This window comes from Cornus florida, unplaced genomic scaffold, assembly GCF_030987335.1.
Source record: "Cornus florida cultivar Cherokee Brave unplaced genomic scaffold, ASM3098733v1 CherokeeBrave_3.0.0_Hap2_Chr11, whole genome shotgun sequence".
NCBI classification, from domain to species: domain Eukaryota; kingdom Viridiplantae; phylum Streptophyta; class Magnoliopsida; order Cornales; family Cornaceae; genus Cornus; species Cornus florida.
Genome location: NW_026775581.1, coordinates 42,664,659 through 42,808,837, shown reverse-complemented (window position 1 = coordinate 42,808,837; position 144,179 = coordinate 42,664,659). Strand labels below are relative to the sequence as shown.

Genomic DNA, 144,179 nt, shown 5'->3' with positions numbered 1-144,179 from the left:
GAGTGGTGAGATATGCACTAAAACCTGACATATTTCAGAAAGTATAAAGTACTATTCATGTAAGATCACGCAAACATTGGTTTCAAGGAAGACTAATGAGCTAATTTCTTGCCAAATTCAGTTATAAATATTTTAATATCCCTACATAGTAAGCAACGTAGAAAAGACACATACCACCGGCTAATCCTCCCAACAAGAGCCCCTCAAGAGAACTATTAACATGGTAATCTGGGTTAAGCATCCATTTTCGTTTCCCATATTCCATCAAATCTTTTAGGGCCTCGTAAAAGGTGACCTGCAAAGTGTCCGACCCCCAAATAAATGCATAAACAAGAAATTAAAACACAGAAACCCAATTGAGTATTTGAGTTATTACTATTATAAGGACAATGACAACGACAATGACAACGACAATGACGACGACGATGACAACGACAATGATGAAAGCAAGAAATCAGAACATAGAAGCACAACTGATATCTGAGTAAGAACGAGGACAGTGGCAACGACAATGATGACAACGATGACAACGGCAATGATGAAAGCAAGAAATCAGAACATAGAAGCCCAACTGATATCTGAGCAAGAACGATTGCAATTTTGATGATGATGACAACGACAAAGAAAAAGACAATGTAGCTATTAGAATGGAAGCAAAGAAGCCCCAGTTTTACCAATGCCATTGATGAATATTTTTCCCAAATCAGATCTAATGATCAAAAAGGCCAGAACTACGAATCAGCCGGCATCCCAATTTTTTATTAATTCTGGTTTCTACTGCAGCCCAGGAGGCAAATAATATATTAAAAGAACAAAAAGGCAAAGATAAGGCAAGAATTCTCAGACAATTTTGGATTTGAGAACAATGATTGTTTGAAAGATGTGAGACTTCAAATTTTCAAAAAGGACTATTGGTCCAAAACCAAGAATAGCTTAGATTGCAAAAATCACTGTAGCTTGGAAACACGGAAAATGTTGCATGCTCTTCATGTAAGAACACTACAATCAATTCAATGAAAAGACAAGTCAATTGTTGATTATTAGCAAGAAACTGCAAAGCTCATAGTAAATTTACACACCATTAGACCAGCAAATGGCACATCCCTTGCAAGTGTAGACCAGTATCTGCACAAAAAAAAAAAAAAAAAAAAAAAAAAAAAGAGAGAAAATGATGCACATAAGCCAACAAAATCAAAGAAAAAACTACATGAAACAATTTATATGGAAGCAACTTTATGTATAGGCCAAAAAAAAAAAAGTCATAATGAGACCAATTGCAAGAACTCCATGCTTCTAGTTCAACTTTTATAAATGCATATCCAAGGGCATAACGACATTACTTTTCCGCAATAGGATTTCCAGTCTTAAACTTGCTTGTTCAGACGGCACCTATTAGCTAAATAGTGAAATTTTGATGATTTACAAAAATCCATTTATTCATGAATGAGCTGACTGTCCTAGGGAATTGTCTATAATGCAGACAGAAAAGAGAGGAGGAGAGGGAGAGAATGGATGTGTGGTTTACAAAGAGTACTTTTGCTTATCATAGTCCTCTAGATTCAAGACCAAAAAATTCATTCAGAATTGGTCATCAGTGCAGCATGAAGAATATTGAGTCAAATGATTCTTCTTGACAATCTATGGTATTAATGTGTTCAAATAAAGAACACGATAAAAGGAAATTAAGGAATGGGGAGTGATATCAAATATACCCTGTGTATAATCCCTTTAGCCCCTGTTCCTTCCATATCGAAGAACCAGCCTGAAACATTCCTGAATAGTAACCATACATTGGCATGCCAGGTTTCATGCAGGCATTGTCTTTCAGGACAACAGAATTGGTCATCAGTGCAGCATGAAGAATATTGAGTCAAATGATTCTTCTTGACAATCTATGGTATTAATGTGTTCAAATAAAGATCATGATAAAAAGAGATTAAGGATTGGGGAATGATATCAAATATACCCTGCATATAATCCCTTTAGCCCCTGTTCCTTCCATATTGAAGAACCAGCCTGAAACATTCCTGAATAGTAACCATACATTTGCATGCCAGGTTTCATGGAGGCATTGTCTTTCAGGACAACAGAACTCCAATACTTTTTTGTGCCTTGAACCTGCATGCGTTGCTTCATCACTTCACACGGAACATATACAAAAGAGCCAAGTGTATCTCCTCAAATGCATGGAGGAAAAACGATGGGAATTGAGTGCTCTGAGGCATGCCAACACCTGATAATCCAAGATCATTTGTATTGCTAGTTTTGTTACTAAAAGTGCTTGCCTTATTTTTATAAAGACATGATACAACAATGGTACTGATGTAAACATGGTAGTTAACTGGAAAACTTATACATACGATGAATCAGTACGAGTGTTCACTAAGGAGCATTCACTCAGAAGCATGAACAACTTCTATGAATGTGCAGTGAGTGTGCAATACATGTCGGACACTGATACTTTACAAACACTCCAAGACATGTCTTTTTCCTGGCAAATAACTCCTAGACGCATCTTTGAAATCTCATGATCGTGTCAAGAGTTTTACAGTAAATGTCATAATTTCTAACACTATCTGACACATCTTAGACACTTCTAAAGAATGGTTTATGTGGCAGAAACACATACTAAGGTCTACAAGTAGAAATCTCTGACAACCTTCGAAACAAGATTAAGACACCTTAAGAGTCCAATCTTAATTTCTTTTTTCCCCCAAAGAGATAGTATATATAGCAACAAGAGTCAAACATGCAATGAGAACTTCCTAATATGGGAAGATAATATAATTATAATGGCAAAAATATAACAAGACACCAGTAATAAATTAACAATATAGTCATCATTTAAATGCATTAAGAGTGAAGATTAAGGGTTTTAGTAAAATATAACGAAACTAAAGAAAGATGGAAAAGCTACATTGAGAAATTGTTAAACAAAAATCATCAAAGGAGTTTAGACTTAGAAGAATATACTAACATTAGGATAACATTTTTTCATAGGGCCAAAGAGTGCGAGATTAAAAATGTATTAAGGGAGATGAACTCATCAGAGGCTTTAGCTTTAGGACCATATGGCATCCCTATTGAGGTTTGGAAATGTCTAGGTGATGATGGCATGTCTTGGCTAACAAAATGTTTAATAAGACAATAGCAACTAAGAGAATGCCTGATGAGTAGTGCAAAAGTATTTTAATACATATGTATATAAACAAAGAGGATATACAAAATTGTATTAATTATTGTAGTATGAGATTAATGTCATACCATATACCTTTGAGAGAGTGTGATAGAACAACTAAGATGGATAGCAAAAATGTTAGAAAACCAATTTAAATATACCAAAGAGGTCAACTATTGAGGCTATATACTTATTGCATACATAAGAGAGAGAGATCTTCATAAGGTTTTCACTGATTTAGAGAAAGCCTGTGATATGGTACCTAGAGATGTAGTATGAAGGATTTTTGAAGAGAAGGGAGTTACAAAAGGATATATTGACGCAATAAAAGACATGTATGATAGATGTGTAACTATAGTTGGAATGACTGTGGGAGAAATAAATGAATTTCCAATTATTGTAGGCTTACATTAAGACTTATCAAAAAAAAAAAATTGTAGGCTTACATTAAGACTTATCAAAAAACAAAATTGTAGGCTTACATTAAGGGTCAACATTAAACCTATATCTTTTTGCCTTGGTTATGGATGCACTAACAAGACACGTTCATGATGAGATACCATGGTATAAGTTATTTGCTGATGATACTGTTTTAATTGATGAAACTAGAGAAGAATTAAATTTGTTACATCAAACGTTTGGATAAAGCTCTAGAATTAAAAGTGTTTTAAGACAAGTAGAATTAAAAATGAATATATGGAGTACTTTAGTAAATCCAGAAATACAAATAGGAATGTGGTGAAGATTGAGGATCCAAAAGTACAAAAAGTAAACAATATTGTTATTTAGGCTCAATTATTCATAATGAAGGAAAATTTGGAGATGAAGTTTATCACATAATCAAGTCAGGATGGGTTAAATGGAGGAATGCATCTAGTTTATTGTCTGATTGGCGTATCCAGCTAACATTGAAAGTTTAGTTCAATAAAACAGATATTAGACCAGTTGTTCTTTATGGGATAGAATGTTAGGCATCTAAAAAACAACATATACATAAAGTGAGTGTGCCAGAAATGTGAATGTTGAGATGACTGTGCTGCAATATAAGAAAGGATAGAATAAAAAATAAACACTTTTGTGAAATGGTTGAAGTAGGACCAATTGGAGATAAAATGAGAGAATCGATCAAGATTGTTTATACATGTGCAGAGAAGCCACAAAGTGCGCCAGTCAGGAAGAGTAACATTGTAAGGGAAGACCAAAATTAAAATAGGTAAAGTTAGGAAATATATGATAACATGTGATTTAACTGAGGCTATTGTGCAGTAACGATATATATTATATAATAATCTTTATGACATTTTCTTGAGTTCCAACTTACACATTATGGAATTCTTAGTATAAAAATAAATTATTTTTTTTATCAAAGACCTATAGTTATATAATAAATGCATGCACATAGGAATCTATATTTATATATCGCCATGACCACATTGTACTCTTTTGGGATTTGCGTTTGCTGTGTCGACTTAGCTGTTGCTTAACACAGAGAACATAACTACATAAAAGATTATCTATACAGTTCCCATGAAGGAATCAATGAATCGTGACCCAAGATTGGTGAAAAATGGAGACAACAAGAAAGTAGTTGATTTAACAGAAAACAATAGACATCAAGGATGCAACAAAACATATTGGAGACAGAATCACTTTCCAACTCTATGAACCTCTTGTAAGTGTAGCATAAAGAACAATGGGCAGAAGAGTATTAAAAAAGAATCAACTGGCATCTATACCAAGAAGAACGCTAGCATCACACTGATTTAAGTTATAATGACAAGCGTATATACTAGAAATTAAACAAACTACATTCATATTCAAGTGTGACTAATATTAACATAAAATCTCTGGAGATCCATAAATTGCTAGCTAAACTTTAAACAAACTACATTCGTATTCAAGTGTGACTAATATCAACATAAAATCTCTGGAGATCTATAAATTACTAGCTAAACTTGCACACTTTAAGGCCCCGAAATTAATAGAGGGTGTATCTTGAAAATCAACTAGCAAGAGCACCAAAAACAGTACCATGCTTAACTTTCAAAGTTAATCTTTATGATATCGTGAAAATATCATACGTGATTCATTAATAAAATTAAAACCTAAAGCAATTGACCATAGGCATTCAATCAGGGCCAATATCACCTTTCAACCATTCCAAACAAAGCATATAAAATTTATTCATTACAATAGCTTAATTTCTTTCCACATTCCTAGAGTACGGGTAAAAAAATAATAATAATAAAAATAAATAAATAAATAAAAAAGAAGCACCCAATCTTTTCTGTTGGCCACTTTTTATTTATTTATTTAATTTTATACCAGTCTAATATTGTTTAAATATAACCTTCAGAACACATATTAGTCGTGTAGTTTGAAATGTGTGCATGATCTTAACGAAATAGAAAATATTTAACATGCTAAATTCAGTTCACGAACTTATGGAATAAATTAATGTACCAGATCAACATAAAGCTATAATTGGAGTCATATTACAAGTTCAAAATTTTATGAAGTAAACACTAGCAATATAACCGAATGAAACTCATATATTCTTGCCCACAGAGAAGCCTCTAGTTTGTATTTTACATAATTAACACTTGGTTTACACCATAGATACGAGTTTGAGCATACGTAATGGCAGTTCACTTTATAAAATAACTACAACCACAAATCTTGTCATTTTATCTTCCTCCTTTGACACGCAAATGTGCAAACCAAATGTTAGCAGAAACTTAAACGACATCAAATGTGAATCAGAGTTTATTGAATGCTGGGGGAGAAAAGACCTTACCAATAGCTCCAGCAATAAAATGTGCCCAGTGGCCGTTAAGGTTTGGATGTGATTCTTCAATCCACTTCTTGGTAGACTCTATGACACCAAAATATGTTGCTCCAGTTGCAAGAGACCCAGTAACCCCAGGAGCTATTCCTCTATAAAATCCTATCAATGAAATTAGTTCAGACAATACATAAAAAATAAAATGTGAAAACGAGCAGACACAAGAAGAGTCAAAAAGGAATCCCAGCTATTCAAGTTCCATTATATCGGATGGTATGCACATCAATTGTGGAAAATATGACATAATGCCATGTTCTTTATGTTCAATGGTGTATCATCTCCAAAATGACTAAGAGCTACTAATAATTAATTCATAAATGAAAATTCCCAATGTGGATATATGATAGTTTATGGGAACACATTCAATAAACAAATAAAAATATCTGTCATCTACATAATCAGAATGTTAAAAAAGTGAAAGATGATGTACCTTTTAGTCCATCAGTAACCCAGACAGTTCGGACCATCTGTAATATGCTTTTCTGGTATTGATGGTAACAAAGCAACATGTCAATAACACTCAACAAGAAGGAGAAAAACAAGAAAAAGTATATTCTTCGGTAAGAGTAGTTTCATAACTCAAAAACTCAACCCAAGTTCATTTTATGTCTTGTCCCAATATTAGAGGTCCGATAACTAGTTTTATTCAGTAAGAAAGTATTAAAAATGCTATGTCGACCATTATTAATTTCATAAAACCTAACTCTTGTTTCTCCATATGATAGCATGACTGATCAATACCACCAAAAACTGCATACCTGGTGTCCACCAAAAATAGCTTGACTTTGAATCCGTGTTTTAACGGTATCAATCGGATGCATCATCCCTTCTCCAAAAGCACCGGCAATACCTCCCCACAAGAATTCCCTCCATACTACACCCAAAAAAGCGCATACTGATTAACAATTTCTACTAGTGCAATAAACTATAACAGAACTGTTTAACAAATCTCACAATAATATTAGCAAACCTTAATAAACATCAACCATGAAGACAACTAGATAGTTAACATTAACACCACCACTTCAATTTTCAAGGAAAACAATCAAAGTATCACAGAACTAAAATCGTGTACAATCTCAAGACTTGACTACATAGAACTTTTGGACCTTGGCTTCCAATTTACACTGTGACTACAGATTAGGCAAACTAAGATATAAAAGTGTAATAACATGTATTTTTGTGTGTATATCTTCGATATTATATATCTGATATCATATTCTGATTCAAAAACATATGGTATGTGTGCTTTTAACAGAATTATATCCAAAACTCAGGATTGATCTGAGAATCGACGATTGAAATGGAAATTATAGAGTGAAGAACAGCACACCGAAGAACTGATTGCTATTCGCCTTGTTTAGTTGAAGCATTGGAGCTCGTTTTCCGTCTGTACTTGAACTCGAAAGCGCCATAAATTCTGCAGAGGAAGATTTCTCCAGCTCTGTGTGTGTCTAAAACTCTCTGCTTCTAGTTAGGGTTTGTGTGGGATTTGAAGAGGGCGCGCATTTTGATGCTCTTAAAAGTGGTATTTTCAGCTTGGGGTCGGTTTGGGTGTATAAAAATGAAGGTGAAATAATAATATTAAAAAATATATATATGAATTAAATACGAAAAGAAATTACTAAAAATTAAAAGGGTAAAGTACATTAAACCCCCCTAAATTATTAGGGTATGTGCAAGAAAACCTCCTGAACTATAAAAATTATAAAAAAAACCCTTGAACTATTGGGGTATGTGCAAGAAACCCCTCTAAATTATAAAAGTTGCAAAAAACCCTCCTGAACTATTAGAGTATGTGCAAAAAAACCCCCTGAACTATATATTTTTTTGCAGTTTACCCCATCCACGCTAATTGATTGACTGAAAGTGACGATGAAGCCGAGGAATTTGTTGTTGGGATCGGTGGGTCCCTGTCATAGCTCGATCATAGCCGTTGCACCACTAGCCAGATCCGTCGGCCATATATATCGCACTTCTCTGCACCGTTGCGTCAACCCATCGCCGTCACCGCCTTGCCCGCTGTTCAGCTCACCTTGCTCGCCGGTCCATTCCATCATCCATTCCAATCTCGCCGGCCCATTCCGCCATCTCCATAGCCGAGCACATCGCCGTCCGTGTTTCGAGCACATAACCATCCATAGTTCACCGCCGAGCCCCCTTGAGCTCGCCGCCACCTCCACAGTTCACGGCCAAGTCAACCGAGCTCTCATCACAGCCGAGTCCTCCGCGCACAAGCCGCCATCATCTGAGACCGAGCCATCCCACCGACTTCGGATTTCTTTGGTCTCTTCTCTCTCTCTCTAGCTCTCAGTTTTGGGTTGTGTTGGGTGAAAGGCATCTTTTGGCAGAAAAAAAAAGTAAGAAGTGTATAAGTTAAAATGACGCAGTGTACGTGTTATAAGGGTAAACTGGTCTTTCAAAATTTTCGATACCGGAAGTTGATGTAGTGGGGGTAAATTGCAACAAAATCATAGTTTAGGGGGGTAAATTGCAACAAAATCATAGTTCAGGGGGGTTTTTTGTAGTTTAGGGGAGTTTCTTGCAAATGACCAATAGTTCAAGGGGGTAAATTGCAACAAAATCATAGTTCAGGGGGGTTTTTTGTAATTCAGGGGGGTTTCTTGCAAATGACCAATAGTTCAGGGGGATTTAATGCACTTTACCCAAATTAAAATTTTAATTAAATACGAAAATTGATTAGTACAATCAATTTTATTATACTGTAATATATTACTCCATACAATAATAATAAATAATATATTTTTTTATTTCATTAATCAACCGATGCGAGACCAGATTGTTACAATGAATTTTTCTTTCTTTTCATAACTATTATTATTCTTTCTTCTTTATTTTTTTTTATTCTTTTCTCTTTTACTATTCCAACCATTACTCTAGATGAAGTCAATGTTCAAAGATCTTAGCAAAACAAGTTTTGAAAAAAATTTAATGTTGCCTACATTGAATAGATACTTTGAATTTTAAATTTTTTTTTTAAAAAAAAAAAAATTTAGTTCAAAATTTTAATTAAATTTGTTAATTTCAAATTCACTTTATTTATAATTTTGATCTCTTTAATTATCAAATAGCATCTAATTCAATAATATAATCTTCTGATCATCTTTATGGAGAGGTGGAGTTGAACCCGATCGTGAGAAACAAAAAACAAAAAATATGTCTAATGGTATGGTGGTTGCGCATGTAAAAAAATAAATAAATAAAAGAATTGATTTCACATTATTACCAGCCATATGACCTTTGTACTAGTCATGCAGTCAATACCTCTTTACAAAATTGTGGCTAAATTTGTTACGACCCTGGTTTTTAGGCCAGTGCGTCAGTGATGAACCGAAAGTTGACCCGATATCGAGTCCGAAATGCGGAAGCAAGCGATAAACCAAAATCTTTAGAGATATAAACCATCTCTAAGACACTAACGTGACCTTCCATGAAGTCATGAAGCTCAAAGGGAATGAAAGAGAAAACAAGGGTTAAAACGGGCAAAAACCGTGAACCAAAGGGCAAAATGGTCAACTCACCATTAAAAAGAGAAACTTGACTCTAAACAAGTCAAACAAGGTGAAAATAACCTAATCTATTCATTTCACAACATTCTAAGAGGTCCTAAGAACATTGGACAAGAATCCCACAAAATGCCCTATCCCGATTAAAGTGAAAACTGACACTACTTCACTAAAATATGAATAACTCCCACCATAATTGTAGTTTGAATGTATGGTTGGTGTCATTGGAAAGCTGACTTCAAGCTCGTGAATTTAGGCTCAAGAATCACCCCATATGGGTTAGAAAAGAAGAAGTTATGGCCGTTTGAAGTCGAAACAACAATGCTGAAACTGAACTGAAGCAACTCTCGGGATCAGGCTATTTCGGTCGACCGAAATGACCCATTGGACGACTGAAATGGACAAAATTTCAGCTGAAAACAAGTTTTTTAGGCTTGGTTGGTTTGGTACACCAAAAGGAACCATCGGTCGACCGAAATGAGCCTAAATACTGACTTTGGCTACTGGAAAGTGAAGTTTCAAAAACCAAAGGGGCTTCGGTCGACCGAAGTGGCATTTCGGTCGACCGAAATGACTCGAGAAAGTGCAAAAACCACCTGTTATGCACCCAAAGCTGAAAGTCTACTTGGAATCCCTCATGGCATGTTCAATTCACATTATATGCAAGTGTGTGATAATGTGAACATATACGCAAGTGTAATATAACATTTGAAACATGTTGTAATGGCCTGCGGCCTCATTACATTCCATTTACAAAATTTCACATGTCAAACCTCCAAGTTAGAAAAATTACATTTCATAGACAAATCTTAACATGCCAACACTTGCATGTGAACAAGAATGCTTCTAAAGAGACTTCAACTCTGCAATTCACCCAAAGCAAGTGCGATTCTCCAAATCTTGAACCCTGTAACTAAAATATGCCCCAATATCGTAGGGGTGAGTAACATAAAGTTACTCGTAGGAAATGAGCATGCATAGACCTACGTTTTACAATTTCATCACCTTAAGGTGAAACTTGTTAAAGAGACTCATGCCACCTAACGTCTATGTCTAGATGAGACTCCAGGAGCATCCTAAGCTACCCTAGATCATTTCTAGCATAAAACACATCCTTTATGCAAATTCAATAACACAAGAGCATGGTACACATAGCAACAAGATATAACATGCTTACACAAAGCAACTAGATAGAAACATGCTTACACAAAGCAACTAAGTAGAAACATGCTTACACAAAGCAACTAGATATAGATTCTCAAGGATATCAACTTGAAATCTAAATGCTAAATCAACTAAATATAGCAATCTAGTATAATTAGAATATCTAATACCACACATCAAGACATAGATTCTCTAAGTTATCAACTAGAAATCTAAAAGTGTGAAATTAACTAAATATAACAATTTAGTATAGATGTACTTAACAACATCAAATCGCCGATTGCCAAAACCACAAGTCACAATATAAACATGATTGCAAACTTGGAATTGAATGCGAAAACAAATAGTGGAAGACTTGGACATCAAAGCTCGGATTTCCGCCGAAACAAGGCAAATTTGGAGCTACTAATCCCCAGGCAGCCTATCCAACGCGCAAACTTTTGACTTAGAGGACTCACGTCCCCGTACTAGAGCCAAACTCTAACCATCTGATAAAACAATGTCCCAAGTAATTCTAAAATAAGCCAAATAAGTTCACAACTTATACATGATTTATATAATGCACGAAGTCACCTTCCGTGCACAAGTAGATTGTAACCACACAATACATGCTCTAAATCCACAACTACTATAGGATGATAATGTCGAATCTTCAGAGTGCGATTCGTTACACGCTATAACAATATAACGCAATATTGAAGACATAAACTCATAAATTCATTATAAGTCAAAGGTCATGCTTTAAACACACTATCAATGTCAAATACATGAGTTAATCAATAATACAATAGAAACGGAATTTAATCAATAAACTAATTAAATTCCCTAGGTTTCAAATTTCAATTAAATGGCCTCTAATTGATACATGATAAACAATATAGCATGGTCATTACATACACCACATCAAAACTCGATTAAGCTATAAGAACAATAAAGTGGAATTTCATTAAATCATGATAATCAAATCCCTAACTTCTAAAACATTATCAAATGGTTCCAAATTAACATATGCTAGAACATAAGTCATAGTTATCATAAATATCAAGTTAAACACTTAATTATGCCAATGGAACCCTTAATTAGATTTTAATTAATTATTTTAATTAAAATCTCTAGATTTTCATACTTATCCAAATGCTCTCAAATTAAATTATGTTAAATAACATGCCAAGACATAATTTAAAAGCATATCACAAGTCAATTTCATGCAAGGTACGGCCATGTGATTTAATCTTTCATGTAATACCCCTAATTTTAAAAGGACAGTCCTGGAATTTAATTTAATTATTTATTGTATTTTTATTAAATTAATTGATTATTTGTTTGTTTTGATTAATTAATTATTTACTTATTTGATTTATTTTATTTTTAATTCAATTAATTGTGTTTTTCTTTCATTAATCGTTCTAAATTGGGTTTTCTTTAATTAATTGCTTAAATTGTATTTTGATTTGTTTCATTAATTTAAATGTATTTCTCAAGTTTAATTAATTACGTGCTTATATGAATTCACTGTTTTGGTAATTAGGGTTTCATATTTTACATCGTGTCTAGGATTGGAGCCGACATATAATTGGTTTAGGCTTTACTTTAGGGTTTGGTTTAGGATTTAAATTAGGGTTTCAATTAAAACCTATAAATACATAAGTACGGATTGCCAAGGGATTTGTTAACCCTATTCATGTAAAAAAAAGAGTTGTGAGAGACAAAGAAATAGAGAGTGAGTCTGACTAATATACAGAGAGGCTCAAGGAGGAAGGAGTGAAGTGCTTTTGGGTTGAACCAAGAGCACCGGAGGTGGTGAACGGCAGCCTAGGACGTTGACTGGAAATCCAGAGACATTGGTTTACAGTTTCAAAATCTGAAACTGCAGGCAAGTTTTGTTCTTCTCTTTCCTCTGTAATTTGTGTTCTGTGCATGCCTAGGTAGTCTCCAGGGATTTAATAAGGTTTAAAATGGATTAAATAGATGTTGTAACATATCTTTTATGCATGAGCATACAATATTTAATTTCATTGTAATAATTGGGTTTGAGTTTGCTTAAAGTTACTAGTCGAATTTTTGCTGCCGTTATGTTTAAAAGATTCTGTTAAATCCATGTTGTGGATGTATAACCATGGTTTAGGATTTTGTCTGGGTCTAAGATTTAATCCTAGAACCAGTATTAAAACAGGGTTGGAGTTTACAGAATTAATCTGTTTTGAAATTGGTTAAATTTTCTAACTGAAAATTCTGTTGTCGTAGTTTTCAAACGGTGTGTTCAATTCATGTCGTGGTTGTATACCATGGATTTAGGGTTATTCTAGAACATTTAATGGAACCCTAGAACATGTATCAAATTATTTACAGAGGCTTGGGTATCGCCGGATGCGAGGAAGATGAAGTGGAAAAACGCAGAATGCGCCGGAAAGAGAGAGAGCATGCTCTCAAAATGAGAGAGCCAGCTCCCTCACACAAAGAGCCGGCTCCATGCTAAAAAGAGCAGGCTCCCTAAGTTAGGGAGCCGGCTCCAACATTTAAAAGAGCAGGCTCAAATTTTATGGAGCCTGCTCTCACCCAAATGCACACAAATTGGACTTTGGGCACTGTATGGACTGTTCAGATGATTACCACTTCGTATAAATTGTTTAATTGATGTCTTGGGACTATAATAGGCTTAATATATTATGGGAAACATTAATCCATGATTAAGCATAAGAATGGAGCAAAATAAATCTAAGGAAAGCGGTAGATTGCAAACTGATTTTCTATTGTCGTTGGTTTCAAATATTGTGTTCAATACATGTTATGGTTGGATGTTAGAGGTTTATGATGTATCTAGGATTAAGATTGAACCTAGAACAAGGATTAAAAACATCACAGAGGGTGTAGGAAAACACCGGGGTTGAAGAAGATGAAGCCGGAACGGACAACGGCATGCAAGGGAGTAAGAGCAGGCTCCAAAAATGGAAAGAGCCAGCTCTAATATTCTTAGAGCAGGCTCTTGGCTGTTTAGAGCAGGCTCTTAGATCCATAGAGCCAGCTCAATCCATAAAAGAGTAGGCTCAATTTTTCTAGAGCCTGCTCTTGCCCAGAAATCTCAAATAGTGTGATTTTTATGCGTTAATTGGACTGTACAGTGCATTAGGACTTCGTTTAACTTATTTTAAGTGTTGTATGGGCTGTTATAAACTTAGAATAACATGGTAAAATAATAACTCAAAAATGGATTAAAGGATGGACTATATAAGTAAATAAGACTTAGGGGTTGCACACGGTTGGACAAGTTTTATTGGCACTGAAACTTAACAAGGATTGTGTATATGATTTAATTATAAAAATATATCATATTTCCATAGTATTATAAGTATAGTGAATTAACTAAAAATTCTCTATGCTTACCTTGGGTTTAATTGATACTCAAATTTCTATTAACGGTGTCAATTCGTGAACTATATTGGAAGATTTGCTAGGTTTATATACCTGAGCTTGGCAAGGTTGTTGTGTATGATTTAAATATATATATAAATCATAATTCTATAGTATTTGAAGTATAGGGAATTAACAGAATTTTCCTATGCTTACCTTGGGTGTAGTGGATACTTAAATTTCTATTAACTATATCAATTCTTAGACTATAATGGTGAATGTGAATGCTTAAATTTATTGTAGCACTTTACATAATTGGAATTGGATTTTAGGCCGTACTGAATGCCTATTATTTATGTCTATGCATTAAATTTATCTTGTGCATATTGTGGAATGTGGTTGATGACTATTTAATAATGGTATGGTCAACTGTGTTAACTGGAGGATTGTATGTACCGGTATGGGACGGTGACATACTAGGTATGGATTAGTTAAAACACTAATCCTACCTAATTTGGAATGAGTTGGATTAACCATAAAAAAAGTTAAGTCCTACTTATATGGATATATATATATATATATATATATATATGAACCGGTATGGGATGGTGTTATATTAGGGATGGCTTAGTTCAAAATACTAAGACCTACTTATATTGGTAATGAATCAGTTCAAAATACTAAATCCTACCCAAATTGGATTAAGGTATGGATTAACCATAAAGGTTAAGTCCATCACCTACATGTGTCATATCAATTGTGAATTGAAAGACTTACTACGGTTTTAGGATGGAGTGTTTACATATATCAGACCACTACATAGATGACTGATATTTTGTATAGGGAGTACGGACTTTATGTATTTATTTTATGTGCCATGGTATGAGCTTGAATCTCAGGACCGTGGTTAGGGTGCGTATATCACCTAGGATGGATAACTGGACATAGGTGTTGTTCCCTGGTAGGTCTAGGTACTCATGCCCACCTTAGGGTGCGTATTTGCATGTTGCCTTCTATTCAGGCTGAGACAGACCTACTGGACTAGCGAACATCCTATAGTGTGTACTCTGTACATATATAGACTACTCTAGATATTATTGAGTCTTCCTAGGATGTATCTGCGTATCAGATTACTATTTGGATTGTAGTAGATCAGGACTTGCATGTGGGCCTGACCCACTCCTTTATTTTTCAGGTGTTCGTCAGTTCCAGGGTTAGAGCTTGGATGTGCAGAGCAGATATAGATATTCATTCCTCCGACTACGTAGGAATCTTCTCTATATTAGTTTTAGACTTTATTTCAGTCATTTCAGTTTTGGATGGAATATTAATAAGGGGTCCACTGGATGGATTCTCGAGTTGTAAACTTATGGAGTTTTGGATTATCAGATTTGAATAATTTTATTTCAAGGTTTATTAATTTAGTTTCTTCCAGCTATTTAATTTTATTTCTTATTTCACTTTGTATTCCGTGTTCAATTTAAAATACTTTAATTGTTATCCCTCGGGTTTGGGCTCGGACCTGATCAACCCGCGTCTCGGATCCGAGGGGTATCACATTTCACAAAAGATAAATATTAAATAAAATATGCAATCTTTATTCAATCAATACTAATTTAATATATGTCAACAAACATATTGAAACATGATTTTTTAGCATGTCACAATTCAAATCAAAGTTATATATCATCATGAATTTTAAATCTTATACAAAAAAATAAAAATTACTAACTTTCTAAATTTGATACAAGGCATAAATATAAGTTGTATAATCATGAGAAACACTCAATACAACACATATAATATCCTAAAACATTTTCTACCTCAATTTGAGATGAAAATCTCAAAAGCCATCAAAATGGAACGGCTCCGAATCCGACGAAACTATTAGGTTTTGTAGGGGACAATGCCGTGAACACAACCCCATGAAAGCCCCATCAAAATCACAACTTGACCTCAAAACCAAACTCAAAATTTGGCTAGAAATGGGTTCTAATAAGGGTGAAAGAAACGCGTAGTCAACACGAACACAAAACGCAAAAGCCTTACTATGTTCTAACAAAGGAATGAAGCTCAATAGAGGAGAGAGAAGGTGGCAGCCTCCCTTGGGCTGCCATGGAAGCTTCAGGTCGTGCAAGAGAGTAGGGAAGATGAAAAAATAAAATATCTCACCCCCTTTTTTATAGAAATCTCAAAAAGTGTCCCGAACGGGCCCCGCCGGGTCCGAAAAAGTGAAATTTGAGCAGACGCGCTCAAATGGCAAAACTCTGTGAACAAAAAAGATTCAAAATGAGACAATATGAATAACAGAAGAAACGGCGTCAAAAACCGAATTCTGAGTAAAAAAGTTATGCCCAAAACAAGTTTGGCGCAAACCGGGGCCAGAAACCCTGAAACTGGAAAACATCGATCAGAAGTAAATTCTAATAGTACACAACTCGATGAAATGTGAAAATGAATCCTGTACGAGAATCCAGGCTCAAAACAAGACATTGAGCAATAACTTTCATTAATTGCACAATGGCCCATCTAAAAAGTGAAAACTGCGGAACTACCCCAGAATGAAAATATCTTCCAAAAAGATATTTTCTTAGAAACCCCTGAAATAAATATCTTCAAAAGATATTTATGAAAAACACCCTAAGAAAGAAAAAGATTCAAAAGAACTGTGCATTCATACCCTGATGGACACCGGGAGTAACCAGAGTACTTTACTACAAAAGTAAAGATACGTATTTCATGGAAACCACTGAAAATGAAGATACGTGAAGTCAAAAACCAACTCCGAACACAAGAAGTGTGGTTACGTCAACAAAATGACAAACGGGGGAAAAGACAAAATAGGAAAAAAGACGAAATAGGGAAAAGAACGAAAAGTGAATAGTGTCTAAAAAATGAAAATATGGAAATGACTCGATCCTCAAAGGAAGTTATCAATCCAAATAAAAGAATCTCAGAAATCATTTCAGAGCACTCGAGATAACACTAATCGACAAGAAACCAAACTCAGAAGGGAAAAGACAACGGAAAAAAAAAAAAAAAAAAAATTTATTCGAAAAATCCGGGTCATTACAAAATTGTCTTTGTTATCTATAATTTGTACCATTCATGGAAATGGGCTTCCTTTTTTTTTTTTTTTTTTTTTTTTTTTTTTTTTTTGTCTCTCTCTCTCCTCCTTATATAAAATTTTAATATTGGTCCCAAATATTTATAATCTAAAAATAAATAAAAAATTCTCAATCTTAATATTGGTCCCAAATATTTATATTCTTAAATAACTTTATTTTTCCCTCTCTCTCATTTGGCATTTTTTTACACGACACTAAATATTCTTTTTTTCATGTTCTTTTTCTTGCTTTTATCTTTTATTTATTTATTTAGTTTTTCATTCATCACATACTTTCTCTCCTCTCTGTCGTCTGTCTCCTCTCTCATTACAATTTTGTAGTTTTATTTCTTCTCCACTCAATACTCATTACTCTCAATTTGAACCCATTTTTATTCTATTGAATAATTTGTAAGAAATTAAATTGAGATTTTCTAAATCAGGTTCTATTATTATTTTTCTCTAATTATTTTTTAGTTTTATTAACTATTGTTATTATAAATTTGTGTGTGTATATATATATTTCAAATATTTACATATTTTAACCAAACTTAAATACAATAATCTAATTAGTAATTTTTAATTTCATAGAACTAAGAAGGATCATTTTTAAACAAATATTATTCAATATTAATATATTATTAAAATGTCACTTTTTATTTATTGTCTAATGTTTCAAATTATTTCGAGCCGCTTTGGTAATGGATATGAATGGGTTGGGTGTTAGACCCGCATAATAACTTAAATTTTTAAGTCACACCGCGAATCACCCGACCCATTATAATTAGTTTGTTTTGTTAAACAAGTTTAGGAATAGAATTAGAATTTGACTAATTTATTTAAGAAATGGAGCTTGAGTTGGGCTATGAATGAAATAGACCGTGCACCGCAGCTAAGGTTAATTTGAAATTTGCTTTTCTACACGATGCCGTTTAACACACAATTGGTTCTTTATTTTCTTCTGTCGTTTTCAGCGAATGGTCTCCAAAAAAAAACCCTTATTGGCTCACTCAATGGTCAAAATACCCAAATTTATACAAGTTCTCAACCTACGCCATTGAATCACCCTTCACATCCCAAACACACCCATTAATACCAGAACAGGAATCACCACCACCAACCCAAAATTCATAGATTAGGAATGCCAATGGACCGAAACCGGAGACCCACAAGCATTCTTGAATCCCTTGGAGAAGAAATCGTCAGAATCATAACACCAGTTTCAATTTGCATGTTGTTGGTGGTCATTCTAGTCAGCATCCTCAGCAATGACTCATCTTCTTCATCATCGATCACCACTATAGCCACGATCGCTTACACTGAGGACAGCTCAGACTCATTCTGGGACAAACTCAAAGGTGCCCTTTTGAACTCACTTGTATTTGTTGCCGTTGTCACTGTTGTTACCTTCCTTTTGGTCCTCCTTTTCTACCTTAGATGCACCAAGTTCTTGAAATACTACATGGGTTTCTCTGCTTTCCTTGTTTTGGGATTCATGGGTGGTGAAATTTCTTTGTTCTTAATCCAAGATTTCAGCTTTCCTATTGATTGCATCACATTTGTGTTGGTTTTGTTTAATTTCGCTGTTGTTGGAGTGATGGCTGTGTTCATGTCAAAAATGGCCATTTTGGTGACACAAGCTTATTTGGTTGCTATTGGGGTGTTGACTGCTTATTGGTTTACTCTTTTGCCTGAATGGACCACTTGGATGCTTTTGGTTGCCATGGCACTCTATGATCTTGCTGCAGTTTTGTTGCCCGGTGGGCCATTAAGGCTCTTGGTAGAGCTTGCAATGTCGAGGGATGAGGATATCCCAGCTTTGGTTTATGAGGCTCGGCCTGTTACTCACCATGAATCGGGTGCGAGACCTGGGGTAATTCAGAGGAGGGTGTGGAGAGATGGGAGGGGTATTGGTTCTGATCTGAATGAAAATACTAATTCTGGATCTAATTCTAATTTGGATGCCAATTCTTCAACTCTTGGATCACTTTTAGCTGTAGGAAGCGGCCAAAATGAGAGAAATTCCGTTAATATTGAAGAGGGGTGGGTTAGAGATTCTGATCTCTCTGCACCATTGATTGAACAAAGACTAAATGTTCAGATGCATTTACAGGAAAATGTTGTGTCGAGGGAAAATTTGGCGCTCGAGGGTATTGGGTTGGGATCATCTGGTGCGATAAAACTGGGGCTGGGGGACTTCATCTTCTACAGCGTTTTAGTTGGAAGGGCAGCAATGTATGATTTTATGACAGTTTACGCATGCTATCTTGCTATCATAGCCGGTCTTGGTGTTACTCTAATTCTCCTTGCATTTTATCAGAAAGCTTTGCCTGCTCTACCGGTGTCTGTCATGCTAGGTGTATTGTTTTACATTTTAACTCGATTATTACTTGAAGCTTTTGTCGTACAATGTTCTATAAACCTCTTGATGTTTTAGAAAATGTAACATTTTATGTTAGCTATGGAATTCATGGTTCTTGCGGCAAATTGTGTGCCCTCTATCAAGATCTTTTAAATTTTTATTTTTATTTATTTATAAAAAAATGTGTTTAGAACTGTGAGTGCAACTAACTTCTTAAAAGAAATTATTGCTTCAGGCTGTTAATGTTATACTGCGAGGCTCAATTTTAATGTTTTGCTGCAAGGCTCAATTTGACTTTGTGGTCTTAGATCCTCTGATTAAATTGCCATAGTAATCAGAATGACCAAGAATTGCAAATTGGGTTAAAATAGTTGAAATGCTCCTGAGTGGGAGGTAGTGAAGGATATATCATAAATATCATCCACAAATAAGAAGGAAGAGGAGGGAAACAAAAGTAGGAAAAGGAAGCTACTTATTAAATTGGAACTGGGTATTGGAAACAGTAGGGAAACTGAAACAGGAAATGAAGCTTTAATTATAAATGCATACGCGATGTAGCATATTAAGAAATTCTAATAACCTGAAAAAAACTGGAAAATGTTTTGGACGCGTTAGGAAGCGTATGATACACATTAATATTTCATTGGCACTGTTACATGGATTTTCGTTTGAGTTTACCAGACTTTGCAAATAGGTTTCCCATCAATTTTGGAAGCTCTGAGAGCTGGAAAAGCAGTTGCGGGATTTAGTTTTAAGAAGAGGGTTTCTATTTACCAGGTATGAAATTATGCGAGTTCAAAAAGAGTAAATATAGGTCATAGAGTATAGAAGCTGGATAGAAATCTGTTACCCCAATAAAGCTAGTGTTCAAGAATTTGAATTTCTTGGAAGGTTTTTCTCCCTTTAGGTTTTTGGCAGGGTTGCCATATGAAGTTATAGTCAACATAGCAAAATTCTAGGCCTTATGTTCTGGCTTCATTCAAATATGCTGGATTTTTACTTATCAAAAAAAATATATGCTGGATGCTCTCTGCCATGACAGATTTGCTGTTGTACCTTGAACTGCATATCTAATGGTATTGTACTCCTCTTTTCTTTTATTCTTTACTAAATTAGAACATCTTTTGCATTGTGTTTGGAGAAAGTATATATGTTTAGTTTTTGCAACGAAAGGACACGTAGATATTTATGGTATGCCAGTATCTTATAATGTGCATTCTCATTTCCGTATAACATTTCAATGTAACTACTGTGCTAAGGAAAGAATTTCTGTGGTCTACTATTCTGTGCTATAAGTATTGTTCTTGGGAAATTATTGCAATTTGTAGCTGCTGTCAATTATTTGTACTACAAGTTAGGCACGCAGGATTTGTAGACAGATGTATGTGAACTTGCTAATGAGGAAAGGGAGAACTAGAGGCATGCGTTTATTAAGAGTGAGGATTATAAAATTTAGAAAGTGGGAGGAGATTGAGGGAAGTTGGAAAAACACATTAACATTTATTATTAAATTAAACCACATACCAAACTTCAGTTTAGAATATAGTAATTCAAATGAAATAAACTCTACAAGTTTGTTTAAAATACATATAATAGCTGAAGGAATGAAAATTATGAAAAGAGAAGCTTGTAGGACAACAAGAAATCCAATTAAGGTATGTTATTTCTTACTTATCAAAAAAAAAAAAAGGGGGTTGGAAACCATTGCTCTGAATGACATCATTCATTTCTTGTCTAAGCTTGCTATCACAAAGCTTTGGGAAGAACTCCAAAAGATTCTCTAATTCCCAGACATGGACATTTCTAGGAAGATGACATTCCAATGCATAGCATCTCAGTGCTGAACTACAAAATGCTTCACCCATCCAACTTTGTTCACAGAATCTCTTAAGATGATGATGTGATTCCTCGTTAGGGTGCTCCCCTCACACCAAATCTTTCCAAGACCCCACTAAATTCCCAGTTTGCACTGAAACACACTGTTCAAGAAAATCATCAAAGCTAGCACTTCATTGACCAACTCTTTTCAAGTGAACTCCAAATTCATTTCCCTAAGAGAACTCAATTTACTGGCGAATGAGCGTTGGCCCTAGCCCCCACACATTATAGCAAATGGTATGTAATGAACAAGATAAACCTTAAACTTCTCTCCCATGCCATCCCTCTGAATTTCTTGCAACCTTTCAGCAGCCAAAACCAAGATTGCAAATAGAGACACATAATGGGTACAAATTATTGCTAAAGTGATCCCTCATAGGTGGGAATGCTCTTGGTACTGGAAAAAAGGAAGTCTCATTTAATTATTTTTAAATGTTTAGCAACCAGTACCATAAGGATATAATCTTAAAAGGAGAAATGTAATCTGAAGTATTGTAAGATTCAATTCCTTGGTTGTCCTAGATGCTTGTATATTAGAAACCTCTAGTAGGTGTGTTGCAACAGAGTGTCAGGATTTCAGGAAGCTAAAGGATTGCAATGATTATTGGAATTTTGGGGCCATTAGAGGACTGTTCATCATCTTTGAAGATACTTATCAAATAAAAATATCATGAACACCATTTATATGCATGAAGTAATTAAAAGAACCAGGAAAAGAAGAAAAAAGGGAATAAAATATAACCGAACAAAATTTTGTGAAGCTAAAAGGGAACTATCGGGTTAATTGCACAAAAAAACCCTTGTACTATAAATTTTTGGCATGTTGACCCCTTGAACTAAAGATTAGCATAGAACCACGTTAAATGATCAAATGTTATTGAAAGATACCCCCTCCGTCAATCTGTAGCTAGAAAGTAGCCATTAATAAACTCACGTGCATGTCATGTAATAAACTCACGTACATCCTTCAGTTCAAAAACTGAAGGATTTTAGAATGCAAGGTCTCTCTCTTCTCCTCTCTTTCTCTGTCTATCACACTTGTGTCTCTCTCTTGCTTTCTCTGCCATTGTATGCCTTTTCTTCCTTGTCATCAACACTCAAACTCCAACCACGACATCTATGAAAACCGTAGTTTCTCTGTATATCCTCTTATCTCTCCTCTTTCTCTCTCTCTCAACAGGGGGTGACGTCGCCATGACAAGTAAGCTTACACTCTCTCCCCAACCCCATCCGACCGGACCAGCACTGATTACTGCAGCTGAACCGGGTGGGCTGCAATATCTTCAATTGGGTCACATCCATCAACCTCCCCTCCTGATCTCTGTCCGTTTGCTCCCTTCCAATCTCAACCAGCTCACCCAGTTCAAAAATCTGGCTCTCCAGGAGAACACCTTCCCTGGTTTTTTTTCCCTCTCTGGCTTTCCTCACCTCCCAGCAACAGTTTCACCTCAATTCCCTCCGATTTCTTCATTGAACTCATCATTCAGCGACAAACTTAACTTGGAACATTCTACGCCAGCAACACAAACTTGGTTGATTCTATATGTGTACATTTTGTTTAGATCCCGAACTTGCAGAACTTGCAATATTGAACCGAAATCATTCTGCAATACCCATGCTCCTTGACTTGTCTTTGATTCACTTGCAGGGACTGAGATATGGTGAAGGTGAGGATCAAACAAGAGAGTGAGATTTTGAGTGATGGAGGTGAAGCTCGTGTGAGAATACAGGGCAAGAGATCAATAGATAGGGCTCAAGTGTATTTTTAGGGGTTTTTACCTTTTCAGTTGGTGAACAACATTGTTAATTGTAGGGAGAAAAGAGTCATTTCACGTTTTCTGTTCTATATATATATATATATATTATATTGTATACACACCCGCATATATTAAATTAAAAAAAAATAAAGTCAATTTTGTAATTTCACATTGTAGTTAGGTAGCTTTTTTTTTTTTGCTAATTTTAAGGGGGCCTAATTTTATTCCAAGTGAGTAACTTACAAAAATTTATTGTACAGAGTTCTTTTTAACAATTAATCCTAGAACTGTTTGTACTGATTATAAACATGGGTAAACTTAAACTTAAATAAAGCTAATTCCTACTTTTGTTAATCAGGTAAATATTAGCAGCATTGTCAGATAACTCCGTATTAACCTTTGGGCATATATGCTTAGGGGAACTGTTACATTAATTCTAATCTTTTACAGAGAGATCCTTTTCATCTGAACATTGACTTCGCTTGCATTATTTCTTTATATGTGCTTAGTCTTTATCTGTAAACTCGGACACATTGTAAATTTGCAACAAGAATACTGTTGCATGTTTTTGGATTTCCTTTTGTTTTCTCCATTGAGGAAGCAGAAGCAAAATAAGTGACATTGACTTTGTAAAGTTTTCATTATGAAATGTATTTACCAGCTAAAACTTTCATGGACAAAATGGTATTATAACAAACATCACGCAAACATCACACAGAATTTATTAGAAGCATCAAAAAGTTGGAACATTTGGTTTTCTATATGGTCAAGAATACCAAATTGTTTTAGATTCCAAATGAAATATTTTATTAAGGTGTCATATCTTGCGGCATTGGTTAAAGGACTAGGGTAGCAAATGTGCAAATGTAGGTTTGAGTCTAGAACATCTGTTTTGTGCAAATAATGTCAATTGTTAGGTTTACTTTGATGCAACACCTTTCTCTGATTTCTCTTTTATAGAAAAAGATAAATCAGAGAAACAATAACAAGTTGGATTTCTTCATTTTTTGTAAATGCCCGTTAAATTCTAATCCCGAACCTTGAAATGCTGAGCATGTGTGTTCAGTTTTATTAAGAAGTGGAAGTACCTGACTCTAATTTAGTTGGGTTAAAAAAGGTTTTGTTGAGATGAGATGAGCCGAGTACTTGACTTAATTTTCCGCTCAGTATGACTTTTTACTTTGTATTAGTAAGGGAGATCTGTTGTATGTGATACTCCAGCTGATTCTTCTCTTTTAGCCAAAATGTACTTCTGTTAGAAAGCTGATATTGCATTTGTAGGGTACATATAATTAATTTCTCCTGTGGGCTTTGCATGTTCTATGTATCTCTTTGCCTCACTCAATTCCATTATAACATGTTTTGAATTACTTAGGGTTGGCTCCATAACTTTTCCTTCATTCAGCTCTATCTAAAGTTATATATTCTCCACGGAAACACATTATATATATATATATATATACACATACATATATATATATTTTATTTTATTTTATTTTTTTTGTCACGCATATTTTTGGTGGGTGTGTTTTTTTTTTGGGGGGGGGGGGGGGGGAGTCGAGGAAGTTTTGTCAATAATTAATCTGGATGATACGAGGAGATCTGTTTCAAAAGCTATTCCAATTTACCAGGTTTCAGATAAAATGATAATGATCACGTTTTGATAGATCTGTGCCATAAAAGTAATCATATTTTAAACCCTATTCATGTAAAATTCTAGGCTGCCCAGCAATTTTATATTCTCATCAATCTCATGCTGTGCATAGAAAATGATATATTATGTTGGGATATGTAATAAATTGGTTGAAAATTTTGAATGAAAAAATCATCTAATGTAAAAATCCTATGGGATAGGATGACCACCTAGTTTTGGTGCAGTAATTTGATGGGGTTCTCTGAATTTAATGGTGAGTGATTGACCATTTTTTGTACTCTTGCATCACCTGAAATTACCAACCAGCTCAATGTTAGTTCCTCTTGGCAATCTGGTTTGTTTGTGTTTAGGTGACATCATTGGATACCATGATGGCAACACATTCTGTCCTATTTCAAGGCAGTTGACATGAGTTTTGCAATTAAAGCCTACCTTGCGCTTCAGCAAAGTTTGTTGTGGAGGGTGATTGTACTGTTTTCATTAGATGAATCAAGGAATGGAGTAGAGGTTCTGCCATACCGTACTGCAGCATTAGCTGATGATGGATTTCACGCCACGGAATGAATCGAGGAACTAAGGACGTTTCCAATACCGGCAGCAGCTCCCGCTAAAGCAATTGTAGCAGCTCTTGCACCCATTGATTTTGCACCTTCTAACATCTCGAGCGAGGATTCGGCAATGAGTTGGATTAGTGAAGGAATGGATATTTGCATCTGTTAACTCAGTACTGCATAAAGCCCACTTTCCTTGAGTTGTGATGTAGGAGGAGCCTTTTTATTTTCCAATCTAGTTTTTACTTTCTTCCTATATATTTTCCCACTTGTGCCTTGGTGCATGCCAAAAACTTCTCATGCTATGTGCACTTATCCATCTTGATTCAGTTGGCTGTAGCTGTACCTAGAAATGGTAAAGGAATTTTTTTAGCTTATGGTAATATCAGCTTTGTGTGGAAATTTTATACTTTGTCTATGACCTTTATAGGATAGAAATGTGTTTTTTATTTGATGAAATTGGTTTTTGTTCAATACAATGGGAAAAAAAGTGGTCAATGCACGTGTGAATGATGAGTCTGGATCCTCTGCAGTACTGTGCATGTGTGAATGATTACGTTACTACGTGTAAGTGATGTGATCAGTGGATACAAGTACAACACTTGTGTTGTAATTTATCTGATCCACTCACGTATCAATTTTAGTATTTTTACTTTTTGTATGGGCACAACTCCCAAACTAAGCATTTACCATCCACATTCTTAGTTGCCCTCAAAATTTGTCGAGGTTAACGAAAGACTAAGATCCTTTCACTTAAAAAACTAATAAACTCGAGTGAGATCCTTTCAATTAAGAAAGTGAGAACTCGAGTGAAATTATAAAGGGTTAAAGAAAAGATTCATATTGATATCGCGTTGAATTCTTAAAGGAGGTCAAAATAATAAATACTAAAATTATTTATTCGTGTGCAATTTGCTCAAATTTTAGGATAGTTCAGTATAATATATCCTAAAGTTTTGTCAAACAAGACCTAAATGCTTATTTATTCATTTTTCAGTATCTCCAGAGGTTTCAAAGTTTATATCTATCTATAGTATGAAGGGGTTTAAGCACTAAATTCTAAAAAAAGGTAAAGTGCAAAGAACTTTCTTGCTATATTATACAAAAATGTGCAATTTTTTATGTACATATAAATTCCTATATTTTCAAAATTTAGAGCAAAATTGCCCCTATTGCAGTTTCCGAGGTCAGATATTTTGGAAAACCGAAATCACTCTTTTTGAGTGACAAAAATGCCCCTTCTAGTTTTCAATATATTTGAACACACAAGGGCCTTGTTTGAATAGGATGCAATCTCTGTCCAATCTCTCTCTCTAAAAAAAATATATATATCTCTCCTAAATTCTCTCTCTCCCTTGGACCCTTCCCAAACATTTTCTTTCTCCACTCTCCAGTTACACACCCCCAACAATTCAACCCAAAGCCCTTTCAAACCAAAAATCCTTCCTTGCAACAATTGCAACACACTCACTGTCCTTCATTTAGTCAAAAACCGAACTGCATCAGTTGCTTTGTTAATTGTATATATTTATACATATATATAGATAAATTTTTAGTGTTTTTTTAGCTTTAAGGGCAGCGGCGGAGCCAGGGGTGGGCCAGCAGGGGCCATGGCTCCCCAAAGTTTTTTAAAAACTTCATTTATACCCCTAAATATTAATTACTTTATATATATTATCCCTAAAATTTATTAAAAACTTTAATTGACCCCCCTTTTTTTTCAGAACACTTGTATATTGACCCAAAATAGAGAATTTGAAAATAAATTTAGTTTGTGTCTCCTTAAAATTTAATAATTTTTCAACTTGGATTCTTTTAATTATATTTTTAAAAGCTCAAATTTAAAATTTTTTACAATTGGTGTATAAATTTTTCTCACTTTAAATACATAGTACAAACCCGCCTCCCAACCTCAAATTTTTGACTCTATCCCTGCTTAAGGGTAATTTTGTCATTTGGTATTTTATCTGGTATTTTATCTATTTATAAAGTAAGGATACATTAGTGATTTCATTGTTCAGTTATCCTCAAATTGAAGATTTATCCTTATTTATATAAAAATGAGAGGATGCAAAATATATATATATATAAATAAATAAATAAAGGAAAAAAAAGGGGACATATTTGAATATTGCGTCAAATTTATATGAGATAAAATGAAGAGTTGTGTACCAAAAAATGTGAAAAAATAAAAAAATAAAAAATAAAAATTTGATGTACTTCATGATTTTTTATTTAATCTTGAATTAGTTAGCTACTTATTTATAAGCTTATTTGGCTTAAAAGAATTTTTTTTAATATAAGAAAGATTAACTTAAATTCAATTCTTTCGATATATATCTTCGTTTGGAAATAATTAAAACTAGAAGTTACAGTTTTTTTACCATGAATGAGTGGCCTCTAGCTTTCTCGTAAATAAGAATCTTAATTTACATAATTCACTTAAAAAAATTTATAATTATATTTTGATCTGATATTTTCTAATTACGGTTAAATTTTAAAAAAAATACACCTAACAAAAATATCGAGTGGTTGAAAAATATAAAGAGTGCATGCGTGTGTGTACACACACACACATTTGTATATATAACACATTTGTATATATAACGAAAAATATTAGTAGAGAAAAACTTAGTGTGATTGTTGTAAAATAGAAGACACTAATGTCTTTTTAGTCATCGTCACATCAAATTCAAGATCACATTTTGAATATTAATTAATTTGAGATGTGTAGCACGGCTTAAAAAAAGAATCAGTACTAAAAACAAGGTTTTCTAACATGAATATACCATACTTGTTATTATTATTATTATTATTAAAAAAGTAACATCATCAAATCAAAACTATGTCCAAGTTTGTTTTTCCATTTAGGGTAAATTATAATGACACTTTTTGATATTTATCCTATTGACAGTCACAGACAAGTTAACTTTTTTTTAAGCAATGATACCCCTATCAACTTTCGCACATAAATATATTATGGAATGTTTAACTTTAAGGGGTGTGAGTGTAATTTTACTCTAAGAGTTGGGAGTAGAAATAAAAAGAGAGAAATTTACAAACATATTGCGGCGATGGTTGATGATTGGCGCGCACGATGGGAAGAGTTCTTTATATTGGGGGAAGAGATATAGATAGAGATGGAGAGAGATAGAGTTGCCGAAAACCCTGGTAAGCCTTCAATCTCTGGTGTCGCTCTCATTTCCCAGGGGTACCCTCTCCACCCTTCTCTCTCCTCTCTCCTCTAAAATTGACTTTTTTTTGAATTTCTTGCCTGCTTCTATGTGTCTGTAAATTGAAGCGAGACGAAGAGAGGAGACTTCTGATTGCCAGGCCATTTCAGGTGACTGGGTATCAGATCGAAACTCTCTTCCAACTCCAAAAAGGCTATTATTAATTGTAGGCAATTGAAGTAAGTTCTGTTTCTCCTTTTTTTTTTCTTCATATATTATTATGAATTTATCATCCTTATTTATGTGTTTCCATTAATTTTTATTATTATTATATGTATTATTATTTTATCGTGGCCAATTGTAATTATTGGACACCGATGTGTTAATTATTTGAATTAATTTATACATGAAAAAGTTGGGAATTGTTAGAACCTCCAACCTCTCTTAGAATGTTCAGTATGATTACCCTAAAACCCATGTTCACAATTGTTAATTTTCTCTATAGGATTTGTTTGTTTTGGACATTCGATGAAATTGGATCAAATTTAGAGAAAATTAGAATGGTTCTTTTGCAAGGATCCTTGCAATGAACAAATTGAGAAATGAAAAATTACTTACCGGCAAAGGCACTAGGCCAAGGCCTGGATGCTTATTTCTGACAAGAAATCCAAGATATTTTTTAGTGAAATGATGTGGATTGAAGCACAAAAATAAGTTTAACAAAAACAATATGGTTTAATATGTTGTAGAAGAAATACTTGATCTTACAGTAGTTAAACTGCATTATTATTATGTTACTTGGCTCTTGTTGAAAGTAAAGTAGGAGTAGTATGAGCTATAATTTTGCATTTTACAATATAGTAACCGCAAGAGCTAGCTTAGTATTATATGCATAGGAAGATAGAAATAAATCGAGCCCAACTAATTATAAGAAGCGAGGAGAGAAAATTGTAAAGATGACTCAAGGTTTGTGAGTTCGCGTTATAAATTTGTAAAACATGTTATATCTTTTGAAGTTGTATTGACATCTATGAACTGATAACTTCAAACAAAAGCATGCGATTTTTTTTTTTTTTTTTGCAATGTTCTAAGCATAATCAAGCTTTCGTCATCTTGAGCTTAATGATAACCATAATAAATTACATCTGGAAGAAGAATTGCTCTTTGGTTAGCCTGACTACTGAGCTGTAGGCTATTTCTAGTTACTATAGTTGCCTTTCCATCCATGACTCCTATTTCGATTAAAGCTAACTCCGGCCTCCTTTTTTCCCTCAGAATCATTTTTCCTGTGAGGTCCTCCTCATATAAAATTTTCTTTACGAGTCTCAACATTCAAGGATTATGCTTGGGTCTAAATTTTTTTTCCAACATCCCTTAATAACACATATGGTATTATAACCAATATGCTGTTCATAATGCACATTGAGGAAGTGTTAATATAGTGAACTTCTGTAAACATTTATCATAACCATTTCAAGAACTTGAATTTTACGATTTTCTTAACTTCTAGTATTATATCTTCATTTTGGATTCATGTTCATTGTTTCTTGGTTAATCATTCAATGATGGGTTATAAACAAGTAGAAATATATAAAAAGAAGAGAAAAGAGAGAATTGCGTAAAGGCTTGAATGAGATGAATTACTCATTCACAGCTCTAGTATTTATAGATAAAATGAGCACATGCTCATATTACAATAAAAGAAACTAAATCAAATCAAAATCAAATCCTAACTTATTCTAAAGCACATTCTATGGCATATTCTATAGCATAGTCAACTCTCTGCTATTATGGTAAGTCATACCATAAATCGTGGTATCATATATATGCTATTATATGCATAGTCAAATCTCTGCTATTATGGTAAGTTATTCCATAAATCGTGGTATCATAAATACTAACACTCCCCCTCAAGTTGGTACGTGGATATCTGAAACGCCCAACTTGGACAATGCATTCTCAAACACAATCTTGCTGATGCCCTTTGTAAGAATGTCTGCAAGCTGCTGAGAGCTTGTGACAAATGGAGTGCAAATTTGACCAGAGATGATCTTCTCTCGAATGAAGTGACGGTCTACCTCTATATGCTTAGTCCTGTCATGCTGAACGGGATTTGCTGCTATGCTAATGGCAAACTTGTTGTCGCAGTAGAGTGAGAATGGAAGTGACACTGGAAGGCACAAGTCTGTCATCAAGGTTTTCAGCCAAAGCAACTCACCTACCCCAAGAGCCATAGCCCTATACTCTGCCTCTGCACTAGATCGAGAGACAACATCCTGCTTCTTACTGCGCCAAGTAACCAAGTTACCACCAATAGTGGTACAATAACCTGAAGTAGACCTCCTATCTGAAATTGAACCTGCATAATCAGCATCTGTCCAAGCCTCAACACATAAGTGACCATGATTAGCAAACAAAATACCATGGCCTGGACACCCTTTTAAGTAGCAAAGAATCCGAATAGCTGCATCAAGGTGTGGGTCACGAGGAGAGTGCATGAATTGACTCACGACACTCACGGCATAAGCAATGTCAGGTCGAGTCATGGATAAATAGATGAGCTTCCCCACAAGTCGTTGATACTGACCAATATCTGACAACAACTCCCCCTCAGAATCAGCCAACCGATGATTCTGCTCAATCGGAGTATCAGCAGGACGAGCGCCAAGCTGACCAGAAGTAGAAAGCAAGTCAAGAACATACTTGCGTTGAGAGATGAAAATGCCAGTCTTGGAGCGAGCCACCTCAATGCCCAAGAAGTACTGTAGGGGACCAAGATCCTTAATCTCAAACTGACGGCCAAGATAGCTCTTAACCTCGTTAATTCCGGTAGTATCATCGCCGGTAAGAATAATATCATCGACATACACAATGAGAGCAACTGTCTTACCGCCTGAATGACGTAAAAACAAGGTATGATCAGTTGCACTTTGATGGAAACCAAATTTGAGCATAGCAGTGCCAAAGCGATCAGACCAAGCTCGAGGAGACTGCTTGAGGCCATATAGAGAACGACGAAGACGACATACCATACCAGAATGAGCAGGAGAACGAAAGCCCGGAGGAGGAACCATGTACACCTCCTCCTGCAAATCACCATTAAGAAAGGAATTCTTGACATCTAACTGAAATAGAGGCCGGGATCGAATTGCAGCAACGGAAAATAATACACGGATGGTATTCATCTTGGCAACAGGGGCAAAAGTCTCTTGATAATTTTTGCCATAAGTCTGAGCATAACCCTTGGCAACCAATCGGGCCTTGTAACGAGCAACTGACCCATCTGGATTATGCTTAACTGTAAACACCCAACGACAACCCACAGCCTTTCGTCCAATAGGAATCGGAACCATGTCCCAAGTCTGATTTTTCTCAAGTGCTTATAGTTCTTCTGTCATAGCATCACACCATTGAGGTTGTGCTAGTGCATCTGCAACACTGGAAGGAACAGGAACCGAGGCAACAGAAACAAGAGAACTCCGATAGGAGGGTGAGAGAGCATAATCAAAAACAAAATTAGAAATAGGGTAAGTACAAGAACACTTATCCTTTCGAAGAGCAATGGGGCGATCATCAAGCGAAACAATAGCTTGAGAAGGCAGAGCTGGTGCCGAAGGAACAGGGAAGTCGATCGTGGGAGTAGAAGCTTGTACCTGTTATCTCCGACTATAAACCTGTGAAAAAGGAACAATTCACCCTGCTGGAGGGGTATCACGAGGAGGAATTATAGAAGAAGAAACAGGTAATGGTAGAGGAGTTGAAGACGGAAGAAGGTGATAATCCATTATATTCAATGGGAACCATTCACTCTGAGAACCAACTGAACCACTATAGTATAGAGCATGCTCAAAGAAAGAAACATCCATGGATATAAACTGCCACGACTCGGAGGATGGTAACACCTATAACCTTTTTGAGAGTGAGAATAGCCCAAAAATACACACTTCAAAGCTTTGGGGTCAAGCTTTGTACGAGTTTGCCCCAACTGCTGAACAAAGCACACACACCCGAAGACTCGCGGAGGAATACAAAATAGAGATGAATTGGGATGTAAGATTGAGAGTGGGGCTGCAAAGTTAAGAATCCTAGAAGGAGTCCTATTAATGATGTAAACAGTGGTAAGAACTGCATCTCCCCAAAATGACTGGGGAACATTCATGCTAATGCAGATTGCTCTGGCTAAGTTAAGGATGTGACGATTCTTTCTCTCAGAACGACCATTTTGTTGAGGAGTTTTAACATTAGCCAGCTGATGCTCAATCCCAAATTCTGTACATAACTGCAAGGTGGACCTTGCGTTGGCTGGAGCAGATACTATAAGATTGGAAGAGTGAGGACATACCAGTCATGTTGTCTGAAGCAGCAGAATCAATGATCCATGGTGTTGAAGATGTAGATACGCTATGTGCAGACGCAATAGTACTTGAGTGGGCATAAGTGGAGGTTGGCTAAGATGATGCCTCCATTTGGTTGAAGAATTGCTTGAACTTGTCCAAATCAGCTTGAGTTAAGGTAACTGTGGCAGAAGATGTAGAGGCAGGGTTGTCTGGAGTTGACCACGAGACTGGTTGTGTAACAGAATGTGCAGAGGATCGAGGCTATTGTTTCTGTTGCGGTGGACGTCCATGTAGAGCATAACAACGAGATTTGATGTGACCAATTTTTCCGCAATGGTCACACCGTCCACGTTGTCGTCCCAGAGGAGAACCGGTGGTAGTGCTCTGAACTGACTGGGATGGTGAAGTTCCTGAAAGGTTGGGAATCCGAGTTGCCAAAGCAGAACGATCAATAGAAGCAACACCTAATGGATGAGTCCGGCTCTCATCTGACAACACATAGGAATATGCATCCTCAAGAGTAGGGAATGAAGATAAGCCCAATAAATGAACACGAGCATACTCAAACTCGTCGTTCAACCCGGCAAGAAACTGAAACACTCGATTTTTCTCCACAATTCCTGCATATAAAACTACATCATCTGGATCCTTCCAAGAGTGGAAGGAATTATAATATGACATCTCCTCCCAAATAGCACGAAGGTTGGCGATGTAACCTGAAACTGTCAAGTCACTCTGAGAAATCCTGGTGATATCTCGCCCTAGATGGAAAATTCGTGCATTATTCTGCCTCTGAGAATAAGTGCGTTGAACTGAATCCCAAATCTGCTTAGCAGTCTTCATAAACATATAGCCAACAGCTATGTTTGGTTGCATCGAATTGACTAGCCAAGACATAACCATAGCATTATCTGCAAACCACTGTGGATATGCCTTCTCTGACTCAGCTAGCTCTTTCTCAGAACCAGTAATATAGCCAATCTTGCCTTTGCCACCAATGAACATGTTGGCAGACTGTGCCCAAATCAAATAGTTGGAACCATCCAACTTCACTGTGGTGATTTGAAGTCTTGGATTTTCTGATGAGTTGGTGGGAAAAATGGCACCACCACCCACAGAACGTGAGCCAAGAGAATTAACAGTTGAGGACCCTGAATCTGCAATAATCTGTCACACGACAATAAAAAGAACTCCAAAAAACACCACAAATTCTGTTAATAAATCAAAGGGTCTCCTCAGACCATTAACAATGTCTCCTCAGACCATTCCCGAAAAATTCAAATACATACCTTTTTTTAAGGAGCGCTGCCCGCTTATATATAGCCAGATAGCCTCCTTCTTAATATTCGGAACCTCTTTGTAAACTAATTTTTTTTTTTACCCAAGCCCTTCTAGGTGTTGGAAACCAACTATCCCAATTTACCCAATCTTAGAAGAGTGAAAAAGAAAATGTAAAACTTAAAAATACCTGTTTTCGATCACAAAACAGTAACACAGAAAAACATGTGTAGGCAACGTTACACGATGTCACAAACAGCCTAAGGTAGCTGTCGCACAAGTAGCAAGGCTACTGAAAGGTGTGGAAATGTGTTGGCTCTGATACCAAGTAGAAATATATAAAAAGAAGAGAAAAGAGAGAATTGCGTAAAGGTTTGAATGAGATGAATTACTCATTTACAGCTCTAGTGTTTATAGATAAAATGAGCACATGCTCATATTACAAGAAAGGAAACTAAATCAAATCAAAATCAAATCACAACTTATTCTAAAGCATATTCTATGGCATATTCTATAGCATAGTCAACTCTCTGCTATTATAGTAAGTCATACCATAAATCGTGGTATCATATATATGCTATTATATGCATAGTCAAATCTCTGCTATTATGGTAAGTTATTCCATAAATCGTGGTATCATAAATGCTAACAAAACACAATTGAGCTTATTATACATCTAAAAATTGATGTAGTAGTTAATGTTTAATCAAAAAGTCTAGGACGACGAGATGGCTGGGGAATCGTGTTGTTTTCATTTAAGTTTGGGTCAGTCTGGTTTTACCCTGTCGGTCTGCTTGAGAGATCTAATTGAAGACTTTGATAAAAGACTACATGAAGATTGCATAGAGATTGCAAGGTGATTGGTAATAAACTATTTTGATCAAATTAGATCACACATATTCGTAGAAGTTAAGTTTGACTAAGTGGACCTTAGAATTAAAATGGATAAAGTTAATTCGATTGACCTTAGTGGACATCAAAAACTTTTAAAAGGTTTTGAAGCGTTTTTAAACATAAAAAATTGTTTTATGTGGACTTGAATTTTAGAACAAGACCCATATAGGGTGTTGAATGTATCCATAATTTAATACATCTACTTTTCTGGAGTTACATGGACTAATATGACGAGCTTTATGTTTCCAGAAAGTAGACTGAATAAGTTTTTTAACGATATATTGTTCACAAAATTTCGAGTTTGAAAGTCAGAATATCCGTGTTCTGTTATCAGGACTCCAGAAAGTGGAACTAATGGAACTTTTTCTTATGTAGAACTACAACTTGGTCAAGAGTTGAGCACTGGTATGGCTTGGCTCATGCACTGATACAATTTTGTTAGTAACAAAAATACGAGTTTCAAGTTCGTTTTGGTTTCTAAGCATTCCAATATCTGGCTTGAACTTTCCAAATTGAGTTCTAATCATTTGGGAATTTCAAAAGGGTTTTTAAATTCTATAAAAAGATCTCCAGGGTTCCTATAACACACATAGGAACATAAAAGAGTGATTTTGCATTCTCTCACACTTAGGTGAGAGAGTGCAAAATGAGGATGTTAAGTTGCATGATAGGAGTGACTAGAAGAGATAGAGTTATTAATCAAAGTGTAAGAGAGAAATTAGGAGTGACGCCTATTAGTGATAAATTAAGAGAAAATACAGTTAGGTGGCATGGACATATACAACGAAGACCTATAGATGCACCAATAAGAAGAGGAAGGCTAATTTGCATAGAAGGTAAGAGACAAAAAAGGAGACTGAAATTAACATGAGATGAAATTAGTAGAAATGATTTTAAAAAGTTAAATATCACAGGAGAGATGCCTTGTAATGGAATATAATGGGAAAAGATAATTCATGTGGTTGACCCCATTCACATAGATATTAAGGCAAGGATGATAATGATGATGATCACACTTAACTACTTGAATTATGAGATTTGAGATTTTAATTCTGTCGCACATTATCTGGAGAGTTACAATTTGGCTTACAATCAATTCTGAAGGAAAACTGATCAAAATTTTATGGATAGCAGCATGTGAACTTGGAAAAGCAGGCAAGTTTGAGGCACACAGCAACTGAACTTGTAGGGACTAGTGGGAACTAGGCATAAGACTGAGGCTCTGCAGCAACTGTATCTGATTGAGTACGAAGTACAAATCTTATGTCTAGTACAAGGGTTTTCTTGACCAAATGGGAAGTTATTTCCCCCCTAAATTTTAGCAAATGATTAATCTGATGAATAGGGGTGAGTGAGAGTGCAGGCAGGGGTTAAGAGTTTTTAATTTTGGATTTAAGTTGTCATAAATAGTTAATATTATGAAGTCATTTTAATTTATCTCAATTTGGCATACTTCTCTTTTGCATTGCTAAATCTTCATACCTGTTAACATTATATCCCTCAACAGCAACACTAGCCAAGAGTTTAATCTATAATTTATTAGTATAAATCATGCAATTGGATGAGAAACTAATGTTCTTCGTTTCAATTTGCAGTAGATTCTAGTACTTTGATATGGTATGGGGCCTCCAAATACTGAATCAAATCAGAAATCTTCAACTACGGAATTAGCTTCTAGATATGGTGAAAAAGATGTTCCTGGAAGCCGATCTCCCGAACTCGAGCATTCTAATCATGATGTGCCAGTATCCACGGTATCTCCAGCAGTTTCTGGTGACTCTCCTTTATTTAGCTTAAAGAATCACTCAACAGCAGGTTCCCCTCCTGTTCAGGTGATGGAACGACCTGGTGACTCTAAATACAGAATTCCGTCCTCTGTGTTTGCTAGAACAAAGTCTACTACTCCAATGGAATGGAGTGTAGCTTCCAATGAGTCATTGTTCAGCATTCACATGGGAAATATGAGTTTTAGCAGAGATCCTATGTTCTTGCGATCTGGAGAGCTTGGTATGTCTGGAGAAACTTTCCCATCTGGTCAGTTTTTTAGCATCCCGCCTAACAGTCCACCAATTGATGAAACAACTAATAATGGCAAAAGAAGTGAAGCAGCAGCTGTTGGTACCATGAAAGAGGTCATAAGGGAAGGTTCGGAAGATCAAAGTAGAAAAAAATCGCCTCTTGCTCCCAGCATTTCTCACCGTTCTGATGAGAGCAGCGCCAGTGTCAAATCTTTTGCATTTCCAATGTAAGCTATGCCACTCCCTACTTTCAACTTATAGAACAGAAAAGTATGCATTTATACACTCTATTAAGTATATCAACAAATGTGTATTATGTGCAGTTTCTAACATATGAATTTTCTGTCTCTCTATGATGGATGGAGATACGTTATGTGTCCTAAGCTTAAATGATGCTCACACTTGTGCATATAACCTACATAAATTAACTTGCTTGATTTTCTTTACATGTTGAAATTTCATCTTAAAGACAACTCTTGTACGTGGAAATGTATGCATTTGCATAGAGGTGGAGTTATTTGTACTGTCGCGGACTAATGCTTTACTTGTGGAGTTGTTGTTGTTGTTGTTATGTGTGTGACTGAGAGAGAGAGCGAGAGATTCTTTCATTTCACCGTTGTTCCATCCTTACTTGGGTGATCTGCTAGTGTGCCTGGTAAACATCTATTTAGTGATCTAACAGCAGTTGGGCACTATTGTTGCTGTTGTTACAGAAGCCAAGGCATATTTGACTTTGTTTATGCAGTGCAAGCTTTCCAACTGAAATCATCTTTTCAAGCGCACATAATATCATTTGTAGTTTTGATATAATCCACTTTACCTAATTGCCCTTTCACATATCATAATAAGAACTTTATTGCCTGCACTATAATTTTACTATTAGTATTAAGTGAGCTGCAGTGTTAGATTTCTCTTTGGTGAGCAATTCTCGCATCCATATATACAGATGCGCCCATGTTCATAATCATTAACATGTGAAGCAGTTAATTCTGCAGGAAATATTAATTACCACCGACTACATTACCAGATAATTCCCCTTTCTCAACTGGTGACCTAGTTCTCGTCCATTTTGTGTCACTGTTTTGTTCCCTTTTATATAACTGTGTATCACTTTTAATGAGAATTTGAACTGCTTTAATTAAATTTACCCAAGTATATTTGATTTTTCAACTCTCTAATGGTAGATAGAATTTTTGTATTTGTAGGGGAGCTTTGTTTGAAAACAGATACACATTGCCTTTATGACTATGATATTTAGTAGTTTTCACAAGGATAAATAAATAAAATTTATTTGTATGATTGCATTTCTTTATCTCCCCAATTTAGCTTCAGAAACATTCAAGTAGACTTGGAAATGGGAGAAAGTGTGGATTGCAGCTGAAAGATAAATAAATTAATATATATATATATATATATATATATATATATATATATTCTTAGTTGGTACTCACACACACATGCCTTCACTAAGACTCGAACCCCTGACTTCCCTTTGGGATGTAGGGGCTTGGTACTGCTAGGCTACTGGCATAAAGGATAAAATATAATATGTGTAGACTTGAACTTGAAAAGCATCTCACGTGACATAGTAGCTCCAATAGGGATTAAATTTTTTTTTTGATCAGTTTTTCATAATACAGAAATAGGCAATCACATTGTGTAATTTTTTATCAATAAATCACAACTGACTCATTTTGAAAAATTAAAGATTGGCAGGGGACATAGATAAAGGTGTTTCAGTGAAGATGGGTGGTTCAGTAAGGGTGGCCCCAGAGCCTCCACATTCACGGCAGCAGCAGCCGCCATCGCCAAAGCCACAACCGCAGCCCAAGCCAGAACCAGAACCAACAAATTCTTCAACAACCCCGGATAAGCCTAAAACAAAATGGTTTCCTTGCTTTCCATGTTGCTCATGCTGTTGAGAGAGGCCTAAAACTCGAAACAAGTGCTCGATGACATTGTCCCCCATCAAACTGGTGGACTATCCATGCAGGCTGCATCGCAGTTTCTTTCTCTTACTGGTCAGTTAACTGCTTCTGCTCTATATGTGTTGAGAATCTGATATTAAGTCTTGACCTAGCTGTAAGGACAGACATACAGTATCTCATAGAATGTGGGCTGGCTCAGTTAACAAAAGGAGTTAATAGGAGCTATATTTGAGTATCTTTTGATCCTATTTTATGGTGATGAGTTGTAAGGATTGTAGCGACTGACGCAACTGTCCATTCTCAGTCGTTAGATAATGTGGGCCCCACGCACGGCCGCTCGGGCCACATCATGTATCACTCCTCTTGTTGCCAAGCCTTTATTCACCAATGATGTTGATACCCAAGTATGGATGCTGAGGATGTGGTATGCTGCCTTCCATGTTTCGACATGATAGCATTGTAGAATTGAGAATTTCATCATTTATTTTCTAACTTTGAGTGTGATGTATGGATTATGTAAATTAAAGTAGGATGTTTGGAGTTCAATACACCTCGAAATTTGTGCAGCTAAAGGCACATGTTCCACTGTGTTTTGTTTTACATGATGAACTTGCTAGGTTTACAATGGAATCTTTCTTGCAAAAATGATGCAACTACATTTGAAGAAGTCGGAGAGAAGTTAAATGGAACGATAACATTAATTTAAGGAGAGAAAGTAAAGAAATAAAAATATTTACCCTCTTGAATTTGGATAATAATTCAAAAAAACAAGTGCGAACCAAAACAGTTACAGACGTTTTTTTAGCAGCATTTCTAGGGTTTATTATTTCTCGGGATAAACTTTTTTTCCTTCCTTTTCGTGACAAATAACTCCCAAGATGCTCTTAAGAGTCTTAAATCCTCAAAGGTTCCACCTTTTTATTTTGAAAATGAGATCAACTACCACTAGACACATGCCTAGTGGTTTCACAATTCACATGCATAACTCCAGAATTTTACATGCATTGTTGAAGGAACCCTACACTTTGAAAAATCCCTTAAACTACAAGAAAGTTGCAAATCCCCTATATATGGGTTTGGTTGTCGTGAACATATATAAAAAATGCTATTTTATCTTCACGAGAAGGAAAAAAAAAACTGAATTATTTCTTTTTCTAATATAGAAAATCTCATCATCTTTCAAAATCGTGCAAAATGTCCCCTCCTATTGATGATAGACGAGTCTATGTTAATTTGCAATGTGAAATTATTAAAGCAACCCTAATAATGAACTTAAAAAAACAGAATATATTAACATATAAAATACCATTTAAGACCCGAAATCAATTAATTATATTCAATATGACACTTTTATTTAGAGTTGTTATTGGTAATTTCCATATTAATTTATTTTTTTAAAAGTTCATTATTAGTGGTGCTTTAGTAATTGCATATCACAAATTAACAGAGATTTAACTGGAGTCTAACAAGATTGGGCATTTTGCATAATTTTGAAAGATGAGGGGTTTTACATTAGTTTAGGGAGCTTGTTTCAAAAAAATGATTATCCAAGGGGTTTTATGCAATTACCCTATAATATATATACAAACTCACAACCATATTTCACAGGTGCATTTTCTTCTTCTAAAAAGGATAATTTTTTCCTATTTGTGAGATGTATATTTTGTAATTGGCAACTTTCGTTGTAAAAATATGTCCGATTGAATTGTAATTTTAATTTTACTTTGAGTCAATGTCAGAAGTGAAACAACAAGTACGCGCATACTTCAATTTGACGAGAACTTCACTTAGACAGGTATGTGAGTGAAGACAAAGTACATTTAATGTTTAGTGCAGTAGGACTTAGGGAAAATGAAATTTTATTCAAATTTTCGAAGTCTGGAAAAGTGGAACAAGTTGCACTTTACCATAATTGATTTTCTGAGTTTTTTTTTCAAGTCTGCCAAAGTGGAGCCGGTTGCACTTGCCTGGAATTCAATTTTTCAATTATGCTAAAGTCCAACTGATTGCACTTTAAGTAGAGCCAGTTGCACTTTGTTGATATGTGCCAGATTACAATTTTTTTTTCTAACTTTTTAATTCCCTGTTTGTACCAAAACTCCTAAGGAAGTCCTTGTACGATTTAGGGAAGTCCTTGTACGATTTAAAAAATATCTTTCGATATATTTTAAGGACACTCTAATCTATATAAACCTCTCAGAACTTCAACCCTAGTGAGGGATTTTGTTAATTCAATTAAGAAAAACATGGAATTGTTTTTAGATCATTGTTGGAGCTTTTTAAGAGAGTTTTTCATAGAAATATGATTTTATATTTTTTAGGGTACACACTTAAACACGAGTGATTTAGTGTGATGTTCTTTTTTTATTGGAGTCTGAGCAATTGAAGATTCATACAGATTCTGAGCAATTGAAGATTCATACAGATTCTGAGCAGAAAAGTAGGGTTTCTATTTTACCTTCACCAATTCAAAATTTGAAGGAATGAGGAATTGATCATACTACAAAAGCGTCAGAGCATGGTCTACCAACAATCCTTCTATAGGGATTAAGGGAGTAAGCTTGAAGTCTAAAGCGTTTAGACGGGGAAGTTGCAAAGCCAGAGACGTTTAACAATTGGTTCTAAGTAGAGCGTGGGTGTGAATCTAAGTCAGAATTTATGGTACTTTGTTTCGAATATAGACTTCTAGGCTACTTCGCTCAACAGCTCGCCCTATATCTTCCCTATACAAGACCCCTCTCCTAGTTGGATTGTTTTGCTCGAGACTGCGAAAGTCTCTGTGATTTTTGTCTCGGTTGGTTGGATTTCTTTCAACAAGGGTTTTCACGCTAAAAATCCTTGATGTCATCTCTCAAACTTTATTTACTTGCACATTATTTATTGATATGTGAGTTTAATTTTAGTTTTTTTTTTTTGGCAAAATTAAAATAAGCAAAATTTGGATAAAGAAGAAAATAAAACTTATTGATCACCCCCTAATGTTATTTAACATCAAACTTCCACATCCATTCCGCATAGCGCAACTCACACTTAGCATCAGAGCATGTAACTCAAAATAGTAAGTCGGTCATTGTGAAAAATTTTCTTAAAAAAAAAAAAAAGTAAAAGTATTTTTGTTTTCAAAATTCATCATGAAAAATCCTATGAAAAAGGGTGAATGTCCTATATATATGATAGGTTAAATTATGAGGATGACATAAGTCTCTTTTCTAAAAAATAAATATGGAAGGATCCTTAAAAATAAAAGGAATAAAATTTTAGTTAATGAGATCTTCTAAATTAAAATAAGAAAAATAAAAAGATGTTTCTATTGCTTTTCTTATTCATGTTGATGATGATACTGCTAATAATTCTTTTTCTTCTGTGCGTGGTTCTACCAAACTTGTGACATCGAGCAAGTTTGGTTTTTATGATTCGGATGATAATAAAATTGATGGAGAACCAATTAAAAGCAATTTGCTAAAACTTTTTTAGGCACTGTCAAAGGTTTATAAGAAGCAGTCTGAGAAGTTAAACTGGTGAAAAGTGATAAATATGCCTTAAAAATAAAAATGATGCCTTGAAGAAGGAAAATGAGCAAAAAATAAATTGCTTGAGGAAAACAAAACTGATATTCAGAATCTTTTGAGTAAGGTAAAATATCTCGAGAGTGAGATAAGTCAAGTAGTTCTGCTAGAGAATCTATTGTTGCTAAAATTAATTTTTTTGAACATGAATTAAAAAAATCTCAAGAGAAATTGATTGATTTTACTTCTGGACAAATTAAGTTTGATTAGATTATTAGTATTGCTAAACATGTAGCCTATAGGTGATAAAACTGGATTAAGTTTTGATGAGGCTTTAACTAGTGAGAAGGGTCAAACTGGTTTTGTTAAACCCATGATTATGAATGTGCCTATTTCTAAGCCTAAATCTATTGTCGAGCCTATGCATGCTAATAATGTATCTAAGGTGTTTTATTATTCTTATTGTGGTAGAACTGGACATAGTTAACAATATTGCTATAAAAAGAGAAAAGATTATTCTTTCAAAATTTTATGGTTATAATTCTTTTGCACAAAATAGGTTTCATGTTTGAAAGTAAAATAATTGGAATAAACCTAAAAAATTTCATGTTATAAGGAATTTATATAAGAAAAATAATTTTGTTGATGTTTATCATCATTCTCTTCAAAAGTTGAATATTAAAATAATTTGGGTAAAGAAAGATGATTTGAAGTTGTATGTGCATGTTGATGCTACGAAACTTGTTCTCAATACGTCTTTAGGTGCAAAACTCCCTAGCTATAAATGATTTCAGGTTTCAGGCAAATTTACTTGGATTTATCCAATTACTCAAAACTACGATGCATCACGAATTTTCATCCATTTTAAGAGAAGAGTGTTGAAAATATGTTTGGACATGGAATTAAGGCTATTGAAAATGATTAGGGTGGAAAATATTGAGCATTTACAGAGTTATTATTATCTAATGGCATTCAAAATGTGGCGACCTTGTGGGCTAGTGTGTCTGAGCGTGTGCAAGTAGCACTAGTAGGCTATTACATTGGCGAGCTATAAATGCACAATTTCACATCGCCGGGGTGTGGAGAGGGCAAGTGTTATATATAGATTCAACAACCTTCTACGAAATAATGCATTTTAAAGCCGTGAACCCACCAGAACTCCGGAGTTAAGCGTGCTTAACCTGTAGTAGTACTAGGATGGGTAACCCCAGGGAAGTCTCTAGTCTGGGGGAGCCAAAAGCGGATAATATTGTGCCTGGCTAAGGTGAGGGTCATTACAGATGGTATCAGAGTCTGATCCAGCAGGAAGTGTGGCCAACTAGGACGTTAGGCCCAAAACGGGGATGATTGTGACGACTTGGTGTGTGTGAGCATGTGTAGGTGGCACCAGTCGGCTACCACACTGGGCGACCTACATGTGCACAATCCCACATCAGTTGGGTGTGGAGGGGGCAAGTGTTATATGTAAATTCAACACCCTTCTATAAAACAAAGCATTTTAAAGTTGTGATGGCCGTGAACCAACCAGAACTCCGGAATTAAGCATGCTTAATCTGGAGTAGTATAAGAATGGGTGATCTTTGGGAAGTTTCTGATCTGGGGTAGGGTTGTTTCACAAAATCATATTTCTTGTCCCTACGCTCATGAACAAAATGGTATTGTTGAATGCAAACATCGACATATTATTGACACAAGCCTAATGTCCATGTCACTTAAATACTAGGATGATGCTTTCTAAATTTCAGTTTGTTTAATAAATTAGCTTATATCTATAGTGCTTGGTCATAAAATCCCTTGGGAAGTTTTGTTTGATAAGCCTCCCGATAACAAAATTTTAAAGGTCTTTAGTTGTGCTTGTTATTTTTTTCTTCAACCATATGATTTGAACAAGTTTCAATATTGATCTTCCAAATGTGTCTTTTTGGGATGTAGTTTATCTCATCATGGCTATCAATGTTTTGATATTTCATTGGGCCACCTTTATATTTCAAGACATTTCATTTTTAATGTGACATATTTTTCATATTTTCATCTCCTATGGTTACACGAACAACTAATAATAGCTCTCAAGATGTTTCTCTTTCAATACCTCATAACCATGGTTTAAAAACTACACCATATCATCAGAATTATTCTAAGCCACATTTGCAGAGCACTTAGTCACTGTTTGAGAACTGTATTTTAGAAAAGAGTTTTTAATGTATGTTTGGCAAATCATTTGCTGAAGCTCTTCTAATGCTAAAATAACTATTTTGCCCCTGAATTAAGTGTTTTTTGGACTGTTTGGTAACATAAAGTAGTTAACATATATATATATATATATTTATCTAACTCTTTTCTAAACACATATAAACAATCATTTCAGTATAATCAAATAATCCAACATTACATATACAAACAACTCATTCAATATAATCAAATAATTCATGCCATATATACAATATTACATTGTATTAAGCATCAACTAACAAAATAACAACCCATTCAATATAATCAAATAATACAAGATGTCATAGCATCAACTAACAAAATATTTATCCAATCATGAGTTTCGTAGCAATTCTATCCCGGATAACAGTCATCTCATCATTAATTTAACAATACCAAATATTCATCTAACCATTAGCTCTGTAGCAATTTTATCCCGGATAACACCCATCTCAGTAGTATCATCATTTGTGAACGAAATATCGGATTCGCCAATTTCCTCATCGAGTACATAATCATCTTTTCCATATGTTTGAAATTCTATGTCAACAATAGCCTCCCTCTTTATAAAATTATGGAGAGCCATCAAAGCACTAACAATGGCAACTTGCTTATCAAACTCAAAATTAGGCATATTTTGTAAGATTCTCCATTTTGCCTTCCACACACCAAAAGTTCGTTCTATAACACTTCGCAACGAGGAATGTGCTTGATTAAATATTTCTCGAGATCCTCTGGGCTGACTACCACGCTGAAATTCAGGAAGATGGTATATTTCTCCTCTATATGGGGCTAAAAAACCTTTCATGTTTGGATAGCCAGCATCAACCAAGTAGTACTTATCTACAAAATAAAAATTCACCAATAATGAGAAATTGTTATACATAAAAATTCTTATAATAATAGTAATAAAATATTAGTAAAAACAAGAGATTGTAAAAACCATTTGGTGGTTTAGGAAATTTTATAGCTCGGTCTCGATAAGCTTTGAAAAATATTTTTGTATCATGTACAGTTCCCTCCCATCCCGGCCACACAAAGGTAAATAGCATGTCAAACCCCGCATACAGCCATTATATTTTAAGTAGGATATCCCTTCCTACCAATATAAGGGATTTGCTCATTTACTGGAATTGATGCACGAATATGTGTCCCGTCTATGGCTCCAATGCAATCCTGTCAATATAATATATATGGATATGTACACATGTATAATCAATAACCATTAACAAATATGAAATTTCCTAATAAGTTATATATATATATGAATAATTACCTTAAAATATGGCCAGTATTTCGGGTTGGATTGTATATAATATGGAACTTCATCATAATTTTCAAGTGATTTAATCTCATCTAATGCCAAGACAGTCATTTTTTTCTAACACAAGACCAAATTGTCTACTCACCGTTTCACCAGAATGTTGGAACCGTTCTTGAATCATTTGATTTCCAACTCCATGTCCTAAAGTCATTTAGAACATGCCCACAGCTTTCTCTAATTGTATACCCTTTGTGGATTTTAATCCATAACTTTTTAATTTATCACATAATTTTAAAAAAACATGTTTTTCCATGCTAAACATTTCATGATAACGATTGCCATGTCCATCAAGAATCTCCATGTAACGACTCGAACCCGGGAGTTCGAACCGTTAGCCGGGTCCTTACTCGAACCTGAGGTCACCTATGTCAAACTCGACATCTCTAGAGTCAAAACGTCACCATTACACTTGAACTGTGTCTTTAGGAGGTCTCAAAACACATCTCAATGATCAACATGATAAATACCAGAAGAATAGATGAAGAATGGCCAAACAGCTTCATTTCGGTCTACCGAAGTGGAGCTTCGGTTGGCCGAAATGAGCTCCCCTACTTCGGTCGACCGAAGTGTTATTTCGGTCTACTGAAATGGCTTCTTCGAGCCCTGTTCCTGAAACTGAAGTGCTACACTTGGGAGATGAAGGAGAAACTGAAATGGGGACTTTAAAATGATCTAAACTTGTTCCTAAACATTCAGAAAATGTAACATACTATAATCATGGACAAATATACCAACCCTTGATCCCATTACAACATCATTTGATTCATTTACATGGAGTTTATACATAGTCTTTATATTTAACTTAATTTACAACAAAATGGAATCAATGTGCATAGTAAAGTTACAGGGCCAAGACAGCTAGCTTAATACATTTCTCAAAATAAAACTTGTGCAAAAGAATGGCCTATCTACAAAAATAACAAAATGATCTTCTAGCAACTCTCAAGTTTGCGGTGGATGGTCATCCGCCATTTCTTTTTCATAACCTGAAAAATGTTAAATATAATGGGGTGAGCAATTTGCTCAGTAGATGGCACCTAAGACACACCTCTTATATCCCTGTGAATCCAAACAAAGAATAGAACAATGGGGGTCGGGGTCATACCATGTCGGGAAAAAATACAACATCATATCCAATCTCAACATAAACAATACGATACAATGTAAATGCAATGCATACTAATGTCACTCCCCATTTTTAACATTCAAATCCGTCACTTTTCAAACCGTTAATGTAACCCCCTTTGGTACCCCCTCAGCGCCGAGAGCAGGATTTGCTACTGTCCCTGACCGTTGGTACCCCCGCAACGTTATTTTGGAGCCCAAATAGCTCAACCACGCTAGGGCAATCTCCCTAATTCTCTCTAGGTTACATTAACCTACCGGCCCTTTGGTGACTCCGCGGCGACCGGGTTTTTCATGAAAACATTTCAATAAAAACTTCTTCCCAAAAATTCCACTTTTATTTTCAAAACACTTGTTCCCATCTTCTTCCCAATGTTATGCATGAGTGCTTCATGCCATGAGATTCATCAATCCACAACAAGTTCACAATTTAATCTCACATTACACCTTACAAGAGTTTTTTAAGAATACATAACATGCTTCCATACAATAATTTTAGCAAGTTAACAATATTATCGGCAAAGGGAAATTAACACATAGAACATGCTTTCCACCCATAACATAAATTAAACACATACCCACATATTCAAATTACAAGGTTTAGTCAACCTAAAGCAAAATCAACTCAATCTAGCATATCAAGCAACACAATAACCATAGGAAATTTACATTTAAGCATGCATCTCATATAAACCAACTTGTACACATTGTCATGAACTTCAACGTGTCAAATAATTCATTTTAGAGGTAATCAACACAAATAAGCATGATAGGCAACAATTAACAAGAGAAATTCACAAAGGAGCAAGAGATTTCGTGAATTAGAAACCCCTACCTTGATTTGGTGCAAAACCCTCAAATGGGTCAAAATTTTCGAATTTCAAAGGAAGGTCTAAAGCTGAAATTGTTGGCACTCACACATAGAGCTCGTCGTGCTCTCCGTTTAGCCTCAAACGACACTTAAAATCACCAAGAATTGAGAGAGAAACCTTAGATCAAAGCTTGCTTCCAAAAGAAAAGAAAAAATGAAGAGAGAATTGAGAGAGAAGAAGAAATTACGGGGAGAGAGAAAGTGGAAAGAAAATGTGGTCTCTAGACCACTTATGTGGTTAGTGGTGGAGCCCACCAAATTATCTTTTCTTTTCTCTTTTTCTTTATACTTCCCTTTTATACATATAAATGTACATTAAACATGCAACCAATTAAAACATAATGAATAAAAAAAATAATTAAGATGCAAATAGACCAAACTAAAATTCCGTACGCAAAATGTGAATTGGCGAAAATGCCCTTGCGGCGACAAAATTCTAGAAAAGTAAAAAATGCCGAAAATGGGAAACATCACACTCCATTATAAACTTCCATCCTGTATAAGGGGAGTCCCTGCATGGGTTTTTCATTAAAAAACTATTTTGATGATGCACTGCCACACATGATGCTGTAATGATAATTTGATTGAGCTCTATATCATCTCTTTTAACACGTTCTAAAATCCCCTCATATATGTCGTTCTCATTATCACTGTGATTCTCCATCACAAAACCAAAAAAAAAAAAACAAAAAAACAAAACAAAACAAAAATTAAATAATCAAAACATATAGTAAGAATATCATACAATAAGATCACATAATCCATGTCCAAACAAAGTAGTACATAGCAAGAATATCATACATCAATATCATGTAATCCATGTCCGAAAAAACCTAGTACATAATACATCAATATAACATAATCCATCTCTAGAAAAACCTAGTACATAGCGCGATTATCATATATCAAAATCATACAATCCATGTTAAAAAAAATTAGTACATATCAATAATATTATGTATTAGCATCACATGATCCATGTCTCAAAATTTTAATACATAGCAAAAATATCATATATCAATCTATAATACCCCTAATTTTAAAAAGATAGTTCTGGTATTTTAGATAATTATTTAATTGCATTTTTATTGGTTTACTTGTTTTGTTTTAATTGCATTAATTGTTATTATTTTATTTATTTAAATTAAATTGAATTAATTATTATTATTTGATTTATTTGAATTAAATTGAATTAATTGTTAATATGTGACTTATTTGACAATTATGTGACTTATTTGAATTAAATTGAAGTATTGCAATTGATTAGGGTTTTGTTTTATTTTCCTTCACGTTGTAGCTGACTTTTAATTAGCTTGGGCTTAGGATTAGGGTTTTCAGTTAGGCCTATAAATATATGTATTAGGGTTCTGCCTAGGGTTTTAGAACCCTATTCACGATTGTGGAGTTAGAGAGAGAGAACAGAGGAGGATTACAGTAGGAATAGCCGGAGAATTTAGGAAGACAACGGTACAAGGTTTCAAATTGAGACCTAAAGGCATGTTCTATTCCTAACTCCTTCTCTTTGACTCGTGTTCTTTACATGCCTAACACAACTCCGGGATAAATAGACATTAAATATTAATCTGTTTCGCATGTTAATTTCAATTATAACAGTATACCTTTACATGAATTGGTGTTTGCTTGTTTGTAAATTTCCTGACATAATTCATGTTTTAATTGATGTTAATTGATGCATAATGAATTTAATAAATTGTTGGGACTGTCCGGAATCTAGAACAGAGGGTTAGGAACCTTTGTAAGGACAATCAGAAATTCAGAAAACAGCCGATGTCGGGGAAGACGAAGGCTGGGATGAGTGGAGGCTGCTTCACCCTTCAATGGAGGCGGCTCCACATAATGTAGAGGCAGCTCCAAGGGAGTTGAGCCTCCTCTACCCAAAAAGTTGAGCCTCCTTTACCTAAAAGTTGAGCCTCCTCTACCTTAAATTGGAGCCCGCTCCTTTGTGGATTTTCAATTTGTTTTTAATTTAGCGATGGATTTTACTCCTACACTGTAATACCCCTAATTTTAAAAAGGATTTTCCTGGTATTTAATGGTATTTAATTTATTATTTAAGTGCATTTTATTTACTTATGTGTCATTATTTTTTTTATTAGGTGCTTAATTGTTTTCTTTTGTGGTGATTTAATTTATTTAAATGATATTTATTTTTAGTTATTTGATTGGAATTACTTGTTAGTGTTTTAATTATTTAATTGGCATTAATGGTTTAAGTGTAATTGGTTTAGTTATTTGATTGGAATTACTTGTTAGTGTTTTAATTATTTAATTGGCATTAATGGTTTAAGTGTAATTGGTTTAATTATTTTATGTGTGTCTTATTTGGTTTAATTGGGTTTACTAATTATTATTTTGTTCAATTAGATTATTTGTTAAGTATTTAATGGTGAATAGGGTAATTAGGTAAATACATCTAACTAGGGTTTTAATTACAGTATAAATTAGGGTTTTAAATTATAGCCGTCGTAGGTTTCTACGTTAATTGGATGGGCCGGTTATGATTGTGAGTTGGACTTAAATGAACCTAGGGTTTAGAAAAACTCTATAAGTATAAGCTAGACGTCTGTGTAGGGTTTTTTTTTAAACAAAGCACACGTTTTGTGGAAGTGGAGAAGGAAAAACGCAGTTTTTCCATTCTGTCCAGATTTCATCAAACGTCCGATCCTGCTTCGTCCGTGGTCCGATCGAGCTGAATTTTGGAGGAGAGGTTCACAACTCAGTGACGCACAATCTGAACGGTGGAGATCAGAGTTTGACCTAGGGAACAGTGATTCGTACTCGTGAACAGTAACTGGGTCGCACATGTTTTTTTTCCATTCTGCCCAGATTTCATCAAACACCCGATCCCGCTTCGTCCGTGGTCCGATCGAGCTGAAATTTGGAGGATAGGTTCATGACTCAGTGTCGCACAATCTGAACGGTGGAGATCAGATTTTGAGTTCGGGAATAGTGTTTCGTACCCGTGAACAGTAACCGGGTTTTGGAACTCGCCGGGATTTTTTAAGAAGACGTCGTTGAAACTTTGAACAAAAGTTTCTGAGGCAAGATTCTATCCTTACTCTTTTCCTTAGGCTTCATACTCTTTGCACTCTTAAATGATTCCAGGATTAATGAAGATTAAACCAAACTAAAATGATATCTGTTTTGCTATGAAACTGGTAGTTACAGTAGTGTTGTATGCTTGTTCAACCTAGACTAAGCATGTTTGTGGATGCATTGTGGTTCTGTGGTTCACGTTTTTCCTTACCACTGCTAGTATAAATTATTGGAAGGATGGGTCTAGATAATAGCTATCTTAACTTCTGTAATAGCAACTGTTGGAACTTAAATACTAGGAGGATTTGAGTTTAACACTAGATCGGTTTTGTGGAACACTATAATTTGAGCATGTCTACATACATACTGTGAATATTGTTTTGATGCTTACATTATCACAGTTAGTATCAACTGTGTAGGTTAGGATTTTGTGATACATACCCTACATATCTGTATGTCATTTGTAAGGTATTAAATGGAAGTTTTAATTAATTCTGTCTTTATATCAGACTAAAGGAAACAACTTAAATTGGGCATGTATATGTTGTTGTTGTGACCCTGTTTATCAATGCTTATCTTATCACTGCTAACATTGAATGTTGGATGTTGGAATTTAGTTGATATATACTTGATTTATTGGTATTATTGACTACTGGAGGATTGGAAAGTAGGCACCGGTATGGGACGGTGGCATACTAAGGATGGGTTTGGTTTTTAAATCAATACCATTACCCACCTACTTGGAATAAGAATGGGATTAACTAAAAGTTAAGTCCCGTGGATTTGTGTTGTCATGGAAACTACTTGTTGAGCGGCAATACCAGGGATTTTGGATGGATTTATATATGTACTGTTATGATTCCTCGGTATGAGCTTGAGCCTCAGGACCGATGGCTAGGGAGCGTATATGCATCGGGATGTGTAGCTGGCTACGATGGTTGGAGGTGTACCCTGTTTAGGTATAGGTACATATGCCCACTCCGTGTGCGTTTTAGCATGTTACCTCTATTCAGGTTGAGACCGGCCTGTAGTCCAGTGAGAGTCCTTTAGTGTGACTATATATATATTTACGGACTATTAGCTATTGTTGAAGTGTTTAGGATGTACATGCGTATCGGGCCTCTGCTTGGATTGTAGTAGTATAGAACTTGCGCGTGGGCCTGACCCACTTCTATTTTTCAGGTACACGACAGTTCCAGGCTTAGACGTGTTCGTGCTGAGCAAAGGTCTCTATTCACTCTTTCGACGATGTAGGGCTCTCTCTATAGTTTTATTTCTGGACGTTTATTACAGTTGTTCTATTTTCCGTTTGGATGTTTAATAGGGGTCCACTAGAGATGGATTCCCAAGTTGTAAACTGATGGAGTTTTGGAGTTTGGGTTTGATGGATTTTAATAATTATAATATTTTGCGGATTCTATTTTTAGTTTCTTCCAGCTTTAATTTCATTTCTTAATTTATTTTGTATTCCGTGTTCATTATAAAATATTAATTGTTTGATATTCCCTCGGGTTTGGGCCTGGGCCTGACCAACCCGTGTCTCGGATCCGAGGGGTATCTCATATACTTGGATTTTGATGTTCCAGTTTAATTAGAAGCTATACTGGAGGTTCTCAGAGGTGTCCTGAGCTTATTTAAAACTCCCAAGAGCCTTGTTAGTACATAATTAATCACCTTGTATTATAGTTTGAACAGTATAAAATTCTTACACAAATTGGTATACTGTTTTAGATGTGGAGGATTAAAATTGTTCATAATTGTTTTAGCAATTTTTCGAGAATGATTTTATAGTTTAAATCATGTTCTAGTGTTATAAATAAGCATATGAATTTATATATTCTATTACGCTTACTTGGAATTAATTGTTGTTTACATGTAGGATCTGTATTATCAATTATTGGACTGTGCAGAGTTGTATCAAATAAGCCTGTTAAATTTCAGAATTTTATCATGCTTAGTATGGAACAATTGATGTTATTATTTGATATTTTAATTATCAATTATTGGATGTATGGATTAGTTGATATTTACATTCTTTGTCTGTATTATCAACTGCTGGATGGATGGATTGTATGCACCGGTATGGGACGGTGGCATACTAGGGGGATTAGCTAAAAAATGCTAAATCCTACCTACTATGGAATTAAGGAATGAATTAACTAAAAGTTAAATCATATTGATTTGTAGTGTCAAGGCAATGAATGGTTAAACAGCACTACTATGGATTCTGGATGGATTTTAAATATATTGTTATGGTACCTCGATATAAGCTTGAGTCTTAGGATCGATGGTTAAGGCGCGTATATGCATTGGGATGCATAGCTGGCTATGATGGTTGGAGGTGTACCCTGTTAGGCTTAGGTATACATGCCCACTTCAGGTGCGTTTTGCATGTTACCTCTATTCAGTTTGAGACCGGCTTATAGTCCAATAAGAGTCCTTTAGTATGAATATATATATATATTTATTTACGGACTATATAGTTATTGTTGAGTTGGTTAGGATGTACATGCGTATCAAGTCTCTACTTGGATTGTAGTAGGATAGAACTTGTTCGTGGGCCTGATCCACTTCTATTTTTCAGGTGTTCGACAGTTCCAGCCGTAGGCTTGATCGTGCTGAGCAGAGACTATCACTCACTCTTCCGACGACGTAAAACTTCTCTCTATGGTTTACTTTGGATATTCATTTAGTAGTTTCATTTCAGTTTGGATTTTTATTAGGGGTCCACTAGAGATGGATTCCCGAGTTATTTAATTATTGGAGGTTTTATGGAGGATTGGATTTCTGGATTTTAATTTTATTTTATTCAAGGATTTTTAAACTTAGATTTCTTTTCAGCTCTTAATTATTTATTTCTTAATTCATTTTGTAATCTGTGTTCGTTTTAAATTATTAATTGTTTGATATTCTCTCGGGTTTGGGCTTTAGCCTAATCAACCTGTGTCTCAGATCCGAGGGGTATCACACAATTCATATCCCAAATACCTTAAACACAACAACATAATATTATAATGCCCAAAAACCATGTCCCACGGATAACACATTACTCTCAAATATCAGCATTGCTTGACTTTATATATTAAGCATTTAACCATGTAAGTTGGCTCTCCGAGTCCTCCAAAGCTACAAACACCTCACGATATGCTCAATTTACGAAGAAGTTGATCCCAAAATTGAAAAGTTAACTCCCCTTTTCACAACCTAGAAGTGTGCTTAGTTTATTAAGAACCTCTTTAATAGAACATTCAGGTGGATCAATTTGTATGTAGGAATCCTTGCTTTTAACAGCTTCACAAAGTTTATCAAGTTACCTTGATAACTTTTCAGATGTAGACGGTTGCCTCTTTCTCTTGTTGAGTACTTTTTTATTTTGATTTAAGGCTCTCCCATCATTTTTACATTTTGTCTCCTCATGTTCACTTTCTTCAGGATGTTCTCCCTCATCAACATTATCATCAATGGTAGGTGATTAATTATATAAAGGAGGCATGGTTCCAGAAGTAGGTGCCCTAGAGTTAGCTCCAGTGGCGGTCACATCTCGAAACAACTCATCTAGCTTAAGTGAGTGCTCTAGACCCTTCACACGAAATTTGGCTGCATCTGGAAACTTCTGCACTTTTTAATTTAGAAGTTAGAAAATAAAAATTACCATTAAATTTACTGTTAAAAAATAAAAAATATATACACCTATACATACTTGTAACTTTGTCTCCCACCAATCACTTGAAGCATCTATAATCTGTCTTTCAGTATCCCACCCAATTCTAATTTCTCTTCTCAATAATGCCTCCTAGAGCTGCCAATTTTTTCTTACATTATCCCAATAATTTTTTAGTTGTTTCCTTTCAGAGTTTTTGTTGGTGGCCTTATTAAATTTCTGTATAAAATTCTTCCAACCCTCTTTGTTCAAGTGTGTTCCATTTCTATTACCAGCTCTCACTTGTACAGCAAGATCAACAAAAATCGCGTGTGTGGTTGAGTCCATATTGCTTTTGTTTTAACTTTTTCTCTCTCAGCCTCCATCTAATTTACAAATGGAATAAAAATCAATAAAGAATGAGAGGTGATTACTCACATATTAGCATTGGGCTAGATACTTTAATTACTTTTAAAGTTTTCTTCAATATCTCAAGCACAATATAAAGAGTATACTTATAACAATATCTCAAACATAGTATAAAAAACATAGGTATAACAAATGTTATAATGTCATATATGTATCCATATATCATGGGAAAATGGTTGTTCATACAAAAATAATTGTTTAAGTGTTCATACATATATGTATGTATATGTATCCATACAACAATGTTCGTACGTGAATGATGCACGTGATCGATTAGGGCATAAATAAAATAAAAAAATGGGTTAAGAAAAACAGTATGATTAATTATTCCAAAATTTTGGTCATTTTAAACTTCAAACCATATATTCAATCCAACATTCATATACAAAATAGAATCAATCATTCATATACAATAAAGTAAAAGATTACAATTATTCTTATTAAAGTTTTCTCCAATATCTCAATCACAAACACTCATAACAATATGTCAAATATGTCAAACATAGTATAAAAAGCATAGTTATAACAAATATTATAATGTTGTATAAGTATATGTATCCATATATCATGGAAAAATGATTGTTCATACCAAAATGGTTATTTAATGATGCAACATATCGATTAGGGGCATAAATAAAAAATGGGTTAAGAAAAACAGTACGATTAATTAGTTCAAAATTTTGGTAACTCCAAACTTCACACCATATATTCAATCCAACATTCATATACAAAGTAGAATCAATCATTCATATACAACAAAGTAAAATAATACAATACTCGATACTTTAATTATTATTAAAGTTTTCTCCAATCACAATATAAAAAGCATACTTATAATAATATGTCAAATACAGTATAAAAAACATATTTATAACAAATGTTATAATGTTGTATATGTATATGCATCCATATATCATGTAAAAATGGTTGTTAATACAAAAATGGAGGTTTAATAATGCAACATTCACGTGATCGATTAGGGCATAAAAAAAAAAATTGGTTAATAAAAACAGTACGATTAATTAGTTCAAAATTTTGGTCACTCCAAACTTCACACCATACATTCAATCCAACATTCATATATAAACTTTAATCAATCATTCATATACAACAAAGTAAAAGATGTCGTATCCTTGCCTGAAACGAAAGAGATCCTTAAATCGAGAAGTTATCGTTTTAGTTGTCCTTAGGGTTTAGAAGGAAAGTGACGATCTTCCTCGTTTGAGTTGTCCTTAGGGTTTAGGAATAATACGATGTCTTTTATAATGGCAGATGTTGTAATTTTATTTTCTCAATGCCTAAAAGAAAAGGGTACGCTTGTCATGTTGAAATATTCATTAAACCCATAAACGGCTTCTCGTGTGTATCTAGAAGAGCGTTTTGCCAAAGCTGGAGGTCCCCAGCTTCTCCAAAACGCTCTTCTAAGAGCTAAAAGCTCTTCTATAAAATTATCCAAACATTGTTCATAATAGCTTCTAAGCCTAGAAAGCCGAAAACAACATTTGAAAAGACTGCATTCCATAGCCTCCAGCTTCTTCTACCACGACTCAAAGCACTCATACTACACCTGATACCGTTATTGCTCTCTTCATAACTCCCACTGAACAATCTACTTGTTCTCTTCATCCAGTGATCAAGAGATAGTACTCGTAAGCCTCGAGTTTTCCCTGTTGTTAGGCGTCATTTATCACGAATATTACTTGTTCTTGCTTATGAATATGTTGAAACCATTTACTTCATACATGCTAATAAAGATGTTTGTTAGCGAATAGACATGGTTGATAAGTATAATGCATTCATCAAGAATGGCACATGGTCTCTTATTACATATTCATTTTATATGAATGCGGTTAGTTGTAGATCGGTATTCAAAATAAAATGGAAGGCCGATGGATCTATTGATCGTTACAAGGCTTGATTAATTGTAAAAGGGTTTCATGAACAACTCGACCTTAATTATAGTCAAACCTTTAGCCCGGTTGTCAAATATGTTCCAGTTCGCCTGAATTTATTTATTGTGGTTTCTCGATCTCATGGTTGGACCCTCTCTCAATTAGATATTTCTAATGCTCTCTTTCATGGTACGTTACAAGAAAATGTGTTCATGGCTCAACCACCAAGATATGTCGATCCTCAGTATCCTATTGATGTTTCTAAGTTACAAAAGGCTCTTTACGGACTTAAGCAGGCTCTGCGAGCATGGTATCATCGTCTCAAGTCATTTCTTTTGGAACTTGATTTTTTTACACCCCAATCTGATGCCATTGTTTATCTTTAAACACTGTATTTTTGTAATATATTTATTTGTTGATGTGGATGATATCATTGCTACTGGGACAAGTCAAACGATAATCAATCGTCTTATTTCTCGACTTGGAGCTAAATTCACCCTTAAATGTTTGGGTTCCCTTAAGTTTTTCTTTGGTATGGAAGCCATATATACTACTTCTAACCTTTTCCATTCCCAAACTAAATATATTCTTGATCTTTTTGTCTCTATGTGATAAAAAATCAAGATCTATGTATAAAATCGCTCAGAAAGTTTTTAAAACTTGCACGTTTCCCAACAATGATATCAGAGTAAGGTTTGATTTATTACTAGAAATCGTGTTTTTCTGAAAATCATTATTCATGAATCCAAATTTATATATGCATATGTATATTTGAATATATGATCATGATGTATGTATATTTGGTTTTAGATGATGATGTATGTTTGGGTCATGGATGAAGCTTATAGGTTAATTAAATGTAATTTTATATTTGGATGAATGCAATTAAGACTTTGATTTAGTCATTTGAAAGTTCAATTATGTAAATTAATTTTTTACATTCAATTAACTTATAAACTCCATCATCATCCAAAACCAAATATACATACATCATGATTATATATTCAAATATACATATGCATATATAAATTTGGATCCATGAATAATGATTTTCAGAAAAACATGATATCTAGTAATGAATCAAACCATGCTCTGATACCACTGTTGGGAAACGTGTAAGTTTAAAAAAATTTCTGAGGGATTTTCATACATATATCTTGATTCATCACATAGAAACGAGTTTTATACAAAAATAAAATACGATGTATCATTCAATTAATAGATTGAATACTTACATCAAAGGTTTGAGTAAACCTTAAATCTCTCATCTAAAGTACATGTTCTCACTTATTGTAGATCCCTTTGCTAGATGCCTTCTCCTTGGAACTCCATCTTCTTGGTAAATGTTTTGCCTGTAGGAATCACCCATAAGCCTCCATGAATGACCTTATAAAACTAGGCTTGTAGGAGCTTCCATTAAATGAGAACACTAATTCTAAAATTCTAGAGAGAGAAAATATTCATTTTTCTTTCAAAAGTCTCACATAAAATATACATGGACCATGTATATATAGGCAACATAAAGATAAGGAAATGAAATAATAAATCATTCTCAATCTCTAATTCACATATCTCAAATCTAATAGGATTCCAATATTAAGTTGGGCTATGAGTGAGAATCCTTTGGGCTTATTATTTTCTTGGCTACATTGAATTAATAATTGGCTCAATCTATGAACCTAATTCAATTAATTCATAAATTAATTTCTACTCCACTAAAAGAAATTAATTGAACTCCAATTAAATAATAAATAACCTCTAAGTCAATGTTGCACTTTGACCACTCTATGCATAATTAGTTATCGGATAAATAAAGCCATCAATCCAACTACTTAATTAATATATTTATTTTGGTACCTTTGATTATTTTCGACTCGATCACAATAAAACATTTGTTTGACAAAAATAATAATTTAAATAAATAAATATATAATAAATCATTTTGTCTAAAAACACACGAAGGCCTTCGAATTTACTTTGTGATCAACTATAATCACTACAAAATAAATACAAGTAACAACGATTCAAATATTGAAAATATAATCCTCTAACTATTAATTACATAATTACCCAAAGTATCGGTCTAAGGATTCCGAAAATTCCACCAAACAAATCAAAGTAATTACTAATTAATAAAAGAGTATATACTTCTGTCATGTTTAAGAGTCAAATGCCATGACGGTGATAGGGAGTAATTGCATACGACGGTTCTTACAATATTTCTCAACCTAATGCGGATCCAGTTCAAGTCTTAGTTAATAATGAGTCCATCCATAATTATCGGTTATGAACTATTTATGATTACTATTTATATTCATGTATTGATCGCAATCACATACATATATAAATATCTCTTGTAATCAAGTGGACACTATCAATTCCATAATGAATCGAAACATAATACATTAAATTCATCAATTATATAAAGTATAAATATTTCAGATATTTTAGGAACATGTGTCACTTTAATCCAATTAAGAATTCGCTACGCCAGAGCATATAAATTCCAATACTTTTGTGCCACACAAAAATGGAAGGAGCTAAACCTTGTTTAAGTGCAATGGTTTCTGGTTCCTCTTTATGTCAATTTGCTGGAAAACCATTGAATGATCTTACTGAATTTCGTCACCATGTGAGAGCTCTTCAATACATATATATTTTTTTTTTGTCACCCGACCTGACATTTCCTCTCTAGTCAATCAAGTGTCTAAATTCATGCATAATCTTTTATTTTTTATTTTTTAAGATTACTAGCACACATGGCTTACTCATTTGTCGCTCAACTCTATCTTTCTTGATTATTTCGATCTAGCATGGAATCGGAATATAGGGGCTAGCTAATCCTTCAGCTGAACTGGTGTGGTTGGAATCCTTATTTCGAGAACTCATGTTATTTCTTTCTCATTCTCTTGAATTATGGTGTGATAACCATAGTGCAACATATCTCACTACAAATCCCATATTCCATGCCGTACTAAGCACGTGGAAATCGATTTTCATTTTGTTTGCGAAAAAGTAACTTGAAAGGATTTCGGTGTTCGATTCCTCCTAGATCAAATTGATAATATTATAATTAATCATAATTTAGGTGGCAATCGATTTCTTTTCATACGTGACAAGCTCACTTGTTGAATAACTCACTAAGCTTGAGAGCATGTTAGAGATATCAATCACAAATAAGGATATACATTTGTTATAAGTAGAAGGTTAATGTAAATTAAATTTGAAATTTGTAACTTCATCTAGTTTTTAAACTTGAAACAAACTCTATAGTTTTATTTATTTATTTATTTTTTATTTTTATCTACCATATAAAAAAACTCTATCAGTTATGCGTCATTGCATGATAAATATCAAGATGAAATATGTGTAAAAGTTTCCTGCAATTGTTATTATTATTATTATAGTAATCATCTTATTTCATTAATGACTTGGCGTAGACAAGGTTCAATTTGAAAATCATTTACAATATAAGTTTTTTTTTTTTTTTTTTTTTTTAATTCCAATAATTTAAATAAATTCTTATGTTTAAAGTTATATATATATATATATATATATATATATATTTCAAAATTTTTTTCTTTCATTTTATCTTAAATTGAATTTGCTAACATTATTTTTTAGGTTGTTTAATTTTCAAATCTTAATTTTAAGAAATGCACATTTATTAAATGTGAGAATTCCAAATTACTGACATTCATTAAATCCTTTCTTCAATGTCATCCTCATAGAATTTAAACACAATTGTTTATTTTACATACATATTTCATTTATAAAGTATTCCAAGGGTAAATAGGGTAAATCCACTTCCCTAACAGGCGGGATTGCGTGAGCTGTCCAATAGTTCTACTCAATCTGCGATTCTAAGTTCTAAATTTTGGCGCCGAAAAGAAGAGCCCACAATTTTTTCAAAGCAAACTAATCGATTCGTGAAAACTCAAAAACTATTTCGCGCCAAACCCACAAATACAAGACACCCCCCGCCTTCTGATACTTCTCTCTAACCTATTATATTCTCTAGAGAGAGAGACCCTTCCATTTCAGTTGTGAGGTTTAGAGAGAGAGAATGGCGAAATTCATAACCCCAGATGCGATTTCAACCATACTGTCAAACCCATCTCCGGATTCTTCATCTGAGGTCCCAGAAATCGTTGTACAGGTTGTGGATCTGAAGCCTGCCGGAAATAGATACATGTGAGTTCAGTTTTCTCTCTCTGAAACTTAGATTATTGTTTTCTTATTACCTGCTCAGAGAAGTCAAAATGTCCTAATTACTTTATTCGTTTCCCTTTAACTTTCCAAATCCATCTGTTTGGTTTCGCTTTTGCCTTGTAGAAGAAATGAAATTCCCAATCTTGATCTGATTTACTGATTTGGGTTTCAACATTTGAAACCCTAGATTCAACTAGTTCATAGTTAGGTTAAATTAGGTTGGTTTATTCCCTTGCCTACATTTTCTTATTTGAACAAACAATCACTGAATATCCTCATTTCGACCCATCTGTTGGGTTGTTCTCGTAAATCCATCTTTCAATTTTTTAGAATCACTGGTACCTAGATCTGTGGTTTTTGAGCAATGGGTTCAGTTCTCTCCGTGGCATGTGTTATGAAATCGAATCCATAAACTTGTTGGTTAGTTTCTTTGCTCTGTCCTTGCCAATGGGTATTTTGAATTTATTACACACTTGTGTGTGTGTACTTGGAAGGGTACTTCAAAATCCAGTTCTGTTATTTTAGATCCCTAACCAAGGGTAGACCATTCATGATCTTTGCTGAACAAATTGATTGCTCGCAGGTTTTCAGCTAGTGATGGGAAGATGAAACTCAAAGCGATTCTACAATCTAGTTTGTCATCTGAGGTCATCTCTGGAAATATTCAGAACTTGGGTCTCATTCAGATTCTCGATTACACACTCAATGACATTCCAAACAAGAATGAGAAGTAATGAGATAATCACTGATATTTGTTCTGTGTTTCTAGGGTTATGAATGCTTAAAAATCAATCTATTGTCTTCAATTTTTACAGGTATCTAATTGTTACAAAATGTGAGGCTGTGTCTCCTGCTCTTGAATCAGAGATCAAAACTGAGGTGAAAAATGAAGAAACTGACATTGTATTGAAGCCAAAGCAAGAAATGGATATCAAGAGTGAGGTTAAAAGGGAAGGGACTGGAATTGTTTTGAAGCCAAAGCAAGAATTGGTTACTAAATCAGCTGCTCAGATAGTACACGAACAGAATGGGAAGTAAGTGTTCTTAAACATTTTCAGTCACCCATTTTGAAAATAGTATAGGACTGCCCAAAATTTTCCATTTTCAAGTGCAATCTTCTATATTGGTCGTGTCATAGTCTCATAGACATTTGTTTTGTTTGAATGTTGACATTTTATGGGCCAAAATGCTTGTGGAAATAATAATCACTTAATTTTTTTTATTTTTTATTTTATAATTTCACTGATTTGAACAATGCTATTGTTTTATTCATTAATGTTGTATTCTTTTCTAAATGTTAGTATGGCACCTTCTGCACGTATGGCGATGACACGAAGAGTTCATCCACTTGTTTCCTTGAATCCTTACCAAGGAAACTGGACCATAAAGGTCCGGCTTACTAGCAAAGGAAACATGCGCACTTATAAGAATGCTAGAGGTGAAGGGTGTGTCTTCAACGTGGAGCTAACAGATGAAGATGTAAGCAAACATTGATGTTTCTTGTAGCAGCCTTCTTGAACTGTGTTTTGTGGTAAACATAACAAATTGACATTTGATTGAAGTTGAATTGATTCAATAAAATGATTTCTCTAATGCAGGGTACACAAATACAAGCAACAATGTTTAATGAAGCTGCAAAGAAGTTCTATGACAAGTTCGAAATGGGAAAGGTTTATTACATATCAAAGGGGACTCTAAAAGTTGCTAACAAGCAGTTCAAGACAGTGCAAAATGACTATGAAATGACCTTGAATGAATATTCTGAGGTGGAAGAAGCAAGTAATGAAGCAACTTTTATTCCTGAAACTAAATTCAATTTTGTTCCAATTGATCAGTTAGGTCCATATGTCAATGGGAAGGAACTTATAGGTAAGGACCCTCTTGGCTAAACCCTTTGATTTACTTTTATCATTTCCCTTCTGTAATGTAATTCTTGAATTGATATGAATTGTAGATGTTGTTGGTGTGGTTCAAAGTGTATCTCCAACGATGAGCATTCGAAGAAAAATTAATAACGAGACCATTCCAAAACGTGACATTACTATTGCTGATGAGACGTAAGTGTATTCTTCAAATACAGTTCTTTCTGTTTTGCTATCTTGTATGTTATATTGAATCTTTGAAATAATATCAGGAAGAAGACTGTGGTGGTGTCTTTGTGGAATGATCTTGCTACCAATATAGGCCAAGAATTGCTAGATATTGCTGATAAATCTCCTGTAGTTGCAATTAAATCCCTAAAAGTTGGAGACTTCCAAGGTACATAAAGATTTATTTGGGTGACGCATATATAGCTGCTAGTAATACTAATTGACCAATTCCAAAATGTGCTTTCTTTTTTCATTTCAGGTGTATCTTTGTCAGCATTGAGCAAAAGCATTGTAGTGGTAAATCCAGAAATACCCGAATCAAAAAAACTTAGATCCTGGTAAGACACTGTCCAGTAATTTTTTTTAAAGATGGTTGTTCTTTTGAGAATTATTTCAAATCATTTTGTAATTTTGTGTACAGGTATGATTCTGAAGGCAAAGAGACTTCAATGGCTTCTGTTGGCTCTGGTATGAGCCCCATGGCTACAAGTGGAATGCGAAACATGTACTCTGACCGTGTTTCCCTTTCTCATATAACGAGTAATCCATCATTGGGTGATGACAAGGTATCATAGTATAAGCTCTTCAATAAATTTCTAACTTAAATGACTAGTTCTTGAATGTCTGCAAGAAATTGTGAAGAACAAACATGAGAAGTTTTGAAGTTTCTTAATCATTAGTGAATTTCTTTTTTTAAGCTCATACATAAATCAGTAGCAATCTATCCTGATGACTTGAAATTAATTCTGAATTTTAACAATGTGGACTTAATTTTGTCTGGCAGCCTGCTTTTTTCAGCATCAGGGCATACATTAGCCTCATCAAACCTGATCAAACTATGTGGTATCGTGCTTGTAAGACTTGCAACAAGAAGGTTACTGAGGCTATTGGATCTGGATATTGGTGTGAAGGATGCCAGAAGAATGATGCAGAGTGCAGTTTAAGGTTTGAGTCTCTGAAAACTTGAAATGCAATTTGACTTTCGCACCTTTTTGTGAAAGCTATAACATGTTCAAATTTCAGGTACATAATGGTGGCAAAGGTTTCTGATGCAAATGGTGAAGCTTGGCTCTCTTTGTTCAATGATCAAGCAGAGAAGATAATTGGGTGCTCCGCTGATGAGCTTGATAAACTGAAATCCCAGGTAAACCGACACAACTAAAGTGAATCCCAAATCATGTTGGCCTATTTTTTGGTTGTTCTAAAGGGAAATACAAAGTTGTCAAGCAGTTTTAATTTTTCTTTTTATATTTTCAGGAGGAAGAAAGAAATTCTTTCCAACTGAAATTGAAAGAAGCTACATGGGTTCCACATCTTTTCCGAGTTAGTGTTACACAGCAAGAGTACATGAGTGAGAAAAGGCAGAGGGTAACAGCCAGAGCTGTTGCTCCAGTTGATTTTGCAGCTGAATCTAGGTTTTTGCTGGAAGAGATAGCAAAGATGAAAGTCTCTCAATAGGGCGTGGTTTGGCTTTTTGTGTTTTGGGAATCATAGTGTCAAGGAAATGTCTTCCATATCTTCATACATAAGTTATTTGTTTGATGATGAGGGAGGTTTAAGCTAATTAGGAAGTGACTATGGTTGTTCACACCAGTGCTTGTAATATATGTTCTCTAGCTAATCCATTACAAATGGTTTTTGTTGCATTCTAAATATTTAATTTTGAAACAAATAGCAAATGCCATTATGGGGCATGTTCCAGATGATGTGAAGTTGTGAACCATAACTTGAATGATGGAATTAATTTTATGTTGGGGTTTTTAGCAATTCGTACTATCAGAATTCATGGTTCTTCTCTTGTAATCTGATCTGACATTGTGTGATGGGGCTTACGAAAAATGTGACAGCTTATGCATCTCTCTGAGATTTAGATGAACCTTCTTCAATATCTCTATTCATCTCTACCAATTATATACAGAAAGAGGACACTGCTCACATTTATCTAATTCCCTTATGTTCAAGCAACTAATCTTTTTGTGGGGTCTTAGGGAAGATTTTATTCTCTTGTTCTGTTGAGCAGGAGGATCCATGTAAAGGGTTTTTTTGGAAGGAAAATGCACAACACATAATATATATTTATAGCACTAATATATATATATGTATATTAACACAAATCTTTGGAGCCCTAAATTTTACCCACTTGTCACCCCCATTTGCTCCTACTTGTATATGTGTAACAAAATCCCACCATTTTGAATTGCAATTGGTAAAACGAATGGAAGGCCCAATAAATTAAATTAATTAAAATTATAAACTTTGTAACTTAATTTGCAAAATTGTAAAGTTTATAATTAATTGTATATATCAAATAGATATTAGTAATAAAAATGTTAAAATAAATTAGAATACAATTCCTTAGGTTTGTAAATTACAAGCAGACGGCGAGCTCACAAAATTGCAAGTGAATTGTTGCTTTTCCCTCATTTTATAATAGTTTTTAACAAACAAAATTGCGTGCGAAATAAGTACCGCTCTCACGGTCCACGTATTCACGGTCCGCGCACACTCCTACACCCACGCCATCAAGAGCGCGTTTTGAAAGCCCTGGCATCCTTAAGGTTTTCTTGTGGTTTTCTCAAAGGTTTGTGTGACTTAGATTTTGCTGTTTTTATGCTCGCGCTATGTGATTTAGTGCAACACAAGTTTTAGAAATTTTTTTTTTTTTTTTTTTTTCCTAATAAATTTTTTGAATAAAAAAGTTTTGGACAAAAATAACCTTGACTAAATTATTCATTCATTAAACTGAAATTATTATTTTAATGGACAAAAAGTGACCCACTTGTATCAACAATATAACTAGTGTTTCTCCTCTTTCCATTAGTTTGTGTCTGACGTTCTCTCACTATTTTTAAATTCCATTGCATGCCACTGTCGTCATGAACCTTTTTCTGTGAGCTTTCTTGTGATTCTAAGAAAGAAAACATCAAAATAAAAGTGCTTTGTAAATCAAATTCTTAATACCATGTATACAGACCAGATTTGAAACATGAATTCAGATTGGAATCAAATTCGTAATATCAATGTGCTTTGTGTAATTTGCCTTAATTTTTTTTTAGCATACTTTCTAGAACTCGCATTTTAGATTTTTTTCATAGTTCAGATGACCGATGTCTGATTAGATAACCATAACAAATTACGCAAACAATCATATGGTGGTCAATTTGAAATTTCAAAAACGAGCACTAATAATTGGTCAGTCTCAAAGTGAATTTTGATAGGTTGTCTTTACCAAATATATATAAGAAAGTGAAAGGTTACATTTCTTTATATTTTAACTTAATGAATAATCAAAATTTATTGGTCAAGTAAATCAATCAAAATTTGTAGGTCAAGTAATACTTTGTTTTAATTCGAAATAAACACATTGTGTAAAATAAATCATATTTTAAATAATAATCAGAAACATATTTTAAAAACTTGAAAACATGTAGAAAAAAAGGTGCAGTAAGTTTGAAAAATATAATGGTTAGTGATTTTTCAAATTTTTTTTGGATATTGAAACTTATAAAAACACCAAACTTCTTGTTTTTTTTGGCCACTATTCATAAAATGTTTCACGGTACAAAACAAAGCAGGCCCTTATGGATTGGTAGGGATGGCGAATTCCCCATCCCCGTCGGGCCCCGTTTATAGCGGGGATGAGGAATCTTTAGCTAAACAGGAATGAGGATGGGGACAAGTTTTGAATCCCCACCGGGGCCGGGGATGGGGTAAACCTGTCCCGATTAGGTATGAAATTACTAAGATACCCTTGCCCATGTTATTATATTTACCAAACTAGCCTATACTATATATATATACCATATATGTTGAAACCCAAAAACCTTGTCCTAATAACCCACGTCGCCGCCTCCTCCTTATCTTCTCTCTTTTTTCTCCTAAGATTCGATAATAACGTCAACTGTTCCCGTCCTTCCGAATCCGTCTCCGGCATCGGATTTTCCGCGTCCTTCCGAAACTGTCTCCGACATCATCTCTTCCCCCTCACAGGCATCGGTTGAAGAAATTTTTTTTTGGAAAGGGGTTGAAGAAATTCTTGTTCTACGTGTGTTCTCTTCCCTTTCCATCACTAAGGACTTCACTGTTCTGAGGTGATTGTGTGTGTGTGTGTATATAATAGATCAAATCATTTTGTTTTTGATTGAATTGTAATTTTTAAATTTTTTTACAACTAGAACTGAGATTTTTTTTTTTTACAATTGGAACTGAGAATCTTTTTGTGATTTTTTCTTTCATGTATATGTGTGATATTGAGAAGCAGCAAAACTTAATCGGGGGCGGGGGTGATGGGGACGGGGCGGGAAAGATGGTGGCGGGGCGGGATGGGGGTGGGATTGCAATTTTTAACGGGTATGGGAGCAGGGACCGGGGTAAAAATTTTGACTGAGATGGTGAATGAGATCCCCGCCCCACCCCGTCTGTTGCTATCCCTATGGATTGGTGCTAAAGGTATAATAGCAGCTTGGTGGGCCTAACCAGGCCAATTTAGCCAGAGTCAGGCCTAATGGATCAGATTGACGGGTTATGCTACTTGACCGCCCTAAGGACTTTACCCAAGAACTCCCACCTAGCTACGTGGCTGGATTGATCTATCCAACAGCAGTCCCAGGCCGGACCACAGTCGATTGGCCAGTTTGCACCCAGGCCAGTTTTGGAGACTCGGCTTTATGGAGCCCTAATAGCACGGAGGCCCAATTATGAGACCTCACTCCTCAACTGCTCTTTCACAATAAAACCTGGTTGGACACGGGTTGGGTTCAGTTTACCCCATCAGATTAACTCAACTCATTACAATAGGTAATCTTTCACACCTTATCCATTTTTGGCTACCCAAACACAGGCATGGTTGACAAATTTAGTGTCCCAGATAAACACAAAAGCAATCTGGGAAGAAAAGCATTGAGCATCAAATGAAAATGAAAGTTGTGCTATTTCCACATTCATTTACCATGGCACATTGAAGGTAAAAAAACCAAAACTACTTAAAGCTAAGCCATTGAACCAGCCATAACAACCTGAAGTTAAAGCATGAATATCTCGTCTTTAACACAACTCAAAAATCCATGCTGGCAACTAATAGTATGATAAATAAGAGAGCAGAAAACCCAAGTAATTCCTAGGATGCGATTCTTGTGCGTAGAGACTCATCAGGTATCTCATATAGCCATGAGATCACCATAACTGCGCATCAAAATAATGGAGCCAGCAAAGAGCCCTGCAGCACGGAGCAATTTCTGCACAAAACATAATTAATTGGTAAATAGGAACAGAAGGCAAAGAACGCAACAAGAGTTATTGTTTAATTGAACTGGTAAGTAAACAGGATGAAATTCTCAAATAGAACCTAAGCAAAATAGGAAAAAAATAAAAAAAAAAAAGAAAAAAAAACGAAAAGAAAGTGATACTAACCTGCAAAAGTATACAAGCACAAAACAAATTAATTAGTATGAAGCACCGCCTCCAATGTTACCATGTGAAGGCCATAGTCATACCAAGTTTTTAATCACCGAAAAGGTTCTTGAACCATTGGAACTCGACTCACTAACCCCAGAGGGAAATTGAGCTGGCATAATGCTCCGGGAACTAACTAAAATTCTTACGTCATTATCCAGTTCTGCTCCCACTTCGACATGGAGGGAGGACTTGGGCTAAATCTTTGTTACTTCACAAAGTAGCTGCTCTAGTACTCGAACTCGCGCTAGTGGTCAGATGTTTTACTGTTGAACCAAGTTAGACTCCGACCCCAAAATTTTCTATGTTCACCAGGTGCAAGTTTCCAAGTTCAATGGAAATTTGTTGCACTCTAAAAGGGATGGAGACAACCCACGCCACCGATGGGGGCAGGGTAAAAAAAAAAAAGAAAAAAAAGAAGAGGAAATAAAAAGCTATCCCAACTATCAAGTGCAGACTACCTCTTCTTTATTTATTTTTGTTTTGATAAGGATAGACTACTTGACCAGAAGAAAAAAATACTCCTAAAGACAGCTACACGAATCCATCAAGTGAATGCAATAACAAGGGAATTGTTGGCAGCTTAGCAGGTGAATGGAAGCAAAAAAAAACAAAAAAAAAAATTCTTATTATTTCAATATAAATTTCTTATTTCCTCTTTAGACATATAGACATAGTGAAGTATTGTGTCAGGTATGGTGCCCAAATTCACTTATTCCAAAGGCTGCAACAAGCATGTTGTCTTCGGTTATAAAACAACAATGTAACTTGTCACCCCTGGTGAGTGGTGAGACTTCAGTAGGTGGCTTTTGATTCTTGTCCTTGCTCCAACTCTAAATCCTACACAGTTGAAAGTTAAAAGGATTTAATCTGACTCTAAACGCCAGTGGTATACTATCTTTTCACCCATTAAATCCTTTTAACTTTCAACTATTTGAGACTTCTCTTAAGGTCCTATATCAGTTTGGTATTATAGTGCAGTTAGCAGCGGTTAGCATCATGGCTGCAAGATCAGGAAAGGGAGATTGACTGATACTCTGCATGATGGGAATTATTACGGATTATAGAGTTGCTTAATCAAATCCAACACCAATATCCTGCCCTACATTAGCAATTCCATGCTTTTAATTCACCAGGATAGCGACCTTTACAGGTTTATAAAAGGCATAAAAAGAAGGGTTCTAAGGCCCAAGCCTTGATTTGGCGCACAAGTATTAAATGATGTAGGGTCCACTTGGAGCCTTGCATTACTGGGTTCAGTCAAAATTGGATCATTTATTGACATCGTAATGTGGACTTTTAAAGCAGTCAGCCATGTAGTCTTTACCTACTTTTATTTATTTTATTATGATGTATTAGAAGATTAGAAGTCTTCAAGTCATGTTCCTTTGTCTTAGCTTAAGAAGTTCAAGAGTTTTGGAATCTTATTGGTTACATCCCATGTGACGCAAGTGTAAGAGTAGTGTTATAAATAGGAAGTATAAAAAGGAATGTGACCACTGTTTTAATTAAGGGGGAATTATATGTGAATGCAGACAGATTGGCGCAATATTATAGTGAGACGCTGTTTAATGTTAGGGTTAGATGATAGATTGTAAAATGCTGTTTTTACCCTCAATTTTAAAGAAAAAATCTGGAAAAAACTGCATAATTGCTCCTTCTAATAAAATATAAAGGCTAAAGTGCCCCCATTAATCCTTCACCCATCTTTCCCCTCTACCTTCTTTTGTCTCTCACTTATCCCTCTCAAACATACCGCCACCAATGGCACCAATAAAACCAATTTCTCTCTCCTCTGAAACCTCCAAACCAGTTGCCACTTATCCCTCCCCCATTGCCACCACAACCTCTCTCTTTATCTCTTTCTTCTCTCTCCTATCCCTCTTTCTCAGTTTCTATCTTCTCTCTCTTCTTGGTCTCTATGCGCTCTCTCCCCGCTCCACTCATTGATTGCCACAAACCTCTTATATCCTCTCACTACCCGTCCATCATTGTTGCTGGCAACCACTACTAGACCACCTGCTAATCCCACCACTCCACCATGACCTGTCGCCACCAACCACCATCACCAAGACACACCAGGTCACCATCACAGGTCCGCCACAATCCATCTCTATTGATGGAGTGTGCATTTTGCAGCAAATTCATATAAAATTCAAACAAAAAATTTATATAAGCTCCACTCATCAAAGATAGAAGCAACTTATGAAATTCAGATAATACGAATAATAGCGCCACAAGTATAAACTCCTAGCTACATATATCTTCATACACACAACGTACAACGTTTTAACCTGTTGCACATGGTGAGCACATATACAAACATAGTGTACGTATATATACCCTCTACAACTATGAGAAAATTCATTGGGTCAAGAATTGTGTGACAGTAAAAAAAAATATATGGACAACTCTAGTTTTGCAAATTCAGTGACGCCATTAGATCAACAATTGGCGGAATGCACTGATAACCAAACCAATTTTTTTCAAATTTTGTATTTTTTTGATATATATTATGCAAATTGCACCTTTCAATTGCAGCATATTGCAAATCCAAATATAATGCCTTCAGTGATCGCAAATCCCAAATATATATATAAAACAAAAAAACAGATATGGCAACATTCATAAAAGTAAAGTGAACGTCTCCTTAATTGCTGCTAAAACTGAGGAAAAACAAAGCAGGGTTGTTTTCTCATGTTTCACGTTACTTTCTATTCCACAAATCAAATTGAAGAATTCTATTTCTTCTGGACCAATATAATGTTTAACAACAAAAGAATATTCAGAATTTCAAAATCTCTTTTTTTTTCCCAACTTTACTCAGAAAGTAAGCAGACCACTGCTCAAAACGTAAACGAAGAAGAACTAGGAAACAAATATTTGTCTACATAACTGCAGTGCATAACATACATGCTATCTGAATCAATATTCACATATAACCCAGATACAATTCGACTAAATCAACAAAGAATATGTGTATATGGACTATAACATACAAAAATCAACCTTTTGGGGATAGGCTTACACTAGATGTTTCTACGTGATTTATTATACCAGTAGCAAACAAAAAAAAAAATGCATAATCATATATACATACGTATTTATATATAATATATATACACACACAGAAATCTAGAGAATAGGAGAGTAGCGAAGAAGAAAATTGGGGCGAAGACGTACCGCGTTGAGAGCCCACTTATCTTCATCGTAGATTTGCGAGTTCCAGAAAGCCTTAACCTTTTCCATTGAGATCACTGAGTCAGCCATCGAAGCACAGAGGGAGCCGAGAGAGAGAGGGGTGGAATTAGGGTTTTGCTTTTGGGGTTTTGATGTGGGAATAGTATAGATCTATTATTCTGTGCTATTGTACAATTTTTGTTTTTACGCAATTAACCTGTATTGACATTTACGCACCGACGGATGAAGGGTATTATCGTAAGCCTAAAATCCAACCCATTGGGTCTAATAAGAAGAATCCAGAAGTGAGAGATTTGGAGGGCTTAGTGAGAGAAAATAAAGGAAATAAAAGGAATCCATTTGAACGTTATTCACATTTAAGAAGGGTTACAACCATAAATGAAAAAATATTGAATGGAATCTAACTATCTACAGGACCGAGATAATTGGAGAATTAATTTATTTCGTTCTAAAAAAAATTAATTTGTAACAAAGAAGTATCACAAATTTGATAATGAATTAAAAAGGCAAACACTGTTTACTTGCATGACTAATATTTTTCCATAAACAATATCATATGAATAATTTTTTAAAAGACACTAACTAATAAAAGAAAAAAATAAAAAATGAGAGAAAAGAAAAGATAGACAAAGATAGGAAATAGGGAGATAAATGATAGTGTTTAAGTAAGTATTTTCATAATTTTAAAATTGTCCTCAACAATTAAAAGAGAGAATTATTATTTCATTTATATGACGGAGTCAGGATTTCGAATTAGGGGACATAGTGCAAATATATATATATATATATAACAAATATAAAATATAAAAGAAAAAGAAGAATAAAATTATTCAAATATACACGTTAAAAAGAATAATTTTAAGAAGTAGAAATAGAAAAAAGGAAAGAAAAATGAGATAATTTTAAAGAAAAAAGTTAAGAGTTTCAATTGAGTAATGAAAATTTAACTTTTATTTTAAGGAAATTTATGGAATTTAAATAGTAAAGGAGAAAATAAAGAGATAATTTTAGAAATCACAAAATTTAGGAGGACACTACATACAATTATTCATATATATAGAAAAAATATAAAAAATTACTACATATATTATAGAGGGCGGGACCAGGCCAGGGGCACGTGCCCCTGGCCCTTCATTGGCTCCGTCCCTCATATCCCATCTATTTTAAAGGACATGATAATAATTTGGTTGTTATTATTTGTCTTCTTTTCTCCCCTCTACCATATCCAAACAAGAATGCTATCATTTTTTTTTTTCTTTTCTATATATTCAAACATAAATAGAGATTATTGCTACTTTTTTTTTTTTTTTTTCTTTTCTCTAATAACTAATATTATTATTATTTTTTTCTTTTCTTTCCTATGTATCCAAACAAAGCCTTAATGAAAGACGAAAACCCATTTTATACAGAGGACCCATTGATCTCGGGTCAATTGTCATTTGCTTATTTAATTTTTTTTATTTGTGTGTCAACTAATGATTATGTCCATCTCCACCGTAATAAACGTCATTCCCTGGACAACTCAGAGGGATGATCAGTGTCAAGCTAGTTTGTTTGCTCAAATTCGGATTCCTCTCAATCTCAGTTGTGCTTCGGACACCTTTTAAGCTTTAGAATATTATCATGACTGGTGTCATGACCTAGTTTAGTGTTTGGTTGTCGGGGCTGTTTGGTTGTTTTACTTGTTTATGGTGGTTCTTTGTGGTTGTATGTGCTATGGTGTTTCTTGCTGCCGTAAGACTGTTTTCTTGCTAGGGTGAAAAAATAATAATAATAATAATTAGTCCAATTTATACTCTAATAATCATAATAACATGAATAAAAAAACAAAAATTATTTTCTATATATAATATTATAATAGATTATTTTTAACACATTTTTGGTTTGACCATGTCTTTTAACTTGTTGAGATTTGTCCACCGTATTCATATGTTTATCATATTTAAGACATATCACTATGCCCGTGTACATGACAGGTTAGAGCATTAGGTGATTTAGGCGGTCGCCAAAAATCTCAACTAATAAAAAAGCTCGAACAATTATTATTTTCTTATATTATTAAACTTATAAAAAAATTGTTTTCTTATATTATTAGACCTCAACTAATAGAAGAGCCTACAAAATTATTATTATTTTTATATTATTAAATTTCCTAATTTTTTTATTTTCTTATATTATTAAGACCCCTAAAATTATTATTATTATTTTTATATCATTAGACTTTCTAAAAATTTTATTTCTTTATATTATTAGTCCTCAACTAGTAGAGATTTAATAGTGGCTGCAAAGAATTAATTCATTTCTGAACTTTTCATTCCCCTTCCTATTAAAACTTTTAATTTCTGTTCTTATCATATATATTTCTTTTTTCCTCCTCCCTCATTCCATAAACTGTATTAATTATAAAATATATCTAACCAATGACCGTGAGAATCAACAAAACTTTCCAGTTTTTTCTACTAACTTTTATGCGCTGTCTTCAACAAATGAATAATCAAGTCATTTAAAATAATTACAAAATTTACAAATATATATTATTGACTTGAGTTATAAATATAAAGCCACGAATTTTTTTAAAAAAAAATTATTGACCTGAGTTATAAGTATAAAGCCACCTCTTTTGTCAAGGAGTTTTTCATCTAAATTCTCAAATTATATTAAGACCGGTATTATTTAACTCCTATTTATTTAGGGACGGCACAACAAGTGATTAAAGCGGCCACGTAAAGCCCCAATCGATAAAGAGACCTTATTTTTTAAAAACTTATTAATCATGTTTCCTTCAATATATTAGTTACCAAATAAACAATTCCTATTCTATTAATCAATACAAGTTGCCATCTTAAACGAGGCCCCAGAATTTTCTTAATGTATTAATTATTAATTACCCAAAAAAAAAAAAAAAACAAATCAATACAAGTTTCTTTAACTGAATTTTTTTATTTCTATTATTATTATTATTATTATTTAAAAAAAACTATAACACACGACTTATTATAATTTTTAAATTCTCATGCACATTTACCAATAATTATTTAACCAGATTTCTTTTGAACTCTCACACATCAATTATCTACAAAATGAAATAACTATCTCTATTAATTAGTCAACGTTGCACTTATCAAAAATATTAATTAATCAACGTTACATTAATTATCTACAAAATGAAATAGCTATCTCTATTAATTAATCAACTTGCACTTATCAAAAATATTAATTAATCAACGTTACATTAATTATCTACAAAATGAAATAGCTATCTCTATTAATTAATCAACGTTGCACTTATCAAAAATATTAATTAATCAACATTATATTAATATGACAAAAAAAAATTACATTAATTATCTACAAAATGAAATCACTATCTCTTGTATATATCAATAATTGTTCAACATTGTATTTCTTTTAGACTCTCATACTTCACTTACCTACAAAAATAAATAATTATTTCTAATGCTAAAAATGCAAATAATGTTTTTATATTTCATTGAATAAAAAATATTAATATTTTATTAAATATTAGACCATCTAATTTAGAAATTTTGCTTTATATTGTGTTAAGTAGAAAGGAAGAAGCGTGAAGAGAAAATAGGAATGAATGAACTAACTTCCTTTACAAATTTTTATTTAAAAAAATGAATGAAAAAAAAAGAAGACAGGTGAACTATTATAAAAATTTTAAATTAAATAATACTATAAATTATATAAGTTTAAATTACAATATTATCCTCTATAAATTATACAGTAATACTATAAATATTATTGAATATTATGATAAAAATAAAAAATAAAATAAGTTTATATTTTATTATATTCTTTAAGAAAGAATGAAAAAAAAAATTATATATATATATATATATACACACACACATTCAATTTCTTTCCTATAATGTTTCATCCCACCTTTTTTGTTTTGTTTTTTCTCCCGTATATCTAATTTTAGCATGGCCTTAGGTCGCGTGCTTCCAAACAAAACCAATTTGTTTGCAAAAGGGAAATCCGAGGCGGCTGGGAATGAAATACACGGACATCCAAACAGACACCCAAATTAACTTTTTGGGATGGGAACAAAATGGCAATAGCACAACCAACCAAGTGTTGACACGTGCAAGCCCAACAGCTACAACTAAATCCACGAACCTCCTTTGGCCATCACTACTAGTGGAGTGATATATGGTTTTGAGACCCTCAAAATTCCAGAGTTAATCTGAAACACAAGAGAGCAAAAATCGAGAGAGAGAGAGAAGTATGGAAGGCATGGGTTGGTGTTGTAGCAGCAGAGGAACACCGTTGATATATTCCTCAGCTAACAGAGCCAAAGCAAGAACAACAGATCACTCTCAACACTCCACACCATTTCTCATCAGATCAATGGCTGCCCAGAAGTCTGTTCCTTCAGCCACTAAAACTGTCAGCTCTAAGAAGGTAAGTTTATCCTATTATCCCTCTTTTTCCACATGGTTCTATATCTACCATTTTTAGTTTTTCACAATTTTTTTTTTTTTTGGGGATACATCATATATGATAATAGTGTGTGTGTTTGTGTATAGGTATGCGTATATGTTCATGATATCTCCTACGATTTGTTTGGTGTAGATTACTTGTTGAATTTCATCCATGGTCTGTGTTGTTTATTTGTCTTTGAGGGATAGAGAGCATCATTTGAATGCAGGTGGGAGTATATTTCCTTATTTTTGGAAAAAGGAAATCTGGATTTTGGTTATTTTTCTCACAATTCCGATTTCCGGGTCATGTTAATTTACCAAAAATTTGGAATAAGGTTTTACGAAATTGGGTTTCATTCATGGTTGCCTCTGAATATGTTGTTCCTTGTTCTTCAAGGTCATCATCTCCTTCAGTATCCTTTTATGAATTTATTGGAAATGAAGAAAATAACAATCTCATGTACCTTTTGTACAAAACCACCAAACAAATATAGGCATCTTGGGTATAAGTCTCCATAGTATGCAATTGTGGATGAGTGCATGTAACTTGTAAGAAAAAAAAAAAGAGTAATCAACATTGTATTTGTGCACCATGGTGCTCATAGTATTAATAGAATTTGAAGAGGGTATAAAGTGTATAACATAAGGGGGAAGGGATTTGAGTTTTTTTTTTTAAATTTAAAAATTGACTATTGAAGTTAAATTCAGCTTTCCAAAGGATGCTAGATTAGATGTATAGGATACATTTTGTTTTAGTTATAGTGCAACTGGAATCTTGCCGGCATGGATTTCAAATAATTCGTCGCACCTTATTATTTGAAATCTATACATACAGGGTTGTGAAATCCTTCTATGCATTGTATATCTTAATTTCTTTTGGCAATAGACCTCACCAATGTTAAATTTAATTGAATTTGAATTTAAACTATAATCCTCAAATAATTAAAATTAAATTCATTCATTTCAAATTTTCAATGGAAACCAAGCATTCTTCTGAGGTCCATGAGAGCTTTGGAAGGTCAGAAGCCGTCGTTTCTTGAGGTTGTGAGTCTCCAGCGACTGGATCTGAAGGGAGAAGTGGATAGTGTGTTCACAGACAGAGGGCTTGTTCTTAAGGTGGATGATCACAGCACCACTAACCGTGAATCGACTCTGAAATCTTGCCTTGTTGGGAGATTCACCTCGTTTGCATTAAAATGAAAAGTGATGAAAATACTTTCTCACTGACCTATCAGTAACTCACACTTCTGCATGTGTCTATGACTCTATATTCCTTCTTCCTCTCTCTTCAACTCTTTCCATTTCTCTTCCTCTATTATTTACTACGAAAAAACTTCATCAAAGCAACCTTTCTATAATCTGTTCTCCCCTCACTGCATGTGTCTCTTACTCTTTCTGTCATCTATTTTTCACTTTTGGCTGATTGGTTGCTGATATTGGACTCTACTTTATACAATTTGATTTCTTCATGTCAAGCGTTTGAATCGGTGTTCCTCTCTTCTTTTATATATGACTAACATAAAGAGAAAATGACATGATTCAAACTCATAAGTTGGGTTTCTTAGGTTGAAATTATAGTGTCTAATATTTTTATACGAATTTAGGGTGTCATGGGTAAAAATCACCGTGGAAAACTTTTACATCCATCATAACACAACACATGGAAATTGAGGTGTTGGTCTGCCCATAGCGCGATCTAGTGGCATACTTGTGAGTAGGTGGCGATTCATAATCATGGTGTACTTGAGATTGGATGGATTGAACATATGTTCCCCGTGAGGTATGACTATAGCATTCAAGGGCCATGGCCTAAGATATCACATTAAGCCGCGTGGGACTTGCCAAAGATCTTTTCCATGCTCAAAAACCACTGTCCAAACACTAAAAGGAGCCTGAACTGTTGAACTCATCCAACAGCTCTATCGAGGCCTGAGCGTCTGAACTTATTCCTTGCACTGAACTAAAAGATGGATCAAAGAAGGATAAGTGTAACATTACTTCATAGTACACATCAACCTTGAGAACTTCATCCTGACCTCTATAAATAGTTCGAATTCTAGCTCCTACTATGCCCCTCCGATACTTTAAACCCCTTGGCTCATTGTAAGTGTCAAGTCAGGTTGCACCACTTAACTTGTCAAAAGAGTTAAATAAGTTAGTCACCCGACTAAGAGAAAACCCAACTACTTAAGGTCGTGTGGGAGCTTGGCTAAGTTAGTTTACTCTGATCTTGACTACTAAAGAGGAAAAGTAATAAAGATACAGAATAAGCAACCAATTTGTCATCATTACTTGAAGCAGGCCACACTAATAGGACGAAAATTACCAGCATTCAACCCCAACAAGTAAGGAAACTGATTCCATTGGGCCTGATTGTTGCATGATCAATATGGCATTCAATCCTGTTCTTCAAGGCCAATAAAACGAAAAGCAATGAAAATACTTTCTCACCGACCTTTCAGTAGCACTTCTGCACGTATCTTTATCTCCCTTCTTCATCTCTCTTCAACTTTCTCTCCATTTCTATTCCTCTATTATTTACTAGGGAAAAGTTTCATCAGATCAACCTATCTATAATCTGCTCTCTCCTCACTGCATCTGTTTCGTTCTCTTTCTGTCAACTATTCTTCACTTTCGGCTGATTAGTTACTGATATTGGATTCCAGTTCATATGAATTTGATTTCTTTCATATCAAGTGTTTATACTGAATTGGGGTTCCTCTCTTCTTTTGTATTATATCGTACAGAGAAAATGATATGATTCAAACTCATATGTTGGATACATTTGGTAATATTGTTACAAAAACTTGGGGTGTCATGGGTAAAAATTGTCGCGGGATATTTTTACATCCATCATAACATGACACTTGGCAATTGAGGTCTTGGGTGGCCCGTAGCACGACTTAGTGGCACACATGTGCGCAGGTGGTGATTCATAATCATAGTGTACTTCTGATTGGAGTGTTGAACATATGTTCCCCATGAGACATGACTATAGGATTCAAGGGCCATGGCCTAAGATATCACATTAAGACACAAGCCGGACTTGCCAAAGATCTTTTCTATGCGCAAAAACCACTGTCCCAACAGTAAAAGAAGCCCGAAGTGCTGAACTCATCTCTATCCAGGCCTTACCCTTTGAATTGATTCCTTGTGGTCAACTGAAAGATGGATCCAAGAAGGATAAGAGTTACATAAATTCTCTATCATTCACACTGTGCTTGAGAACTTCATCCTTTCCCTCTATAAATAGTTTGAATTATAACTCCTACTGTGTCACACCAATACTTTGAACCTTGGCTCATTGTAACACTCGAGTCAGGTTGCACCGGTACCACTTAACTAGGTAAGAGAGTTAAAATAAGTTGGTCACCAGAATAAGAGAAAACCCAATTTACTTGAGCTCAATGTAGGAGCTCGACTAAGGTAGATTACTCTGACCTTGAATACTAAAGAGGAAACACAATAAAGACACAGACCAAGCAACCAATTTATCATCCTTAATTGAATCAGGCCTACGAAAATTACCAGCAGTCAGCCTCTATAAATAACTTATTGCTGCATGATCAGTATTCTCTGATCTTGGCCGAGCATTCCAACTCTTCTCAATCTCGTTGTAATCTTGACATGCGATCCTTGCCTGCCGCATAGGTGAGTCACCTATAAATACCATGTGGCTCCATATGTCAATGTAAGCATCTTGACCTGAGAACTTCATTACTTGCTTAATCTTCTCCAACCCTCCAATTGACACTGCTAGCTATCAGAAATTTCTCTTTTTTGCATAAAGTTTCATCCACCCTTGGAACAGATTCGAGCCTCCACAAGGATCATGGAACCTAACCAATTATCGCCATGCTAAAGAGAGAGAAAACTGAAATAGTAAAGTTGAATCAGAGGAAGAAAAGAAAAGGGGGGGGGGGGGGGGAGGGGAGAGAGGGGAAGAAAAGCCGAAGAAGGGGAAGAAAAGCTGAAGAAGAAGAGATCAACCATAATAAAGTTTGTTTAGAGGAAACATAGTGAAGAGAGATGGACAAGAAAGAAGGGGGATTTACATCCATGCTTGAGATTGTAGGAACTTGGAAGGTATGGAACAGGGACATTTTGTAATTCTAACAAATGGTATGGAGTGTGGAAACTGGGAAGGCATTTTTTGGAGCAGGGTTAGCTGCCTATAAAAGGATTGATATAAAAATTACTTCTTAAGCTTAAATAGACTTTTTTATAGTATAAAACTGCAGGTTTACTTTGAAATTTTAATTTAACCATTACGTACAAATCTGAGACTCTGCTGTGATTATATGTTTATGGTTCTGGTGGATGCATGTATGTTCATATTGGCCTATTAGCAGCATAATTTCATTTACATTGTTACACATTCCCACAAATTCTAAATTCTATTTGCATTTTTCTTTTTGTCCACAAATAAAAACCGAACTCCTAACCCACATCTGCATTTTAAATGTCAAGCTAGCACTTACGATGCACATTTTAAGAGCACTTGTATGATGCACATTTTAAGAAAACTTGTATAAAAAGAAAAATTACTGTTAGAGATATCAATAAAAATTAGCTTATAGATAACAATAAAAATTAAAATTCTATTAGGAAAAGTCACAACTGTTGAATAGCAATTGGTAGTGAAATCACTAATACAAAGAGATGTGATGGCCACAACAAATTAGGAAGAGACTTGAAAATGCACAACTGTTTAATTGCAATTGGTACCTAGCTAGAAGTTGTTAACCTAATTTTAAAAATGTAAAAATTAAAAAAAACATATGTTAAAATTAATAGTTCTACACACTTTTATAAGTAGTATGGATAGATATTGATAAGTGCTATACACTTTTATAAAAAGGTTAAAAATTTAAAAAGCGTATATAAAAATTAAAAATGCTATACACTTTTATATATAAAAAAATCTAATAATGTATATAATAAATAATCTATCTTCCAATGCACAGTTAACTCAAAGAATTGGTTCCAATTTGAAATTAAAAAATGTTTCCAATTTATAATTGGGCAATTTAAATCACTAAATCATGTCAAATGAGGTTTTTAAATTTAAAATCCAAAAAGAATATAATACAAAAAGAAAAGAAGAATCATTCCTAAGTCATGTAGATGCACGGAAGATGGGACCTTTTTGAGTAAAGAATGTCTATAACAATAGGAAGTCTATACACTTCTAATAGCAGTATAGATATAGCTACAGATAGATAGATGAACCAATGAGCCAGTGGTCTAGCAGTTCCAGGCCCCTACTTCTCAAAGGAAGGTCAGGGTTTGAGCCTCAGTGGAGGCATGCGTGTGTGAGTACCAGCTAAGAAAAAAAATAAATACAGATAGATGGATATATATTTTGTGGTGTTTTTGTGCATCCTATTTTTCAAGAATTTGTTGCATCGTCATATCCATATCATATCTCGTGTCCATTTCCATGCTTCATGTATGATAACAAATGCAGGGTTCCACAGTTTTCCCTCCTGGTGAGCAGCCCAGGTACAGCTACTCTGCCCCCACATCACCAGTCAAGCTACTAACAAGGGTGGAGCAGCTGCGACTTCTAACCAAAGCTGAGAAAGCTGGCCTACTGTCAGCAGCAGAGAAGTTCGGGATTACGTTATCTATAATAGAGAAGCTAGGTCTCCTCTCGAAAGCAGAAGAACTAGGGGTTCTTTCAGCAGCGACTGACCTGGGAACCCCTACAGCACTCTTAAGCCTCAGCCTGGGTTTGCTGATTTTGGGCCCTTTTTGTGTCTATTTGGTGCCAGAGGAGTACCCTTGGGAAATAGCATTGCAGGTTGTCGTTGCTCTGGTTTGTGTGGTTGGTGGATCAGCTGCTTTTGCAGCTTCAAATTTTTTATCCAACTTGCAGAATTCAGATTGATCTCAACAAACAAAGATATGTGTTACACCTAGCAGTTATGTGGTTTTTGTATTTTTCATTCCTTTGTTTAGTATAACCGCGAGTTATTCAGTGCTCCCTATTTTGGTATATGGTGGAAATAATTGTAACCTTCAATGGAAGCATAGTACTTACCTTTTAAGGCATTGGTCACTCAGTTTGAAACTTTTTTTTTTTTTTTTTTTTGACATTCCTCCTTTACAGGTTGATCTTTGTAAAGGCTTAGCTTCGTAACAGGTGTGGATAATATAACCATCATATTCCACGAGGTGGGATCTCTGCTGTACCACATCCAACAGATCCCAACTTTACACATGTGGGTTGTACTGAATCTAACGGATCCCAGCTCACAAGTGTGGGTCTCGACACGTGTAAAGGTTGGGATCCGTTAGATGCGGTACAACACTTATGCTGCACCAGAGAGGATCTCAGCGCCATATTGGACACATATGTGTCATTTTTCATATGCGTTTGAAGGTAGAAAGGGAATCTACATTCCATTAGATACGATTACTTTTGTTTAATCATTTTCCTCCATTGTTTTGGTTGTTGTGTGTGTACGAGTGTGAAGTCCTCTTTCAAGAAGGCTGATTGAGCAGTGGTTAAAACAGTGCTACTTATCAAACTGAACAATCTATACACACGGACTGTGAGATTTATCTGGCCATTAGTCTCCTCCAGTTAAAGCAATAACTCAATATAGCTCCAAAATAATGGAACATATATAATGAAAGGTCTACGCTAATAGCCCAGTCCTGTCATTATGATTATGTGATTAAAATGAGCAAAAATTATTATTTAATATATCGAATTGTTATTTTTTTAACGTTATTCCTGTCATATTCGTGTCTTGCTTTTCTGAACCTGTTCCTGTGTTCCATTTTCGTGCTTCCTTAAACTGCATCGCAAATAAACCAGTATTGTTTATGCATTACACAGTTCAAGAAAACTCTTCTACCAAATTAGTAAAAGTTTTAACTGTATGTTTTATACGTTTATCACCAAATTAATTTTAGCAACTAGGCATAAGGTCTAGTCCAAGTCTGTTTCTACTCAACGGTCCAACCGGACATCCACAAAAAACACAAGGACTCAGACGATTACTACAACATTAATGGTTTTAATCCGACTATACAAAAAATAATTCTCATGGGAAGTATCTTTGTGAAAAACAATAGAAGAGTATCAAGCCTTAAGTCGATTTTATAAATGGTTTTAAGCCGTGATCGTCATGTCGTGAGAGAGGATGAGTTTGAACAACAAGAATATATATTAGAGTATTATGGAAAATTGAATGGGAACATTTTAAAGATTTTAACAAAAATTATAACTAATGGGCGGCTGCCACCACCCTTAACAACAATTTTTAAATTTTTTTCTTTTTTCTTGGTGCAAGTAATTATGCTTTTCAATTCATATATACTTTCACATGAATTCGTCCTAAGTCTCAACTCCTATATGTAGTTCCTTAAGCTATAATTAAACTAAATTTAACCAAAATCTAGACAATACGTGTTCTAACGTCTTTGTATCAATTATTCAAAATACCAAAGTTTTGAATCCACTATATCTCACTAACTAGATTTTTTTTTTTTTTTTTTTGGCCAAGATTGGAAACAAGAGTCAATTATTCTCTCTTGATTTAGAGCCATTAGCTTTAGCAATTATAAAAAAAAAAATTATTCATAACATTTTTAAATTATACAATATATATGAAATTAAAGAATATATATTAAAAGATAGAGAGCGGGTAGAGTTTATAATATTAAGTCATCCAATTTCTCACAGATCAATGTGTCAAAGGTCTTTCAGTCTAACTTTAAACCCTAAATCATCCATAAGTTTAGAACTAAATTCCTCTTTATCTAAATACACATTTTAAACCCAAAAAAACTATTTAGCAATAGTTTATACTAATAAATCACTAGCAAATACTAACCAACTAACCATCTCCATGATGGATTTCATAAAGTAGTAGAAATCCATGGGTTCATTTGTACAAGAAATGTATTTATCTTTCTGCTTGAAAGTCAACTACTACGTTAACATATCACACTAGAGGGTATGGTTGGCCAAAAAAAATATATATATGAATCGTTGCCACATGGTGGCTTCTTTAGAGATCACCATCAACAACACTACATTCAATCCATTTTGTCAAAAAGAAAAATTGTCACAACATTAACAACACTCGCCAGCATTTTTCTACACCAAGAGTGCATTTGTAAAATAATAATAATAAAAATAAAAAAATTCAGTTCGTACAACTATACATGGGATGTTCCACAGCGTCCAATGCTATCACCACGCGGAGAAGAATTAGTATTAATTTTCTGTTGGAATGTGACGCTGCGAATAACCTTGAGATAAAAGGACCAAGATAAATTTCTTTCCGTGATGGGGCGTTGTCCGAATGGATTTTGCTCCACATATTTTTGAACATTTTCAGCGAAAGATAATCCTTCAAGATAAACCCGAAGATCACCTCCTGGTGCTGTTGTAAATCACAAAATAACTTAAATTATTGGCTACATAAAAACAATTAGAATAAATAAAATTATTTACAAAGTGTTTTTTAGAATTGCAATAGGTAAACCTCAAGTAATAATACGGTGGAGCTATAAGGTTAACTCACCCAATGAATTATCTTTTACATCCTTGTAACGGTAGGAATAAGGAAAGATTGCAGTGTGCAACTGAAAATGAAAGAAAATAGTAAATTAGAATAAATCAAAATGTGTTAGAATTAGGTTGAACATAGAAACATATAAGGTAATTTGACAGGTTGATGAACCTACAGGGTTGCATAACGCCTTGTATGGAGAATCATCCAACAAGAGCGTGTTGGATTCGTTATACTCTCCCCTCTTCCAAGGAAGATTTGGCTCATGTTTTTCCCATAATTTTTTGAGTTCCTTTAATAGCATAGGCTTCTCTCTATTCTCAACAGTATTATAACCTGTATCAGTACAGTGCGATTGATCCTGTAAAAAAATCCATATTCAACATGTTCAGAACCACTAACATTAGTATAAGTATTTAATAGATTCATCCACCCATTAATGAGCATTTGCATTTTGCTTAGACATGGTTAGCATTAAAAATACTCAGAAGGTTGAAATCCAAATTGTATACCATCCTAACAAGTTGATCAGAAATTTTTCCTAAAAATGAAAAAACATGTGGGAATAAAATATTAAAACACTTACGCCTCATAACATGAGTGAAAGTGGTAACTCTTTTTAGCAGCTTACTATTACAAAATCATAAGAAATAATCGTACTTTTAAGATCTTTCAATTTTACAAATATATAAAAAATAAGATTATTAAGCGCAATCATTCAAAAATTGAAATGCACAATATAATGATAAAAATTATAAAGTAAAATATTTAAACAGCTTACCCAGCAAAATGCCAACTTGCCCTTGGTTTTTCTCATAAGAAATTCGAGAACCATATCCACATTTCTCCTACAGAAAAAAAAATTAATATCATGATTAAGGAACAAATCAATATAGTAAATAAAAACAAAATAAGCAAACATGCAAGGAAAAAAATATATTTAAAAATGGAATTGACTAGAAAAAAGAAAATTTAAATTATTAGAGGCTAAGTTGAAGAATACTTGGTTCTTGATGACCATACACCAACATTAAATCTCTCAAAACAAAACTCCAAAAAATCATCACAGAAGGGCCTCCTGAAAACTGATAAAACAAGTGAATGTCATGTTAGAACATAAAACAAAATTGTTTGACAACAAATAATTAAATTCATTTTAAAAATCAATGTTTTGGTTAGTTCTCAGTTCTCACCTGCTTTTTGTCCTATTATTGTGTGAGCTTTATATCCATCAGGCACATTCGAAACAATATCAGCAAGAAGTCCATTCACATCAAGGATGAGAAGCTTCTTTTTAAAAGGGCAAGCAAGAACTCTTTCTGGTGGAATTGCACATAATGAGTTGCTAACGACTAGGACATCATCTTTCATTGCATCCAACTGCTGTGAAGGTGAAGAAATTGCATTTTCTATCTCAGATGGTATTTTCAAAACCTTCTTGACATTGTGCTTACACAAAATATCACTGGGAGATGCATCAACAAAAGATTTATCCTCTTTAACCAAATTTTCTTTATCCTTGTTTTGCATAATATTTATTTTACCGCCGTTACCTTGTTCAGAATTTTCATGTAGAGAGTCTAACTCAGAGCCATTATTCACAAAATCATCTTCATCTATGATATGTTCTGAAGCTCGCATCTCAACTCCCCTTTGATTATCTTTTATTGCAGCGAAATGTGAAGATGAACAAATTGCATTTTCCATCCCATATTGTATTTCCAAAATCTTATTGGGATGCTGCTCACAAATAGATGCATCAATAAAAGATTTGTCCCCCTTAAAAATTGTAGTTTCAACTAAATTTTCTTCCAAAGAACCATTATTCACAAAACTATCTTCATCTATGGTCAGTTTTAAGGTTGCCATCTCAATTCTCTTCTTGCTTTCCTCATATGTAGGTTCAACATCTAAACTCTTTTTGCTTTCTTCATATGCAGGTGCACCATCTGAACAACCACCAGAGAATTTCTTGATGGAAACATCTTCCACAACCTGCAACAAGGTGCTAACCGTGCTATCCACTACCCCCACTTCTCTCTCTAACATATTCTTTGAACAAACAGATGCAAGTATCTCATCTGAGCTGTCCTCTGAGCTGGCCAAAGAACTATATTCTAAATTATTTAGCATTGAGGAGCCAACACTGAGGGATTCCAAACTGTTTACTACAGAAGAAGACACTTTCCCTTTTTCCCTATCATATGTTTCAAATTCTTTCATTCTCTTACCGGTTTGGGAACTCCTTACTTGAACTGAAGTAATATCAACCTCTATTTCACTCATATTTGGACACCGTTCCATTTGGGTCCTTTTCCTTTTCGGCCCTGAACTCAAGTTTGAAGATTCTATTGTTTCTAAACGTGTCTCTAAAATACAATCAACTGTACCAGAATTTATTTGCAGGGGATTTTGTCTCTTCTGTTTCTTTCTCTTTTCCTTTTTCTCCCATGAATTGGATTCCCCATTATCTTCAAGATTTAAACCTTTATTTGAGGTGCATTCCTTACCAGAAGGACTTTCAGTTAAAATCCTAGCATCCCCATCCATCAAACATTCACTCCTTGTTTTATTTGGACCAGTATCAACAAGTTCTAAATTCTTTATTTTAGTACTGGTTAGGAGCTGAAGTAATCAAAACAAACAAAAAAATAAACATCATTTTACATAAAATGAATCACTTTTTTTTATGTATAAACATGGCAGAAACCACATGCCTAATGGAACAGTTAATGATATTTGATTAACACCACATGTGAGAAAATGATATTTGATTAAACTAATACTTCACAAACGAACAATCGAGAAGTTATTGCGTGCTCAAGCAAATCCAACCATAACAAGAACGAAAACAATGAGTCAAAAGATTATACTCCCTGCTCCTACTTTTTATTATGGAAAAAGTAAATTAAAAAAAAACACATACATGTAAAAGAAAAAAACATGGACGTTTATAATCCTCTGCCGCTCTCATCCATAGTCTCAAATTAAATGTACAATCCTGAATATTATGAATGAACTCCATTCTTCTCTCAGTTGTTCGAGCAATATTTACCATTATCTCACAAATTTTTAGTTTTCCAAATAGACATGGGATAAGAAACTACAGAGGTTTTATTGCAGAGTTACAATATTTTAACAATAGTATCTCTAGTTTATGTTGGAAAGAAACCACATTTATTCATAAATAACAAGACTTCCACCAAATAACAGTCGTTGCATTCAATTCAGGTCATAAATCTAAGTCGTTTGTGAGTATGAAAACAACAACCATATCAATTGATCCAAGCAAAGCTCAACAGATCTTAATTCCAAACTATTTAAATTTAAATAATTTCTTTAGATTTGAAACAGAAGATAGAAATTTCTAAACAAATTTTAGATCTCGAAAAGGATAAACTAAATGATCAAAAACCAAATATTTTAGATCTGTCCATTTTTTTTTTTAGATATATAAACAATCCTTCATTAATATATATATATACACAGTTGTTATAATAAACTCAAACTGAACTCAACAACTAAAAAAGTTAGCATAACTGAGAGACAAAGATCAGATCTTGAATCTTAAAATAAGTTAAGAAATCACACTAATCTAACCGATACAATAAAAAAAGTACCAAAAGAGATAGAATTGAGAAAAATAAACAATCCTTCATTAACATTAGAGTATCCATATTGGAATACTATAAATTCCCTAGGAGATTCAAATATTAAGGACAACAATAAACAGGAAAATCTATGTCGAACTGGTGATAAAAATTGGTACTTCCTTATAGAAGGAAAAAAAAAACAGAGAAAGTTACAGAAGAAAAACCTTTAAGGGAAAATACATCAAAGAGATCTTAGAAGGACGTAATTGTACAGATATGCTATTGCAGATAGAGAAAATCTAGAGAGAGAGAGTTTAGAGAGAGAAAAAATCTACCTTCTTCACCTAGGAAAATACACCGTTGTCTTCGTCCTTCGCAGTCCTCAGAAAGGCGCAATTCTAGAGAGAGAAGAGGCGATAGGTCATAGACTGAAAAAGGGTTGAGCACCGTAGTTGTTGAATGTCAACAAAGATTTGTTAGACACATCGTATTTGTATCCTTCAAAATAAAATTGGCTTAATTAATTTCCCAAAATAAAATTAATAATTGCCATGCTAAGTGAAATTATAGAGGCCTTCTTATAGTATACAAAAATTGCTTGTGTTGTGTTGGATAGGAGGAAGAAAGTGGTATGGAAAGAAAATAGGAAGTAAATAACAAATTTTATTTGTTCTGTAAAGATGATATAAGAAAAGAGAAGAGATTAAGAACCATCCTTCTTCTTTTATAAATTTTCATTGGTAAAAATGGGAGAAGTATAAAAATAATTAAAACTTTCTATTTCCTTCCCTACTAACAAATATAGTAAATTATGAGTTTATATTATTTTTTTCTATTCAACCGAACAAAAAAAGAAATACATATAAGGATGTCATCTATCCCTTTTCCTCTCCCTCAATTTAATTATTATTATTATTATTATTATTTATTATTTATTATTATTATTTTTTCTCTACCGAAACAGGGCATTAGGCTCCATTAATGGGGGAGTGATGTTCAACATTAGGTCAGACAATTGCTTCCGTTGAAAATATATACGGACTAAAATATAAATTTTTAAGTTATTTTTAGGAGGTTAAAATTTTTAGAATAACAATGATGTTTAAATTTGAAGAGATATTATTGCAATTTTAAAGTTTGACAGGAAAGAAGAAAAAAAAAAATGGATAAAACGAGAAAAGAAGAGATAGATGGGACATCTATGTGGAAGAGATAGGATCTTTTATTTTTATTTTTTCAGTTAGATGGTATTTTTAACATTATGTCTAGTAATATTTGTAGTATTGATGAGAATCGTAGTGGATAATATTATAATTTAAAATTTGTGTAATTTAAGATAATACTATAATTTAAAATTTATGTCTAGTCATATTTGTAGTCCATTTTTCTTTCACTATTATTTCATCCCAACAAAATTTATAATGAAGGAAAAACGGCACATTCTTCGTATTATCTTTTCTTTTCTTGTATTATCTATACAGTTCAAAAAAAGTTTCTTATTTTATTTTCATACTTCTCCCTTCCTTCCTACAAAGTATTATGATATGCCTTTTCTGAAAAAAAAAAAAAAAAAAATTAAGGAAAAGAAAAAGAAAAAAACATTAAACGTTAAGGAAAAGAAAAAAAAAAAAAACTTTGATTCTCTATCTCATTTTTAGTTTTTTTATTTACCGAAAAAATATATACACTGCCGCCGAGTTTTACAACCTGGGTTGCAGGAATTATATATAGTTCAACTACAATAATAAAGCCAGGCTAAAAAAAAAACTATAACAGTAAAGAAATATGAATATTTATGTCTTTTTTCTGGAAAGACATAAAAGTTAAAAAAAACAGAAAAGAAAAAAGTTTAACCCGGCTTAACTTTTATGTTTTTGGAAAACTAAATTATAAAAGGACTGTTTTTTCTAAAGTGTCTTTTTATATCTTGTCAATGAGTATAGAAAAATAAAAAAAATATTATTATTATTATTGTTTTGACAAAACGGTTCTTTCAATTTTTTTCTCAATTTTCACTTGAACATATATGGTGCATATATGCAGGATGAAGTTTAGGGATGCCAATTTCTCTCCACTGTCGAGTTTTCGGCCCATCTTTTAATGGGGGCGAATTTAGTACTCCCAAAATTTATTTGGGCCCATATGATAAAATAATTAAAAATTCATTTAATACATTAACTTACTTAGTAATTTAAAAGTTTCTTCAACTTATTTATCAGTTCAATTTGAACATATTAGGTTAATTTTAATTTTAATTTTTTTTTATTACATAATAAAAGTGCAAAACCAGTCCTGTTCCGTAGTTAAATGTATGCGGGGTGGAGTTGATATTTTGACTATCAAAGTAGGGGCGGAGATGACATACCAACTAAAAACTCATTTTGAAGTATGGTCGAAGTTGGCATGACGAATTTTCTAACAGGGTGGGGTAGGGGTTTAGCCAAACCCACCCCAACTCCACCCCATTGCCATCACATTGAAGTTTTTAAAAATATATAGCTGATGTGTTGTAATGTAATTCGAACACTTGTTTTAAAAATAAAAAAGTTTAAAGATGGTGTTACCCATTTCTTACACGTTAAATGCTTTTTTTTTTTTGTTTTTTCCCTTTAATTAAAGCCCTATCCGTTTCTTTCCCATTTTTTTTCTTTCCTTCTAATTAGATCATCTACCTCTCTTCCTCTCTCCCTTCGTAGCAAAACAAATCCTTTTCTTAGCTGTAATCATTTTTTCTTTTTCTTTTTTATTTTTATTTTTATTTTATTTTATTTTATTTTATTTAGGCGAATTTTATGTTCTCGATATACTAATGATGATTAATCAAGTATCTAATAAAAATTAGCAAGAAAACATCTTTGGTTGAATTGCTTCAATAATAAAAGTTTTGATCAACTCCATATAAGTCGAGAAGAGATGATTACTAATTGAGGGGACATTTCAGATTCAATCTACATTTTGCTTTTAGGTTTGCAAGGAATAAGACACAAGTTTACTTTGTAGTGGATAAACAATTGCTTAATAAATGACTAAAATATATGCGTAGTTATGTTTGTGCAGAGAGATTTGCTTTGTTGTGGAGAGAGAGAGAGAGAGAGGGGGAGAGAGGTGAGAAAAGAAAAAAGAAGGGGGGATTTGATGTAGGATAAAGTCCCACTCGTAACATTTTTCTCAATCCGAACGTTGCGGTTGGGCCATCCTGCTTATCTAGGGCGGGACACTTGAGACTAGGGATGACAACTTCCCATGACCCAGCGGGTTTCACTCGAGACTAGGGATGATAATTTCCTCCAACCCAGCGGGTTTCTATCCTGTCCTGACGTCCCGTCTCTAATGGGGCGAATTTGGTAGCCCCTAAATGAGTTTGGGCCGGATATGGTAAAATAATTGAAACCCCAAGACCCGATTATATATGTAAATTTAAATTTAATATTCACTATTTAACAATAGTGAGAGTCAGACTCCTCCGAAACGGGTGCGGACTGGTGTCTGCCTCTTATACCCACTAATAGACTGGTATTTTGCGATCCGACCTGAAAGCTTAAACTGTTAGACAGGACTAACACCCTACTCATATATATCCATTCAATTTTTCATCTATATCTGACAAGGGACAAATCCCACTTGTAACACCAAGTGTAAATCAAGCTTAGTGCTTTAACAGACAAGCAAAGTGTTTAGAGGCTTTTAAGAATAATCATTGTTCCATTTCAATTTTGTTGTATATGGAGGACTTAAAGAGGGAGGGCCTTGGTGCAAGTCATGGCACAATTGCTCTATTATGATACGTACATGGAGAAGCTAAAAATTAAGCCATGCCCGGTTGTCTTTGCATCTTTCTCAGGTGGTCCAAAAAATTACATATACAAGGTTCTTCAAGGAAATTCCAATCTTGAATGATTAAATGGTAACACATATAATGAAGTATGTTTTCTTGGTTTTGGTTCTCTGTACATTGATAGTTGCATTCCAGTTCTGATTCTTTGTATGATTCTTATCGTGTTGTAGCTCTATTTCAATCCTTTTATTTACTATTGTTAAATTTTGATTACTTGGGATAAGTGGCATCAACCTCCTCTCTACATGCAAATTTTTTATATGATATTATTTAAAAGGATAAAAAAAAAACTTGTGTTAAACAAACTCCTCTACTCAATTCTCTCAAACCTGCTTGAAAGATCATCCGAAATGTTATAAATATGAACACAGGCAGCTCAGCCTCGTTACTTTGCCATATGACACCAAACATGGCAACTAGAGGTGATGTGAGGGGTGTGGAAGATGACAGGAGGGGGAAGAGAGCGAGAGAGAAATGGAACCGAGCGCCTGGCCGGTCCGGGAAGCGCAGAGACATCATTAGCAGGAGAAAATGATCTGGATCCTTTTCAAACCAACTCCAAATTCCAGTTTATCTGATTACCATTTAATAGACATCAGTTCACAACTACTTGGAAGAACCAGGAATAACCAATGCACTCAATCTCATACAGTGACTACATAGTACACAGTTCAGATTATATCGACATAGCTTCATCTCAAATGCAGAGGATCATATCAAAAATTAAGAACAAAATAATAATTTGCCTTGCATATAATAGAAGTTAAAATAAAAATTGATGTCAAATAGCACTTGTATTGTGAATGAATATTCTTTTCCTCTCTTGCCCCTCCTTTCCAAACTTTAAAGATACGGAAAGGAATACTAAGTAGCACTTTGAAGTACCAATATTTTTAGAATCAAATTCAACGGCAAACTAGGAAAAACAAATTTCAACAGCATCCTACATTAAGTAAATGTTGAGAGTTTAACACCAAAAGATATATTGCATCCTACTTTCTTCCAATGAAAAATTGTGTAGAGAGAGAGAGAGTCAGAAATTCACAAAAGCTGGAGTCAGATATTCACAAATCCATCATGAATTCAGAAGCGTCCCCTCCTAATTCGTGCCCATGATATGGCAGCCACAACAGCACCACCCAGGTGAGCAGATCCTGAGATTTGACTATTTCCCTGAAACAAAAAAATGGTACACATCAAGGACCAAGACCATCTGATAAAATACACATTAGTTGATTTTTTTGAGACAATCACATTTGATGCCCCTTTTATCGATTGAATGCCATATATGCAAACCACAAGGTTTCTAAATTTGGAAAAAAAGGTTAGCCAGGGTTGATATGTATGTCTTCAAACTGATGAAACGTGAAACCAACAAAATCCAATCTCAATGTTTAGGATAATGCCGCCATACACAATCATGGTTGTGCTCTTATTATTTTTCATTCTCAAGGATATACACAAGGGCTTAACATATATTTCAAAACAAAACTTAAGGCTACAGGCGAAGAAAAAGCTTTCTTTATGTTGGGTTTCATCACGACAAAAGATTGATCATAATGGTTATTAAGACTGAGTTGTTACAAGGGAGACTATATGAAAAGGAGACAAGAATATCATACCTCCAGTATTCGCAGCATGTCTTTTCCAATGAGAAAGATACCCTAGAATGAGATTCACCAAAAGTACTTTGTAAATAATTGCCAAATTAACCATAGACAATCATCATCTCTTCTTAAAAGATAACTTGGAAGTGAACCTACCAGTAAGATAGCAGGAACTGGTATAAAAAAATTTAGATAGATCGTAGATTTTGGGAAGAGGAATATATCGAGTAACATGATAGCATTCACTGCGCCACTTGCTCCCTATACACCACAAGGAAAATAAGGAGTTAAGAGGAATTATGAGTTCCAAATAATGCCTAGAATTCTCTGACTTAATTTGATTGGTAGGAAAATAAGAATTTAAAAGAAGAATGTCAGCATACCAATCCTGGAATCCTTGAAGGGTCCATCGTCCACATGTTTTGGCTCTGTAGATGACAGCCAGCAATTCACTTAAAATATGGAACTGTAATATGACTCATCATACACAAATTAATATGACCATTAACATTTCTTTCTTAACATTTTGTGCAATGAAATTATACGTAAATTAAGGTAATACCATTTATCTAGACCAGATATATAAAATCTACCAAAAAAATCACGCACAAACTTTATTTGCATGTAAGAAAATGAAATTATTCATCCAGTAAATTTCAACCTCTGAGGACCATTCATGATAAATTCTAAACCGTTCAGCATTGTTTGATTTGTTGTTATTATCAAAAGTTCTCGATGTTAACTACATGCGCCCAAAGATATTTATTCGTCTTCTCCTTTCTTGCTTCTGTACATTTTAAGGGTATTAAAGCAAGCGTGAATGTCCCTCAGAGTCACTTTCTCACTACTGCTTAATAAATTTCCATACAATTTGCAAGTGTCTTTGTACCTTTGATGATGAGGCCATAAAGGCATGGTGCACCAAGTAGAAAATTGAGCCAACAACTGCCCCAGATAGATACAATTGTAGCAAAAATTCAGGTCCAAAAGCGCTTGCAATCTGGCCAATAAAATAAAATTAGCAAAGAGTACGGTCTGCTTGAATATACCACGGAACCAGAAATAAGGAAACATTGTGAATAATTAATCATTTTAGTTGAATACATGAGTTTCTTTTGTTTTTAAAAAGTTCAAATATTATAAACATAGGCACATAAACCACCCAAACCCCCAATACCAATAATGACAATAAACAAGAATAACAACAATGATGATGGTAATCATAGCAAAGGGTCTATCTCCACAGCCTTTCTGGTTAGTTAGAGCCTATTCCAGCATATATTTTCCCACAGTCACCTGCAATCATCATTGGTCTTCTTCTCACTCAATCATCCAAGTTGCCAATTCATCTAGCCTTTAATCATATTGTTGTGATCATTCAGTGTGTAAGTAGGTGCTTGGACTACCATTTAAAATTGAACTAGTCAGTTGCAATTTACATGGTATTTGAAAATTGAACTTGTTAAAGTAATATATGGCAATGTACCATAAACACCCAAATCAAATTGAATTTCTAAAATTACCTTATGAAAACGGTTTTTTCTTTTTCGTTTCTTTTTTTAACAGATAAGATATTTTAGATGCCTGCAAAAGCACAGCAGACAACTCCAATTTCCATGGGACAACAAATACTTCATTCTGTCTCAAATTATGTCTTTTCAATCCGATTATAAAGACAATTCTATCTACGAGAAAACCTAAATCTAACTGAAGTTACTGAATGATAATAAACACCTAAAGCTTTGTAAGGCTTTCTGTCAGTTTCAAGAAGCCAGAAGTACTTGAGAAAGAAATTAACTCATGGGTAGCAGGACAATATATTATTTAGTTTTTAGCCAAAGGTACTTGTGTAAAAATAAATCTACTGATGAAATGCATCGTAATTCCTTTAAAGTAGGACACGTAATAAATTGTGTTGCACATTTGTATACAAGAGCATAAATGAAAGGTCATGGCAACCTACATCCATCAGCAAGAACTCTTTCTATGTGATCAAGCAACTGCTGCGTGTATTATTATTTCAATTTGTTTCAGAGAATGAATCCTTCTTTGACATAAATTACATGAAAATCTTCAGGTGCACAGAACCTACAGAGTGCTGGTATCCAACACATTTCTGTTTTACAAGGACTGGATGGAAATGTGATTGATGTTATTCATCATCATCATTATCCTTGCCTTAACCCCATATGAATGGGGTCGGCCACATGAAATCTCTATCTCCAATCTTTTCCATTACATGCCATTTCACCTACTATATTTAACTTCTTATAGTCCTTCCCAATAACCTCATCTCATGTTATTTTTGGTCTCCTCCTCTTACCTTCAATGACAACTAGTCTTTCTCATTTGACTGGCGTGTATTAGGTCCCCAATGTATGTGTCCAAACCATCTAAGTTTAATCTCTCTAATTGTCTCACTAAAGGTGTTACTCCTAAATTTTCTCTTACACTTTAATCAGTGACCCTATCTCTTCTAGTCACTCCAATCATCCATCTTAGGTGGTGTTCTAGTTTCTTTTTTAGGGCCCAACACTCCGCTTCATATAAAATAGTGGTCTATTGATTCCACAAATTATTTGTGAATATAAGTTAAACAAGAAAGAAAGAAAGAAAGAAAGCTTATCAACTTCCTGGTAAGTCTAGTACCGTAGCTTGAGGCTCTGATGTAGAGTTAGCGCAATATTTGTGATCTAGACCTAGAGGGAGGATGGGTAGGTCTTAATTGTTTTATTAACTGATTTTAACTAAAATTTAAGCTTAAATTTAAGCTTCAACTAAATTACCAATAGTTTAATGTGTAAATTAAAACGATAATCATAGATCTACTCAATCCATCATGCTATAATCATATTCTCATAAATAATGTAGTACAAAAGCAATAAAAATAAAGAGCACAAATACTTACCGGAAAAAAATATAAAAATAAAGAGCACAATGGACACAAGATTTTTTTATGTGGAAACTCCAAGGAAGAAACCATGGTACCTAGTCCAGACAAATCAAATCCACTATAGGAAAGAAAGAGATATTAACTAGGATAACATTTCAATACCCCAGAATCCCTAGTTAACTCTTGACACGGACTGATCAACCAAACTCATACTCACAGTCTTCAGGCATGTAGTCCGCTTTGTCAACAGATTCGTAATCTGCTTATTCTCAGGTACTTTGATCTCCAGGCTAGTCCTCAAAACCTCTCTCTGAAGCGTAGGTTGATTGTGTTGAACTCCAATTTAGCTCAAGAGCAGTAGATTGTCAACACATGCATGAACACTCACCAATCTTTAAACAAAACGATTGACAAATGAAAAATAAAAATTATATGCACTCAAAATAGCCTCACAGTATACTTTTCCCTATTGTATTATCCTTGTGTATAAAGTAAGCGGGTATTTATAATATATATATATATATATATATATATAGAGAGAGAGAGAGAGAGAGAGAGAGAGAGAGAGAGAGAGAGAGAAGAACAAGGATTAAGGTTATGGAGTTCTAAATAAAGAAAGAAACTGATCGATCACATGATGATAGATTGACATGTTCTAGTAGCCCTAGATTGATTTGTCAATTGACCAAATTGCCAAGTTCACTTTTTAATTAGAATATTTTAAAACCAAAAGTTTCCAAAAACTCTCAATGCATATTAAAAAGGTTTTTACTAAATTAAAACATGAAAAATGAAACCCTAATTGATAACTGCATGAACCCTAATTTGGTGAGTGCATGTATGTTAGTCAAATTACCTTAGTACCATTTACTTTAAAGATTATCATTCTGCCCTTGGTTGTAACCTTATTTCCGATTCGGCCCTTGGACAAGGGGTAACTAACTTGACACTAATGAACGTTAAAAAATCTAACTAGAAACAAAAAGTAAAAGTACAGACTATTGTTTTAATTACGAAATTTGCTAATTGAAGTCCTATTGATCTAACAATCTCCCCCCTTCGGCAATTTGGTGACAAAAACTAAAACAATACAACATAATTTCTTTTTTTTTTTTTTTTGGAGAAAAAAAAAAAAAACAAAAAAAACTCAAGCTTTTTATTAATTTATTTATTTTTAAAAGTAAAGATGTATTAGAAAGCGTTCAAAAGGGGAACACATCCTGAAAACTACACAAACTTCAAAGTTTCACTTCAATGCTTTTACTTCCACTCAAGCATTGACAAGCTATACCATGTGCCTTGTATTAATGTGTGAGAAAATTATAAACCAAGCATAAAAATAGATATAAGAAAATAAAAATAAAATACCTTACCCTCCCATTAATTAGGAATGCAAACGAGCCAAGCTGTTCGCGAACAACTTGGGCTCGGTTTGTTAAAAGCTCCGCCCGCGTTCGTTTATTTAATAAATGAACTGAGCTCAAACAAAATTTGGATGTTTGATTAATAAATGAGCCAATACCAAACACCCTTCAGCTCGGCTCGTTAGTTTGCGAACACATTAGTGAACTTACTCGTTATTGGGCTTGTGAATACACACACACACACACACATATATATATTCAATAGTTTATGTCCATTCTTTTTTCATTAAAACTAAAAAGTAGAGCCCATTTCAATTCAAACCAACACAATTCAATAATGTTTATAATATCAATATATATATTCAATAGTTTATGTCCATTCTTTTTTCATTAAAACTAAAAAGTAGAGCCCATTTCAATTCAAACCAACACAATTCAATAACGTTTATAATATCAATCCACTTGAAAAGAAAAACTTCAGGCACATCTTTCCAGCCCATTCATATAAATCCTACACAACTCTCTCATCCCATCTTCCCCGACCCTAAGTGCCGTATCCCTTGAAGAAACAACCAGCTCTTGGACAGCACCACCAGCCTTGAAGAAACCAGCGGCAACTCTGCAGCAACACCACCGGCATTGGTACTACCATGGCTGAAAAAAAACGATTTTTTTTCGCTCTTTCTCTCTACGTCGTATTTCTCCCTGTTGTAAAGCATAAAACGGAAGCAAAGAGATAAATAAAACAAATAAAACACATATACTACACGGTTTAGCCACTAGGGCCTACATCACTTTTATAATACTCTCTCAATTCATATACAATACAATGGTGGAGGCTCCTTTATATAGGAGAAGAAATTATGAGAATGGAAAGAGGGAGAAAATAGGAAACATGGAGGATTTTTCTCCACTGATTCCTCTAGTAACACTATATCTTCAATAATAGGAAAGAACATCAATTACTTAAAGATTTTTCTCCAGTGATTCCTCCATTAAATCTTCAATGCTCCCCCTCAAGTTGGAGTAACACTATATCTTCAATAATAGGAAACAACATCAATTACTTAAAAGATTTTTCTCCACTGATTCCTCCATTAAATCTTCATGAATGCCCAACTTGCCATTGAGATGACGAGTAGCAACAAGTGTGAATGATGAAGAGAGAAGACGAAAAACAATGCTACCGAACACACCGACTGCCCAAACAAGTCAACAAAATACTTCTAGAGACATGGCAAAGGCAAGGACAATGCTACCGAATACACCGGCAGTCAAAACAAGTCGATAAAAACTGCCGGAGACGCGGCAAAGGTGAAGAACATTATTGCCGAACAAACCAGCAGCCCAAACAAGTCACAAATAGCACCTTAACAACATTTTAGATGCTAAAGAAATACCCCTAAGTAGGGGTCCGAACCTAGGAAGAGAAATTAGGCTCTGATACCATGTTATAAAGCATAAAACGGAAGCAAAGAGATAAATAAAACAAGTAAAACACATATATTATGTGATTTAGCCACTAGGGCCTACATCCACAGCACAAAGAGCCCAAAGGGCTACATCACTTTAATAATACTCTCTCAATTCATATACAATACAATGGTGGAGGCTCTTTTATATAGGAGAAGAAATTATGAGAATGGAAAGAGGGAGAAAATAGGAAACAAGGAGGATTTTTCTCCACTGATTCCTCTAGTAACACTATATCTTTAATAATAGGAAACAAAATCAATTACTTAAAGATTTTTCTCCAATGATTCCTCCATTAAATCTTCAATACTCCCCCTTAAGTTGGAGTAACACTATATCTTCAATAATAGGAAACAACATCAATTACTTAGATTTTTCTCCACTGATTCCTCCATTAAATCTTCATGAATGCCCAACTCGCCATTGAGATGACGAGTAGTAACAAGTGTGAATGATGAAGAGAGAAGAGAGAAGATGAAGAACAATGCTACCGAACACACTGACAGCCCAAACAAGTTAACAAAAAACTGCCAGAGACACGGCAAATGCGAGGATAATGCTATCGAATACACTGGCAGCCAAAACAAGTCGATAAAACTGCCGGAGACACGGCAAAGGCGAAGAACATTATTGCCGAACAAACCAGCAGCCCAAACAAGTCACAAATTGCACCGAGAAACCCTTAGCAACATTTCAGATGCTAAGGGAATACCCCAAAGTAGGGGTCCGAACCTAGGAAGATAAATTAGGCTCTGATACCATGTTGTAAAGCATAAAACGAAAGCGAAGAGATAAATAAAACAAGTAAAACACATATATTATATGGTTCAGCCACTAGGGCCTACATCTACGGCACAAAGAGCCCAAATGGCTACATCACTTTTATAATACTCTCTCAATTCATATACAATACAATGGTGGAAGCTCCTTTATATAGGAGAAGAAATTATGAGAATGGAAAGAGAGAGAAAATAGGAAACAAGGAGGATTTTTCTCCATAGATTCCTCTAGTAACACTATATCTTCAATAATAGAAAACAACATTAATTACCGAAAGATTTTTCTCCACTGATTCCTCCATTAAATCTTCAATACTCCCTACTCTTGCACCTCTTTTGTATCTCTCATACTGGATGGAAGAATCGGAGTAAATGTTGAACATTAAGCAGAAGATCGGAAGTTGGGTGGAGATTGGTCGTTATTTCTTGTACCAGGTATATATACTATTGCTTATATATATATACTATTGCTTATATATATATATATATAGACAAACATATACAATAGAAACCTGCAACTGCTGTTCTGAGTTTTTAGTCTTATCGAGCCGAGCTCAAACATTTTCAAACATGACTGAGCCGAGCTCAGACACTCATATAGAAGCTCCAGTCGAGCTTGAGCCGAGCTTGAACACTATGGTCAGATGACCGAGCTAAGCTCGAACATACCCATACTCAGCTCTGCTCGGATCGATTTCAACCCTACCCTTAATGTATGCATAACAAATTATCCTAAGACAATCAAAGCATGATTAGCATATAATCAATGAATTAAAGCATGTTAAGCATAATCAATCTATAAAACAAATAAAACATTTAAGTATTAATTGATATCCATTCTCATTCCATTTTTCCCTTTTTTCACCAAATTAACAAAATAAGGATAAAATAAAGAAAACACAGTTAATTAAAATTAATATTTAATTACTTAAACAGAAAATACACCAATCCAAGAAATGTAGTAAAGTTCCAACTAGGTCCCTATTGACTTGGACAAATTTTGGAGCAAATGTCCTCAACATGTGGACTAAAACTAAGAACATAGATCATAACCTAAAGAAACAAGAAGTACTATAGGGCAATGGACGCAGCTGCACCATCCCAAATATCATATAGAGAAAAGGGGACCACTAGGGATTGCCTTCAGCCCCGCCCCAACCATTCCTACCACTTGCTCCGGCGTCACCAGGATTCCTAATCAAATCTTCAATACAAGTATTGGAGGAGCTCTTGGTGAGAAGCGACGCTGATTGCTTCAAGCATATCAATCTAGTCGTATGTTGAGCACACATGTTGAGCTAAACGTTGGTCATCGATTGCTCAAGTCGGCAATTATATTCAATAGTGGTATTCGTTAAGTCGGGGGATAATGTGCGGCTTCTTCTTACTTTTCTTGTTGTCGTTGGGGAAGTCATCGTCTTCTTCTTCTTTAGAGTCACTTAGAGACTACGTTGACAAGCTCTTAACAAAGAGCGGAAGAGAGATAAGATGTTCTTTCATTGATGGAAGCGCGATTGAGAAGGCTCTTGGACTTAGCCACTCTCTCTTGCGGATCGAATTGGACACCACAACGGATCTCAATGATACAAGAGATGAGGTTTGGTTCTTTTTGTTACTGTGACAACTGGTAATTTTGAAATATTAAAATTAATGATATAAATGTGTGTGTGTGTGTGTGAGTAACTATCTGTCCCAAGAAGCATCATTGACTTCACCATGGTTGCCGGAAGATCTATGGCTTCACCATTCACATCATAATAAGAAATGCAAACGTTACGCCAAAATGTTCGAGTGATCTTTTGGGTCTATGTTATGCTCCATGATTTTATTGAGTACTTAGTATTGTGGCTTGAGAGCAGTATTTAGGACTTGACGTGCACAAAGTACAGAATTGATGTTTTTTGCTGTGATTGTGGCATCATCACCCCTAGTTAAAACCAAACCACCCTTGGGTCGTGCTACACCCATCATGGAGCTAATCAAGGTCAGATCAATGATCATCTCTACATCCTCTGAAGTTTTGAATGACAAGGTAGTCTAATTGAGATAATGCATATTAGCACAAAAAAACTCTCACCAGGGTGAAGTAGGGAATGCCACAATGCGTGCACGGTCGTTGTCACCTCACGATTGGATCATCATATCAACACCAAATGAAGTAAACTCGCCAAAACCAACATCCTCTCAGCCATGAGCGAGTTGTTAGCATATTCCTCATTGTAGCGCTTTTTCGAGTTCTTGCTAATGAGGTGGTCTATGGGTTGATTGAGGAACACTTAATTCTTTCCAACTAAGCTTGGGTTGAACAAATGTTCCTGCGCTATTGTTGCAATATTGTTACAGGTTTTTGCGAGTTCCACTCCAAGAGCCGACCATTAGAACAAGAAGAGAAACACCATGATTAGTGTTATGTTTGGGAGCCAAAGAGAGAAGAGGATTAAGGAAGGGTTTTGGAGAGAGTAGAATACTAGATACTTGTGTGACAAAAGAGCTGGTAGGGCATGGTATTTATAGATGTATTTGAGGTCTTTTCCTCTTCCAATTACGAATGTGTATATAAAAGGGAGGTAGAAGGTTGGTAGAAAAAGGATCCACCAAAATTGTGTAAAATAAATATGGAAACAAATTTTCATCCAACTGACCGATCAAGCTGATGCTCAGAGCATATTGGGGTAGTTTGGATTGATCAAGGCTGACTTGCTTTTCACTCTTAACTCCTCTCGATTTAGTCTCGAGCATTCAATTGACACACACTGTTTTGAAACTTAACTTTTCAAAATTTTAAGATTTCAACTTAATTTTATTTTAACCCTAAAAACATATAAAACTTAATCTATGTCCTAAGCAATTCTTAAGACTTAAAATATTTAAATTCCTTTTGTGATTTTTGGTTTTTTCATTTTTGAAAATTTTACGATTTAAGGGTAAAACTTTGTGTGTATATATATATAAACACTCCGTATGTTGGAGAATATCACAGGAGTGATTTTAGCCTATGATAGAATATTGATTGGAGCGATTTATGGTATTGATTTTAGGAATCCTCCATCAATGTATTTTCCATATTTATCACTTGTATTCTTTCACCTATAAATAGATGTGCTGATTGTAAACAATATTAACAGAGAATATAATAAATGTGATGTAGCCCTTTGGGCTTTATGTGTCTATCCTTGTGTTCTTCATGCTTAATTTCTCTATTAAATTTTTATATCTTTCAACATATCCTATATCATACCAAAAATTCCTCCAATCAAATCTTAGTGAGACTCATATCATCGTGTTAGAGAATATCAATATAGGAGCTATTTAAGCCCTTGAGGAGTGATTTTAGGAATCTTCCACCAATACATTTTCATATTTATCACATGTTTGTATGCTTTCACTAATAAATAGCGGTAGTCATTGTAAGCAAAATTAATAGAGAATATAATGAAATAGAAGTAGCCCTTTGGGCTTTGTGTGTTGTGGATGTAGGTCGTAGTGGCTGAACCACATTATATTCTTGTGTTATTCACGTTCAATTTCTTTCTTCAATTATACTATTTTTAACATGGTAATACAGTAACCAAGGACCTTGTAACCTAGTGGCACTTCCTCGCCTTCCAATGTATAAGGAAGAGGGTTCAAGTCCCGTTTGGAGCAAAAGTGGATGTGTGAGTGTGTTTCTTGCCAATGAATGAAAAATAAAATGGTAATAGAGTAAGTTGATCATACTCAACACACATATGAACACAGTCTAATTTGCGTACCAAAACATAAATGAATTTCACCTAAAAGTTAAGGAGATTCATTTTTTTTTTTTTTTTGATAAGTAAGATTTTATTAAAATGCTCAAAAAGGGGAGCGAAGCCCAAGGAAACAAAAGGAACACAAGGGCCAAAAGGTGCCTTAGACCTTCACAGAGGCCAAAAAAACAATAATTTCCTCCATAGATCTATAATCTCTCCCTGAAACCCAACAAAAAAGAGTAGAAATAACAGAGAACTTAAGCATAGAAACAAGCTTCTTTTTCCCGTCAAAATATCTCCTATTTCTCTCAAGCCAAATACACCACCAGATACAAAGCGGCGTAGCCCTCCAAGCATCCCTAATGCCAGCCCCAACAGAGACGCCTCTCCAAGCCTCAATCAACCCTCTAGAGGAAAAAGGCATGGCCCAATGAACCCCAAATAAACGAAGCATCAAATCCCAACAATCTCTGGCCATGCTGCAATATAAAAGGAGGTGATCAACAGACTCCTCATTACACAAACACATGTAACAGTGATTGACCACCACCTGATTCCTCCTCCTCAGATTATCCTGGGTTAAAATCTTTCCCAGAACAGAGGTCCAAGCAAAAAAGGGGACCTTGCGGGGAGCCTTGGACCGCCAAATAGACTTCCAAGGGAAGGGATCTCCATGACCAACCGAAAGGCATCTGAAAAAGGACCTAACCTCAAAACGGCCATGCGAGGTAGGAATCCAGAACCACCAATCCGATCCCCCAAAAGAAATCACCTGGCTATACAACAGCTCCAGAAAACGAGAAACATCCTCGATCTCCCAATCCTAAAAATGCCTCCTGAAACGAACATCCCAAGAAAGTCTCCTGTTATCAAGATGATAACAATCAACAACTATGGCCTGTCGATGGGAAGCAATCCTATAGAGCCGAGGGAATGCGAGAGCAAGAGGGAGATCCCCACACCAGAGATCCATCCAAAAACTGATCCTCCTTCCATCTTTAATACGAAATCGAACATGCTTGCAGAAATCATCCCAACCCCTCCGAATGAAATGCCAAACTCCCACCCCCCTTGGACCACGCATCTCCAGGGAGCACCACCCACCACGACTTTCCCCAAATTTGCTAGCAATAACTTTCCTCCATAACCAATGCCTCTCGATCCCAAACCTCCAGAGCCACTTACCAAGAAGAGCCTTATTAAAAGGCAACAACCTCTGAAACCCTAAGCCTCCAAACCGAATTGGACGGCACACTTGTTCCCATCGAACCAAGTGAAATTTGAACTCTTCACCTTCCCCCCCCCCCCCCCCCCCCCCCAAAAAAAAAGGAAGTTGCACTGCAATCTTTCAATTCTCTCAGCCACTGAAGAAGGAATCTAAAACAGAGACAAGAAGAAAGTAGGAAGGCTGGTGTTCAGATTCATCAGAGATAGGGAGAGAAAGAGAGAGAGATTGAGAGAAAATGTATCTACTGTATTGTCTCTCTTCAGCCCTCTAAATAAGGCTTATATAAGAAAAGGGTTAGAGACCCTAATTACATAATTACACAATAACCCTAACTACTATGGGTAATTACATAATGACACAACACTATAAAGAATATACATTCTAACACTCCCCCTCAAGCTGGAGAATATATATCAAATAATCCCAGCTTGGAATAGATAGTCTTTAACCGATTATGACCCAGTGCTTTGGTAAACATATTAGCTAGTTGATCTTCAGACTTCACAAATGGAGTAGAGATGCTACCACTTAATATTTTTTCCCGAGTAAAATGACAATCAACCTCAATATGTTTGGTTCTCTCATGAAATACAGGATTCGATGCTATGTGAACTGCTGCTTGGTTATCACAGAACAATGAAGTAGGAGTTTCAACTGTCAACTCAAGTTCTTTTAGAAGATTTTGTATCCATGTCAACTCACTAGTGGTATGTGCCATTGCTCCGTACTCAGCTTCAGCACTAGATCGAGCTACCACCGTTTGCTTTTTACTCTTCCATGTAACAAGATTTCCTCCTACAAATGTACAGTAGCCTGTAGTAGATCTCCTATCTGAAGGAGAACCAGCCTAGTCAGCATCTGTAAAACCTTCCACCCTGAGATGACCATTTGAATGGTATAGTAACCCAAAACCTGGAGCTCGCTTGAGATATCGGATAATCCGAAGAACAGCAATCCAATGTGGCATTCTAGGAGCTCCCATAAACTGACTTACAACGCTAACTGCATATGAAATATCAGGTCGAGTGATAGTGACGTAAATTAATTTCCCAACAAGGCAACGAAATCTGCCTGGGTCATTAAATAGATCACCCTCATCAGACACAAGTTTTGTATTTGAATCCATAGGAGCATCAACCGGACGACTACCTAACATACCCGTTTCTTCTAGCAAATCCAACACATATTTTCGTTGAGATAAACTTATACCTTCCTTGGATCTAGCAACTTCAATACCCAAGAAGTATCTAAGTTTACCCAAGTCTTTAGTGTGGAACCGATTTTGCAGAAACAACTTCAACTTAGCAATGCCTGCAGAATCATCACCTGTGATCACAATATCATCTACATACACCACAAGAAAGATGAAGCCAGCTTTAGTGCGCAGGTGAAGTACCGAATGATCGGTCTGGCATCTGTTAAGACCAAATTCTAATGCCGCCTCAGAGAATTTCCCAAACCAAGCTCGCGGAGATTGTTTCAATCCATACAGGGCCTTTTTAAGGCGACAAACAGTGTGACAAGACTCCCCCTGAGCAACAAACCCAGGTGGTTGCTTCATATAAACTTCTTCAACCAAGTCACCATGTAAGAAGGCATTTTTGACATCCAATTGGAACAACGGCCAGTTACAATTGGCAACAATGGAAATAAGAATCCGAATAGAAGAAATCTTAGCAACAGGAGAAAAAGTCTCATCATAGCCAACACCATAAGTTTGAGTGTACCCCTTTGCCACTAGACGAGCCTTCAACCGCTCAATAGACCCATCTTGAAGGTATTTAACTGTGTAGACCCACTTACAACCAACCGGTTTGGAGCCCGGAGGTAAAGGAACAAGATCCCATGTTCCATTACGATGAAGGGCATCCATTTCATCTACCATGGCTTGCCGCCAACCCAAATTAGAGAGAGCATCCTGCAGTGTCTTTGGAACAAAAGTAGCAGATACTTTGGATAAAAAACAAGATAAAGAGGATGAAATATGACGATAGGAGACAAAGTTAGAAATGGGATGAGCAGTAACACACGACCGAATACTTTTACGAAGGGCAATTGGCAAATCATCAGGTAAAGGCGTCGGATCCGAAGACTCTGAAGGAGATGGAGGGAGCGAAGTAGGCGGTCGAGGTCGTCGAGTATAAACCTGCAAAGGAACAGCAGACCGAGGAGGTGCGGAAACAAGAAACTGAGAGGGAACCGATGGCAAAGGTGGCTCAGAAGTAATATCGAGAGGACTAGTAGAATCAGAAAAATATGGGATAGACTCAGAAAATGTTACATCAGCACTAGTGAAATAGCGTTGGAAATGAGGACTGTAACACCGATAGCCCTTCGGAGTGCGTGAATACCCAAGAAAAACACATTTAGTTGCACGAGGGTCGAGTTTATCAAGACCAGGTCCAAGGTTATGGACAAAACACACACAGCCAAAGACCCGCGGAGTCAGATTAAACGATACAGAGTCGGGAAATAGAACAGAGTGAGGAAATTTACTGTGTAGCACTGATGAGGGCATCCTATTAATAAGATGACATGCCGTAAGAACAGCATCACTCCAAAAACGTTTGGGAACATGCATATAAAATAAAAGGGCACGACAGACTTCCAGAAGATGGCGATTTTTACGCTCAGCTACTCCGTTTTGTTGCGGAGTATAAGTACAAGAGGATTGATGAATGATGCCTTTGGCATGAAAATACGTCTCAAAAGGGTCCAAGAAATATTCTTTGGCATTGTCAGAACGTAAAACTTTAATGGAACACCCAAATTGAGTTTTGATTTCTTTGCGAAATATTTGAAAAATAGAAAACAACTCAGAACGATTTTTCATTAAAAACAACCAAGTTATCCGAGAATGATCATCCACAAAAGTCACAAAATAACGAAATCCATTAATAGAAATATGTTTTATTGGTCCCCATACATCTGAATGAACTAATTGGAAAGGACTAGCCACACGATTATTAGCTCTTGACTTAAAAGATACACGACAATGCTTACTAAGTTGACATGTTTCACAAGACAGAGACTTAACATGACTTAAGACCGGGAACTTGACGCTGCAGAACTGATAGCGAGGGATGGCCGAGACGACAGTGCCACTGGAAAGAAGACAAAGATGATTGAAGAGCCGTGGGAGATGGTGCAAGATCGAAGTAATACAAGCCACCTACTTCATGTCCCATACCAATCCTCTTCTTCATCTTGAGATCCTGAAAAAGACAACATGTGGGATAAAATGTTACAGAACAGTTAAGAGATTTAGTAATTTTGTTAATGGACAACAAATTAAAAGGGAATTGAGGAACATATAACACAGAAGAAAGGGACATAGAAAGGGTAAGAGGAACAGTTCCCAAACCCAAGACTTTAGTTGATGATCCATTAACAAGAGTAACACTTTGAGAGGAAGGAACAGACTGAAAATCAGATAGGAGATGAGAACTACCAGTCATGTGATCGGATGCGCCAGAGTCAAGAATCCAGGGACTCTGACTAGAGGATAAAAGACATGCAGGGGCACTACCTGATTGAGCCAAGGACCCCATGGAAGATGAGGTGGAAGTCCATTGTTGAGACAGAAATTGAGCATACTCATTACGGGGAATCGTGACCATAGCAGTCTCAACAGCCACATATGGAGCAGTGGATGTGGCAGAGAGAGAAGAATCCCCATCACTAGCAGTCACTTGATGTGCATTGGAAGAAGATGGCGGTTTCCCGTGAAGATCCCAACAGTAATTGACCGTGTGATTGGTAAGACTGCAATGAGTGCAAATTTTGGAGTCTCTGCCTTTGCCTCGGACACGGCCACGGCCGAAACGACCACCACCACCACCTCCACGAGAAGACTGAAAGCCACCCTGGTTCACAACTAAGGCAGAACGTTCACTGTTAGAAGGAGCAGTGACACCACTGGAAGTACTGCCTGAAGAGCCACTAGATAAAGTGGCACGCTGGAGTCTGGATAACATATCAGGTAGAGAGGGAAATGTAGAGCTACTCAAAATCTGTGCACGAACAAGTTCATACTCTTGTGACAATCCTGTGAGAACCCGAACAACATTAAAATCCTCACGTTGCTGCTGCATGCTTTTCACATCAGAGGTGATGGGTTGATACATATTCATTTCTTCACACAGTCTCATTGCTCGTGAGAGGTATTCTTCTAAACTGTGAGTCCCTTGCTGGAGATCAAAAAATTGTCTACACACCTCATAAACTCTGGTTATATTACCAGCACCAAAATATAACTGTTGGAGTCGGGTCCATATCTCCTTGGCAGTGTCCAGATATAATAGGTTGGAGCTAATATGAGGTTCAATACAATTCAGCATTAAGGAGATGATCTGAACATCTCTTTGTTCCCATGAACTAAAATTAGCATCACTACTCTTGGGTTTATCTTGAACCAAATGATCGCCAAAGCCTTTGGCTTTCAGGAAAATGGCCACTAACTTGGCCCATAAAATGTAATTTTTTCCATTAAGCTTGACTGAAGTCATGGGAGGATTAAAGGATGCAGGAGATAGGAGATCGGAACTGGAAGCCACGGAGAAGATTAAAAAAAAAAGAACCTGGGAAAAATGCAGAATCGGAACCGGGTCGGATTTGGATAGGAGCTTGAACCGGGTCGGATCTGGGTCGGAGCCAGAACTGGGTCGAACCTGGGTCGGATTTGAAACCGGATCGGATCTGGGTAACTGGATTGGATCAAAACAAGTCTCTGTTATCCCGGTTTTAGTAAACCAGGATTGGAATAGTGTAGCTGCGCCACCAGACAGGGCTGTTCTCCTTCACAACCCACTAACAGACTCCGGCAAGCACACAGTGGCGACACCACACAACCTCCGCAACTTCCGACCAAGAAAAAAAAGAGGCGAATCGATGAAGCTTCACCTCTGCCAACAACGACGGTGGATGTCGGCGAGCTTGCTGACGATCGACGCGGCAACAACACAAGCGGCCAAGGGGCTTCAGATCTGACGGCGACGAAGGAGGCTGTAGATCTGACGACGACGACGACGATGGGCTTCAGATCTGACGGCGACTAAGGACGATGTTCTCAACCTACCGGCGACACGAACTTCCGACAAAGACACCGACGATATACTCACGATTCCAGTTGCTCTCATACAAGGGCAACACACTTATTGTTTCTCACACCTATGAATTTATACCACTCTGATACCATGTTCAGATTCATGAGAGATAGGGAGAGAAAGAGAGAGAGATTGAGAGAAAATGTATCTACTGTATTGTCTCTCTTAAGCCCTCTAAATAAGGCTTATATAAGAAAAGGGTTAGAGACCCTAATTACATAATTACACAATAACCCTAACTACTATGGGTATTACATAATGACCCAACACTACAAAGAATATACATTCTAACAGCTAGAAAGGGTGCTCTTAATCAGGGTAACCCGACCCCCCTTGGACAGGTACTGCTTTTTCCAACCCGCCAACCTCCTCTCGACTCTGTCCACAACCGGATCCCAGCTCCCCACACATCTCGAAGGGGCACCCAAAGGCAATCCTAAATAAGAAATGGGAAAAGAGCCAGTGCAACATCCAAGGATGTGAGCAAACAACTCAATCTCCGGAACATCCCCAACAGGCACAAGAATACTTTTTCCAACATTAACCTTAAGGCCAGAAACAACTTGAAACCAAATCAGAACGCATCTTAAATACCTCAGCTGGGACGCATCCGCATCACAAAACACAATAGTGTCATCTGCAAACATCAAATGAGAAACCTCCAATTGACTAGCAACATCCCTGCCCACCCGAAAGCCTCTCAAAAAACCCTGCTCCACAGCCCTCTTTATCAATCTGCTAAGAGCCTCCATCACAAAAAAGGAACAGGAAAGGGGAAAGCGGATCCCCTTGTCTCAAACCCCTCGAGCTAGAGAAGAAACCCGTCGGCGCTCCATTCACAAGCGCTAGAGATGCAAAAAAGAATCCATCTCCTCCACCGCCCACCGAATCCCATCCTCTCTAACAAGTAGAGAAGGAAACTCCAGCTCACATGATCGTATGCCTTTTCAATATCTAGCTTACAAAGAACACCCGGAATACCGCTGCTCAAACGGGAATCAACACATTCACTAGCAATAAGAACAGAGTCCAAGATCTGCCGACCTCCCACAAAAGCATTCATGAATATACTAATTCTATATTTTCTATTCTTCTTTTCATGGCAGCTTTCACATTAATGGGCCAGCCAACTATTTCATAAAACAATTCTTATATTTATTGATAATCCATTTTACACTATTTTCTTAGTATCTTTGGGCACATCCCATAGGTAGCCCTTTCCATGACCATAACAGTCACTTACATATTAAGTAATCTGTTTTTTCACATGATATTTTTTTTTCATAAAATATACTCATAAAATCTCAACTTAATGAGCTAGTCTTCACACATATTTCAATTCGCATTTCAGACTTGTGTGCATAAAAGCATAGCTTCATGTGTGTGTGTAAGCCTCATGGGATCTACCACTAACTGAAAATAATTAAACTTTTACTAAAGCTTTTTTGACCTCATATATATGTTGAGAATCCGATATAAAAATTAATCATGGATTAGCACAAAGTCTGCTCCGTTAACAGATTTCGCAATATGCTTCTCAAGTACTTCAATCTCTAGGCTAGTCGCTTAAACCATCTTTGAGAAGTAGAGTAATTACATTCAAATCCAATTTAGCTCAGTAACAATAGATCGTCAACACATGCATGATCACTCCAACACCACCAACCCATCCTCCCCCCCCCCCCCCCCCCCCCCCTCTCTCGGAATTGTTAACTGTGTGATCACTCACCACACCAATCTGTATGCAGAACATCTGAACAAAGAAAAATAAAATTATATGCACTCAAAATAGCCTCACAAAATATTGTTCTCTATCATATTCTTTATGTATATAGGTTTTCTGAAGTAGGTGAGTACTTCATATACAAATTAGAGAAGCAAAAGGATTAGAGTTGTATAGCTTTAGATAGAAAAAGAAATTGCTTCTCTGAATAGTACATGTGTCCCTGTACAATTTATAGCCAGAATATTTTAGAACCAGAAATTTTCAGAAACTCTCATAGCATATCATAAAGGTTTTTACCAAAGTAAAACAAGAATTAATGAAACCCTAATTGATGAATGCATCAAGCCTTATTGGTGAGTGAATATATTTCAAATTACCTTTGTACTTTTGGCTTCAAAAATTACCATTCTGCCCTTAGTTGTAACTTTACTTCTAACTCTGCCCTTGGACTAGAGGTAACTATCTTGACACTAAAATCTAACTAGAAACAGAACCAAAATTAGACTCTTCTTTTTTATTACAAAAACCAACTTAAATCCTATTGACCTAACACTTCCTAATGCAAAATCTACAACCTGATTCTCCAACTGAACTAGATCGACAAGCACCAGCACGTAAGATGTATACAAGAAGTTAAAACTGAAATAGAAATTTTAAGGCACATAGACATACACTTGTCCCGAAAAAATATAGTCCAACCATGTTAGAGATAAGATGCCCGGCATCCGCGTGACTGAATGCAGAAGTTATCATCGTGTGCACACGTCCTCTTTTAAAATTTTCTACCGAAATCTGCTCAAAGCACAACATAAATAAGTAAAAACTGGAAAAAAAAGAAAAGAAAGGAAGATATTGTTGGATTAAAGACTTTCATCAGATGGCTTCATTTAGTAACAATGAACAAGATTTCATGAACGACTCACCGTAAAGTTCTTCATCATAAATTCACGACCTGCAATCCGCCATAACATGAAAACGGCTACATTAGTTAAAATCAAGCCCAAAACCACACCATTAGGCGTTAGCCTTCTGCGCCATGAATGCCTGCAAATTGGAGAAGGGGCATTATAAATGAACACAGTTAACCAGTCTTTAGCTCGAAGTTGTGTAAAAACAGAAGTATGCAAGTTCTCTGAATAACATGGAGTAACCTATTGCTTATGCCTTTGGTATCGAAAAATGAAAATTTAAACATAAGATAACAAACACCTATAGGACTGATAAGATAAGAACATAGCAGATAGCTAGATAATAGAGTTGTTCAATCATATAAAAGTGTTATTCATAAAAGAAAAATTGTTAAACATTTTACAGGAACTTCTTGAAAGTTAAAGTTCAGATTGTACTACTTAAATTGTGTAATTAAGTTCAGGGAGAAGCAGAGAAGATTTGATGAAGGCCAGTTCCTCCTCTACCACAAGATTTAACAACAAAAGAAGATGATCCTGTTGTTACCTTGTCAAAACTAATCTAATTAGCATCAACAAATTAATGACAAATGATTACTTAAGAAAGATTAATGTTTTACTGATGCCGGCAGAACTTTTAATAAGTTGGAAAAAGACTAACAAATCCATGAATTTATTTAAAAACACTCTGTAGCATCAATTACTCATATAATTGAAAAGAGTTTGAGGAAGACCATGTAACATGTTCGAAACAAAATACGCCTTCCAAGTTCAATTTGGAATTTGATAATGTATTAAATCATGTTCATGCTCACTAGCGACAACTTATAATTCTTCAAGTCTAGACAGAAGATCCAGATTACAAATCGAACTTTACTTAGGCCAGAAAACTACATTTGACAAATCAAAATATTTTACTCAATAATTCCTTCTCCTTGTATCTGTAACAGAAAAATGAGTAAGAGAACATATAAAATGCATTTGAATCTACAAAAGACAAAAAGAAGTGATTCCATGTAAATCCCACTATCTTGTGCTTGAAAGTTGGAACACAAGAACCATCAAGGCCTGTAGCCAAGTGGTATTGCCTCACCTTCCAAACTAGAAGGTCAAAGGTTCAAGTCCTAATAGGGACAAAGTGGGGGTGTGAGATTGAAATAGGAAAAAAAAAAAGGTTAAAACACAAGAAGTTTTTCTTTTAGTTGAATTAAAACACAAGAAGTTGATCCTTGTTTGCAACACATTCTATTTTCTCCACCATAAATGATGATAATTGTCCTACTCTTCATATAGAGTCGCATTTTAGAAGTTAAACAGTATGCACTCATCCATCTCCTGTTTTGCATTGCTTTAACAAAAAAAAATTGTTGAAGGTAAAAGAATAAGATTCACCTAGCTATGACCCTTACAGAAACCCAAGTATTTTCTCAATTAAATTTTATAAATGTGTATTATTATCATTTAACTTCTTTTAATTCTGTAAAAGAAACCACTACCCATATAATTTCTCTTAACGTTGAGCTTCTAAAAATGAAAGAGCTAGTGTCTCCGTATAAAACAACATTGAACCATGATCCATTCAATCAAATGGAGTTGTTAATTATCACAATAATTCATAACAAATGACAACATTATATCATTAAAAAATTAGAAAATGATAAAAAATTATTTTTGATGTGCATGTGCACATGTCCCTAAAAATAGTATGGAAAAGCCTTTGTTGAGTTGACACACACGTGAATAAGGGGGAAGGCTAGACTATTAACATTGGAGCATCCAATTTCATCACTGTTGCCTGCCCTCACCATCTACACTTCTGAGTCCACAATAGACCTCATCATTTATGGATCCATCTGATCCAATGGCCAAGAAGTAGCACCTCATTCTGAATGCCACTACATCTATAGCTCTTTTCCCTACATCAGAAATATTTTATTTATTTTATTTTATTTTTGGGTAGGTGAGCAACATATGCACACACCCACAAACGCGACACTGCACTAGATGGGGTTGAGCCTCTCACCAACCCCCCCCCCCCCCCCCCCCCCCCCCCTGTTTTGGAGGAAGCTAATACCACATAGGCCAATGGCCGGTATTCCCACTAAAAATACTCTTCATTTGTTTATGAGCATTTTTCACATAACCACCTACAAATGCACCACGAATGTCACTGCAAAACCACTACCACGAGTTGTTCACATGCATTAGATTTCTCAGTCCCCTATGAGCACACAATGCAAATGCATCTATGTATGTTCCCATGTTTATAGGTAGAAAAAGTATATTTTCCTTAGGGATACTTCAAGGGGTTCTACTATTGTTCCCTAACTCACTCTCTTTTTTACAAAGATGTTTTATTTGATTGCCAAGAGGTGAGCATTTCACTAATTGGAACTAATCCAACCATCTTCCTTTTTTTTCCTTTACTACCCTTTCTGATAGTGAACAATAATGTAGGCTTCCATTATATTTTATCTTTCATTAAGTCCTACACGAATGTAGTTTGTGTTCCTGAGCCACCAGTGAAATACCTAACATAGAAGAACACTTTATACATTACACAATTATGGAATTCCAATAGCGTTTCATGGTTTTAGTAGCCTCTTGAGCCCCAAACTTACCCCTTTTTTTCTCTCTCTTTTTGGTGATATTAGACAAGCCATACTTTATGGTACCGAAAGTAGGGTAGCTAGGAAACAACATTTGCATAAAGTGAGTGTGACAGAATTGCGAATGTTGAGATGGATGTAAAAGGATAGAATTAGAAATAATGACATTCGAGAGATGGTTGGAGTAGCACCGATTGGAAATAAAATGAGAGAAAATAGGTTAAGATGGTTTGGGCATGTACAAAGAAGACCTTCAAGTGCGTCAGTTAGGAAAAATGACATAGTCCACATTAAGGGTAATACTAGGGGAAGAAGAAGACCAAAGTTAACGAGGGTAGAGTTAATAAAGAAAGATAAGATAGCATGTGGATTGACTAAGGCAATGGACTTAAATAGAGCAAAAATGGAAACATGGGATTCATGTAGCCGAATCCAAGTAATTGGGAAAAGGTCTAGTTGTTGTTGTTTCTTTTTGTTGATATATATTTTTCTTTTGGCCTTCATATTTATTATACCTTTCTAACTTATCAAAAAAATATATATATATATATATATTTATTATACCTTTCTTAAGACTTCATGTGTACCAAAATCTTTTCCTGACATCTAGATTTACTTTTGAAATAAAAGAAAAACAGGTCAAAAAATGTGCACCTAGACATGTCCTTAGCTGCCGAATTACATGATACAAAAACAGCCTAACCATGGGGGAAAATAAATAAGAGATTTAAGCAATTCTTGTAGCCTCTGGTCAACTAGTTTTGACCAATAATCTCCATTGGAACTTTCAGCTAAAATCACTAAATTACTTCCTCCATGTTTAGCTACTGAAATTTGAAAGCATGTGAATTTGGTTATTACTTCCAAAAGAAAATGCTATCCCTACTTCACTGATCCTCAGAAATTCAAACAAATGCACCACAAAAAAAAAAAATAATAATAATAATCCTTCTTGGAAAAATAAACAAATGGCAGGCCCATCACCCATGAACACATTAATTGATATTGAGAAATACAAAAAAATATAGCCAATGATATGCCCTTTTCGAATTAAAAATCTGTTATATGAGCTATTAACAAAACACTTTAATAGCATTTGCCCATTTTTTTATATTTTATCCATGACATGTTATTTTATTTTTTGGCTAATAACAATGAGAGAGACTATTGGCCAAGGGCCCAGTGCGTTTGGTACCAAATGAAACAACAATGGCATGAACAAACTGAAGGAAAATTTTCATATGGTCAGCCAAATCACCACATAACACCTACACATTAACAATTCTTCTAAAAGATAAACAAATGACAGACCCATGTACATATACATCCAACTACGTTGTAACATTTTGGAATTCAAAACCTGTTATATAAGCTATTAACAAAATACTATGATAAAATTTACTCTTATTTATTAATTTATGTTATTTTGTTGTTTTACTAATGACAGAGAGATAGAGAGAGAATTGGCCAATGACGATACCAATGGCATGAAGAACTTGAAGGGAATATTTTTTTGTACGGTGAACCAATCACCAAATTACACGTATAGTACTTTTATGCACTACCAGTCTTGTTATTGTTATTGTTATCGGTCAAATCAACCCAATAATCTAATTAGATTATAACAATTCTTCAAATTCTGCTACAAACACCAAACACCAAACACGAAAATAAAAAACCATAACAAATTCAGAAAATATCAATTACTCAGTGTGGTTATTGTTTCAAATTTTCCGGGCAACCAAACAGACGCCTAAATTTGAAAGAAAATACATTACCAGTAACGGAGATAAGACGAGTTGAAATTGAAACTTGGTCTGGGGAACCGAGCTCCATGAAACGAGTTGAGATTGAAAAATTGTCTGGAGAATTGAGCTCTGAGAAACCCAACTCCACCATCTACGAGGTTTTTGCTTGGAGCCTTCAGAACGATATTCGACAACGATTGCTTTCTCAGTATAGGGTTTGAGAGAGACCCATAAATCTTCTGTGAAAATTTGTTCGGTGAAGGAGTAGAGTTAGAGAAGAAATGATGCGGTTGGTTGAGAGAAGTATGGCCATGAATGTGATTCGGGTTTGTTTTAGAGAGAGAAAGTAAGTCGTTTGAGCAAACTGTTTGGAAAGATGAACTACCATTGGAAAGATTTCTGGGAATTTTTGAGATTTGCTTGAAAGACAGAAGCCACTGCATTGTGAAGGTTTTAAACAATGAATGTCCGTCACTCGGACTCTATTGGACTATAGCTGTAGAAGGTGGAGCTTAAAATAAAATAATTTATTTATTTTTTATTTTTTATTTTTTATTTAAATTGAAGAAGTAGGTGAAACTCATTCGACTTTGCGGTAGAAGCGGTCAAGCAAGGAGGTATTGGTGTGATACTTGTGAGTCGTGAAAATATTGTACACCCTCAAAATGTTGGCTTTTTAATAAATGAATTTTTATTTATTTATTTATTATTATTATTTTTTTCCAAGATGCAATACGGTACTGAAAAAGACTGATAAGAATTTTTTTTTTTTTTTAAATACGTTTTAAAAACTTATAATACCTTGTATGCATTAAAAATTCAAGACCAAAAATAGGCTATGCACATCTTTTTATTTCTTATATATCATATATTTGTAAGAATAATAAAAATAATGTAACAAATAATAAAATAAATATATTACAAATGACACTATCACAATAATCATAGAAGAAATACACTTTCAAAATATAATTAATCAATAATCATAAATACATATGTATATGGTGTGATACTTGTAAGTTGTGAAAATATTTTGATATTCTACTAAAACATATGGTGAATGTGGTGATTTACAAACTTCAAATAATAATAATAATAATGAATAAAGATACTAACAAAATTTAAAAGATTTCAAACAAAAAAAAAAAGAAAAAAGATTGCATTGGAGTGACAACTATGATAGATTTAGAACAAAAAAAAGAAAAAAAAGAGGAGTGATAACCTTCTAGAACGACTGAGTTTATTGCTTTGATAGCACAACTAATACGAAAGAGAATGGCTACACCAAACAAAAGAGGTAGTTTGTGTTAAGAATGTGTGTTTGAGAAAAATATACCATTAGAAACGTAAAGCAATAGAAAAAAACAATTAAGTTACCTAAAAGTATAAACATGAATTAGATGGTGACCAAAACGTATTAAAAAGAATAAAAGCATAACATACGGGCTGATGAAAGAAAAAAAACGCGCATTTTATTGTATCTTTCAACTCTGAATAGCAAACGGGAGTATTTTTTCAAAATTAATACATTCACGTATAATTCTTGCATCATACACGAATTTACTAGCTAGGGCTTGAAGTACTAAGTCCCCTTCATAATATGTTGGCCTTTCAAGTAATATGTTGCATATTGCTCGTTATAAATAACTATAAGACGGTTGCAAAAATTGTCTGTTCTGCATTATGGTGGCACATAACATTCATCACTCATATATTCAGCTGGAATTTCACAACCCTACAAACAAAATGGTGTAAACCTTTTACGAGCAGATTCCTTCTAAACATAATGAACATGTTAAGCAAAATGCTGAAAATTCATATAGTTACAACAATACTGACATTGACTAATAAATACTAAGGGATTGTTCGACTATCATTACCACCTGCCTCTCTGGAAACTGTTTCCTTGGATTTCTACAACATAATTTCATTTTATTACATATGCAAAATTTAATGGACAAAAATGGTATTTCTTATGCAACTCCATGGAAAACAGTAAGGGGAGAAAATACATGAACTGTTCTTTTCATTGAGTTCCTCTTATTTCCACTCTTTATCTCCATTGTTGGTTTCCACTAATTAAAATTTCATTTACATGTATATTTAGACTTTAGGGCAATAGGAATTTTCCAGTGTTGTTGTTGTTCTCAGTATTTTGTTTTTTTTTTACCTTTACCACGAGTAGAAATTGCATTTCTCTTAGTAAACCTACAACTATAACTTGTTTGGGTAGATTTTTCCCATTACATCGCTTTTACTAATAAATTATTGTATCCCTTGTTATCTTCCGACGCAATGGAAGATATTTCTGTCATAATACGACAAAGTACCGTGTGTCTGTTGGAGAAACAGAAGTTTTAAAAATTTTTAGAGCGATTTTTAAATAAAGATCTTGATTTATGTGTAGAGACAAGTTTTATGCATGAAGAACATGATGATCCATTCAATTAGAGATAGAAAACTTACATTAAGGTTTGAGTAAACCTTAAATCTCTCCTCTAAAGTGAATTTTCTCACTTATTGTAGATCTCTTTACTAGATGCCTCTTCCTTGGATCTCCATCTTTTTGGTAATGATCTTACCTTTATAAATCACCCATAATCCTCCATAAATGACCTTAGAAAGCTTAACTTGTGGGAGCCTCCATCAGATGAGAACACTAACCCTACTCTTTCGGAGCCCTACTGGCTCAAGCCTTCCTTTAATCGGTGCACCTTTGTGCGCGATTTCTTTCATTTTCGTTAGTTGCTGACTAGGCGGGTGATTGTGACGGGTAGGGTTGTCGAATCTTAGAGAGAGAAAATTTTTCTTGTCTTCTAAAAATTATTGTACAAAGGCGTAACCTAAAATATACATTGACCCTATGTATATATAGGCAAAATAAAAATAATAATTGAAGACAATATATTTTTCTTAATCTCTAAAATTCACGTAATATCTCAAATCTAATGGGCCTCCAATATCAAGCTGGGCTATGAGTGAGAATCCTTTAGGCTTATTATTTTCTTGGCTACAATGAATTAATAATTGGCCTGATCCATTATACCATGGACCAATTTAATTAATTCATAAATTAATTTCTACTTCACTAAAAGAAATTAATTGAACTCCAATTAAATAATAAATAACCTCTAAATTAATGTAGCATTTTGACCCCTCTAAGCATAATTAGTTATTGAATAAATAAAACCATCAATCTGACTGCTAAATTAATATATTTATTTTCGTACCTTTGATTATTTCCGCCTTGATCACAATAAAACATTTGTTTAACAAAAATAATAATTTAAATAAATAAATATTTAGAAAACCATTTGTTTAAAAACACACGAAGGCCTTTGAATTTACTTTGTGATAAACCATAATCAATACAAAATAAATATGGTGGGCATCGGTATATGCTACCAATAATAATCAACCCTTACAATAGCACAAATCATTGTAAAATAGGGCTATCATAGGGACAAGTCGAACCACAAGAGCTGCAAGTTTATGGCAACCAAGGCCTTTAAAATCACTTTGCTTGATGAAAGAGGTGTAGAGTTTTTGGTTTGTTTGTCACTTAGAACTAGGAATTAAAATGTGCATAAAATAAAAAATTGAAGGAGATTAAAAGGAGAGGAAAATATGTAGAGAGGACTAGGGAAGTGAATCAACTACCAACCCTATGAACATGTTAGCTTGTGATTAACTTGAGAAACAAATTAGATATATGGCAATGATACGTAGCAATTCAAGATTACTACATTATCTTCAAGAAGTTCATAGAATCAAGAATCAAGAATAATCCCTCAAAGTTCCACATGCTTGAACTACCTAAATTAGAGTGTAGCTTCACATGTTCACTAAGCTAGGGACTATCAAACCCCTCAATATCTATAGTGATAGCATATGGAGTCAAGAATCAAGAAAAATCCATCAAAGGGGTACCCTAAGCTATAAACTAACAAGCTTCTCATATCCATGCAATAAAAACTATTTTACAATCTCATTTCCATTCTCACTATGAAAATGCAAGCTATACAATCATGAGAAATTATAATCTAAGACAAGATAATAGCTTCAACATAATCATTTATAGTGATTAAGCTCAATTACATCAAGTTTAGTGCTCTAGATTATGAAACTACCATATATACATTTCATTCCCCAAATTAAACAAAACTAAAACATGCTTATAAGGAAGGGCTTAATCACTATGACGACCCTGGATTTTTCAACCCAATGTGTCCTATGATGACCTGATACGGATCCAGAATGTGGAAACAAAAGATGTAACAATGGTCTCTAGAGATACAACGCGTCTCTAAGACACCAATGTGACACTCAATAAGGTCATGGAATCCAAAGAAAATAAATGCGGAAGCGGCGTTTCAAAAACGGACAAGAATGAACCTAGGAGTAAAAAGGTCATTTCTAACATGAAAGTAGGTACTATTGAGTACACCATTGGAAAGATAACAAAAAATTAATAAACTTAGACTCAAGATCACTTCACTCGGAGTCCAGATGAAGAAGATATGGCTAACGGAAGAAAAAAGGGCAAAACGGTCAAAAGGAGCTAACCCAAGAACATCTAACCGGTTAGGAGGCAAAAAATCACGACCACATCACTACCCCAAGTCATCTAACCGGTTATGAGAAATCTATCGTTCGCACATTTGTACTACAACTCAGCAAAGACCTGGCAGCAGGGATTTTTCGGCAAAAAATGGGTTTTTGAGGGCAAGATGATGTTTGCTGGAAAAACACAAAGAAGAAACCCCCCTCAAAATCGAGTTTTCTATATAACAACATAGAAGAAAATGAAAAAAAACTCGCTGTAAAATGCCTAAAATGCCCCTCCATGAAATCAGGTCATGAAGGTCAAAAAGCTACTAAAACGTAAAACTGAAAACTAAACTTTAGAAAGGTTTTCCGGTACCAAGATGACATTTTCTGGAAAAACATGAAGAATAAAGTCCCCCTAAAATCATGTTTTCTAAGTGACCATGTCGAGACTGAAATTTATTTCCTGAAAGAAAACCCTAAAATGCCCCTAGACCAGATTATGCAATAAAGATGCAAAATGAGTCCATAAGAGGCTCATTTCACCAAAGAAGAAGTTTTTCTTGAAAACGATCATGTACACAAATGTAACTTACCTAATAGGATGTGTTACAATGATCCATGGCTTAAAAATATCACTGATGCAAAATACGACCCCCCGACGGCCAAAATGACAAAAATGAAGCTTGGAATGAAAACTTGGAACTCAAAATTATGAAATGGTTTCAAAATACCATTTAGCCCTTGGCTACACTTCATACATGGTTAATGAATGCTAATGGATGAATTTCATACACGATGCACTCTCCGGTGCAAAATAGCATACTAAAACGAATGATTTTTCATATATTCTCATTAAAGGCAAGATTTAACATCCACGACATATATGCAATTCCAAAAGAAGTTTAGCCCTTGGCGTCATGTCATATACATAAAATGATAATCAAAAAGTGTACTTAGGCACACATTACAAGTTTAGAATCAAATACACGCATTTTGACAAATAAGGTTACAAGTGGCATTTAAAGCCAACCTTCACAAAAATGGAACCTTCAAGTCCACAATTCATCTAAGAAATGATGAGCCTCACGAACTAAGCCTTCGTACCTAAAAAAAATCTCCAGTAACTTCGGGGTGAGTAACATAAAGCTACTCGTAGGAAATGAGCATGCATCGACCTAACATTTTATAATTTTATCACCTTAAGGTGAAACATGTTAAAGGGGCTCATGCCACCTAACGTCTATGTCAAGATGAGACTCAGGGAGCATCCTAAACTACTTTAGATCATTTCTAGTATAAAACACGTCATTCATGTAATTTCAACAATATAAAAGCATGCTATACAAAACAACAAGATATAGATTCTCAAAATTATCAACTTGAAATCTAAAATACGAAAACAACTAAATATAGAAATTTGGTATAATTAGAATTTCTAATACCACACATCAAAACATAGATTCTCTAAGTTATCAACTTGAAATCAAAAAGTACAAAAGTAACTAAATATAGTAATTTAGTATAATTAGAATTTCTAATACCATACATCAAAACATAGATTCTCTAAGTTATCAACTTGAAATCTAAAAGTGCGAAATCAGTAAAAGGTAGATATACTTGGACATCAAACGGATCAGACTGACACGGGACTTCTTTTGGGCTACTAACCCCTGGGCAGTCTACCCAACGCGCGTACTTTTGACTCAGAGGACTCTTGTCCCCGTACTAGAGCCAAACCCTAGCCATCAAGCAATGTCCTAAGCGGTTCCAACATAAATAAGTTAACAACTTATATACGTATTAAATAGTACACGAAACTACCTTTATGCATAAGTAGGTTGAAACCACGCAACACATGCTCTAAATCCACAACTACTATAGGATGACAATGTCGAATCTTCAGAGTGCGATTCGTTACACGTTATAATAACATCACATGTCGAATCTTCAGTGTGCGATTCATTACACGCTATAACAATATAATTCAATATTAAAAACATGAACTGAAGAATCTAACACAAGTCCAAAATCATGATTTAGATATACAATCAATGTCAAACACATGATTAAATCATTAACGCAATAAAAACGAAAATTTATTACATAACCTAATTAATTTCTCTAAGTTTCAAATCTCAATCAAATGATCTCTAATTAACACATGTTAAACAACATAGTATGGTCATTGCATTTCAAAAACTTAATTAGGCCATTGGAACAATAAAATGGAATTTAATTAAATCATGATAATCAAATTCCTAAATTTTAAAACAACATCAAATAGTCCCAAATTAACATATACTAGTATGCAAGTCCTAGTCATCACCAATGTCAAGTTAAAAACTTAATTAAGCTAATGGAACATTTAAAACAGATTTTAATTAATCCTTTTAATTAAAATCTCTAGATTTTTATATTCATCCAAATGCTCTCAAATTAAAGTATGTAAAAGAACATGCCGAGACTTAATTTAAAAGCATATCACAAGTTAATTTTATACAAGGTACGTCTATGATTATTAAACTTTCACAAAAGGAAATTATTAAATAAAAAATGCAATTCTTATTCAAATAATTCCAATTTAATATATGTTAACAAACATATCAAAACATAATTTATCATCAAGCCATAATTCAATTCTAAACTATATACATCTTTATAAATTAAATCTTATACAAAGAAATAAATATTACTAATTTTCTAGATTTGATACAAGGTATGCAAACAAGTTGTATAATCATGGAAAACACTCAATACAACACACACATAATCCTAAAACATCCCCTACCTCAATTCGAGATGAAAATCTCAAAACCACCAAAATGAAACTGCTCCGAATCCGACTAAACTTCTAGGTTTTTTTGGGGACAACACGATGAACATGAACCCCAAGGAAGCCCCATGAAAATCACAACTTGACTTCAAACCCAAACTCAAGAAATGGCCAAAACGAGATTCCAATCGGTGGAATCGAAGGCCTCACCAAGGCGAACATAAAACACCAAGGCACTACGGCATTTCACTTAGGGGAAGAGGTTCAAAAAAGGAGAGAGAAGGTGGCAGCCCTTGGCTGCCATGGAATCCGGCCAAGAGAGAGGAGAGAGAAAGAAAAATCTGATTTTTTTTTTCTAAGACCCCTTATTTATAGAAAAACTCAAAAAGTGTTTCGAACGGGCCCCGCTGGGTCCAGAAAAGTGGAAAACTCCGTGAATCAAAAAGACCGAAATGAGAAAAGATGAACAACGAAAGAAACGGCGTCGAAAACCGAATCCCGAGCAGAGAGATATGCCCCAAACAAGTTTGGCGACAACCGAGGCCAGAAACCCTAAAACTGGAGAAAAACAATCAGAAGGAAATTCTATGAGTACACGACTCGACGAAAAGTGAAAATGAATCCCGTATGAGGATTCAGGCTGAAAACAAGGCATTTAGTAATAACTTTTATTAATTGCACAATGGCCCCTCCAAAAAGTGAAAACTATACTAATGGCCCAAAATGAAAATATTTTCAAAAAATATTTTCTTAGAAACCCCTGAAATAAAATATCTTCAAAATATATTTATGAAAAACACCCCAAAAAAAGAGAATATTTCTGAAGAACTGTGCATCCATGCCCCTATGGACACCGGGAGCAACCAGAGTACTTTTTTGCAAAAGTAAAGAACGTATTTTATGAAAACCACTTAGAATGAAGATACGTGAAGTCAAAAACCAACTCCGAACACAAAAAGTGAGGTTGTGCCAAAAAGTGACAAACGGGGAAAAGACAAAATAGGGAAAAAGACGAAAGGTGAATAGTGTCCGAAAAATGAAAATGTGAAAATGACGCGGTCCTCAAAGGAAGTTGTCAATCTAAAGAAAAGAGTCTCGGAAATCATTCTAGAGCACTCGAGATGACACTAAATGACAAGAAACTGAACTCAGAAAGGAAAAGAACAACGGAAAAAAAATATCCGTGAAAATCTGAGAAAAATGAAAGGAAGGACAATCACCTCCTTAGAAAGGGGGTTAGTTACCCATAGAAGCAAGGGAGGAAGGAGTAGAGGTGATCTTACCCTCCATTTTCGCACCTAGGAGCCACAATACACACAACCGTCAAGAACACAATATTTCTCTCACTAGAAAATCCTTACAATGTGAGATATCTATCATACAATGCATTAAGCCTCTAATAAGCAACAATATCCTCCCAACAACTCCAAATTCGTGACTCCTTATCCCTATAAGAGTGCAGAGCCATTCATTTGGTCAAGGGGACAGCTTTAAGCAAAACAATGGAGTTGGCAACCTGCTGTCTGCAGTTTGGTGGGCGCCCGCGAGGTGTCCTGATGAGCATCCATGCGCTGGCAAGGGGCATCCTTGGGCTTGATGGTGGCACTTGGTGGGGGCCCGCAGTGCATGGCAGGGCCCCGCAAAATCTAAAACCTACTGGACAAATCGGTGGGCGCCCGCAATGCATGGCTGGTGCCCGTAATGCTCCTGGGCACAAATTTCCTTCTTGAAATGATTTTTGGCTTGGCCCGATGACGCGATCATCCTCCTTAGCACTTTTTGCAGGGATAACCATGAGTTTAATGGATCACTGGTTTGGCCAAAATGAAGGTCCACGACAACGGCATACTTTAATCTTCAAGAACTCATCAAAGCCTCACTTTTAACTATTTTTGGGGAACCAACTTAAAACTAAACAAAAATATGTAAATGAAGCTAATATATATAATATGATCAACTAATGGACTTAACTAATGCAAATAAGGGCGCTTGAATATGTAATATTCGGCGCTTATCACACCCCCAAACTTACATTTTGCTAGTTCCATAGCAAAATCCAAATGAAGGACTTAACGAAAAGACAACATTTGAAACTACTATCCACAGACATCAACCATGGTACAAGAAAATGCACACAGCTTATTTGCAACTTAGAACAGATAGAACATTAGAGACGGAATCATTTTGCAGACTACCTTGTGTATATGAAGCCTTGATATAACACAATGGCTAAACATATTTCAATTCTCATGCATCAACATCATAATCTATATAAATACTTCAATTGTCACCTTTTTAATAGAAATCAACTCTAACTTCAATGAACGTGAACCAGATTCCCAATATATAGCTTTTACCTTCTTTTTCCAATTTCAAAACACAAGTCTTCAAATCATTGAATTTCCCTTTTAAATGAGGTATCTAAGGCATGAATTTATTCAAAGTACAACTTTTGTTGCTTTTATATACATATATATATATATATATATATATATATATATCTTATGGTCGTGTAATGTCGAAGTTCATTAAGCTTTCTAACTAACCCATGTAGCAAGTGTTAGGCCAACAACTCCCAAACCGGATGGCTTTAGGGTGCTAAGTGTAAGGACACTTTAAAGGCTTAATAACTTGAATTAGCAAGGTTATAAACTCAAACTAACCATATTTATTTATTTTTATTTTTGTGAATGACCGTGCAATGCCTAAGTCCTTTAAGCTTTCTAACTAACCCATGTAGCAAGTGTTAGGCCAGCAACTTCTTAACCGGATGGCTTTAGGGTGCTAATTGTAAGGACACTCCAAGGGCTTAATAACTCGAGTTAGCAAGGTTACAAACTTAAACTAGTCATTTTCCTTATTCAACTTTTTTTTTTTTTTTTTAGATTCAATGTCAAAGATATCCATTCATTAGGGTCATCAATTCAAATCAACTGAGTCAAGGTCAAGGTAAATCGGGTTGCATGCCTCACAATTAGATTTCCAGTGTGCATTTATGAAGTGTGAAGCATAGAAGAAAATGAAATCCGACGAAAATCTAATTGAAGCATTTATACAAACCAATTTGAATCAACATAATTATTTCAGATTTTTCCTTAATTCAAAATTATCATTTGCCTCTATACACAAAGTATTAAACACATGTTTCAATCTCCAACAAGTTCCAAGGTTACAAGATCTTTGCTTCCCAAAAACATTATTTTTTTTTATTTATCAATTTACATGAATAATTTAGCACATGCAAACAAAAATGCATATCAAAATAAAAAATGCACATCAATGATATACCCCCAAACTTAAATGTTACATTGTCCTTAATGTGGGAAGACAAAGAATGACTAATAAAAAATAGACAGGGTAACAAGAACAATATTACCAAGTATAGGAGGAAAATCCATGGCGGTGTGACAATATGCCACCATGTGAATTCCAAAAGCCACGCCCCTAAACTTGAATCTAAAAACCTGTCAACAATTCAAATATATAGAACAAGCAGGAAACGGAACATAAAAAGAGATAAAAATAACCAACTGTAGTTTTATTTAACCAAAAACCGAATATCCATGCAAAACAATGCCAAATGCGGCCCAAAGTAAAACAAAAGAGTACTATTGAAAATGAAAATAGGAACTGAAAACAGAAAATCACTCCATCATCGGAGTGGAGGATGAGCCACCGGTGCTGCCTAGGGCTCGATCAATTAAAGATTACAGCATGGCCTGTAATACCTGCTGTCCCTCTTGAGTCTCTTTATGGAAGTCCGTAAGGGTGCCCTCTATGGTTTTGACTCGCAGCTGAAGGGTATCAAGACGGGTGCTGAGAGAGTCGTAATCGGCACGGGACAAAGCAGGTGGTGGTGGCGCAATTGGTGCGGGAGCAGCCGGTACAAGAGTAACAGGAGCAGCTGGACCTCTCCAATCAAACACACCACCAATGCGGGCTTGACGAGAAGTCTTAAGCTGGACGGTGCTTGACTTCCATGCACCAAGGTTATAAAGAAATACCTCAGTGCTCCGCTCTTCTCTATGGGGGACCTTGAACTTTTTATTCTTAAGCAGCTTGGTGACCAAATACGGGAAAGGAAGTGCCCAAATAAGGGCATTATCCGACTGTGCCACAAAAAGATCATTGTAGACCTTAAGAAGCTGGTCCAGATAAGCTACGGGACACAAAACCAATGTCCCTTCTCAGCGGCATAAAAGGTGTTCAGAAAAACCCCTTTACGTTTAGAGTGCTTAGGAACAGGAAGGACATTTTTGGTAAGGATAGAGTCCAAGAACCACAACCGGCATGGAAGGTATGACTTATTCGTGCTTGATTTGTAACTGCCAGAATAATTGTTGTGGTAAATTTCCTCTACAATTTCTGACAAGGTCAGATCAACTGGAGAAGCACTGTACAGAGGCTGGTCCTACTTGTTTAAAGGAGATGCCAATGGACACTCCAAGGCCGTAGCAAGGTCATGAAGGGTGAATGCAAAAGGTGCGCCATCAATGGTGGTCTTAATGACCTCCGACTCCATACATGAATAAAACATGTTGGAGTAGAATTGGCGGACGATACGTGGATAGAACGAGCCAGTGCAGGGTTTGAAAAGAGCTTTGAGGCCACGGTCCTTCAACTCTTTGACCGACCAAGCCGTCTCCGGATTCTCCTTAAACTCGTCCTTAATGACAAATTTGACTTCTGTTTTAATGGGCCACTTAGCCCAATTTGGAGTAGGAGCTTCCTCGGATGGTCCCTTGGAGTAGCGAGCATGCTTGGAGGAAGTTTTTGGGAGCCATTTGGAAGAAGGAGGTGGCTTAGGCAATTTGTTGAACACCTGGTGTGCAAGATAAAAAAGAAGAAGGCCAAAGGTTGATTAGAGATGAGAAAACCCAAAAAATTTGTCCTGCAATCAAGAATATACAAGCCCCAACACATACAACACCTCTATACAATCATTCCCATCCTTTATTAATCTGGAAATTGAAAGAAAGAAAGAGTTAGAAACTTACCCAAGGTGAAGAAAACAAAGGCCCTTTCTTGGTGCAAAAAGGGTGGTGATGTTGATGAGAGATTGATGGGGATGGAATAAGGTTGGAGATGGAAGAAGAGGAAGAAGGAAGGAAAAATAGAGAGGTTGGGGTCGGCTGGAGGATAAGAGAGAGGGAGATATATAATTTGAAATGGGCCTTGAAATGGTTGATTTAATGAAGGCCCGAAGCTTGGTGGGCGCCCGTAGGATGCCAAGGTTTGGCATAGGCCAAGCCTGGCATGCAGCAGCGGCAGCCCTTGGCACTCGGCGGGCCCTCGCAGTGATTGGCGGGCGCCCGCATTTTTTGATAGAATCTGCTTTGTCATTTTGGCTGAACGGAGGCCGGGCCGGGGTTGAAAATTCTCCAATTAGAAACTTAAGCTCCTATAGACCCTAGACATCTTGTATAACCCTCGGAATGGGAATCGGAGCTCATTTACAAAAACGCTAATTTTAGGGTCTGAATTTCCCATGATTTTTTTGGATTTTTGAGAAAATTACCGAAATGACCTTGAAAAATTCTGAAAAATGGTGCCGAGACCTTAAAATGACTACGTAAGCCTAAAGTGACTTTTTGGAATGCAATTTGAGATAGTTCCAAAAAAGTTCACATTTTGGCTACACTTAGCTAATTTCTGAAATTTTTTGGCTAAGGCAACTTGAAAGAGGGAAGCTTGGAAGTTAAAAGAATTGCTTCCCAAGAGTGCTAAATTTAATGTTGATAGCTAAACGAACCATGATTTCGCATCAGTCCTCGTAAATTGGGTCCGTCAATAGGACTTTCTTTACTTTTCGGATCGGGACTATGCCATCAACATAAGGCTTAAACTGTTGGCCATTAACCTTAAAGAGAGATCCATTTGTGGGATCATGAATTCAACGGCACCATGAGGAAAGACGGTTGAGATAACATATGGACCGTCCCACCGTGACTGGAGTTTACCGGGAAAGAGTCACAAGCGAGAATTGAAAAGCCAAACTTTCTGTCCAGGGGCAAAAGACTTGTTGACAATGTGCTTGTCATGAAATGTTTTAGTCTTTGCCTTATAGATTTTGGCGCTTTCATACGTGTCATTTCAAATTTCCTCAAGCTCATTGAGCTGCAATTTGCGAGTAGAACCAACTTGCATAAGATCAAAGTTGAACCGTTTTATGGCCCAAGAAACGCGGTGCTTTAACTCCACTGGGAAATGACAAGCTTGACCAAAGACAAGTCGATATGGTGACATGCCGATGGGTGTCTTATACACTGTCCGGTAGGCCCAGAGCGTATCGTTTAGTCTTAATGACTAATCTTTGCGGTCCGGTCGAACCGTTTTTTCCAGAATATGCTTGATCTCACAATTAGATACTTCCACTTGACCACTCGTTTGAGGGTAGTAAGGTGTGGTAACCTTACGAATGACGGAGTATTTAAGAAGGACGAATTTGAGATAGCGATTTCGGAAATGAGATCCTCCGTCACTGATGAGGGCTCTTGGCGTGCCAAACCAACTGAAGATGTTTAATTGCATGAACTTGACCACAACTTTATGATCGTTGGTTTTGGTAGCTTTAGCCTCAACCCATTTAGACATGTAATCCACCGCTACGAGAATGTACTCATAGCCATAAGAGGATGGAAACAGTCCCATGAAGTCAATTCCCCACACATCTAAATTTTTTATGATTAAGATGGGGGTAAGGGGCATCATGTCTCTTCTGGACATGGATCCGAGCTTTTGGCAACGCTCACACAACTTATAGAAATTATAAACATCCTGAAACAAAAAGGGCCAATAAAATCCGCTTTGAAAGACTTTGTTAGCAGTTTTCTTGGCACTGAAGTGTCCTCCACATGCAAGAGTGGCAAAAATTTAGGACACTTGAGAATTCAGTTTTGGGAATGCATCGCCGGATGTTTGGTCCGGGCAATACTTGAATAATTCTGGATCTTCCCAAAAGAAATTTTTAACTTGGGAGAAGAACCGGTCTTTCTCTTGTTTGGACCATTTGGACTCTTACTGCAAGGTAGTTGACAATATCTGCAAACCAAGGAAGATTTGAATGAGAAATCTGAAACAGTTGCTCATCCGGAAAGGAATCACGAATTGCAGCAAATTCAGAAGATTTCTCAATGAGAAATCGAGAGAGATGGTCAGCGACGACATTGTCTGTCCCCTTTTTATCCCGGATTTCAATGTCAAACTCTTGGAGTAAGAGTATCCATCTAATTAGCTAGGGTTTGGTCTCTTTTTTGGCGAACAAATGCCTAAGAGTGGCATAGTCCGAAAAGACAATGACCTTGGATTCCAGAAGGTAAGAATGGAATTTATCCAAGGCATACACCACAGCTAGCAACTCTTTTTCAGTGGTGATGTAATTCAATTGAGCATCAGAGAATGTTTTGCTAGCATAATAGATATCATGCGGAAGCTTGTCCACACGCTGGCCCAAAATCGCACCTAATGCATAATCGGATGCATCACACATGATCTCAAATGGAAGAGACCAGTGAAGCGGTTTCATGATTGGGGCTGAAGAGAGAAGAGTACGAAGCTTTTTGAAAGCTTCCAAACATGCTTTATCAAAATTGAAGGGAATATCCTTGGCAAGAAGATTACACAAGGGCTGGGATATTTTGCTAAAATCTTTGATGAAGCGGCGATAGAAGCTAGAATGACCAAGGAAGGAACAGATTTGTCAGACAGAATTCGAGGGAGGAAGGTTAGAGATTAATTCGATTTTAGCCTTCTCAAGAACAATATTTCCCTTTCTAGAAAATGTCTTACAATGTGAGATATATCTAATAGATTGTATCAAGCTCTAATAAGCAACTATAGCCATCCAACAACTTCATTTTTGTGGCCTAAAATCACTAGAGAAGTGCAGAGCAATCCCTTGAATCAAGGGGTTCCACATTAGGTGACGAAAAAGAGGGCCATGCTTTCTTGTCTGCAGAATGGCGGGTGCCCGTAACGCAGGGCGGGCGCCCGCGTGGTGTCAAGAGGGCTAGGGCGCGGCACATGACGGGCGCCTGCAAGGAATGGCGGGCGCCCGCATTTTTGCGATTTTTCTGCCTTGTTTGGAGGGCACCCGGAAGGGCTTGGCGGGTGCCCGCAATGCTCCTAAGCAGCAGGTTTGCCTTTTAAATTGAACTTGGCTCGGCCCGATGACTCGAGCTTCCTTCTTAGCACGATGCAGGGAAACTCATGAGTTCAATGGATCACTGGCTTGGCCAAAATGAAGGTCTCCAGTAACGGCATGCTTTGATTCTTCACGAACTCAACAAAACCTCACTTTTAACTATCTTTGGGGAACCAACCTGAAAGTAAACAAAAACATGCAAATGAAGCTAATATATACAATATGATCAACTAACGGACTTAACTAATGCAAATAAGGGTGCTTGAATATGCAATATTCGGCGCTTATTAGTTTGGGTCTGTACCTAGATTGTGATGAGCGCTGAAAATTGCGCATTTAAACCCCTTAAGTTTGAGCATTCTAGGACCTTTATCTATCTTATTTTCCCGTCTTAGACTAATTTCATGTTATTGCCCTTTTCAGGTGCTTATCCCAAAAATAAGTTAATTCAGCCAAATAAGAGCATTAAAGAAGCTATCTCAAGCTGAATGGAAGAAATGAGCAAAATGGAAACAAACTGTGGAAAAACAGCAAGTTCGATCGATCTCAACAATTCTTCAATCGATCTGGAGGTGATCGATCTAGACATTTCAAGATGGACCCAAGCCTTTGTCCTTATCCAAAAGATTCCGCCATCGTCGATCAATCCAGCCTTCCTTAGATGGATCACAATTGTTTGATCTTATCCTCACCTACCACCCCACCTACCACTTTTGTCTATTTCCCAAAATATCTCAAAATATCTTAGAGATTTGTCTTTATTCAAAAAGGTGCCGCCAAGGATAATCGATCTTTGCAGCATTCGATGGATTTCAGCTAAGTTCGATCGATCTCACCATAGTTCGATCGATCAAACCTCCTCAAGTCCAAAATAAAACAGAGTCCAGCTCATTAAAAGATGGCTCGTGGTGCAATCATTGCAATGGCCCTAGTGCATAAGTCCAGACCATTGGGTGCAAAAAGTGAATAGTGTCCAAAAATTGAAAATGTGGAAATGACGCGGTCCTTTAAGGAAATTGTCAATCCAAACGAAAGAGTCTCGGAAACCATTTATGAGCACTCAAGACGACACCAAGTGATGAGAAACCATACTCGGAAAAGAAAATTCAATGAAAAAAAAAAATTATCCATAAAATTTGAAAAAAAGGAAAGGACGGAAAATGACCGGGTCATTACAACCTACCTTCCTTAAAGAAATTTCGTTCCCGAAATTAGGAACATCCCGATGAGAACCAAACTAAGACTGAACGCAAGATCAAACTAAAGGACATATCATAAAGTGCTAAACAACAACTCCAAAAGCCTCAAGATTGTCCGAAGAATGTGAAACCAAGAACTGAGAGCCAACTCCACGAACGAATCGATATAATTACTTAATATCAATAACCGAAAGAATCCTAAGACAACGAAACGTTGAATCAAGACAAATGGCAAGAATGACATGGCAGTATGAACAGTGACCAGGACCCGCCCACGACGTACTCAAATGTGTGGTAGCAATGACAGTGTCTAGTGCCCACCCACACTTACTCGTCAGTAAGGTAACATCAACGGTAACTAACACTCGCCCACAACACACAATTTCGTACGGTAGCATGACAGTATAAGGCATTAGTTCATAACATGTCCTTAACAGGTCAACCCGGAAAAACTTTTCGATACAAATGAAATCAATGTCACTACAGACACTGCCAAAAGCATAATGGGAACCAGACATCTATGATAGTTGGAATATGGTCCAAAATCGTCCTACAGAACTATTTGGCCAATCCCAAAACTTCGATAACAATGTCATAGACACCACCACGCTTAAAGGCCACAAATCCGTAACGCTGGCGTAACTAATGACTCCTACATTTGAAAACACTACAACAAAACCAGTGACAAATCCTAAGGGTGCACAAAAGAACAGGAACCGTGGAACCGGAACTGTTTTTACCGGTTCTCACGGTTCCAGTTCCAAATTTAGGAACCGTAGACATACGGTTCCGGTTCCGGTTCCAGCCCGTGGGAATCGGTAAGAACCGAAACCGTATATATATATATATATATATATATATATATTATATGTATTATATATTTAATTTTATACATATCAGTAGTCTAAAGTTACTAAATGCATCAAAAGTAAAGTCACTAAGTCTATTGTGAATGAATGATGCAGAGGCAGCCACGTGGTCCACACTAAACCACGTGGTCATCATTTGACAATTTCTATCAGTCATCAATTTCACTCATTCAGAATTTCAGATTCCTAACCTAAGTCTCGTCGCCGCCACCCCTCATCTTAATGGCTCAAAGCTTCTCATCGCCCCTTCGTCTCAACTCTCAAGGCTTCCTCATCAGTCATCACCCTCCCCCATCTCAAAGAATCAGAAGTTCAAAACCCATATATTTAAGATTTGTCTGCAAGAATTATTCAAAAGTTCAAAACCCATATCGGCATATCATTTTAGATTGTTCAAAAAATCAAAACCCATATCTTTTAGTTTCAATCGCCCGTTGTTCCAATTCAGGTTCGCAAGCTTCAGCCGCTCTCTTTCAACTCCAAGCTTGCCCTTCTCTATCTGCAACTGCTAAACTTGCCCTCACTCTCTCTGCAACTGTAAATAACGGTTCTCATGGAACCGAACCAGAACCGAATCGGTTCTACGGTTTGGTTCCATACTATACTGTTCCGGTTCCGTTTTCAAGGAGCCGTCATGAGCGGTTCCTGTTCCGGTTCTGGCCGGAACCATGAGAACCGGAACCGTATGCACCCCTAACAAATCCACAGCCTAACAAGTCTGTACCCTCAAGCCAACGGATCGGACCCCACAAAATCAAAAGACACTGTCTTGAAGCAGACCTATCCTAAGGTCACAAATGGAAACAAAATGTTGGATCAAAATCCCTATCATGGACAACTAAATCCTCAAAACGGAAGCCTACTACATAGCTCAACCCTGACAATCTTGACAACCAAGGTCACAAAACCCCAACATAAGTGCAGGAAAGTTGAAACAGTATAAACCAGATACTCACATAGTACATACTCGCAAAATTAAATTGCATAAATTGAATACTACCTTAGTACTAATCACACAGTACACATAAGGTAAATCAAACAAGCCACCTATCATATAGGGGTCAAATAAACAATGACAAGCTATACACCACTAATGGCACTAGCATGTTGAACGGATACAATATATGAAAACGTATCATCTATATCATTATACGAACTACCATATAGTCATCTATCCTAAACATGATCCTAAGGCATGCTCGTAAACAATGGGGCTCATAAACATGTAAAAGTGATTATAAAAATGGCAAGCTTACAATGTTAAAAGAAAGGGATGGAATGCCTCTCAAGAGACACCAAGCAGAAAACGTACAACAGATCCTGGATGAGTCCAATCTCTCCCTACAAGGAAAGGAATCATCCCTCAAATGACCACTAAGGTCCCCGAAACATAGGGTCAGTAAGTCTTTCTCAAGACCAGCTCATACCCAGATGAAATCCCAACACCACACGAAATAAGACAATAGTGTAATGGATAGCTCCAATGCTAACTGTTACAAGACATCGACAAGAAGAACACCCTTCAAAGTGCCAGTGAGTTCTATGGGGACTCTAAAGGATTGAACCAGAACCCTAACACAACGCCGCAAGTCTCCAAAGATAAAGGGAGAGTAATTAATTGCATCAATGCAATTAATTACGCTAAACCACTCACATCCTAACCGTAGCTTGTAAGAGCTGTCCAAGGCAACACTAGAAGGATCCTAGGTCAACACACCTATCAAAATCCCAAAAACATCACCCTAAGAAGGCAAGACACGAGAACCTCGCTCTGAGGCTCACAAAGCAACTTCTGACTCTCCAAGGAAGGACTCGAGTCAGTCCTGACTCATCGTCCCATGACGCTAGAAACAAAGACCTCAATGAAGTCATCACATCAAGGTCACCACAAAACCCTTAGAGATGATACCAACACCTCAGATGTCCCATGACCATGTCATGAAGCTATAAAAGAAGAACGGGATAAAACTGTGCCTCCCCGGCCCGCGTCTTATTTCATCAGACAAAAACTGCAACTCAATGCTTACCCGAGCCCTGACAAGAAGACTCCCCATGAGTCAAGACCATGATGCTATATACGTGAAAGAATGAAATGACGTCAATAATAACACAAGTTATCATGACCGAAAGTAACTCACTCAATGAGTGCATAAAACAAGTAGCATGTCAATGTATGCAACATACCGTCATGCTAAAACAGGTAAGCATATACAACATGCTAAAACAACTAAGCATATACCACATGCTAAGGTAAACAGGCATATATCCTATGCTAAGGTAGTTAATGTAAGCTTCTAAACAAGTTGCCACATAAGTAAACAGACATGTCATCAAATCAAAACATGTTATCAAGAAGCATCTGTCATATCAAAACAAGTAACAAAAGCATGATATGCACCCAAAACCTATTGTCCAAGGTATTCGAACCTAGGAGCTCTGATACCACCCGTGATGACCCTGGATTTTACAAACCTATTGTGTCATGTGATGACCCGAAATGGATCCAAAATGCAGAAGCAAAAAAAAATATAAACAAGCCTTTAGAGATGTACGTCATCCTTAAGATACAAGAATGGCCTTCCAAGGAGTTTCAAGACTTAACAGAAGCAAAATGGAGCCAAGGGTATCAAAACCCTACGAGAGAAGGGCCAAGGGTAAAATGGTTATTTTGCCCTAAGAGGAAGGAATTTGACTTCCAACAAGTCCAATAACATCAAAAACACCCAAAAACATCCTTTGGTAACTTCACATGAAGTCCCAAGGCCAAAGGAAGAGAAATCCTGAGTAAACCCTATCCCGGTTCGAACCAAATCTGACACCCTCTCACTAAAATGAGAATATTTTGAGCTAGGAGAAGAATATAAAACTAAAATTGGTACCATTGGAAAGCTTACTTTGATACGGTCCATTTAGACTCAAGAATGGAATAATTCGGAGTTAAAACGAAAAAGATACGACAGTTTGAAGTTGGAAGACCAAAGTTGAACCTACAAAAGAGGTTCTGGAGGACTTGAACCAGTTCAAGGTGCAAATTTGGGTCCAGCATAGATGTTTTATCCATGTTAAACTGGTTTAGGGGTGCTGAACCAGTTCAAGTCCTCCAGAACCTCTTTTGCAGGTTCAGCTTTGGTCTTCCAACTTCGAACTGTCATATCTTTTTCGTTTTAACTCCGAATTAGTCCGTTCTTGAGTCTAAACGGACCATGTCAAAGTAAGCTTTCCAATGATACCAATTTTAGTATCAGATTCTTCTCCGAGATTGAGATATCCTCATTTTAGTGAGAGGGTGTCAGATTTGGTTCGAACCGGGATAGGGTTCATTCGGAATTTCTCTTCCTTTGGCCTTGGGACTTCATGCAAAGTTACCAAAGGATGTTTTTTGGGTGTTTTTGATCTTATTTGACTTGTTGAAGGTCAAATTCCTTCCTCTTAGGGTAAAATGACCATTTTACCCTTAGCCCTTCTCTTGTAGGGTTTTGATACCCTTGGCTTCATTTTGCTTCTGTTGAGTCTCAAAACTCCTTGGAAGGCCATTCTTGTGTCTTAAGGATGACATACATCTCTAAAGGCTTGTTTATGTTTTTTTTTGCTTCCACATTTTGGATCCGTTTTGAGTCATCATAGGACATACTGGGTTTGTAAAATCCAGGGTCGTCACATGCAGTGTAAAATCCCAATTTTGCCTTTTTTGAGGAATTGATGATCAGGTTCCGGGAAGTGTGTGAAGTGGTCGATCGAAGTATTTCTGAACATTATGTGATGCTCTAAGTGTAATGGTGAAATCCGATATCTAATCATACAGTCCGGTTATCTATTTTTAGTTTTCTACCGTAAACGGGCCTTATTGGGAAATGGTATCGGGAGATGGAAACGTTGTTCCTTCTCGTAGTCTAGATGGTTGGTGTATTGAAAGGGGGAGGGGAAAAATGGGTGTCTACATGAGTTAAATTAAACATCTTGATTATGTGATATAATAATTGATGTCATTGCATTGATAAGTATGTCATTGTAGTATTTATGACTCTAAGGCATGAGTTATATGATTGACATTGCTTATGTGTGCTTGTGAAGTGCTAAAGGTGAATATCATGTTATGTATATTACCTTGTGGAATTGGATTTTGATTTTGGGAGATACTCGGGGATTTTACGATGATTTGATTCTGTGTGATTGCAAGGACTTGGTGCTTGTAGGTGAGCTCGGGCTCCCAATTTTTTAGTGGCCACTCGGTTGGTTTTCGGCAAGGTTAATAACTTAAGAACAACCATATTTTTATTGGCGCATAGCATGGCTATGTGACCTGGAGCATGGGTGTATTTTTAAGTTTTCCCATTTGTTGATTTCAGATTTTATTATTCAAGTTGGCATTCATGTGTTATTGTAACTTGTGGTTTACTTTACTTCACTATTGTTCTATGTTTGCTTATAGTAAATGTTATTTTCTCATTATATGACTATTTATAATGAGGCAGTTTCTCTCTTTCATGTATACGTGTATGTATGTATGTATATATGTATGTATATATATATATATATATATGTATATATATGGCTTATTCTCATGCTAGTCTAGGATTATTTTTGATAGGTTCCTTTGAGACTAGATGTTAGGAAGTATGTCCATTGCATTGTATAGCCATGCTATGTTTGTAGAATTTTTGAGAAACCTACTTTATATTCATGAGAATTTCCTACTGAGCCATCATGTTCACCCCACAATATGAACATTTTTTAGGGCCAAGCTGTAATACCCTTAGTTTTTAAAAGGATAGAATTGAAAATTTTATTTTATTTTTCACTGATTAATTGATTTTTTTCATGCGACTTGGTTGTTTTGTTTTTCTTAAGTGATTAATTGGGTTTGTTTAATTGATTTAATTAATATTTGTGTGTTTTTAATTTACCTGTTAATTGAGATTGTTTTAATTATATCAATTGAATTTATTTAAATTAATTGCCTTAGTAATATGTAACTTGGATTTATTACCTGTTTAATTACTATACTTATTTAATTGTTTTATTTAGTTAATGTAATGTTTATTTATTTTCTGTATGGTAACTTAGGGTTACAGTTATAATTTTTGGCTTATAATTCATGTATAGGGGAGCCGCCGTAGGTTAGAACTGAGATAGTTTCATGGGCCGGTTAGGATAGGGATTAGGGTTTAGTCTCTGATTATTCGTGGACTTGGGTATTAATATACACCTATAAATATAAAGCAATACATGGTTTAGGGTTTGGAGAACAGAATAAACGTACGTTCTACTACCACAAACAGAGCCCTAAATTGGTAGTGAAAACCAGAGAGATACAGAGGGAACCGGAGTGGGAGTTTAGGTGGTTCACAAAACAAAATCAAGGAGGGAAGTTTGGTGTGTGTTACTGGACTGCAGTAGGAGAGACAAGGGTGGTTTAACACTCAGAGACGTGGAACTACCTTTGCAAGTTTGAGTTTCAAAGGCAAGTCTTGTTCTTACTCTTTCCCTTTAATTCCTGTTCTATGCATGCCTAGTTAGACCCCAGGGACTTAATAAAGGCTAAAACAGTTGTAAACAAACATAACAACATGTTTTATGAATATAGAAATCTGGTTTAGTACTCGTGAATTAACGGCTTTGCAAAACTTGTTGATATTTCTGCTATCTGTTCTTTCTGTAGTTTACGATTTAAGCTTGTCTTTAACTGAGAATTGTAGCACGTTTGGATGCCTTGTAGTAAATCTGGGATTGGGTTTAGACTCTAAAATAAGTCCATACAACAGTATTTGATTCCAAAAATTAATTTGGGTTTCAATTTGTTAAAATTTGCTTAAAGATTTCTAACAAAGGTTTCGTGTTCGTGGCTTTAAAACTTAGATTCTAAATATGTTAGGGTTGAATCTAAGAGATGTCAAATTTATCTAGGATTGAGTTTGAACCTAGAACAAGGATTTAGGAACTCTACAGAGGCTCTGTTAATCACCGGAGTCGAAGAGGATGAAGCAGGAACGGACGACGGCAACTAAGGGGAGAAGAGCAGGCTCCAAAAGAGGAGGAGCCGGCTCCTCCTACCCTTAAAGCCGGCTCCCAAAGTGTGGAGCTGGCTCTTGCATGCTAGGAGCCGGCTCCTAAGGGTCTTGGAGCCGGCTCTTGTTGAAGAAAGAGTAGGCTTTGTAATTTTCATGAGCCTGTTCTCACCTACAGTCTTTTAGTTTGGTTTTTGGGCGTTGTTTGACTTCGTAGGGTGTTTTTAATTTGTTTAACTTGGTTTAAAGGATGAATATGACTGTGGTGAACCTTTAAAACAATAGTGCAATATTAATTTGTAATTTGTTTAAGACATGGAGTAACATACAGTTTAAGGAAACTAGTACTATTGCACACTGTTTTTGCTAGTTTTATGTACTGGAACTTAACAAGGTTTTATATATGATTTAATAATATATAATCATATTTTCACAGTATTATAAGTATGGTGAGTTAACAAAAATTAACTATACTTAGTTGGGATTTAATTGTTACTTGAATCGTTGTAATTGTATCAATGTATGGGCTATTTGTGGAAGATTTAAATGCTATGGTTTGTTTAGCAGTTTAAATAGTTGGAACATGATTCTGTAGTAAATACCTCATGTCATTTGATGTGTATTTGCATATATTGATGCATAATTTGGAGGATGGATGTTGAATATATAGTGTGGTTTAATTAACTACGCAGTTCGGAGGAGTTAAATGATTAGTTATTCTTGATCAATTTAAATGGTTGGTTTAGGACTTCTAAACCTTATGTTGAGTGCATAATTTGATCCTACACCTGTTAGATTGTTATGTACGCTTATACTGGAGTATGGTTGGTTTGCATCTAATACTGTTTTGTCAATTATGTTAACTGGAGGGTTGTATGTATCGGTATGGGACGGTGACATACTATGTATGAATTATTTCAAACATTAAATTCTACCTAATTTGGAATGAGGTTGGATTAACCATAAAAAGGTTAAGTCCTACTTATATGGATATATATCTATATGAACCGGTATGGGACGGAGTCATATTAGGGATGGCTTAGTTCAAAACACTAAGTTCTACCCAAATTGGATTAAGGTATGGATTAAACATAAAGGTTAAGTCCATCACCTACATGTGTCATATCAGTTGTGAATTGAAAGACTTACTATGGTTTCAGGATGGATTTATTATACAGATATCAGACCACTACACAGATGGATGATATTCTGTATTAGGAGGAGTACGGACTTTATATATTTATTTTATGTGCCATGGTATGAGCCTGAGTCTTAGGACCATGGTTAGGGCGCGTATATCGCCTATGATGGATAACTGGATATAGGTGTTGTTCCCTGGTAGGTCTAGGTACTCATGCCCACCTTAGGGTGCGTATTCGCATGTTACCTTCTATTCAGGCTAAGACAGACCTATTGGACTAGCGAGCGTCCTATAGTGTGTACTATATATACATATATGGACTACTCTAGATATTATTGAGTCTTTTTAGGATGTATCTGCGTATCGGATTACTGTTTGGATCGTAGTAGATCAGGACTTACATGTAGGCCTGACCCACTCTATTATTTTTCAGGTGTTCGACAGTACCAGGCTTAGTGCTTGATCGTGTTGATGCAGATACAGACACTTACTCTTCTGGTTACATAAGATTTCCTTTCTAAATTTAATTTTGGATTTTAATTCTGTAAATTTATTCAAGGATTTGGGATTAGGGGTCCACTAGGTGTATTCCCGAGTTGTACGGTTTTAAATTATATTAATTTATTATTTCAAGTCTGAGGATTCTTATTTTAGATTTCTTTCAGCGTATTATTAATTTATTCTTAATTCAATTTTATTTCTGCTTGATTACATATTAATTATTTGGTATCCCTCGGATCTGTGCTCGGACTTGATCACCCGTGGCTCTAGAATCGAGGGGTATCACATAAGCTCACTATGGAGGACGTTAACATTTGTGAAGCTTTATAGGTTGTTTTGAAAGACTTTGTATTTTCATGTATGCTATGTATAGCACCTCTGTTGTGATTTCGACTTTTATCTCCACATTTTATTGTAGTAAATTCGAACATTGTAACTTAATATGATGTGCATATTCAAATAGTGTAATCTTACCCTCAATGTATAGTTCAATTTGGATAAATATTGTATTTAAGGTCATGTTGGTCATTTACATGATGTAATGAGGCCATTAGGTCATTTTAATATCAATATATGTTTTTTCATCATTTATTGCATATTTTAGACTTATTTCATGATCATATTTGGCACCAAGGAGGTGCCTAAGACCTTAGGCACTCAAAATAGAACCTTCTGATGCATTTGGACACCCTACAATTGATCGCAAGCCACCCTACGATTGATCGCACCTGTTCAAGACCTCAAAACAAAAAGTTTTGTTTCCTACGATTGATCGTATTACTGTTCACAACATTATTGAGTTAACTTTATTCGGTCATAACTTATTCACTTAAATTCAAATTAGGTCATTTTTGTGCCCAAATTGACTGTCTTGAAACCAACTTTCCAATTGTACCAGTCCCATCCCAAAATTCCAATCATGAAGTGAGTTATGCCCATTTTAGTGAGGACTTGTCATATTTTCTGTATGTTAAAAATGTAGATTTGTAACGAAACAATTCCAATATGGTCTAGAACCTCATAGAATGTTTATATATGGTTGGTACATCATAAGTAGTGCTATTTGGTACTTCATTTTTGGTCACATTAACCATGTAGGCTACTATGGTTTTTAGCTTCCGCATTTTGGACTCGGGTTTCAGGTTAAGTTTGGAGATTTGGGGCATTACAAATATATTACACTAAGTTTTTAAGTCCAGGCATCTCATTTTTCTTCTTCCTTGTCATAGTATTCCCATGAAAACAAAATACATTGTGTTCTTCTCCCCAAGCATTGACCAATTGATTCTGGTTTTTTGCTTCTAGAATAATTCATCCTCCATCCATGTATATCACAGCTCCTTTTCTAATCTAAAAAATTCAGTTATATTAAAGCCTTTTTCATTCTCCTTCAATTGTCCAATCTTATCCCA

At 35.3% G+C, this 144,179-nt stretch overlaps 8 protein-coding genes across 18 annotated transcripts in view; 4 read left to right on the top strand and 4 right to left on the bottom strand.

Annotated features, from left to right (window-relative positions):
- LOC132283863 (S-adenosylmethionine carrier 1, chloroplastic/mitochondrial) overlaps positions 1 to 7,585 on the bottom strand; it is a 9,160-nt gene extending 1,575 nt beyond the window's left edge. For 2 of the 3 annotated variants that reach the window (XM_059785896.1, XM_059785897.1), the window contains exons 1-8: positions 7,357 to 7,580; positions 6,782 to 6,897; positions 6,454 to 6,505; positions 5,976 to 6,125; positions 1,967 to 2,177; positions 1,080 to 1,125; positions 175 to 295; positions 1 to 24 (exon numbers count right to left, since the gene is read on the bottom strand). The exon at positions 1 to 24 is cut by the window's left edge and continues 49 nt beyond it. In XM_059785896.1, coding sequence (XP_059641879.1) covers positions 1 to 24; positions 175 to 295; positions 1,080 to 1,125; positions 1,967 to 2,177; positions 5,976 to 6,125; positions 6,454 to 6,505; positions 6,782 to 6,897; positions 7,357 to 7,438 — 802 coding nt within the window. In that variant the 5' untranslated portion in view covers positions 7,439 to 7,580. Of the gene's footprint in view, positions 25 to 174; positions 296 to 1,079; positions 1,126 to 1,966; positions 2,178 to 5,975; positions 6,126 to 6,453; positions 6,506 to 6,781; positions 6,898 to 7,356 lie in introns of all 3 variants that reach the window. The other variant, XM_059785898.1, reaches the window with a different exon arrangement.
- A 10,593-nt stretch (positions 7,586 to 18,178) lies between these two features.
- LOC132284897 (presenilin-like protein At2g29900) lies at positions 18,179 to 19,753 on the top strand. Its single transcript, XM_059787039.1, has one exon. The coding sequence runs from the start codon at positions 18,310 to 18,312 to the stop codon at positions 19,603 to 19,605; it is 1,296 nt and encodes a 431-aa protein (XP_059643022.1). The 5' UTR covers positions 18,179 to 18,309; the 3' UTR covers positions 19,606 to 19,753.
- Positions 19,754 to 28,452: 8,699 nt separating this feature from the next.
- On the top strand, positions 28,453 to 39,570 carry LOC132284177 (uncharacterized). 8 transcript variants are annotated; one of them, XM_059786257.1, is made up of 4 exons: positions 28,453 to 28,541; positions 28,714 to 28,782; positions 36,648 to 37,297; positions 38,779 to 39,570. In XM_059786257.1, the coding sequence occupies exons 3-4, from the start codon at positions 36,672 to 36,674 to the stop codon at positions 38,990 to 38,992; spliced, it is 840 nt and encodes a 279-aa protein (XP_059642240.1). In that variant the 5' UTR covers positions 28,453 to 28,541; positions 28,714 to 28,782; positions 36,648 to 36,671; the 3' UTR covers positions 38,993 to 39,570. The 8 variants fall into 8 exon arrangements, with proteins under 8 accessions (XP_059642240.1, XP_059642237.1, XP_059642243.1 ...); XM_059786254.1 differs by having other exon boundaries at positions 28,672 to 28,782; XM_059786260.1 differs by having other exon boundaries at positions 28,453 to 28,782; positions 36,648 to 36,806; positions 36,885 to 37,297.
- Positions 39,571 to 60,866: 21,296 nt separating this feature from the next.
- LOC132285537 (replication protein A 70 kDa DNA-binding subunit B-like) lies at positions 60,867 to 64,998 on the top strand. The gene is made up of 12 exons (XM_059787725.1): positions 60,867 to 61,244; positions 61,846 to 61,992; positions 62,078 to 62,296; positions 62,564 to 62,741; positions 62,861 to 63,131; positions 63,217 to 63,319; positions 63,397 to 63,521; positions 63,612 to 63,690; positions 63,774 to 63,918; positions 64,137 to 64,297; positions 64,376 to 64,496; positions 64,610 to 64,998. Exons 1-12 carry the CDS (start codon positions 61,117 to 61,119, stop codon positions 64,808 to 64,810), a joined length of 1,878 nt encoding a protein of 625 aa, XP_059643708.1. The 5' UTR covers positions 60,867 to 61,116; the 3' UTR covers positions 64,811 to 64,998.
- A 3,265-nt stretch (positions 64,999 to 68,263) lies between these two features.
- On the bottom strand, positions 68,264 to 72,178 carry LOC132285574 (mitochondrial import receptor subunit TOM5 homolog). The gene is made up of 2 exons (XM_059787767.1): positions 71,987 to 72,178; positions 68,264 to 68,586 (listed from the first exon to the last, which is right to left on the bottom strand). The coding sequence occupies exons 1-2, from the start codon at positions 72,071 to 72,073 to the stop codon at positions 68,509 to 68,511; spliced, it is 165 nt and encodes a 54-aa protein (XP_059643750.1). The 5' UTR covers positions 72,074 to 72,178; the 3' UTR covers positions 68,264 to 68,508.
- A 3,991-nt stretch (positions 72,179 to 76,169) lies between these two features.
- Positions 76,170 to 82,505, top strand: LOC132287039 (uncharacterized). Its single transcript, XM_059789501.1, has 2 exons — positions 76,170 to 76,432; positions 81,923 to 82,505. The coding sequence occupies exons 1-2, from the start codon at positions 76,256 to 76,258 to the stop codon at positions 82,343 to 82,345; spliced, it is 600 nt and encodes a 199-aa protein (XP_059645484.1). The 5' UTR covers positions 76,170 to 76,255; the 3' UTR covers positions 82,346 to 82,505.
- A 1,926-nt stretch (positions 82,506 to 84,431) lies between these two features.
- LOC132282770 (uncharacterized) lies at positions 84,432 to 89,194 on the bottom strand. Its single transcript, XM_059784559.1, has 7 exons — positions 88,915 to 89,194; positions 86,180 to 87,611; positions 85,990 to 86,071; positions 85,768 to 85,834; positions 85,162 to 85,347; positions 84,999 to 85,059; positions 84,432 to 84,857 (listed from the first exon to the last, which is right to left on the bottom strand). The coding sequence occupies exons 2-7, from the start codon at positions 87,534 to 87,536 to the stop codon at positions 84,631 to 84,633; spliced, it is 1,980 nt and encodes a 659-aa protein (XP_059640542.1). The 5' UTR covers positions 87,537 to 87,611; positions 88,915 to 89,194; the 3' UTR covers positions 84,432 to 84,630.
- Positions 89,195 to 93,137: 3,943 nt separating this feature from the next.
- Positions 93,138 to 118,086, bottom strand: LOC132284001 (RHOMBOID-like protein 12, mitochondrial). Of its 2 annotated transcripts, none has more exons than XM_059786063.1 (8): positions 117,616 to 118,086; positions 113,244 to 113,364; positions 113,020 to 113,112; positions 94,911 to 95,021; positions 94,405 to 94,449; positions 94,178 to 94,282; positions 94,037 to 94,078; positions 93,138 to 93,587 (listed from the first exon to the last, which is right to left on the bottom strand). In XM_059786063.1, the coding sequence occupies exons 1-8, from the start codon at positions 118,026 to 118,028 to the stop codon at positions 93,498 to 93,500; spliced, it is 1,020 nt and encodes a 339-aa protein (XP_059642046.1). In that variant the 5' UTR covers positions 118,029 to 118,086; the 3' UTR covers positions 93,138 to 93,497. The 2 variants fall into 2 exon arrangements, with proteins under 2 accessions (XP_059642046.1, XP_059642045.1); XM_059786062.1 differs by having other exon boundaries at positions 112,993 to 113,112; positions 117,616 to 118,084.
- Positions 118,087 to 144,179: the final 26,093 nt, after the last annotated feature.

Bases quoted from the DNA above. Each gene is read 5' to 3' on its own strand.
- LOC132287039 (XM_059789501.1), top strand. From the start codon at position 76,256: ATGGAAGGCATGGGTTGGTGTTGTAGCAGCAGAGGAACACCGTTGATA. The intron at 76,433-81,922 runs GTAAGTTTATCC...TAACAAATGCAG, and splicing joins AAACTGTCAGCTCTAAGAAG to GGTTCCACAGTTTTCCCTCC.
- LOC132284897 (XM_059787039.1), top strand. From the start codon at position 18,310: ATGCCAATGGACCGAAACCGGAGACCCACAAGCATTCTTGAATCCCTT.
- LOC132282770 (XM_059784559.1), bottom strand. From the start codon at position 87,536: ATGGATGGGGATGCTAGGATTTTAACTGAAAGTCCTTCTGGTAAGGAA. The intron at 86,072-86,179 runs GTGAGAACTGAG...TTGTTTTATCAG, and splicing joins AATAATAGGACAAAAAGCAG to TTTTCAGGAGGCCCTTCTGT. The intron at 85,348-85,767 runs GTAAGCTGTTTA...ATTTTTTTACAG, and splicing joins GCAAGTTGGCATTTTGCTGG to GATCAATCGCACTGTACTGA.
- LOC132285574 (XM_059787767.1), bottom strand. From the start codon at position 72,073: ATGGCTGACTCAGTGATCTCAATGGAAAAGGTTAAGGCTTTCTGGAAC. The intron at 68,587-71,986 runs GTACGTCTTCGC...TGTTTTGTGCAG, and splicing joins ATAAGTGGGCTCTCAACGCG to AAATTGCTCCGTGCTGCAGG.
- LOC132285537 (XM_059787725.1), top strand. From the start codon at position 61,117: ATGGCGAAATTCATAACCCCAGATGCGATTTCAACCATACTGTCAAAC. The intron at 63,522-63,611 runs GTACATAAAGAT...TTTTCATTTCAG, and splicing joins AAAAGTTGGAGACTTCCAAG to GTGTATCTTTGTCAGCATTG. The intron at 63,691-63,773 runs GTAAGACACTGT...TTTTGTGTACAG, and splicing joins TCAAAAAAACTTAGATCCTG to GTATGATTCTGAAGGCAAAG.
- LOC132284177 (XM_059786259.1), top strand. From the start codon at position 36,672: ATGGGGCCTCCAAATACTGAATCAAATCAGAAATCTTCAACTACGGAA. The intron at 37,298-38,778 runs GTAAGCTATGCC...GAAAAATTAAAG, and splicing joins AAATCTTTTGCATTTCCAAT to ATTGGCAGGGGACATAGATA.
- LOC132284001 (XM_059786062.1), bottom strand. From the start codon at position 118,028: ATGCAGTGGCTTCTGTCTTTCAAGCAAATCTCAAAAATTCCCAGAAAT. The intron at 94,450-94,910 runs GTACAAAGACAC...TGTCATCTACAG, and splicing joins TTATGGCCTCATCATCAAAG to AGCCAAAACATGTGGACGAT. The intron at 94,079-94,177 runs GTAGGTTCACTT...ATCTCATTCTAG, and splicing joins CAGTTCCTGCTATCTTACTG to GGTATCTTTCTCATTGGAAA.